The following is a 144,179-nucleotide window of genomic DNA, read 5'->3' as shown; positions in this document are numbered from 1 at the left end:
TATAAGTTGGTAACTAATACATTGTTTATTGAGTACTGTGCCGTGGAACACCCCCCCCCCCCCCTTAAGTTTTATTATTACAATTTATTCTATATTTTATTTTTGTTTAAATCATTTTTACCTCTGTATTACATCTTTATGCTCTATCATACGTTACTTTTTTTAGTTTTAAAGCAGAGTTCTACCCAAAAGTGAAATCCTTGCTTACCTGCCTCCCCCACTCCAGTGCCACATTTGCCATCTTTCCGATGGGGGGGGGGGGGGGGCAGGTACCTGTTTTTGACATGTACCCTTTCCCACTTCCCAGAGATTTTGCCATGGCGAGATCACTCGGAAGTTCGGCTCCCTCCCCCAGCTCATTCAGGAAGAGCAGTAGGGAACCGGTTGTGAAGCCAATAGGCTTCACTGCCAGTTTCCCTTACCACGAATGGTGAAGGCAGCACCCAAGAACCCATGGAAACATTGGCCGAGGTGCCAACATCACTGGAGTGTCCTCATATTAAAAGTCAGCAGCTACAGTATGTGTAGCTGCTGACTTTAAATTTTTTTGCTGGGGGGGGGGGGGGGGCAGAACTCCACTTTAAGGCCAAACATACATTATTCGAATCTCAGATGGTGCAGCAGGAACTGGCTGAGATTCGAGCCGTTAATGGGCAGGCTGAATGTACCAAGTTGATCAATCAACTGTCGAAACAGCCTTCCGGATTCTCTTATGATTATTGCTAGTGGCTGCTATAGCCGTTAACAATAATCACTGTCTTCTCTTGGTGGGAACGGCTTCCCCATCTGCCCTGCCCCCCCCCCCCCCCCCCCCCCACCGGGAGCAGACAATAGCATGGTAGGAGGGATTCCCCTGTCAGCACTATCAGTGTTGATGAGTGAATTGTGTGAATTTCTTTCCCAGTGACTGTTGGTTACAGGAAGGAAATTTGTACCATATATGGCCTGCCTAACTCTCATTTTCTAATCTAGTTATATCAATCCAGAGTGATCATAGCTGCTGTTATCAGTATACCCCCCCCCCCCCACGGAGTGTATATTACATTAGTGTAGCAACGGGCTCCTGAAGAGCACGCGCTATGTGTTTGTCAATTTAAATGTTTCTAAGACCATAGTTGGGTTTTAGGGTTAATTACAGTAAATTATGGTCTCAGTATCAGTTTGGCTGGACTGTATTGTGTTCTGCCTGGTCATAGGTGTAGGTGTCACCTTTGCCAGGCATTGGAATGCAGTCTAGTTGGACGCATTGGGTACCAATCTCTCTCTCTGAGCCAATCAGTGAGATCTCTGTGTATTCCGGGAGAGAGTACTTAAGGTGCTGAGGTCACGTGATTCTGGGTTCCGGTCCACAATTATGTTCTGACTCCCTGGTCCTGGTCCTCCTGACCAGCCCCCTCATGGCCTGGGGTGCAGATTCATCTGTTTCAGAGTCTCGGGGCTGGCTAGCCCGAGCCACAGTAACTGTAAGGAGGGTTGCAAGGGGGTCCGGTTCTGTCTCAGTTTTGGAGAGACCCAGCAACTGAGAACGCAACCAGGGGAGGACTCTTTAGAAGAGGGCCATGCACATGGCTGGCTGCTTGGTAAGAGCCTGGAAGCTAAGCTGGAAAGGACACCAAGGTGAATCCACATTCTTACGGTATCACCGGACTGGCTGCAAGATAATGGTACCATATGAAAGTTCCTAGTTTCATCCTTCAGCTACAACCAAGTCTGTGGCAGAGACTTTTCTCATTCTAATGTTCTACAACCAAGTCTGTGGCAGAGACTGTCGGTTGCTAAATCCAGGAAAAGGGGAATTTATCCGATAGCTGTAACATCCAGTTATGAATGGCTATTCCCTGGATCGTATAGAGAGACACATTCAAGTGTCAGCAGTTCCAAGAGTACCTGAGCTTTACTACCCATACCCTCTATTCCCTACTGAGAGACTGTGTTCTGTTCAACGTTTTGCAAATAAAAATCCCTAAAGCGGATTCAAGTGTTGGTCTCTACAGTTTATTGGGTCATCAACCTCGGGAAACCCTTAGACGAGCACGAGGTGAAGAAAGTAATGGTAAGCCCAAAAATAATCAGCCGCTCCTTCGGGGGTCAGTGCTACATTAGCCTGAGTGCATTCTGCATACGCTTGCTCCTACGTACATCAGTTCATTCCTAAACCTCTGTTCATACTACATTTTACTGTTATGACATTGGATCTTGATTCTAGTATTATGACCCTGGATTTTGACTTTATTGTTGTACCTCTGGACTTTGATTCCACTATATCTGAAAACTAGAGTCTTTGTCCATGATTTATCTATCTGTATGTCTCAATTATCCACACATTTGACTGTTGTTTACCCCTTTTTTATTATTCAACAATACTGAATAAACTTTAGTGTGAAAAAAATACCTATACAACACTTACTATTCATATAAATAACAACATATATGTTTTTCAAAGTATACAGAACCAAAGAACATCATAGAAGTGTCACCATCCCACATCTCAAGCTGTCAGCTATTCTATATGTTATTATAAATAGCTGCATTGTATAACTTAATTGATGCTCATCTTTTAAGTACTCTAAAATAAGCACATGAAGAAGAAAAAGTACTGCTTGTATAAGGTACGAAATGTACAGAATAGGAAAACAAAGGTATGGCTCTATGATATGTGACAGGTTTAGAGAAGGAAAAGGAAAACCGTATCTGAAACGTTGGTGGTCTCTGCTTCATTTGCCTGAGTTCTTGACAGATTTAGCTGGTGATGATGATAAAATGAACTGAGACTAGGTAGGTTAAGGGTCTGTTATACATAATCCATCATTCTGTAAATGTGTGGCTACATACTTCAAAACATATAGCAATTCACTCACCACTCGTTTCCATCTGAATGACTTGAACTACCTCTAGGCTATTTTGGACAATCATATCTTTCCTTACTGGGATTAGATGCGTAGCATAGTATCTATCAGTTTATCAATTCATATGGCTCTTTTCCATCTTATATTTATGTCTAATACTTACTAAACAGATACCGATATAAAATTCTGCTATTATTGCACTGAATAAATTCTAGTACTTTATCTAAACAGAACAGCATAGTTGCAACGTTTGTGCTTATATGTTCTTTAATTGTTTTTGAGCTGTACTTGAACCATTCAGGAGGAGGAGTTTCAAGAGGCGGAGTCAGTACAGGAATCTTTTGTTACATGCAGCAAGGTACCATGTAATATGTATGTAGTTCTTAGAACATTAATATAAACAGCAGAGGAGAAGCTGCAAAGCATGTAGGAAATCCAGGAAATTGAGGAAAGAGATGGCCAGTAGACAGGCAGTACTCACAACTTGAAAGGAGATTTTTCAAGTAAGCTTATACTGAATTATTAAAAATAGCTATTTTTTGTATTGTCATTACAATGCTGATGTTATAGAATTAATGTGCATGCTGTGACTATAGAAATCCATTACATCATAATGACTGCAATGAGATATCAGAGTTAAATGTATATGTGAACCCTTACCTTGTAAATCAACCCATTCAGTTTCAAATAGAAATGCAAGGCAAAACATTTGTGTATATGCTACATATAAGAACAGCAGTACACGGATTTTCCCAGTGAATGGAGGGCATAGTCTATCTTTATATTTTCTGTGGATTATTGTTATCTTTTACATATAGTGCCATTATTTCATGTCTTACTAATCATAAATTGCTACACTTTTAAGAATGTAAAAGCTAAGTGGCACAGGAGTAATGCACACATTATACGTCACTAATCTTTTGAACTCTGTTTCCTAGGAGCGATAAAATACATTTAACCCAAGGTCCTGCATTAATCTGTATAACACATGCACCATTATGTTCTGCTAAATATAGATAAGACTCAGAAAAATAGTGCATTGAATGTTACAAATATTATGCTACAGGAGGCTAATTACGATATCCATTAAAGTTCAAAATACAATACATGCTTAGACATGGCAGAACCCTGACGACATTGCTCTAGGTCAATAAAATTGTTTAATTTAAATATTGTACTAATTATTCACCCCAGCTACAGGCAAACAGAGTATTCCATGTTTTCTCTTGCTTCATAGATTACATATAACCTATTGAGGCATTTATCCCATTCAAGCATTCAGAAACACTGAAGACAAGTAATGAGAAAAGGAAAAACCTAAGGGAAAAACTTTCATTACAAAAACACTTTCTGTAACATTCTAGCACTTTTCCTGAATGTTCCATGAACAAAGAAAAGCCAAAGTTCACTGGGGTGTCAATAGTTCCTTCATTATGACTGGCTTCTGAAACGGGAATGACACAGAGAGCCATATTTAATGAATAACATTCAAAGGGTACTGCATTAGTATGAGTGAAGGACCTCAAAAGTTCTTTTGAAAGAAAGAATGCGTTACTCTATGTTCGTCACAAGGTTTTAAACTTTTATATTTAAAGCCCAATTGAAACTTCCACTTAAAGGTGCTCTATGGTCACAGCAAACTCTTTCATTGCTTAACATCAGCATTGTAATAACAATACAAACAATAGATATATTTTACAATCCAATAAAAGTTTACTTGGAAAATCTCCTTTCATGTTGTGAGTGCTGCCTGTCTGCTGGCCATCTCTTTCCATGACTTCCTGCATTTCCTGTATGCCTTGCAGCTTCTCCTTTTCTCTTTTTGAGAGCTTTGTCTGTCTATTATAACACACCTGTGACCCCAGTGTCTACTGTACTAGACCTGAGATTCCAGAGACTGCAGTATCAGATCCTTGATTCTGGTGGCTACTGTCCAGGTCCTGGTTCCGGAACTGCTGACTTCTGGGAAGAACTTCAATCTGCAGTGTCACTGAGAGAACTGATACCCAGAGAGAGGGTGCTATTTCATCTGGCATTACCAGTTTGAGAGGAGGGTCCCTAGTACTTCTCAGTGGGTCACCAGAGAGTGCACCCAAAACAACCAGACTGGTAAGAGGCCTTTGGCAGCACATTCATTTTTAACCCAAATTACCCTGCTGAAAGGTGGTGAGGGCTCCAAACCAGGACCAAATGCCAGTCAACAGTAGTCAAGGTACCAGTTACCAGTGGGATAAGGAAGGACATCACCTTTGTTAGGCCTCAGTGTACTTCCTGTTAGTTAGGATTCTCTTTTTAGCCCAAAAATTAGAGTCTAAAATTTCCCTTACATTTTTGGGTGTTGTGCATACTTTTTGTAATGTTGTTTGCTAGTTTTATGGCACTGTGTTATACTGTTCCAGGTTATTGTTGCTCATGTATTACTGATGTGATTCTTTGCCTTGCTGAGCATTGTTGCCCCAATAAAATAGCCCTTTCTTAGCAATTAGGGAAGAACCCAAACATCCCCCTCTTTTGGGGATGGTGGTACAATAGCAGTTTGTAAGACATGTACAGAGTGACAGAAAAACCTACTGAACATGGTACACTGAATAGTAAAGGCAGTGCAGAAGAATCGGATCCCAAATATGTATCCTAAAAGGAAATAATGAGATGCTTAACATTTGCTGAAAATGGATAAGTAATAGATGTGTCTAAAAAATATATATATATATCTTTTTTGTGTAGTGCCCTCAACCCAGGATAGGGCTACAGGTAAATTTAGTTATGCTGTGTGGTAGCCAGCCTGGCTAATGTGTAGTGTTTAGAGGTCAAATGGCTTCCCTCCTAACCCTGTTTAGCTGTGGTTTCTACATTTTGTCAGTAGGTGGTACTGTGGCCTTTGACATAGTGTGATGAGCTAAGTTGAGTTCAGGTTATGAATAAACATACCTTTCTCAGGCAATCAGATTCATTGCTGAAGGTATTTATTTGGAAGGAGTCAGGTGATCTTAGTCTTCCAGCCCAGGGCTGCGGCCTGTGTGAATGCATGTGAAACAGCTCCTGCCTGCTAGGCCTGAAGCCTGAGGCCTATCCAAGTGGCCGCTGGCAGCTAGGCCTGTCCAAGATCTATCCGGGTGTCTAAGGTTTTGCTGAAAAAAGCCTGCCAAAGATCCAGAAACAATTCTGAAAGGGATGGAGCTCTAGAGAAACCCCAGGGGCGACTCTTCACGGATCTGGGATCTTCAAGAGATAACTCATCCAATAGAATTCAGTATGCTATAGTGTGTAAAGCTTAGTTACTATAGGACACAGCCTATCCTACAAAGTACAGATGTGCTGGTTCAGCTTAAAGGTTCTTTTTCCTGTACTGCCGTCTACCTATTCTCGCCTACTTTTTCCTAAGGAGTCTGCCAATCTGCCTTTTTGCTGACTATTACTAAGGGTGTCCTGTGCCTCATACACTCTCTCCCACATCTTTCCTGTTTGAGAAATAAACCTTTCTTTTGTTTAAGCATAAAAGTGACTGGCACCCAATTTACTTTCTTGTTCATCACCAATTATGCCTGGTAGCCTGCATCCTGCGGAATTAAGTCAGCCCTCCCTAATTCTGGTAGCCACCTACAGGCTCCTGGAAAATTGGGGTAGGTGCTACATGAGGAATAAATTGAAAGAGTTTCTAACTAATAGAAAAAAGGCTCTCCGCCATTACAAAACCCAGAAGGTACAACCAGCTATTGTATCATTAGCATATGCCTAATTTTAAGATCGCAAAATAATCTGTAAATTGACAAATACATGCAGCTAAATCTATGCACAAATGTCAACTTTTTCAGTAAAGTTAGCTTGGCTCCAACTTTGACCTCCCAAGCATCCTTTTTTGATCATTGGAATTAAGCATCTCATTAAATGATCCCCAAGAGGCTGGAGGGTAGGGTTCAAACTTAAGTCTGCAAGTCCATAAGTCTGTGCATATACTGTAACTTTAGCTACCTAGATCCATTTATCTACTGATCATTATGCTCTTAGGGTAAAATTTACCTATGCATTTATTTATTAAATACCCAATTTAAATTGGCCAGATTTGTAATACTAAATTCAAGTTGAAGCATTTTTTTTTATTAAATCTGACTACTTTGATAAACTCTGGATGTATCCCATCATGGCTTAGGGGAATTATTTAAAATAAATAACAATTTGCTTCATTGCAATTTTTTATTTTCTTTAGGATTTTTATTTATTCATAGAAGCAAAAAAATATACACTTTGTACTATTCGGAAAGTTGTTTATTTTTGCTATGCTGTGTCTCACCTGTTTTACTTAAACATTTTACCACCAAATCATTCATTAGTGGATACACTTTGGCATTTTAACATAAAAATAAATATTTAAAAGGCTGCCACAGACTTGCTGATGTTGACATATTTTTAAAGCCCAGGGGATGTACAGAGAGAATTCTTCCTCCAGTTCCAACTATATATTTTGCTGTTCTTGCCGCTCAATAAAGGTTAAAACAAAACATAAATGAATACTATGTCAATAAGATTTGCAAGTTAAGCAGATCTCAGCTTTTTCCCATGACTCAGAAGATGTAGACTTGTTTTTAATGCAGAGATCAGAGTTGTCAGAGCTGCATATTCTTTGTCGAAGCGATAAACGGAATATTTAATTATCACCATTCAAACATTACACCTAATTAATTAAGTTGTGGGGTCAGGGGTCCTAGTGAAAAGATATGCATAACTTCCTATTGAACAGTGAGCAGTGCTGCTATTTTCCAGCCTTACAGAACATTGCCACAAAGAGTACATACATTATGCAACAAATACATGGCCCTCAATTGTATCTTTACCACAAAGGAGTAAGTGAAAGACTTACACTACAAAGACCCCTCTTTTTTTTCCCAAAGATTAGTCTGTTTTTAATTATAATGGTTTCCAAGCGCTACAGGTAAGAAATGAGCAGTACATCATGATGAAAGGACTGAGCCTTTGCAAAGCTGTCATCCCATGTGCAGTTACAAAAAGATTAATTCCCAAACAAAGACCCATTGTGGCATTAACATTTGAAATAGGAAAAAAAATTAACAAAATAGCAAACCGTATTAGTTGCTAGATATACCCATATTATCATTTATTTAAAACAATGTTTTTAATTTATTCATAATGTACTTTGAAAACAAAATATTTGTCATTCTGCTTTTTTCAACAAAGCTGAAACTCAGACCAGAGAAAATCACAGTTTAACACACAGCACGGTCCTGTGTGGTAAGTGGTATCCATAGCAACCGATAGATTTTATGCTAAGTCTGGCCTTTAAAAACATTTCACGTTTACCACTGTGAAAGAGATGGCCTTGATTTAAAAATGATACAACAAGTATATTGGTCGAGCACGCTTTACACTCTCTGTTGCAAATAGAAATGACAAACTTTCTCTCTTCCCTATGGATTCACAGTGGTGTTGTTGCCATTGTTGACATGAGTGTATGCCAGTTCCAAGAGAAACCTTACTGAAATATAATTTTAATTTCTAAGTTCTAACACTGGAAAATTGAATTAGATGAACAAACTGAAGTATCTGAATGGACTAAAAGGTAAAGTGTTTCAGATACGGTAGCCCTTGCCATTAAACATACAGTGGGGAAAATAATTATTTGATCCCCTACAGATTTTGTAAGTAAGTAAGTACCCACTTACAAAGAAATTAAGGATCCATAATTTTTATCATATGTGTATTTTAAATGATGGAGACAGAATATCAACCAAAAATCCAGAAAAAAACACATGATAGAAATGTTATAAATGTAGTATTTGATGCCCAAGCAAAACATGACTTCGAACTTGGTAGAGAAAACCTTGTTGGCAAGCACAGAGACAGAGACCTTTCTTGTAGTTTAGTAGTTGGTTACCAGGTTTGCACACATCTCAGCAAGGATTTTTGTTCACTCTTCTTTACAGATCTTTTTTAAATACTTAAGTTTTCTTGGCTGTCACTTAACAACTCGAAGTTTCAGTTTCCTCTATAAATTTCCTACAGGATTAAGGTCTGGAGACTGGCTAGGCCACTCTATCACCCTAATGTGCTTCTTCTTGAGCCACTCCTCTGTTGCCTTGGTGGTATGTTTTGGTTAATTGACATGCTGGAAGACCCATCCTCGACCCATCTTCAGTGTTCTGGCTGAGGGACGAAGATTCTCATCCTAGATTTTACAATACATTGAGGGTCAATCTCATGTCTCTCCACAGCTCTCACTAGCCCCCCCCCCCCCCCCTCTGATATTTACATCACTACTCTTTCCTCAGGTATATCAATAACACAAATTCTTGGATAGCCTAGTATTGATTCTATTGGGATCATTTTTATCCAAATCCAGACTGCAAATATAACTCATCCAGGCTCTGTTAATCCAGCTTAATGTTCTCATATAAAATAATAGGAAGGAGTAATTCAAACTTCAAATAAGTCCTCCACATATAAACGTCCAGACTAATATGTCTGATATTGTTTATAGTAGTCATTTTTTAATTAGTATTTTGCTTTCTCAGTACAAGAAACATGTCCATCATTGACACCAGGTATCTCTAAATGTAGCTGTTAATCAATCAAATGGGAAGGCAGAACACAGGGAAGGATTGAGATGGCCACATTGTTATGTGCTTGATGTGCTCTGTCCTTTATGCAAATGAAGAAGCATAACAATATACCAAAGCCAGGTTTACCAGGAACCAGACAAATTTCGAGCCATGTATGGGCTAGCTGGTCATACACAGGTCGGTCTATGAATTGCCTTGTTTACAACCAACCTGTTGGGTATTTCCCGAACAATCAGTGCTGCTGATTGTTTGTTGTATTCTGATGGCAGGAGTGATTCCCTATCGACCTCGAATCATGTAGGGCCTGCCTTAAAGAGAAGTGTAGAAAGTCTATGATGTGAGCTATGCAGCTAGAAGAGATCAAGCCAAGAGGTCATAGAGAATACCAGGTCCTAAAGGTATGCCTGCACAGCATCTAGGAAATCTACTATGAAAGCCACAAAAGACAGAGATTTGCAGGAATACATGCATTGACACTTTTTAGATTTAGCCAGTTGGCATTAAAAGATTATAAACTTATGTTTTGCTTTAACAAATGCATATGTACAGTATCTCACAAAAGTGAGTACACCACCTCACATTTTTTAAAATATTTTATTATATCTTTTCATGTGACATGTGAAGAAATTATACTTTGCTACAATGTAAAGTAGTGAGTGTGCAGCTTGTATATCAGTGTACATTTGCTGTCCCCTCAAAATAACTCAACACACAGCTATTAATGTCAAAATTTGGGCCCAATTAGCCATTTTCCCTCACTTGTGTCATGTGACTCGTTAGTGTTACAAGGTCTCAGGTGTGAATGGAGAGCAGGTGTGGTAAATTTGGTGTTATTACTCTCACTCTCTAATACTGGTCACTGGAAGTTCAACATGGCACCTCATGGCAAAGAACTCTCTGAGGATCTGAACAAAATAATGATTGCTCTACATAAAGATGGCCTAGGCTATAAGAAGATTGCCAAGACCCTGAAACTGAGCTGCACCACAGTGGCAAAGACCATACAGCACAGGTTCCTCTCAGAACAGGCCTCACCATGGTTGACCAAAGAAGTTTAGTGCACATGCTCAGCATGATATCCAGAGGTTGTCTTTGGGACATAGACGTATGAGTGCTGCCAGCATTTCTGCAGAGGTTAAAGGGGGGGGGGGGCGGGGTCTGCCTGTCAGTGCTCGGGCCATACACCGCACACTGCATCAAATTGACCTGCATGGCTGTTGTTCCAGAAGGAAGATTCTTATAAAGATGATACACAAGAAAGCCTATAGTTTGCTGAATATAAGCAGACTAAGGACATGTCCTGTGGTCTCATGAGACCAAGATAAACTTGGTTCAGATGGTGTCAAGTGTGTGTGTGGAGGCAACCAGGTGAGGAGTACAAAGATAAGTGTGTCTTGCCTACAGTCAAGTATGGTGTTGGGAGTGTCATGATCTGGGGCTACATGAGTGCTGTTGGCACTGGGGAGCTACCGTTCATTGAGGGAACCATGAATTCCAACATGTACTGTGACATACTGAAGCAGAGCAGGATCCCCTCCGTTCAGAGACTGGGCTGCAGGGCAGTAATCCAACATAATAATGACTCCAAACACACCTCCAAGATGACCACTGCCTTGCTCAGGGTAAAGGTTATGGACTGGCCAAGCATGTCTCCAGAGCTAAACCCTATTGAGCATCTGTAAGGCATCCATAAGGTGGAGGAGCACAAGATCTCTAACATCCACCAGCTCCATGATGTCATCATGGAGGAGTGGAAGAGGACTCCAGTGGCAACCTGTGAAGCTCTGGTGAACTCCATGCTCAAGAGGGTTAAGGCAGTGCTGGAAAATAATGGTGGACACACAAATTATTGACACTTTGGGCCCAATTTGGATATTTTCATGGTTGCCTCAATTAACTGTAGCTCCCCAGTGCAGCAGCACTCATGCAGCCCCAGAACATGACACTTCATCATCTTTAGAAGAGGCTTCCTTCTGGGACGACAGCCATGCAGACCAATTTAAAGCAGTGTGCGGCATCTAAGCACTGACAGGCTGACCCTCTACCCCTTCAACCTCTGCAGCAATGCTGGCAGCACTCATACATCTATTTCCCAAAGACAACCTCTGGATATGACGCTGAACATGTGCACTTAACTTCTTTGGTCAGGAAGGAAGGGAGGGGGTAGAAGGGGTGAGGGGTCCAGAGTGCTTGCCCATGGTCTTGTCTATGAGAGGGCCAGATACATTTTGAGGGTAAAGCATAAGGGAAAGTCATGGCAGTTGGTGGGTGTCATCGAATTGTGTGGCGAAAAACTGGTGTACCCAGGGTTGCCATAATTTGGTGTAGTATTCAAGCCTGTCTAGAAAAATTGCCTATAATTTGGCATGGATCATAGCCTTAGGCCGCGTACACACGGGCGGACTGTTCGCCCAACCTTGTCCGCTGAACAGTGTTTGGGCGGACAGTCCGCTCGTGTGTGGGCTTTCAGCGGACAGTTTCAGCGGACAGTTGGACGGACAAAGTCTTTCGGAAATTCCGAAAAACTGTCCGCTGAAACTGTGTTTGAGCGAACAGTCCGCCCGTGTGTGGGCCTGTCCGCTGTACTTTCGAAATGAGCGGACTGTTCCCGCTCGGAAAGTCCGCCCATTTCGAGCGCGTGTACAGGTAGGCGGGGCCCGCGAAGGAGACGTCGCGGGCTCCGCCGCCTGGAATGGGCTTAAAGGGGAACCCCAACGCCGAAAAAAATCGGCGTGGGGGTTCCCCCAAAGTCCACACCAGACCCTTGCCCGAGCACGCTACCCGGCCGGCCAGGAAAGGGGGGCGAGCGAGCGCGCCCCCCCTCCTGAGCCGTACCAGGCCGCGTGCCCTCAACATGGGGGGTGCCTTGGGGAAGGGGGGGCCGCGCGGCCCCCCCCACCCCAAAGCACCTTGTCCCCATGTTGATGAGGACAAGGGCCTCTTCCCGACAACCCTGGCCGTTGGTTGTCGGGGTCTGCGGGCGGGGGGCTTATCGGAATCCGGGAGCCCCCTTTAAGAAGGGGGCCCCCGGATACCGGCCCCCCACCCTATGTGAATGAGTATGGGGTACAATGTACCCCTACCCATTCACCTGTGAAATAAAGTACAAAAAAAAACACAACACAGGGAAAAAATATTTTATTGCACAGCTCCGGGGGTCTTCCGTCTTCGGGGGTCTTCTCGCCGGACTCCTCCGCTATCTGTGTGTAGCTCTTTTACTAGCGGAGGAGTCCGGCTTTCTTCCTCCCCGCCGCCGGCCTCTTCTCCCGACTTCGGGGGTCTTGTCCCCCTCTTCGGTTCTTCTGCCGGGCCACCGCGCCTTCTTGTAGCTCTTTTACAGGCGGTGGCCCGGTCTTCTGTCGCCGCTGCCTTCCGTTCTTCTGTCGCCGCCTTCGGTTCTTCTGCCGGGCCACCGCGCCTTCTTGTAGCTCTTTTGCAGGCGGTGGCCCGGTCTTCTGTCGCCGCTGTCGTCGCCGTCGCCGCCGCCTTCCGTTCTTGTTCTTCTTCTTGTTCTTCTTCTTCTTCCCCAGGAGATGTTGACACGTCGCTCTCTCCGGCCGGAATGCCAGAGCCGCGCTGTGCGGTCACTTATATAGTGACAATGGGGCGGTGTCACATGGTATATGTCACATGGGTTGGTCACATGGGTTGATGTCACATGGGGACTATGACATCGTAAGGGGGCGGGGTCACCATGTGACCAACCCATGTGACATATACCATGTGACACCGCCCCATTGTCACTATATAAGTGGCAGCGGAGCGTGTCCCTGGCATTCCGGCCGGAGAGCTCGTCGAGTCAACATCTCCAGGAGAAGAAGAAGAAGAACAAGAAGAAGAACAAGAACGGAAGGCGGCGGCGGCGGCGACGACAGCGGCGACAGAAGACCGGGCCACCGCCTGTAAAAGAGCTACAAGAAGGCGCGGTGGCCCGGCAGAAGAACCGAAGAGGGGGACAAGACCCCCGAAGTCGGGAGAAGAGGCCGGCGGCGGGGAGGAAGAAAGCCGGACTCCTCCGCTAGTAAAAGAGCTACACACAGATAGCGGAGGAGTCCGGCGAGAAGACCCCCGAAGACGGAAGACCCCCGGAGCTGTGCAATAAAATATTTTTTCCCTGTGTTGTGTTTTTTTTTGTACTTTATTTCACAGGTGAATGGGTAGGGGTACATTGTACCCCATACTCATTCACATAGGGTGGGGGGCCGGTATCCGGGGGCCCCCTTCTTAAAGGGGGCTCCCGGATTCCGATAAGCCCCCCGCCCGCAGACCCCGACAACCAACGGCCAGGGTTGTCGGGAAGAGGCCCTTGTCCTCATCAACATGGGGACAAGGTGCTTTGGGGTGGGGGGGGCCGCGCGGCCCCCCCTTCCCCAAGGCACCCCCCATGTTGAGGGCACGCGGCCTGGTACGGCTCAGGAGGGGGGGCGCGCTCGCTCGCCCCCCTTTCCTGGCCGGCCGGGTAGCGTGCTCGGGCAAGGGTCTGGTGTGGACTTTGGGGGAACCCCCACGCCGATTTTTTTCGGCGTTGGGGTTCCCCTTTAAGCCCATTCCAGGCGGCGGAACCCGCGACGTCTCCTTCGCGGGCCCCGCCTACCTGTACACGCGCTCGAAATGGGCGGATTTGCCTCCGCCTTACGTGGGCGAGTCCGTTCATTTCAAAAGTTGAGCGGACTGTTTGGCAAACAGTTCGCTGAAACAGTCCGCTCGTGTGTGGGCAAGTCCGCTCATGCAAATTTTGAGCGGACTGTTTGCCGAAACTGTTTGACGAACAAGGTTGGGCAAACAGTCCGCGCGTGTGTACGCGGCCTTAGTGTACTCTGTTTTTAGTTTCCACAATCTTAAGAGAGCTAGTATTTCAGGCTTTCACAATGGTCTGCTTGGTGGCCGTGGTCATGTGGAGGAATCGTTTGTGTTCAACCTGTGTTAAGCTGTGGGGTCGTATATATTCAGTAAGGCAGAGAGGGGATCCTGTAACTATTAGCCCTTGTAGAGAATTCCGAATGGACAAAGTGCCACGCATGCTCAGATCAAATTACGAGACCAAAGCTATTGGCTACTAGCCTGAACGTAGTCCCGTTGTAATGAACGAACGTCATCATGTTCCAAACGATCAGATTTTCCAACAACTTTGTCCGACCGTGTGTATGCAACACCAGTTTTAGACAAAATCCGTCAGAAAAAATCAGACGGATTTTGTGGTCGGAATGTCCGACCGTGTGTACAAGGGCTTAGAATGGAAATGATTCTGTACACATTGGCTCAAAAGCATTATACTACAGGGCGGGTCCACCAAAAATGGAGGTAGGGACCTATTTCTTTGCAACCACGTACACGTACATTTGGGCAAATAATTTAGGTATGCATTTGTCAAGCCTAGCGGAAACCAGATACCAGTAAGAAAATACTTTATATTTAGCCTCTAATGCTACTATATTCTGAACCAAAGACTTGTTAGCAGTCCAAACTTCAGGCCATGTTATATGCTTTGAGGTGATCTCCAGGTCACGTTCCCAGCGGGATGTGTAAGTTGGCGGAGGGTAATCTGGCATGCTCAATAATTGGCGGTGGAGTTGTGACATGAGGCCTGGGGCATGGGGTTCGTTCTTGCAGACATGTTCAAAGACAGTTAGGTGATGGAGAGCAGTAGGTGAGGCTAGAGAAGGGGAAAATAAATGTTTTATTTGTAGATAATGAAACTGTTCTGAATTGGGCAGGCCATGTGAATCCTAAAGGGTGGGGAATGTTTTGAGGGCTGAGTTTTGTTATTTTATTAATTTGATCTATTTTTAGCTGCTGCCTTTTCTGCTTTAAATAGTAACACCCCTTTTGTTGAGGGAAAAATAAACAATCTCCTCTGGGGGATCAATGTACATTGCAAATATTTTAACACTCTTTGATGCAGTTAACTGTTTCTACTCTGAAGCAATAGCTCTTTGTTAGATCATGTCCTGTGCAGGACTAATTCTGAAAGGGAGTGACTTGTTCATTTTTGATCAGCTGATGCACTTGCAGGGTTCTAATGAGAAAAGTGTCAGGGTCTGCATTTCTTTAACTGGTTCCCTCCCAGCATATGGCATAATGACACCGACGGGAACCTCTCGTCAGATGGATCATATCATATGATGTCCTCCTGGATTGCGCTCCACGCGCGGCCACACAGTGGCGTGATCTGTCACTGATTGCGTCCACCAGGCACAGCTGATGACTGATCACTGTACTGGCCCCCTGCCAGTACCATGTGACCACTGTAACCAATCACAGCAGCTCACATGACAGTTGTATAAAATGGATGGCTTCCTTTCAAGCCATTCATTGTATACAATTGTGTTGCTAGCTGTGATTGGTCAGTGTGATCATATGGTACAGACTGGGAAAATCACAGCCCATCTGTACCATGTTATTAGCTCTGACCAATCACAGCTAATCACAACAAAATAAACTGAATGAATCGATTTTTATTCCGTAAAATGCTTGCATATAGCAATGTAATGAACTGCTATATGCAAACATAATGTGTAAAAAAAAAAAAAAATACTGATTACTTCTACAAAATAGTACAATGTTACTATGGTAACATTATATTGCTCTAATCAAAGTGCGTTCAATTTGAAAAAAAATGTAAAATATATATTTTTGGTCTTTTTTCATTTATTTAGTAAAAAATAAAATAATCCAGTGGTGATTAAATACCACCAAAAGAAAGCTTTATTTGTGTGAACAAAGTCATAAAAATTTAGTGTCAATTGTTATTCAAGTGTGACAGCGCTAAAAGCTAAAAATTGGCCTATTGCAAGAAGAAGGGAAAAGTGCCTGGTATTGTGGTAAAGTGGTAAGTGGTCAAAGGGGTTGTAAAGTCTCATTTTTTTTTAATAACAAACATGTCATACTTACCTCCTCTGTGCAAGGGTTTTGCACAAAAGGGCCCCGATCCTCCACTTCTGGAGTCCCTCCACGGAACTCCTGGCTCCTCCTCTTCTCAAGTGCCCTGACAGAGAAGCAATTTCCTGGAGGCACTCATGGGTAGAGGGGCACTTTTAACCCCAAAGAAGTGGTTGACAAGGGGTTAAAAGCGCCCAAAAAGCACTGCTGCCGAAGCGTTTTGAAGGTGCTTCAGCAGGGCTGCCCATTGATTTTAATTGCAGTGGAGGTGCGGGAGCCCCCGCTCCTGCACTGCCACAAAGGCGCTGCTTGCAGGACTTTTTTTCCTGTCCTTCAAGCGCACCGCCCACATTTTAAAGCACTAAATGCCTAAAATGCCTGAAAAGCACCTTCAGTGTGAAAGGGGTCTAAATGTTATAAAAATGTCCTTTCCTTTTTAATCTACAGATTTGTAATTTTCTGTAAAGTGCAATGTAATATGGCTACCTGGAGGTGTTCTGTACACAGAATGTGTACAGAATGCCCTCCAGAAACATAATTTCTTGCTTGTGTGATTGGCGCACTGATTTTCCCAGAAGTCTGCACTAAGATACAAGTCAGATTTTTGCCATCCCCTGCAACAAAAATGTAGTTTTTGGTGCGATACTCCCAATAGGAAATCATGGCTAAAGGGATGCAGACCCAGCATTTTTCCTCATTAGAGCCCTGATTCTGCAGCAGCTGGTTGATAATTATGAAACCACTTCTTAGCACAGGGGCAGAGAGAAACAAACAGTGATTTCTTCAGAATAACAAAAGGTAGGATCTGCAACAAAGCTTGTCAAAATCCTTGTAATGAACACATATCACCCAGAGAGGAATGTTTTTTTTTCTCAACAAAAGTAGAGTTACGCTTTAATAATAAATTGTATACGCTATATAATAAACTTTTTTTATTTGCAATATTTTTTCCCACAAAAGTGGAGTTACCCTGTAAGTAAATCAATGTCTTAAACCCCATACACACTATCATTTTTTCTGCTGAGTTTTTCCTTCAGATTTACCAAAACCATATAATATGAGGGAAAACCTTAGGAGTTTCAATGTGTATACAACCAAGCAGGCCCTTGCATTACAAGGTTTTGCTAAATCTGAAGGAAAAACTCAGCAGAAAAACTGATAGTGTGTATGGGGTTTAGGTTGTATCATAATAATACATGTTGCTACCATTTGTTAAGTTCTTACTAATGGTTTAAATTAAAATTGCATAAAAAAGAACAAGTAGAAAAATAAGGAAAACAAAATAAGAGACCATTGGGTCTTAGTTATAGCAAACTGGGAGAAGAGTGTCCATTACCCATAGCAGCTAATCTGATTTCATCAGACATTTTCCTTGTACAATTTGAAAAATGAAAGCAGTGAATGGGTTTTTATGGAGAAAAGACTGCCACAATTTTTATAAATCAGCCTCTAAGCTTCATGCATGACATAATATATCTCAGCACCCTAATACTTTTAGTTACCTTTGTTTTATTTATTGCAATGTTAGCATTGCTGTTAGATGCTCTGCATATCATTTTATACCCTTGATTCCTCAAAGTCAATTTACAAATGTCTTGCAGAAGTCTATTTAGCACTTGAGAAGACAATTCTAGAATCAATTGAGATGCTATTATCAACACTTCAGGTAATGTTTATATAAAGTGGAGCATAATTCACAGCAGAATCGCATAAACATGACAGGGGATTAGGTACATAATGCACCCTTCAGGTCAGCAAAAGTGTTGCATAAATATATGTTCTCTTACTAGTCTGAAGAGATGGCAACAGATTATACTGATGTATTATTTATATCTGTACTGAGTAGAGAAACATATATCATGTTATTAAGAAAGAAGCCTAAACTACACATTTCTCTATGATTTTATGATGACACGTTTTATGGGGTTCATGTCCTTACATTTTAGAAAATCAGATACTACTTACACAAAGGGATTACATTGGTTAAAGTACACCTTAACAGAACAACTACATATTTTAACTGCCAACATGTTGGCATGGTAAATAAACTCAGGATTCAACTAAATATGGGGTTGACTTACTAAAAAAAAAAAAAAAAAATGTTCATGCTGCAAAGTGACTGTTCACAGATCAGGGCATAAGCTGCTTCAATTCAACATACTGTACATGTGCAAGCAAAAATAATGTTTTTTTTTAATTATTATTATTATTGCAATACTTACCTCCTCTCTAACGCTATCCCCTGCAGTGATACATTTTCACCACAAGATGTGTTCGGTCTTCTGGGTTGCCCCAGACATACCGTGAATGAAAGGCATTTTGGACCACCCCTGAGGGGAAGTCTCCATGGTACCCTGCACTTACAGTGCAATGATGACGAAAGTGACACTCACTTTATCACATCAGCATCACCCATTGAATGAGTGAGAGAGGAACCCATCTATCAAACCCAAAGCTAATAATCCAGCCACTGCCAGAGTCGAGCTGAGGTCAGTCCATGAAGATTTGTAGCATACATGCCGACATGTTTCAGAAATGTATTCGTATATATTTTTTCCTTCATCAGGGGAGCTTTACATTTGGGTGACTTTATCTTTATCAGCAATAGGGATGAGCCGCACCAGAACCTTCAAACGGACCTAAAATTCGTACGAACTTTAGAACCCCATTAAAGTCTATGGGTTTTTTAAAGGCTAATATGCAAGATATTGTCCTAAAAAGGGTTTGGGGACCCGGCTCCTGCCTCAGGGGACATGGATCAATGCAAATTTTTTTTTTTAAATGGATGTTTTTTCGGGAGCACTGATTTTAATGACGATTAAAGTGAAAAAAAAAGTGAAATATTCCTTTAAATATCGTGCCTGGGGGGTCTCTATAGTATGACTGTGAAGTGGCACGTGTTTCCCGTGTTTAGAACAGTCCCTGCACAAAATGACATTTAACGGAAAAAAAGTCATTTAATACTGCTTGCGGTTTTAATGTAATGTCTGATTCCGGCAATACGGATGAAAATCATTTAGAAAAATGGCATAGGTAGCCCCCCTGCCCATTACCAGCCCTTTTGGGTCTTGTAAGGCTATTAAGGGGAACCTCCTACCAAATTGAAAAAAAGAAAGGCGTGAGGCCCCCAGGCCCTATATACTCAGAACAGCCGTATACAGGCGGTGCAAACAAGACAAGGACTGTGTAGGTTTGTTGTGTTAAGTAGAATCTGTTTGTAATTTTGAACTGGTACATTTTTAAAGTGTAGCTCCAGTCAAAAAATCTATTTTTAAGCTTTTTGGAAAACATAGGGAAGGGTTATCACCCCGTATACATTTTTTGGCCGTCTGTCTTTTTTCATCTCACTTCCTGTTGTCTCCTTCCGTTTGCAAGTAGGAGACGTTTGTAAGTTGGATGTTTGAAAGTAGGGGCCTGCCCTATATGCTCTGCAGAAATGTGGCCCTAAGGTGTTGGTGTTGCCACAAGTTAACACTGTAAGCCCTCAAAGTGACTCTTGGTGGGTGCTGGAGCGCACTGCTGTGAACTATTATATCAAGAATTGTAATTACATGTCATTGTTGAACAGTGGTAGCAAAATTGGGCCTTTGGTGGTTGTGGTGATGGTGGTGCTGGTGCCACAACACTGTAAGTTCTCACAGTTACTCTTGGTGGGCGCAGGAACGGGCCCTGCTGTGAAATATTATATCAAGAATCGTAATTACATGCACCTGTTAAACAGGTGCTGAAAAATTGGGCATTAGGCACTAGTGCTGGTGCCACGACACTGCAACCTCTCCCATATACTCTAGTTGGAGTGCAGGAATGAGCCCTGCTGCAAAGCATTGCATCAAAAATTGTAATTACATGCCCCTGTTAAACAGGGGCTGAAAATTTGGGCCTTAGGCACTGGTGCCACGACACTACAACCTCTCCCAGACACTCTAGTTGGAGTGCAGGAATGAGCCCTGCTGCAAAGCATTGCATCAAAAATTGTAATTACATGCCCCTGTTAAACAGGGGCTGAAAATGTGGGCGTTAGGCACTGGTGCTGGTGCCACGACACTGCAACCTCTCCCAGATACTCTAGTTGGAGTGCAGGAATGAGCCCTGCTGCAAAGCATTGCATCAAAAATTGTAATTACACGCCCCTGTTAAACAGGGGCTGAAAAATTGGGCCACCCAGAACCAAAAATGTTCTTCCTAGCTATCAGCAGGATAGTCACGTGATCAGGCGAAGTCACGTGTGTTGTGACGTAACGCGTAGGATACGAGAGGCAAACTAGACACCGGAACAGACGCCCAGGTACGAGCTTGGCGCTCGTTTTTACATTGTTCAGCTTGCATAAGGAAAATGTGAGTTTTTATGGTTCTACTTAAATAAACTTCAAAACTTTTTTTCAAATTATTTTTTCAAATTTTTCAAATATACTGCAACATGGTATGCCTCTTTTTATCTTTTCTTTGATACATTGAGCACCTAAATGATCTGATTGATCCAAGTAACTAACGCCCAGCGGAAAGACAAGGAAAGGATCCCCCCCTGGCTTTATCCCATACACAGTATGAACACCTAGGAAAAGATCGATCCGAAGGGATCCCTCCCCTTAAACCTCGCTACATGCTGTTTACCTTACAGCAGTAAGGTAATCATTTATTACAACCACGGGTGTCAGTGACACTGAAGATTCATTTCTTAGCACTTAAAGGCACAGTATCACTGAATGTCAGTATAGCAGCACACAGTGTTCTTGTGAAACACTTGCACATCTACACTACTATTGCACACTGGACCAAGAAATAAACGTCCAATACTGCACTAGAGACTTGATACACTCAGTTTGCTAAAAGAATTTTATTTATTTATATACTTTTTTATTTTTTGTATATACATATCTTGTGTTTCTCCTTCATGAAATAAGTCACTTTATTAACTATTCACTTTTTGCGTATGTTGCACAATTTTGAAATCACACACTACTTACCTTTTTATGTAATTTTGCACATGCTGGATATATGCTTTATATCTATTTTTTAAATTTGCTTATTGCACAATAGGAATTTTCTTATGATGAATACCCATGTCCCTTTTTAACGTATATATGAATTTATGGTACTATTTTAGTATACTTTATTTGCACATTTGCACACTATTTGGTTAGTGATACTGAAGATTGTCTGCTAGCTATAATCACAACCTGATAATTCTAATAAGTTATTATATATAGAGGAAGAAATACATAATCTTGTGTAAGGAGCGCAACACCACCCCCTATTTTTTGATTACGTACACATTTGGACACGAGTTTGGTCCTTACGGTGTATGCAGCACCTATCTTTTCAATACACTACATTTATTCCTTTTAGTGCAGGAGTACCTACTTTACATATCAGCAGGATTATTGAGGAGAAAGAGGATAGTCAGTCAACATAATAGGACAGTCACTCAGCATCAGCATAGTCAGTCTTGAAGGGATGTGACATTTCAAAAAAAAATATTTGGTTTCAGCTTCAGCTTCAGGTGCTTGGTAGCTGGTGGAAACACAGACTTTCCTGGGCTGCCTCAGGACATCCTGTAAGCCCGGGTACCTGCCCAAGAACCGCTGCACCACCAGGTTAAGGACGTGAGCCACACAGGCCACATGGGTCAGGTGTCCCTGTCGGAGGGCGGAGAGGAGGTTGGTGTCATGTCACAAACCACCATTCCTGGCTTAAGCTGGCATTGTGTCAACCACCTCTCAGCCTGCCCCTGCAGAGCTGACAAAATATCTGCCCCAGTGTGGCTCCTGTCCCCCAAACAAACCAGCGCAAGCATGGCATGGTATCTTTTTGCCTGCGTACTTGCGTAGCCCCTTGAACGCCTACGGAGCACCGCTGGTTCCAAGGACAAAGCACAGGAAGAGGCCATGGAGGAAGAAGAAGAGGAGGGGGTGGAGGAGAGAGGTGTGTCACAAGCAGTCATAGCATTTTGGAGGCGTGGTGGCGGAACAACTTCCAACACTAATGCACCTTGTCCTGCATCCTTCCCAGCTGCCAGAAGAGTGACCCAATGGGCCATGAAAGATAGGTAACATCCCTATCCATGCCTGATGGACCATAAGACAGAGGTAATATGCACCTTACCACTGACCGCCCTGTCCAGCGAGGCATGGACATTGCCTTCCACATGCCGGTAGAGAGCTGGAATCGCCTTCCGTGAGAAAAAGTGACGTTTGGGAACCTGCCACTGAGGAACTGCACATTGCACAAACTCACGGAAGGGGGCCGAGTCTACCAACTGAAAAGGCAGCAGTTGAAGTGCTAGCAATTTAGCCAAGCTAGCATTCAACCACTGGGCATGTGGATGGCTGGGAGTGAACTTTTTTCGACGGTCCAGCAGCTAAGGCAGGGAAATTTGCCTGGTACAATCGGACATCAGTGTACTGCTAGCAGAGTGCCCGCAAGTACTTGGCTGTAATACACCTAATTCTACACCTACATTCCTCTTAGTGCAGGTTTCAGATAGGAGTGAACGTATAGTGGGTTTGTAGATCCCAGCTGATGAGGAGCAAGGAGAGGTCAACTTTGTTCTTTGGTGTGGGTCTTTAAGGTACGCTTGCCAACGAGCTGCATGGCAGGTCAACATATGTCTGGTCAAGCATGTGGTGCCCAAGCGGCTGATGTTTTGGCCACACAAGACACGCTTGAGACATATGTTGCAAATAGCAGCAGTGCGATCTGATGCACTCATCTCAAAAAAGACCCACACCAAAGAACTTTTGGAATAACACACAGAGGCAGCGCCCTGCACAGGCAGAGCTCTGTGGTGTGATTCAGTTGGTGTGCTGCCCTTAAGCTGGCCCCCGGAGGGCATCCTGCCTCATTGGAGATGTGCCTCCTCTTCCTCTCTCCTATCAGGCACCCACGTGGAGTCAGTGACCTCATCATCCCCTCCCTCTTCATCACTGGAGCAAACCTGGCAGTATGCTGCAGCTGGTGGAACATGACTGCCAGATTGCTGTCCTTCTTGAGCATCCCCTCTCTCTGCGCTCATGCTACTGCCTTCCTTTAGCTGGGTATCATCATCAGAGCCTTCAAAACCCTGGGCATCCTCATGGAGCATGTACCCAACACTGTGCTCAAACAGTTCGGGGGAGGACATGGAGGGTCTAGGGAAGGAGTGACTGATAACATTGAGACGAGGGAAGAGGACGCGTTGGCAGCTGCTTTGCTAGTACCCTGAGCCTGGGTGAGAGAGGATAAGGAGGATGAGGAGGGCTTGGTCTTTGGCATGATGCAGCTCAACACGTCCAGCTTCCGAAAATAAGGACAAGCGTGTCCCATGGGCACGTGCTGATGACGATGCACCGCATCCACGACCAGCACTGTTTTCTCTAGACACAGAGCCTGCTTGCCCTCTTTTCTTGGCTCGTGACTGTCTGCCTCTTCTTGTTGGTCTTCCAATCATAGTAATGGCCTGCAGGGAGATGGGAAAACCAGCAATTTGGGTAGCTTCAGGTGTAAACTGTGCAGGAGGCACACTACACCCACTGTAAATGCTGCAGATGCCTCTGTTACAGAAACAGAACAACACCAGCAATAGGGGGTAGCTTCAGGTGTATACTGTGCAGGAGGCACACTACTGTCACTGTAACTGCTGCAGATGCTACTGGTACATAAACAGAAGAACACCAGCAATAAGGGGTAGCTTCAGGTGTATACTGTGCAGGAGGCACACAACACCCACTCTAACTGCTGCAGATGCCTGTATTAAAGAAACAGACCAACACCAGCAATAAGGGGTAGCTTCAGGTGTATACTGTGCAGGAGGCACACAACACCCACTGTAAATACTGCAGATGCCTGTGTTACAGAAACAGAACAATGCCAGAAATAAGGGGTATCTTTAGGTGTATACTGTACAGGGGGCACACAACAACCACTCTAACTGCTGCAGATGCCTGTGTTACATAAACAGAACAACACCAGCAATAAGGGGTATCGTCAGGTGCATACCGTGCAGGAGGCATACAACACCCACTGTAAATGCTGCAGATGCCTGTATTACAGAAACAGAGCAACACCAGCAATAAGGGGTATCTTCAAGTGTATACTGTGCAGGAGGCACACAACACCCACTCTAACTTCTGCCCTGCAGATGCCTGTATTACAGGACACCAGTAATAAAGGGTAGCTTCAGGTGTATACTGTGGAGGAGGCACACAACACAAACTCTAACTTCTGCAGATGCCTGTATTACAGAAACAGAACAACACCAGCAACAAGGGGTATCTTCAGGTGTATACTGTGCAGGAGGCACACAACACCCACTGTAACAGTGCTAGGTTCCCAAGCAAAAAGACACTGTCCCTGTCTATCTTGCTCTTTCCCTGCATACCAACACACTGCACAAGGCCGCCGTGCTGGCGGCCTTATATAGGGTGGGGCGTGTACTAAACCCCCCTGAGCTATAATTGGCCACAGGCATCCTGCCGGTGCTGTGATTGGCCAAGTATGCGGGGTCACAGTGCATGCTTGGCCAATCATGAGCCAGCAATGCACTGCGATGGTGTAGTGCATTGTGGGCCGTTCGCACCACACGAATATGGTGCGAACGGTCCACAAAGTTCTGAATTCGCTGAACAGGCGAATGGCCCGCGTTCGAGTCGAACATGTATTTGAGTCGAACACCGAGCTCATACCTAATCAGCAAAATAGATACAGTTACATAGTATTTATAGTGTAGTGCATAAAAGGCAAGTAGTTTTACATGGGGAGCTATTTTTTTTTAGGCTTAAAGGTACTTCCATACAGGATTCATTGAAAGCCATGGGGAGATGGTAAAAACAATTGTGAAAATTCCACGTTGGCTGAGAGAGACTGCACAGACAGCATGGGTGGACAGGCATGCAAACCCAGGGGGCGGCCACTGATTCACATCCACAGAAGAGAGGTAATACTGTCTAAAGGACCATAAAAGGAAAAATAAATCAATCAGGGTTTTAAGATTAGTACACAGACACATCCAGTGTACATGTGGCAGCATGTATTGCCCAGAATTGCCTGTATTTGAATAGTACATTACCCAGGTGTTCGATCCACAGTCGCTGGCTGAGTAGAGTAATATGGAAAAAAATATCCACACTCTGGTTGTTGCTCTAAAAATTTCTTAATTTATTGAATAGCCACAGTGAAAAAATGCAGATTAAGTCAGTTGACGCTTTTCAGCCTATAAGGCCTATAAGGCCTTAGTCATAAGACATTTTTAGAGCAACAACCAGAGTGCAGATAATTTTTTCCCCATCAAAAAGGTAATGCCGCGTACACATGTAGGGGACTATCTGGCGGACTTAGTCCGGCGGACTTCCCGCCGGACTGTCTGCCGGACTTTCCGAACGGGCTACTTGCCCACACACGGCACTTTTTCAGCAGACTAATACGGCGTACTAAGTCCACCGGACTATCCGCCGTACTTTTGAAATGAACGGACTCGCCCACACAGGTCCGCTCATTTTGAGCGTGTCTCCAGGTAGGCGGGGCCCGCGAAGGAGACGTCGCTGGGCCCGCCACCTGGTATGGACTTAAAGGAGAACCCCAACGCTGCAAAATCGGCGTGGGGGTCCCCCCCAGGTCCCCTTTAGACCCTTGTCCGAGCACTCTACCATGGTACCAGAGTACGGTGGACTGGCATACCAACGGCCGGATTGTCTGCCGAAATGTGAGTCTGGCGGGAAGATTGGAGTGCAAAAATACTTTCTAAGTCCGCCGTACTTTTGGGTAAAAAAAGTCCGCCGGAGGCTACACACGGGGGGATTGTCCGGTGGACTTGAGTTTGCCGGACTTTTCCACCCGATTGTTTGATCGTGTGTACGTGGCATAAGTATAAAAAAAAAATACTGGCTGTTGTGACTGGAGGTGTTTGACAGCACAGTAGCATGTGTTCAAATAGGTAACTACTGAACACCAATGAAGGGGGAGTGTGTATTGTTGTTACTGACACCAGTTTAAGGGGCTATAAAGGCAGAAGGTTTTTTATCTTAAAGTCTACTGAATGCAGCAGCCCCTCTCAGCCCCCCAATACTTACCTGAACCCCTCTCTATCCAGCAATGTTCAATCAAACTCAGTTAGCCAATCAGGAGATAGAGGTGGCAGGGCCTAACCACAGCTCTGTGTCTGAATGGATACACAGAACTGCAGCTGTTGCCCCTGTAGAAAGCTGCTTGCTGTGGGGGGGGGGGGGCACACAACAGGAGAAAGGGGCCAGGAGCTCCAGCCAGGGACCCCACAAGAGGAGGATCTGGGCTGGCCTGTGCAAAACCACTGCACATAGCAGGTAAGTATAACATGTTTGTTATTTTAATAGAAAAAAAAATTGACTTTACAATCATTTTAATGGGGATTTTTATTGCTGACATTGCGAGCAGTAAAGAAGGGTTTTTTTTTGCTGGCGATTTCATTGACACCAATGAAAAGGGAATTTGACGCCAATGAAGGTTTATTCTTGCCCACACTGGCACCAAGGAAATGGGGTTTGTTCTTTATGCCACTGGTGATGGGGGGGGGGGGGGGGGATTAATACTGCTGCCACTAACACTAATGCTAAAGTTGAATATTGTTGCCAGTGACATAAATGAGGGGATTTGTTGTTGCTGTCACTTCCCTGAGCTGATTGCCACTTCCCAGGAAATTCTTGAACAGCCAAACCTATGACAACATGTCATGTCTATATAGGCTGGTGTAACAGGGAGATACAGTGGTAGCATGCATGTGAAAGGAGGGACCCCTGAGAATGGCATTTCCAGGCAGGGCCGTTTTTAAGGCAGGGCAAAAGGGGCAGCTGCCCTGAGCCCTGTCATTGTTGTGGGGTCCAAAGCAACTGCCTCATACTTGCCAACTATCTTGGTTTAAATTCCATCTTCCCTTGAGGTTTTAGTCACGTGCTGTGTCCCGATATCTCAGTGTGAAGTGCTGCTACTAATGCTGCCCAGCTCTACCCTTTTGTTGTGTACAGATGACTCACCTACAGACCCTGTGTTTACATGTAAATTACCAGCATTCATATGTAAATAGCGGTGGCATTGATATGTATATCTTGCCCCCCTGAGGTCATATCCACAGTAATCTCTAGTAACCAATCAACAAGCAGAAATCATGTGCTGTAAGCTTTAGCAACTAATCAGTGAGCTGTAATGTGTGCTGTACCCTCTAGCAACCAGTCAGTGAGCGGTAATGATATAGTGTAACCTCTGGCAACCAATCGCAATAGCTGCCTGATGTGATTCAGTAAACTGATTTTGAGTCTAGCTGCTATTTATTGTATGTCTCAGAGCAGATGGAGAGCGAAACTGCATGTGGGGGGGGGGGGCAAGAAAAGTTTTGCCCAGGGTCCAATCAATATTAAAGACGGCCCTGTTTCCAGGAAGGAGGTTACCCCAATATGCTTTTGATGAAGGCCTAAGGCTGAAATGTGTCAACATTTTTGGATGATGTTAATGTAATGTAATGCTTAAATAAATATTTTCTATGGAGAAGCTGTCGAGTTAACGGCCTGTACTTTCTATCCCAGTTATATGCATGCCATTTCCTGGTTTTCTTATTATAGATATGGCCATCACCTGATGTTTTTGAATTGAAAAAAAAGTGGTTTAGATTTGGCTCTAATTTACTTACTCAATACAAATGTAGCCTTTTAGTGGTCCAAAACTGAAAGGATGTTCATTTGAAATATGTTTTTAAATACAGTTGCAGTTATCAGTGGGTGGAGGGATGCATGCACAACACAAATACACTTTTCAGGAGGATTGCTTTAAAGGAAACCTCTGGTGAGCTTAAAAAGGGAATGCATTGCTTACTTCCTTCCAGAAATACAAATTTCCTGAGTATCTCCAACTCCAATAGTTTCTGAATGTCTGTCGCAGAAGAAGCATGCAGATTTAAAAGTCAAGGCAATATTCCTGATGTGCATACTAATTTTAAGTCAGTGCCTCAGAGAGTACTGAAGCCATGGGATTATCATGGTAGCCTGGCAATATCACTCCCAATTTTACATGCCTGTAAAGTAGGTGGTAATTTCCTTCCAGAAACAGCTGTTCTCTCTTGTGATGAAGATAACGACACCCTGTTAAGATTTAGGATATATTATCATCACAGCACGATTTTGGATCGCCACCTTTAAAAATAAAAAATAAGAAACTAAAGCTTAAAATTTAAAGCTCAAAAGAAATGTTAAAAATCCTCCTGGGATGGATAAATTGAGAAAAAAATTATTTCTGAAATACTTTCCACAGATAAAAATGCAGTTCCAATTTCTCTCAAGTGCTGCTCAAATAAACAAAGTAATTCTAATGCCTCGTACACATGATCAAACAATCCGGTGGAAAAGTCTGAAATAGTCTGCTATGTGTGTACACGGCATTAGGTCACATAATCTCTGCTGAACAGGTGAATCAGCCAACCTGAACTCTGATTCCCTCTTTCAGTAGAGATCACATGACCAAATACATAGGCTTTTGATGTGCAACTGGGACTAAAATGGCCTTTGAACAGTATTTTCTCTAGGACAAATAAGTATTTAGACATTAGACCTCTTACACTGCTCAATGGGGAATCTGTCCATTGATCAACACTGAGCAGGCGGATGGCTGGTCCAGGTCTGCTACTCTTATGCAGAGAAGACACAGACACAGTCTGCTCTCGTCGATGGATGGTCAGATGTAAACAGACCACTTGTCCATTTACATCGCTATCTGATCCGCCAGATGGATGAGGAACGGATCCCTCTCCATCTGTTTTTAGCAGACAGGATCAGATCAGATGTTGGCGCCTGTCAATGGACACATGTCTGTTGACATGCACCACTCCATATAGGAGACTGGAGTGTCTGATCGGGTCCGCCTAAAAAACCAACAGGCAGACCTGATCGGTCCACCCATGTGAAAGGGCCCTTACTCTTATTTGTCAGTCCCAAACATAGCCACGTGACAATAATTCAGTAGAACCTCCAAAAATCTTTTTCTTTTTTGTCAAAAGAAGAAGAGGGGGGAGAAACATTGGGGTTTATTTTCTAAAACCAGAGAGTGCAAAATCCGGTGCAGCTGTGCATGGTATCCATCAGCTTCTAACTTTAATTAAGCTTTGCAGACAGGTGTAGTATGTACAGTACAGTGTCAGCAGGGTATAGACGGGTCTTACACACCAGCACCATACAGTATAGATGTCATGAAAATCGCATAAAGAAACTGACCCCCAGGTCTTCTGGTTCACGATCGCGGGCGTCGCCATGGGGGTGCGCGCGCGGGCACATGCGCGGTCGCGTGCGCGCATCCGTGTTGGCGCCAAATGGCCTATTTAAACTTGCCTCTTGCTAATGGTCTCTGCTGTCTGCTCTACAGCGTTATACCTGTGAGACCTGATCCGTAGTATCCGTTCCTGATTGACCCGGCCTGCCTGTGACCCATCTGCTATCTGCCTGCACCCGACCCCGGCTTGTTGTGACGATTCTCCTGCCTGTTCCCTTGTACTTCGCTTCCAGTCTGATATCTGACCCAGCTTGCTTTGACAATCCATCTGCTAAGGTGAACCTGCTTATATTGAACTGTATCATCTGCTGCAAGTAACCTGTTTATATTGAACTGTTCACCTGCTGCAAGTACCTGTTTATATTGCACTGTTCATCTGCTGCAAGTTACCTGTCGTATTGAACTGTTCACCTGCTGCAAGTACCTGCTTATATTGAACTGTGTCATCTGCTGCAAGTAACCTGCTTATATTGAACTGTTCATCTGCTGCAAGTTACCTGCTTATATAGAACTGTTTCATCTGCTGCCAGTTCCTTACTGTTCATCTGCTGCAAGTAACCTGCTTATATTGCACTGTTCATCTGCTGCAAGTTACCTGTCTTATTGAACTGTTCACCTGCTACAAGTTGCCTGCTTCTCTGCACTGCTTTCATCTGCTGCAAGTTACCTGCTTCATTGAACTGTGTTACCTGCTATAAGTTTCCTGCTTTGCTGAACTGTGACATTTGCTATAAATTACCTGCTGATCCATCCGCTGAGATTACCTATTCCACTGGACGTTTCCCCCTACTGTTGTGCACCAGTCTGCAAAACTGAACCTCACCTATCCATCCTTCTCAACTGTTGATCCTGCCAGGCACCTGTACCCCTCCTTACTCCTGTGTTCCCTGTTACATTACCAGGAAACCGGTAGTGGGAGTTGTAAAGGGAGGCCTCTTTCCGCAATCCGGGCTCGCTACTAAAAGGTACGCGACAATAGACCAGTCTGTCTGCTGACATTGTACTGTATATGTTATATGTTATACATACACCAGGCTGTATATAATGTACAGTACTGTGTCAGTGTACAGAGTAATCTGTACCTAACGCCCTATACTGCGCCCTCCTAATGCCCTGTACTGTGTCCTCCTAACGCCCTGGTACTGAGCCTTCCTAACACCCTGGTGCTGCGCCCTCCTAACACCTTGATACTGCATCCTCCTGCCCATCATGTGTTGCCTCCTCCTTTCCCTACCAGCTGTCACCTCTGCCCCCATGTCTCCCAATGACCCTTCCATCCCCATCCTCTTCCCCCCCAGCGATCATTGCCTTTTTCTTCTCAACTCTCCCACCCCACAATCCCTATTTCACTCCACCCTCAACCAGTGATGTAAGTAACTCAGTTAAAATAAATGGAGTTACTTAATGCAGTTACTTTAGAGGGTAACGAGTAATCAAACTGATTACTCTTCCCCTCATGGTAACGCCGTTCCCATTACTTGGGCGGCATTACCGCAATTACATCTACTGCCCGGGACCAGGTAGATGGGACTAGTGAAGGAAGTAAATGTCGCCGCCTCCATCAGCGAGATTGACACCTCGCGAGCCCCGTCGCCTGGTATGGATTTAAAGGGGAACCTCCAAAGTCCATAGCAGACCCTTATCCGAGCACACAGCCCACCGGTCAGTAAAGGGGGTGGGGTGGAGCGGCTGCAACCAGCGGGGGCGGCAAGTTTGGGCAAATGCTAGTAAAAGAGCTGTAAGATAGCAGAGGCCTGGCAGAAGAAGCAAAGAGCAGGACAAGACCCCCGAAGTCGGAAGAAGACCCCCGAAGTCGGATGAAGACCCCCGAAGTCGAAGAAGACCCCTGGACGGTGGCAGCGATGAAAGAGAAAGCCAGGCTCCTCCGTTAGTAAAAGAGCTAACAGTAAAAGAGCAGAAGATAGCGGAGGAGCCCGGCCAGAAGACCCTCAAAGTCGGAAGAAGACCCCTGGCGCTGTCTAATAAAGTACTTTAAAAACCTGTGTTGTGTTTTTTTAATTAACACTTTTTTCCCCAGGTGAATGGGTAGGGGTACATCGTACCCCATACTCATTCACATAGGGTAGGGGGCCGGAATATGGAGGCCCCCTTATTAAAGGGGGCTCCCAGATTCTGATAAGCCCCCCGCCCGCAGACCCCGACAACCAACGGCCAGGGTTGTCAGGAAGAGGCCCTTGTCCTCATCAACATGGGGACAAGGTGCTTTGGGGTGGGGGGCAGCAGGGCCCCCCTCTTCCAAAGCACCCCCCCCATGTTGAGGGCATGGGGCCTGGTACGGTTCAGGAGGGGGACCGCTCGCTCGTTCCCACCCCCTTTACTGACCGACTGGGTTGCGTGCTCGGATAAGGGTCTGCTATGGACTTTGGGGGGACACCCATACTGTTTTTTTCGGCGTAGGGGTTCCCCTTTAAATCCATACCGGGCAACGGGGCTCGCGAGGTGTCAATCTTGCCAAAGGAGGAGGCTACATTCACTTCCTTCGCTAGTCCCATCTATAGAGTATTAAAAAAAAAGTCACAGTTACTTTGCTGAGTAACTAATTACTTTTCCAATGTAGTAACCAAGTTACTAACGCAATTACTTTTTGGGAGAAGTAATTTGTAACTTAAGGAATTACTTTTTTAAAGTAAGATGACCAACACTGCCCTCAACTACCCTGCCCTCACTTACACCTCCCACCCTGCCCTCACATCAGCCTCACCCCAGCCTCACCCAACTCCCTAACAAACCCCCCCTCCCAAACCACCCCCTACCTGCGCAATAAGTATCGGTAATTGGTATCGGCGAGTGCTTACTTGTACTCAGTGTTAAAAAATTTGGTATTGGTGCATCCCTAGTTTTTATACCAGGATAAAAAATGTTGCCCAGAGTTTCACTTTAACGAAGCTTAGCTTTGAAAGACTTCAGCAAATTACTCTCCATGTCTGCATCCTGGTTTTCACCAGAAAGAATATGACTAGAGAATTGCAAAAAGCATTTAAAAAGAGAGCAGCTGTTTAATGAAACGAAGGCTAAACAACTAAAAACACTCAGACCGTTATCAATAAATTGTTGTATTTGCCATTTCAGAGCAAAATCCAGCAGAAACATGGAATCACCATGCTGTGCACATCTGTAATGAATGATCCTAGCAGTGAAATCAATCAAACAAACTGCTAAGCTAACAATGTTGAACAGAGAAAAACCTGCTATTGCTATTACTTGTGGAAAATTCTAAGAAATAGTACTCTTACTGGCAAACATGAAGTTTCTATAATAATATAATATAAATATCATAAAATGAATGTTCTGCACAGGTAAATTTTAGACTGCATAGACTCCAAAGGGGTTGGGAGGTCTGATCAGATTTATGAGGTCCTGAATGATATTTGTACTATAAAGAGGTGGTTTTGCAAACAAAAATGTTATCTTCAATGGTGTGTATCTATCGTACTTTTGGATCATATTGCTGGAGACGTAAGATGTGTCTAAGAAAGCATACACCTGGGCTGGGATGGACAGAGCGTGGAGTGGAAACAGTGCTGTGTACAAATAGGTCCTGGCATGTCCCTGGTGAGCTCGGCAGGGTGAAATATGTATTCATACATATGATCCTCTTACAAATAAAATGTAACTCTACTTATAATCAAAATAAAGTAGATGGGTTAAATTATCCCATGGTTCTTAATATCTCCCAGGGAATCTACTGACTAGATATTACAGTTTTGGTCCATGTTCCAGCCTACAAAGTAATGACAAAGGTCAATCTCCCAAAGCTGAATTACACAATGATGTGTTTATCTAACATTGAAAAGAACTATAACAGAATCATTTGATTTTGGCCATAACATTTGGCTGGAATTGGGTGGGATTTTTTTATAAATCATATTTTATTGTATTTTTTAACAATACAAAGAAAAAAAACAATATGTCTGGTCTAGGTTGACAACACATACTTTAACTCAAGCTGTTGATTGCGACTCTTGTCTCATAGCAATGTTTCTTCAACATTCAAAGTCTCCTACAATTACCTCATGGTGTACAAGCTCTTCACATCTATCCACTTTTATTCCACAAAGGTTTTGTTAGATGTGTTTCTGAGATGTTGTTTAGCTTAGGGGTGAAATTAGGAGCATTCTTTCAGTCAATTTTGTACTAGTCAGGAAATTAGTGCTGTAACTGACTAATAGGTCTTCATGTCATGGGTATCTTGTGCAGGCCCTTCAATTGAGGGCTGAGTAATAACTGCTATCAATACTCCTGTTTTCAGAAATGTATGAGATATTTGGTCATGGAAATGCAATGTTTTATTCAGTTGCATTGGTATATTCACCAGTTATCCAGGTCTACCAAATGTTTTCACATTTATTTGCGTTTCCCAGGCTGCATGGATTGACTAATGAAGGTTTAGTGAGGAAATATATGACTATTGAACAAGAACAGCACAGGCGGTTCAGGATTTTTCCATAATGGAATAATGGCTTTCCTTGTATAGTATAAAAGAAGGCATAGAAAGATTTTGGTAGCTATAGTGCTGGTTAAGTCCTTAACCATTTCCAAAATGCCCCAGGATAGTTCAGAATTGAATGGAACTGAGAATTGGATGGGAGTATCCTGCTAATGGACTCTCCAAGCATAAGGAATCAGCAGGTCATATAACTTACTAACAATCATACAGGAGTTCTATGGTCACAGATAGGGATGGCCGAACGGTTCGCCCGGCGGTCGGTCTTATAAATAGACCCGATCCGGTGGCCATTTTACATTCTTTCGTATGTCACTATAGGGAGAGGTTGCTGTGTGGAGCAGGGAGAGACTGCAGTGACCCAAATCGCTAGCTATTAGGTCCACAAAAGTTCTTTTAAGGACTGGTATGGCATAGGTGTTAGGTATAGTTCAGGAAATAGGTTTGAGGCACTGCTATTCAAGTCATTGTTGCAGCAGCCTGTCTTTTGTCAGTGTAGAGAGGGACAGGACGCTGTGTGCAGCAGGGACAGTCAGTTTAATCATTAGCTGTTACTATTAGGTCCACAAAAGTCCTTTTCAGGACTGGTATGGTAAAGTAGTAAAGGATATAGTTTTGAGTGCTATTCAAGTTATTGTTGCAGCAGCCTGTGTTTTGTCAGTTTAAATAGGGACAGGCAGGAAGCTGTGTGTTGCAGTGAGGGACAGTCAGTTTAATCAGTAGCTGTTACTATTAGGTCCACAAAGGTTCTTTTCAGGACTGGTATGGTAATAGGCTTGTACACGTATAATATTCCTTCTTCCAAATATAGAAAGAATATTATACTTGACTGCTGCCCTTCTGCTGCAGTAGTCCTTTATGAGTATAGGGACTGAGGTACGGTCTGCTAATCACAACCTACTAGTTGCACAAAGGTCCTTCTAAGGACTGGTAAGGTATAGCGTACTAGAGTATATAGGGTTGAGTGAGGTACAGTCTGCTAATCCTTAAGGACTGGTATAGGTCCACAATATATAGGGTTGAGGTGCACTACTGCTGACTGCTGCCCTATTCTGCAGCAGTCCTTTATCAGTATAGGGACTGAGGTACAGTCTGCTAATCACAACCTACTAGTTCCACAAAGGTCCTTATAAGGACTGGTAAGGTATAACGTACTACAGTACATAGGGTTGAGTGAGGTACAGTCTGCTAATCCTTAAGGACTGGTATAGGTCCACAATATATAGGGTTGAGGTGCACTACTGCTGACTGCTGCCCTATTCTGCAGTAGTCCTTTATCAGTATAGGGACTGAGGTACAGTCTGCTAATCACAACCTACTAGTTCCACAAAGGTCCTTATAAGGACTGGTAAGGTATAACGTACTACAGTATATAGGGTTGAGTGAGGTACAGTCTGCTAATCCTTAAGGACTGGTATAGGTCCACAATATATAGGGTTGAGGTGCACTACTGCTGACTGCTGCCCTATTCTGCAGCAGTCCTTTATCAGTATAGGGACTGAGGTACAGTCTGCTAATCACAACCTACTAGTTCCACAAAGGTCCTTATAAGGACTGGTAAGGTATAGTGTACTACAGTACATAGGGTTGAGTGAGGTACAGTCTGCTAATCCTTAAGGACTGGTATAGCTCCACAATATATAGGGTTGAGGTGCACTACTGCTGACTGCTGCCCTATTCTGCAGCAGTCCTTTATCAGTATAGGGACTGAGGTACAGTCTGCTAATCACAACCTATTAGTTCCACAAAGGTCCTTATAAGGACTGGTAAGGTATAGTGTACTGCAGTACATAGGGTTAAGTGAGGTACAGTCTGCTAATCCTTAAGGACTGGTATAGGTCCACAATATATAGGGTTGAGGTGCACTACTGCTGACTGCTGCCCTATTCTGCAGCAGTCCTTTATCAGTATAGGGACTGAGGTACAGTCTGCTAATCACAACCTACTAGTTCCACAAAGGTCCTTATAAGGACTGGTAAGATATAGTGTACTACAGTACATAGGGTTGAGTGAGGTACAGTCTGTCAATCCTTAAGGACTGGTATAGGTCCACAATATATAGGGTTGAGGTGCACTACTGCTGACTGCTGCCCTATTCTGCAGCAGTCCTTTATCAGTATAGGGACTGAGGTACAGTCTGCTAATCACAACCTACTAGTTCCACAAAGGTCCTTATAAGGACTGGTAAGGTATAGTGTACTACAGTACATAGGGTTAAGTGAGGTACAGTCTGCTAATCCTTAAGGACTGGTATAGGTCCACAATATATAGGGTTGAGGTGCACTACTGCTGACTGCTGCCCTATTCTGCAGCAGTCCTTTATCAGTATAGGGACTGAGAGTTTTGTCACAGGGTCATTTAAAAAATGACAGGCAGAGGAAGAGGCAGGCCCTTCCGCAGGGGTGGTAGGGGTAGGGCAGGAGCAACAGGCTTGAGCCAAAGTGAGAAATTGCAGAAGGTGCATGCAATTACATCAAAGGAAGCACCAGAATTGGTTGACTGGCTCAGCCTTACTCTTCTGCACCCTCCTCATCCTCTCGGTGTCATATTTCTACTGGGGCTGCTTATTATGAGGGGCTCCCACCATCCCTGTGCTGTGCTGACTTCCTCCTGGGGCTGCTTATTATGAGGGGCTCCCACCATCCCTGTGCTGTGCTGACTTCCTCCTGGGGCTGTACCTCTGTTGTGCATATTATGAGGGGCTCCCACCATCCCTGTGCTATGCTTATTATGAGGGGCTCCCACCATCCCTGTGCTGTGCTGACTTCCTCCTGGGGCTGCTTATTATGAGGGGCTCCCACCATCCCTGTGCTGTGCTGACTTCCTCCTGGGGCTGCTTATTATGAGGGGCTCCCACCATCCCTGTGCTGTGCTGACTTCCTCCTGGGGCTGTACCTCTGCTGTGCATATTATGAGGGGCTCCCACCATCCCTGTGCTATGCTCATTATGAGGGGCTCCCACCATCCCTGTGCTATGCTCATTATGAGGGGCTCCCACCATCCCTGTGCTGTGCTGACTTCCTCCTGGGGCTGCTTATTATGAGGGGCTCCCACCATCCCTGTGCTATGCTGACATCCTCCTGGGGCTGCTTATTATGAGGGGCTCCCACCATTCCTGTGCTGTGCTGACTTCCTCCTGGGGCTGTACCTCTGCTGTGCATATTATGAGGGGCTCCCACCATCCCTGTGCTATGCTCATTATGAGGGGCTCCCACCATCCCTGTGCTATGCTGACTTCCTCCTGGGGCTGCTTACGGTGCAGGTGTCAGTGCTGTATATCACGGTGCTGGTGTCAGTGCTCTCTATCACTATGCTGGCGTCAGATCACTCTATCACGGTGCGGGTGTCATTGCTGTATGTCATGCTGCTGATGTCAGTGCTCTCTATCACGGTGCTGGTGTCAGATCACTCTATCAAGGTGCAGGTGTCATTGCTGTATGTCACGCTGCTAATGTCAGTGTTCTCTATCAAGGTGCTGGTGTCAGATGACTCTATCATGGTGCAGGTGTCAGTGCTCTATATCACGGTGCTCCTGCACCCTCTTCTTTGCCTACCCTGACCTTTCCTCTCCTCCATTGCCTTCATGCGTTTCACAGTCCTGAATTGTCACAATTTCACGTATAAAAAAAAAAGAATGCTTGTAGTTGTCGATCCCAGATTCACCTCATACATGTGTTATGTCATTGGCCATGTGGTGGGACTATGTTTGCACAGCTAGTAATTATTTTGTGGCTGCAAATTTGACCTGTAGGTTTGCAAAGTTCGCCTCCCATTGAAGTCAATGAGGCCCGCCACGAACGTTACGGTTCGCCAACTATCGGCCGCGTTCGCGGTCCGCATTCGCGAAACGTCCCGTCGGAAGTTCGTCCATCACTAGTCACAGAGCATACGCTTTTATTTTATACCATCAGCATTGTAATAACAATACAATCATTTTTTGACTATCCAATATAAGCTTACTTGAAAAATGTCCTTTTATAGTGTGAGTTCTGCCTGTCTGATAGCTATCACTTTCTACAACTTCCTGGATTCTCTGCATGCTTTGCAGCTTCTTCTCTGCTCGTTGCTTTCAATTTCTGAGGACTACATATGCCATGGTGTCTTGCTGCCTGTAAATAGTGGTTCCTGTACTGACTCCACCTCCTGAAACTCATTTTAGAACATCTGTAGTTCAAGAAGTATGCTAGAAATAATCAAAATTAAATTTTAAAATGATTAAGTCATTTAAATTTTGACCATGGATATGCTTTAACTTATTTCTCAATCTCTGATCTGGAACAGGTATGCAGATTATTAAAATCAGAGATCAGTCAGAAATTTACATAGTGAGTGTCAGTCAGTGACTCAAACAATTTTAAAGCGAGAGGGACAGCCAGGTAACAATTTTAAACAGAGGATTTTAAACAGAAAACTCATCAATGCCCTTCAGTGCCATTTCATCAGTGCCATCTAATGAGTGTCCTTAGGTGCCGTCTCTTCAGTGCCCATCAGTGCCAACTCACTAGTGCCCATCAGTGCCCATCAGTGCAGCCTTATCAACAGGAGAAAAATTTATTATTTACTAAATGTTATAACAGAAACTAAGAAAAAAAAATTTTTGAACACAATTTTTAGTCTTTTTTCCTTTTTTTTATCAAAATATAAATAAAACCCAGTGGCGATATAAATATCATCAAAATAAAGCTCTATCCTGCTCAAGAAAATGATAAAAATGTTGTTTGGGTACAGTGTTGCATGACTGTGCAATTGTCATTCAAATACAACAACACTGAAAGCTGAAAATTGGCCTGGTCAGGAAGGGGGTAAAAGTGCCAGTAGGCAAGTAGTTAAAGAAGCATGCTGCCAACTCTACCTACTGACCTATTGTCTAGCTACAGCTGCTTGTGTTTTTATAGCTGTGATAATACAACCATATTACAGTTCAGTCCTAAAACTGGTTATTTTTAGAAATTCATTCATTTTCATTTCATTCGTTTTTTTGTTTTGTTTTTCAGGTCATTCATTATGGTCGCAATTCGGAAATTCATACATTCGTATGTTCATAAATTCGTACATTCGTAAATTTCTATATTTGTAAATTTGTACATTCAGAAAGAAACAAATGTGTCAACACATGTCTAGTTATTTTTTTTATCATATTCTGATATAAAGAAAAGCTGAAGATAAACAGCCATTATGTATGAAAATGGTGGGTCTTGCAACCCACTCTTTCACTACAGAGGGCTTACTCTGACACTACAGAGACAGTTAGTAATCCAAGCTATTTGCTATGATTTCACAGGAAACATTGCTTGAAGCAGATAACATATTCGGATGATTTACTAAAGGCAACATTTCATCAAGGGGAGTTGCACTTTGCAAGATCATTTTTAACATAGCTTAGAGATTGAGGTGAAGCTCTACTGCCCCCCACCTCTGAAAATATCAAAACAATATTTTTGCTAAAAATACACTAAAATAATTATATTTTTTGTCTCATTGACACATTTGAACTCATTGAAGCTAGTCTTAAAGTCTTAACTAGATGGTATCTTGCCCTGACTCACCTGGCCAGAAAGAAACATCTTCTGATGAATGCTTTAGGGTTGCAAGTTACGGGGCTCCATGATCGAAATTTGGTGGGAATGCCCCAACATCCAATGCTTTTGGAATAAAGTGTTTTCCATGTTACATAAACTGATTGCTTTTTCTAATGCACAACAACCCCACCTTGTGTTGCTTAATGATCTACTGCTTGGGTGGTCACGCCCATCTAAAGGTTAATATATTTTGTATTGTTGGCAGCAAAAATCACCACCTGTCACCACCCTTGGGTTCTCCTTGACTTCTCATAATTTTTTCTTTTCCAGTAACCTAGACTCCCTTTCTTGTTCCGTGGGTGTTATCTCCTTCCTCTCTCCCGTATTTCCTTTTATTTCCTCCTATCTTCCTCTCTTTTTTTTTCACCCTTCCCTTTCTCTTTAATACCTCTTATAATTATGTGGGTATGGTGTTACTTCAGCCATTATGTACACATTGACATGTAGTGGTGATTGCAACGCGGAGGTTCTCCCTTCTCCCTCCTTTAGCCAATTTCCTTTGGGATTTCCTCTGCACCAGTAAGTATTTTTTGCAACTTATGCCTTTGTTCCGTTTTTAATTTTGGGGATTTGAGCTTCCTTGGTGTTCGGTTATCTGCTTATGCAGTGCAAAGGGGGTATGGTCCGTAGAGCTATGGAGGATTTCAAATACCATCTGATCCTTGCAGGCTCTGTTTTCACCCCCCCCCCCCCCCTCCTTTTAAACTAACCCCTTGGCTAATCATCCCCAATGATTGGAAACATTTAATATCTTGAAAATATAAACCATATTTATATAAGGATTACCACTAATAAAATAATTAATTTGTTCTTGATTATAGGACAATACAGGCTGCTCCCTCATACAATAAAACCCAACAGCAGAAGTGCCACGAGTGTATTTATGGGTGCTGGAAAAAGGGGCAGCACTTAGCCCCTCCTGTCCCCCTGTTTATTGTCCCAAACATTTGATTATCCCCTCATTTTAAGGATAGAAGATTAAATTGGTTCTCTCTTATTCTACTATTTAGAATTGAGGTAAATGTTTGCCCTATTTATTGATTACCCCTATTCCTATTTTGTAAATCCTGGCTTTAGTCTAGGAATCAAAACATTAATATTTCTTGAACACAAGCATTTGGTAGGCATTCATCTTTAGTTCGCCATTATTCTGTATAAAATGTACGTTGTATAATGTATAAATATTTTTTTTCAAGACAGGTATGTCTTATTGACATGTGATTTTATGTGATTTTATTCATGACAATTTTCAAGCATAATCATTTACAATCGTTGTTTTTCTTATAGTATATATAACTTCATGCAACACTTTCAAAAACTCCTGAAGAAGCTCCTCTGAGCTAAACATGTCGAGTAAGAAGTGGTTGTACATGTCAAAAGAGATAATACGTGATTCTTGTAAATGTTTATTGTGGTTTTAAAGAATTGCTTAAATAAAATGTATATATTTTTCTACTTTGACTACTATATCCTTTGGTACCTTAAAAGTCCCGTCTGCCCTTTCTTTATTTACTTTGTTGTTCAAATAAGATGCAGTACCGAACCTTGATCTCTCATTACCCAGTTCCCAAATATTTAACTTTTTTCCAATCGTGGCTTAAAACAACATCCCCTTCTTGCAAAATATTTCTCTGTTTCATTTACAGTGTTGCTATAATGTTAAAAAGTTACTCCACCACAATGCATATAAGGAACTAATGACGGGACTGGTGCTCCCACCATAAGAATACAAGAATACAGTTTAATTCATGTGCTCTAATTATATTTTTTATAGCTGTCCATACATTTTTCACTGTATCCACTTCTCATTTTCCAAACTGTAATGCTACTAAACATTAATACACTGAGCAATAATTGGCTTATCCAGTAATAATAATAAGAAAGTTGATAGAGTAGAATCCATAGGAACCCATCAAAATTTAATTTTACCAATCAATGCCAGTATTAAATTCAAATCTAAATTGGTTGCTGTGTAAAGATGTGCTTTGAACAGCATAAGTACTGCTTTTACTATTAAATAGGTCTTAGTGCCTTTTGGCCTGTTCGCAGACGCATATTGGATGGTCTTGATATTGACGTACCTTTTTCCCCAAAGCACTTTTTGCTTCACACACCCCCTCCCCCCCATCCCCCTCTGTCAGTACTCTCCCACACCTCCTCAATGCTGCAAAGCGCCTTATACCAACTCATTGGAAGAGCCCATGTGTACCTAATGAGCTGGACTGGCTTGGGAAGGTGAGGGAGATTTTGGAAGCAGAGGAATGGGTGGCCAATGCAAGGAAACTCATGAGCTCTTTGACTCAATATGGGCCTCATGGCAGAGTCATACCTCAGGACAGGCCCCAGTCTCCTCTAGTCTAAATATTGCTTTATTAACTTTGGCAGATCCTGCATTTGGGCAACTTTTCCTGGTGAACGAGACTCTGAATCAGGTTCAGAACCAGATACAGAACATGCATTGGTATTCCTAGTTTAGTTATATCCCATCAGCCAATAAACCAAATGTGCTTGCTGATTTATAGAGGCCTTAGCGGTACTTGTGTATATTTTTTGAATATTTTTTCATGTTTTATATGTTCTACTTTACTTATATGTGATCCTAAGATACTGTAGGGTTTCTGCTTTGATTTATTGTGCAATCCATCTCTCCTTCCTCCAAAGTTTGAAGGGAATGTCCACTTAGATCAAAAATCTAGGACAGGGACTATTACTAATAGTAATAGTTATAGTTATGGTGTAATAACTTATTGCGCTACCGATATGGGTATTTGTCCTTGAAGTGAATTCTGCCTTCCCTTTCCCCTTACCCCTTTTTCTGTCCACTGTTTTGTATGGCTTAAAATGTAAAATAAAATAAAGATTATATAAAAAATAAGCCTCTGTGTTCTTCATCTTTTATGGGATCATGTGAATATTGTTATTGACCCTGCTTTATGCAACAGGCTTATATCATATACCCTCAAAGCTGGATTTTGATTTCTGAGGTTTAAAGGCATAATGCCTTTGCCTCCCCAAAATCATACACTTTAACGCAAAACTTTTTTGGTGTTTTACTACTGCTAACCTGGTCTAGACTATTGTTCTAATGTGTAAAAGAGCATATTGGAAATATTGTGTGGCTGATCAGTACAGCTTAAAGCCTCATGTTTGTCTCTGCCACCTATAGGTACATTACACAAAAATAAACAGTCAAGGTACTTCAGGAAGGTCCTATAAAAACAGTTTGTGGAACAGACTATGTGGGGTAGATGAACTAACCAGAGCCCAGGATCCATATGAGACAAGGAAATCCAGTTAAAATCACGCTTTAATGAAAGGCAATTAAAAGTCTTACATGATGCTATACACGCAGTTGAAAGATCCAAATCACTGAAGGAAGGGATGTGCCGCAGGGACTGTGAGGGCTGTAGGAGTCCAGTCCATGGCAGGTCCGTGGCAGGAGGCCGCCAACCACAGCACAGGGATCAGAGGATCTTGTGTCCCTGGGAATAATGTCAATGGAAGTCAGGAGGCACTCCATGGACTAGCAGGGCATGTGGGAGTGCACTAGAAGGATGGTTTAAAACTGGTAGTCAGTATAACATGTTTTCAGGGCATGTTGCTTTGTCAAATTTGACAAAGAAGCATGCCCCGAAACATGTTATCCTAGCTATCTAGCCTTATTATTGCATCAAAGCATGATTTTAACTGCATTTGCTTGTCTTCTCTGGATCCTGGGCTCTGGTTACTGCATCCACCCCACACAGTCCATTCCACAGACTGTTTTCATAGGATCTCCCTGGAACACGGTGACTGTGTGTTTTTGTATTTTTTTTTTTTTACCACTATCCCCGTGGTCACTCTGAGGGCGCCCACACAAGTCCACATACCAGGTGTTACACCTTTCTCTGGCTGCTGATATGCATCCACATTGTGATACTGCAATATAGCGCCTTATATTCTTTTATATTATGGTCACCTACAGGTACATGCCTACTTTGCCTAATTGAAATATTGCATCCTAAACTTAGCCTTACTTGCTCTCACATACAGAAAGCACAATGTATACTAATATTGAGTACTCTGAAGTTCCTTAAAGCTACCAAGCATAGTCAAATGTGCCTTTTTAAATGTTGACTATGATTGATGATACATCAAGCACAGACAGTTACAGATTAAACATCACTCACCTTTAACACATATTAGAATCTGCTGCAGTGCATAGTAGATATTTCTCACATTATTATAGTTGCAGTGTTTGCTGGGCGGTATTACTGGATTTATTTTTCTGGAATTGCTATTAAAAAGAAAAAACATTGAAATCACATAGATGACAAGCAGCTCTCAGAGGTTCATCCACTGTTTTGTATTAAGCCAATGGCTTGAAATAAAGAGCTGTGCAGTTATCAAAGGTCAATTGAGGATTAAGATTCATGAAGGAAATTGTAAAAGAATAGCCGCTCTGTTATAGATAAAAAATTGGTTTCTCTTCCTGAAAATAATTACATTGTAATTTGAAGTAATATCAAGAGCAAGAAATCAGCATAATAGAATCATTTTATTAAAAAAAGTATTTTTAGGTGAAAAAGGTACAACTGTTCTTATAAGAAGCAATATGTGAATAGGGTCATAAAATAGGAAAAATCAATAATCAGTTTTTTCCACAGCTTTTGAAAACAGATCAAACTTCTTTTGTACTATTATTTTACCGTAAATGAATTTCAGTAAATCCTCTTTGCTCTATTGAATATATGCAATACAATTTTTATGCTAGGCACTCCACGCAAAGGCACATCTGGTTCATCTGCTGATCTCCAAATCAGTGTAATTGTTGTTTTAATCATAATCACATGAGATGTTCCCATGAGCTGAAATACAAAATTCTTACTGACCACTTGGTCATTTTAAATGGACAAATTAACAGCAGCAAATGGCAATTTTAAATTTGCTGCAGGTCCCCTTTAAGGTCCCTTTCACACTGATCAGCTTTTCTTCAGATTTTGCCTTGTCAAAAGCAGAAGAAAAGTGCATGACCTTTAAAACCTACAGAGCTCTTCACACTGGTCAGTTGTGGGTCAGTTGTGTTTTTAAAAGTCCAGCGTGCTGCATTTTTGGTGCATGTTTGGTGCGATAAAAAAAAAAAAAAAGGACCAAAATGCAACTCCCCATTAAAATGAATAGAAAATGCATTAAAAACATTTTTGGAGTCACATGTCCTTTTTTCACAGGTGTAAAACGCACTGGAAACACAGCAAAAACGCATCAAGTATGCTGCCAAAATGCATTTGCATATTTACTCTGATTTTGCAATGGAGCAGTGTGAAATCACCCTAAAGCAGGACTTTAGGCAGATATAAAAAATACCAATTAATGCTGGTATGTATTTGTAAAAAAGAAAGAAAGCCCAGGTGAGTAGTAAATTCCAGAATTCAGATTGACAAAAGGGGTTGATCAAATAACCTGAGGATCTCAAAAATTCGGAAATTGTGGCAGGTTTCCTTGTTGTATAGCAATCAGGTTTTCGTACAGAATGTACAGTAAAGGTGCATTTGTAATTTGAAGGCTTCTGTAAAAGCATGAGTGAGTAGGCACATTTCAGTTTTAGTGTAGGCATGTGGTGGTTTGCTTAGGAGGGCTTCCCATAGGTTCAGGTATAGGCTTAAAGTGTTTGCAAAGATATTTTTTAATTACAATAACAAATATATAATATTTACCTTTTCTATGCAATTAATGTAGATTGCACAGTGTGTTCTTGAACCTCCTCTTTTGGGGTTGCCCCACTGGTGCTCTTGCCTCCCCCACTTCTCGCTGTGCCACCACAGGACGCTGCTTTCTATTGTGGTACACCTGCGGGCTCGATTCTGAGACAGGGTGTGTGCATCTATTAACACACACATCGTGGCTCAGCCCTGTCCCCAGTTAACTGTTCAACTAATATGATTGACAGCAGCAGGAGGCAATGGCTCTCACAGCTGCCTCTGTGAGAGGAGAAAGTGGAGAGAGCTGCTACAGACGGGCACAGTGCTGGATTGAGATGGGACTCTGGTATGGATAAAGGGAGGTGAAGGAGAGCTACAAACACTGGGACATTTTTTACCTTAATGCAGAGAACCCTTTACAACCACTTTCACCTACACGTAAGCCTAGATTAAGGCTATGCTGGTAATATCTCCTAAACCTACACGGTGTAGGAGATATTTACAATGCCCCATATGAAGAGTTGTTTTGCGCATGTGCCAATGTATTTAGCGCATGCTCACTGTAGAAAGGGAAAGGTCATGCCGTGGCTGGCAGCTCCCGCACGCATGTGCAGGAGTGTCGTCATGCAACACCAGCCAGTCACAGAGCCGGAGTTCGTGGCCTCAGAAGGAAGAGGGCTGAAGATGGACACTTCCAGCCAGCGTGGACATAGGGGACATCACAGGCTTCTGTGTGCAATGCATAGTAGCCCATTATGCTTTATCTTTGCAGGAAAACAAAGAGGAAGTAAAATTGTGTAAATAAGAAATTTCTCTCCTTCACTGATGTGCACTGATGAGGCTGCACTGATAGGCACTGATGAGGCGTCACTAAAGGGTACCGATGAGGAGGCACTAATATGCAGCACTGCTGGGCACTGATAAGTGGCACTGATATGCAGCAATGATGAGCACTGATAGATGACACTGATGAACACTGATAGGCAACACTGAGGGGCACTGATAGGTAGCACAGATGGGCACTGATAGGCTGCACTTATGGGCAATGATAGGTGGCATGGATAGGTGGCACTGAAGGGCACTAATGGGTGGCACTGATGGACATTGAATGGTAGCACTGATTGGCCTCACTGATGGGCACAGAATGGCCTCATTGATGGGCACACATTGGCATCACTATTGGGCACAACTGGTGTCACTGATGGGCACAGATTGGCATCACAGATGGGCCCATAGTGGCATCACTGGTAGGCAATGTTAGGGTTGCACTGTAATCAGGGCACTGATAATTAGTGCCCTGATTACCTATACAGGTCTCTACTGTGAGGAGATGCCGCTGATCGGCTCTCCTCTCTTCACACTCTGTCACTGTGAGGCGAGGAGAGCCCATAAACGGCATCTCCTTGTTTACATGTGATCAGCTGTGATTGGACACAGCTAATCACATGGGTAAAGAGTTGCAGCCGCGGCTCTTTACTGAGATCAGGGTCATGGCACTGCATGTCCCTGCTGGCGCTCGATCTCAGTGAGACTGGGCAATGTCATCCGACATTGGCCCAGAACAAGAGGTGATACCGTCTGTCGTCATTTGTCTATACAGTGAGCGTAAGGTGGTTTTAATGCCATATACTAGTCAACTTATATATTTAAGTTGAAATTTTGCTATCGTCTGTTAATATTATGTTCTGTTTTTGTTTATGAGGATAGAGGCTTGTATAGACATCATTAGTTCATTTGCATAGCTATAACCTTTTATAAACTACTACTAAGTTTAAAGTGTTACTAAACCCAGGACTGCATACTGCGTTCAGTATATTTGGTCTCCCAAAGTACACAGATAACAGAAATTCTATTATTTTAGTAAATATAAACTGCTAAATACCTTTTCTCATCAGCAGTATGTAGCAGTCTTGTGACTTCAATCAGTGTCCAGCCAAGCACTGGTTAAAGCTTGTAGGAGGAGTTTTCTGACTGTCCATTGGCCCTCTGTCTGAATGGTGCTGATTAGCCCTATGCTGATCACATGCATCCTCTCAAGAAAAAAAAAAACGAGCATGTGCAGCCTGACTGCATAGACTCTTTGTTATCAGGAAATTTTTAGGGAACATTGGAGGGAGGGGAGGAACAAAGAAGACAGGATCAAACAGCCTTTTCACACGTTGCAGAGGATTAGGTTCCACAGTGAGTATAATAAGCATGCATTACTGCATATACAGATATATTTTACCGTAGTGGGTTTAGTAACACATTAAGTATATCTTCAAAGAAAAATAACAGGATTCCAGTGAGAATTAGACGTTAGGTGAAATGGAAAAAAAAATACTGATTTACTTATTAAAAGAGTACTAAGATAACATGCTCAGTTGAATTATTGTATATTTCTTGTGTCATGTACTGCATCTTTCCAACTTTTTGAGATGGAAATGAGGGATACTTGTTAGCAAAAGTATGTAGGCATAGGACACACCCCTGCCACGCCCCCTTAACCACTTTCAGACAGGACCATTTTGCTGGCTTAAGACCAGACCACTCTTTGCGATTCGGCACTGCGTCACTTTAACTAACAATTGCGTGGCCATGCGACGTGGCTCCCAAACAAAATTGACGTCCTTTTTTTCCCACAAATAGAGCTTTCTTTTGGTAGTATTTGATCACCCCTACACTTTTTTTTTGTGCTATAAACAAAAATAGAGCGACAATTTTGAAAAAAGTGCATTATTTTTTACTTTTTGTTATAATAAATATCCCACAAAAATATATAAAAAAACGTTTTTTTCACTCAGTTTTGGCCGATACGTATTCTTCTACATATTTTTGGTAAAAAAATAGCAATAAGCGATTATTGATTAGTTTGCGCAAAAGTTATAGCGTTTACAAAATAGGGGATAGTTTTATGGCATTTTTATTAATATTTTTTTTTACTAGTAATGGCGGCGATCAGCGATTTTTATTGTGACTGCGACATTATGGTGGACACATCGGACATTTTTGACACCATTGTCATTTATACAGCAATCACTGCTATACAAATGCAATGATTCCTGTGTAAATTACACTGGCAGTGAAGGGGTTAACCAGTGGGTGGCAGTGTAGGGGTTAAGTGCTCCTAGGGGCGTGCTACTAACTGTGGGGGGGGCTGGGCTTTGTTTTAGTGAATACTGATCTCTGCTCCAATCACATGGAGCAGAGATCAGGGTCCCTTGTTGCTAGGCAGAACGGGGAGATGCTGTTTACAATGGGATCTCCTCGTTCAGCCGCCCCGTGAGATAATCATGGGTATGCCCGTGGCGATCGAGTCCGCGGAACCCGCGACTGGACTCACGGGGGTCCCGACCGGCATGCGAGCGTGCCGCCGGGGGCGTGCTCGCGATGGCAGGGCGGCATTTAAAACTGGACGTACCTAGACGCCAATATGCCTACCCGTGCCTTTTTGCCGATGTACATCGGCGTGCGCCGGTCGGGAAGTGGTTAAAAGAGAATTCTACAAAAAAAAGATTAGGTAAACACACAAGTGTTTTTTTTTTACCCGTACAATTCTTTTATACTGACTTTTGGAATTTACAAATACAACAGTTTAGAAATCGGATTGGAAAGTGAAATTGGTTTAGTACCAGCAAACACTTTTTGAAAGAAAAAAAGTGCATTTTATATACAACTACCGTATATACTCGAGTATAGGCCGACCCGAATATAAGCCGAGGCCCCCAATTTACCCCCAAAAAACTGGAAAACTTATTGACTCGTGTATAAGCCGAGGGTGAGACATGGCTGTCCATCCCTGTGTGTCCGTCCATCCCTGTGTGTGTGTCCGTCCATCCATCCCTGTGTGTGTGTCCATCCATCCATCCATCCATCCCTGTGTGTGTGTCCGTCCATCCATCCCTGTGTGTGTATCCATCCATCCCTGTGTGTGTGTGTGTGTGTGTGTGTGTGTGTGTGTGTGTATTCATCCATCCATCCATCCATCCATCCATCCATCCCTGTGTGTGTGTCCGTCCATCCATCCCTGTGTGTGTATCCATCCATCCCTGTGTGTGTGTGTGTGTGTGTGTGTGTGTGTGTATTCATCCATCCATCCATCCCTGTGTGTGTGTGTGTGTGTGTGTATCCATCCATCCATCCATCCATCCGTGTGTGTGTGTGTGTGTGTGTGTGTGTGTGTGTGTGTGTGTGTGTGTGTGTGTGTGTGTGTGTGTGTGTCCGTGCAGCCTTGTGTGTGTGTCCAGCCTACCTGTGTCCCAAGCCTCCGTCCCGAGCCGCCGTCGTCCCGAGCCTCCTCTGTCCCGTGCCTCCTCTGTCCCGTGCCTCCTCTGTCCCGTGCCTCCTCTGTCCCGTGCCTCCTCTGTCCCGTGCCTCCTCCGTCCCGTGCCTCCTCCGTCCCGTGTCGTGCCGATGGATCGCCGCTCTTCTCGGCGGCCATTCTACAATTCAAAAGCTGCGCCTCCGTCCTCCGCCTGTGATAGGCGGAACACTCAATTTCCCAGCAGCCTGTGTTCCGCCTATCACGGACATCCTCTCATACTCGTCCGTAGTATGAGAATGAACGGATGTCCGTGATAGGCGGAACACTGACTGCTGGGAAATTCAGTGTTCCGCCTATCACAGGCGGAGGCGGAGAAGGAGGCGCGGCTTTTGAATTTTAATGTCCGCCGTCTGTCTGCTCGATACGCTGATCGAGCAGTCAGACAGCGGTGACTCGAGTATAAGCCGAGGGGGCACTTTCAGCCTCAAAAAAGAGGCTGAAAATCTCGGCTTATACTCGAGTATATACGGTATATAGATCAGACCAATATGAGGGACAAATGAGGAGGAAAGAGGGACAGAGAATCTTTGTTCCAAACCAGGAACAGTCCCTTGAAATCAGGTGTAGTTGGGAGGTATATGTTTGTTGTATTCTGCCTGCTTATCCTGCCTGTTTAAGCTGTAGTAAATTCTCTTTACCAACTTTCCATCCACCCCATAGCAGATCTACTGCTACAGGGCAGCTCTCCTGTACGTGATTCCGCACTTCTGTCTGCAGCAGGTGTGCCCCTAGCAGGCCGCTTCTGCTGTGATTATTCATAATCATAATATTAATAAAGAGCTTTAGGCAGAATATTTCCTATTATTATAATTATACAGGATTTACAACATGAGGGCAGACAGTACAGATACAATAAAATTCAATACAGGAGGAATCAGAGGGCACTGCTTGTTAGAACTTACAATCTAAGAGGCAAGTGAGACAAAAGGTAATAACTGTGGGGGATGATCTGATGGAGAAAATAAAGTATATTTAGGCTATATAATAGGCTTCTCTGAGGAGAAGGGTTTTCAGGAATCATGAAAAAGCAAACAGAGTAGCATATAGTTGGACAGATTGTGGTAGGGAGTTCCATACTATAGGAGAGGCTTTGGAAAAGTCCTGGAGGCGAGCATGGGAGGAGGTGACGAGGGAGCTAGAGAGCAGGAGGTCTTGGGCGGAACAAAGAACAAGTAGGTTCTTATTTTGAGACTAGGTTAGCGATGTAGCTGGGGGCGAGTTGTGGATGGCTTTGTAAATTGTGTTTTGAATTTAATTTGTTGGATGAGTGGAAGCCAGAGGAGGATTTGGCAGAGAGGGGTAGCAGACCCTGGACAGTTGGTAATGTGGATGAGCATGATAACAGCATTCACGATGGACTGAAGGGGGGAACAGCCTATGTACAGGTAATCCCGCGAGGAGGGCGTTGCAGTAGTGAGGCGAGACATGACCAGTGAGTGAACTAGGAGCTTTGTGGTGTCATTGGTTAGGAAAGGGCATATCTTGGAGATATTGCGGAGATTGAGGAAGTAAGATTTTAACAGAGATTGGACATGGGTCCAAAAGGACAGTTCAGAGTCCAGGATTACACCTAGAACCATGGCATGCGGGGAAGGGCTGATATTAGTGATATTGATCTTGGTAGAGAAATCAGGGGAAGAGGCACAATGGGGGAGGAAAAAGTATGAGCTCAGTTTTGGATAATTGAGTTTGAGGAAGTGGGGTGACATCCGGGCTACCAGCAGGCTGATATGTATGCTAGTAAATTAGGGATACGTGAGGAGACAAAAGGAGTGAGCTCAGGGGTAGAGATGAGCTAAATGTTGGGGTCGAACTTAAGGTCGACTCGAACATTGGGTGTTCGCCCCTTCGCCTAACAGCGAACAATATGGGGCGTTCGTGGGAAATGTGAGCGCCGCGGAACACCACATAATGCACTGCGAGATTGCAGTGCATTGCTGTATGATGATTGGCCAAAGCATGCACCTGGCCTGCATGCTTTGGTCAATCACAATGCATTCTGCCGGCCAATCATGGCTCATGGGGACTAAGTCCGCACCCCACACTATATAAGGCTGCTTACATAGCGGCCGTGTGTAGTGTTGTTGGACAGAGAGATAGCTTGAGTTAGATTAAGCATGCAGGTTATTAAGTTAGTGGCAATGTATTTGAGATATTTATATACAGTACTATATATACTATATATACAGTATATATATATATATATATAAATATATATATACATTCTGCATTTTGCGTAGACTATATATTCAGTGTTAACTCTATATTCAGTCAGTGCAGGCAGTGTATTAATATATATATATATATATATATATATATATATATATATATATATATATATATATATATATATATATATATATATATACACACACACAGTATATCACAAAAGTGAGTACACCCCTCACATTTTTTATTTCAATTAATCTTTATTGGAATAAATTTTCATAAACAGATAGTAAACAATATTATACAGAAAGATATGCGTAATAAAAAATAAAACATTGATAGAGAGTAGTAGGTGTTTTGGTTTACTCTTATCCAACTAGAAAATATCTCTAATTTTAAAGTGTCCTAAGGTAACATTTGCTTATACACTTCTGGAAAAAAAATCTTTAACACCAGATAGTTTATATTTAAACTAGAGGTCCCCAACTCGCGCCCCATGTACCCCCAAGGGGAACTCACTGTGCTGCCAGGCGGGAGGCTGTGACCCCCTTTGTTCTGTCTGTTTGTCATATCTCATAAGTTGCTTGTTTGCACACAAATCCAGAAGGACTTAATTCTGTGTAATACAATAGAGTTGTAGTAAACCAAGATACTAAAAGTATCATAAAACTAGGATAAAATAAAAGGGAAAAATACATGTGCAGTTAATCTTTTGAGACCCTTCTCTGCTGATTTTATAGTCTTCAGGAGTTCAAGTGTAACCAGATTTATATATAGTGTTCCACCATTGGTTCCATGGTCCCCAGACCTTATTAATTTGGAGGTATTTACCCACCCAAGATGCAAATAGTTGTTCGTATGTGCCATGTGTGTGTGAATTATCTGTATGACACTAGAAGTGTTGGGTGTGTTGGGTCTTTCCAATGCCTGACCAGGGTGAGTCTAGCCGCTAACAAGATATGGGATAGTAAAGATCTTAGGTGATGAGGGACTGAGTCCATCTCTAGAGATAGAAAAGCCATTCCCAGTGAAGGCTCTAGATGAATATTGAGTGTTTGTAGGATGATGTTATATATCATCTTCCAGTATTGTGATATATTGGGGCAGGTCCATAGAATGTGGTATAGTGTGCCTCTTTCCCCGCTTTTCTCCAGCTTTGGGAGGGTAATCCTTGGATAAATTTAGACAATTTATATGGAGTGCGGTACCATCTTAGTAAAATCTTTTGAAAAAGTTCCCAGAGGTTGGCACTTTTGGTGGATGAATATGTGGTGGTTAAGGCTGTTTGCCATTGGTCCTCTGAGTAGGCTTTACCAAAGTCCTTTTCCCAAGCTAGTATGTTAAGGGATTTTGTAAACATTGTTTTGTTTTGAAGAAGGTTGTAAAACAATGATATGCCTTTAATGTTTGTAGTATTGGATAAGTAGTATTGGGAAATTTGCCAAGGGGGAGGTGGTTATTCTAGTGTGTTGTTTTAATAAGTGTGAGATCTGTATATACCTGTAGTATTCAGTCGAGGGAATAGAGAATTCCAGTTGGAGGGCTCTGAAGGTCTAAAAAGCCGGTCCTACATAAAGATCTTCTAATTCCAGTTCCCTACTATGATTGAGGGATATGTTTGGTATTAATAGTGGCAACGCAGATAGTGGAAGTTTCAATGGAGTACATTTAGCCTTTGGGGAAGCATGTGTCGTTAGAGTGCGCCAAGCCCCAAGAGATGCTTGTACGGTCAGTCCCATGTTAGGAGATGGGGGGGAAGGAAGTTGTAAAGGTTTTATCCTGGGATCTGGTATTGTTCAAGAAGAGCCCATAAGTTGGGTGGAGAAGGGTAGAACCAGCTCTTTAATTGGGCTAAAATAATGGCCGTGTAATAATCTCTTATGTGTGTATATCCTATTCCCCCGTCCCTCCTATGTTTTGTAATTCTGTTAAATGCACAGTGGGCTTGTTTACCCCCCCCCCCCCTCCCCCATAGAAATTTATTGATGATGGATTGTGCTGATGAGAAGAATGAGGTGGGCACTGGGATAGGTAGGGTTCTAAAGGTATATATAATTTGAGGAAGAATTTGCATTTTAAAAGCGGCCAATCTCCCTGACCAGGATAGTTAAAATTTTGACAATTTGTTTAGTTTGGGGTGGAGTGATTGAAGCAAAGGGATATAATTTTCTGTGATTAGATCTGACATTTTTGGGGTGAGTGTGATACCCAGGTATTGTATGCCTTTTTCTTTCCATGCCTAAGGAAACTTTTTGCTCAGAGTCTGTTGGAGTCTGGTGGGAACTCCCAGTCCTAGTATATATGATTTGGTGTCATTAACTTTATAATAAGATACCAATGTAAATAACTGCAATGCTTGATGAACTGAGGGTAGGGATACTTCGACATCAGTAAGCATTAGAATGATGTCATCCGTAAAAAAAGGCTGATAGTGTGTGTCATGTCTCCAGTCCTAAATCCTTTAATTTTGGGGTGGGAGCGGATATGAGTCACCAGGGATTCCATAAGAAGGTTAAATATAAGTGGGGAAAGTGGACACCCCTGGCGAGTCCCATTAGAGATGCCAAATGGTGTAGAGAGGGTTCCTGATAGATACACCTGGGCCGAGGGGGACGTGTATAGTGCCATAATAGCTGAATAAATCTGGCCCTTAAATCCAAATTTTATAAGTACTTTTGCTAAATAGTCCCAGCGGATTCTATCAAATGCCTTCTCTGCATCCAAAGCCAGGAGCAGAGAAGGTGTTTCCATTTTATCAGCTAAGTGTATGATGTTGATTAGGCGTCTGGTTGCGTCAGCTGTTTGTCTGCCTTTTGTAAACCCTGATTGGTCCAGGTGTATCAAGGAAAGTAAGATGTCTACCAGTCTGTTTGCCAGAAGTTTTGCATGTAGGTTAAAGTCGTTGTTTAGCAACGAAATGGGTTGGAAATTTTGTGGTGTATCCGGAACCTACCCCGGCTTTTGTAGCACCACTATCAGTGCTGCAAGCATTTCTGGCGAAAAAGAGGAAGAGGAGACATCGCTATTGTAAATCCCTGTTAGGTGGAGGACTAGCCCATGTTTGAAAGTTTTGTAGTATTCACCTGTAAAGCCGTCAGGCCCAGGTGATTTGTTGTGAGGAAGGGAATCTATAGCTTTGGATATTTCTGCTTCGGAAAAAGGGGAATTTAGAATTTTTAATTGTGCTGCTGATATTTGAGATTGATGTTTTCAAGAGATTCTGAGATTATGTATTCTATGGGTTGAATTGTGGATGGGTTATCCTTCAAGTTTTACAGAGAGCTGTAGTAACCGCTAAACGCTTCTGCTATGGCTTGTGGGTGAAACAGTTTTTTTTGTGTAAAAGGGTGGAAGACAGAGAATTTTTGTTCTAAGCCTCTGGCCTCTGAGACGGTTGGCTAAAAGTTTACCGGTCTTATTGACACTGACATAGTAAGTAATTTTCAGGCATTTGGAGGTTTTTTCATAAGCTAGTAAGATTAGACGTAAGTCGTGTCGGAGTTGTGTTAGTTTGTTTGACCTCTGCAGAGAGGTATTCTGTTTATTTTGATCTTCTAAATTGTATATCTTAAGCCGCGTACACACGGGCGGACTGTATGGCCTACTTAGTCCGTCATACAATCCGATGGACAGTCCGTCATACTTTCGAATGAACGGACTTGACCACACACGGATGCACAAACAGTCCGTTGAAAGCTTGCGCGATGACGTGTACAGCACGTACGACGGGACTAGAAATAGGAAGTCCAATACACAGCAATGCACCCTTCCGCCGTGTAAATCCTTTCTGAGCATGCGCCATTCTTAGTCCGTCGAACTAGCCTACTGACGAGCAGATTGTCCGCTGAAACCAAAGTATGACGGACAGAATTTTGAAAAATCCAAAATACTTAGTACGCCAGACTGCACGCTGAAAAAGTCAGCTGAAGCCCACACACGAGCGGACTGTCCGCTGAAATGTGTTTCGACGGACTAAGTAGGCCATACAGTCCGCCCGTGTGTACGCGGCATTAGAAATAATAATATATCCTGAATATGCTGTCTCCTCTGCCTCTTAGCACTTGCACCCATTTTTATTAGAACCCCTCTTATGAATGCTTTATGAGTATTCCATATAACCATGGGATCAGACACAGAATTAACATTATTAGAGAAAAAAATCAGTTATCTCTTCTTGCAGTTTGGATTTGGAGGGATCAGCCTGGAACAGTCTCGGTTTAGATCACCAAACGAAATGCGAATTAACGCTTAGCGAATCGTCGACCGAAAACGTCACCAAAGAGTGATCCGACCATGTGATGTCATTGATTTCAGAGGTGCTTATTTTAGGCGTCAGCCATTTATCTGTAAGAAAAAGATCCAGTCTTGTATAAATTTTATGGCTTGTTGAGAAGGAGTAGTCTTTTTCAGTACTGTGGAGGCATATCCATGCGTCGTAAAGTTTATGAGTAGGGATGAGCTTCGAGTTCAAGTCGAACTCATGTTTGACTTGAACATTGCCTGTTCGCCTGTTCGGCGAACAGTGAACTATTTGGGGTGTTCACGGCCAATTCGAAAAGCCGCGGAACACCCTGTACAAGTTTATGGGAGAAATCTAAAGTGCTAATTTTAAAGGCTAATATGCAAGTTACTGTCCTAAAAACTGATTGTGGACCTGGGTCATGCCCCAGGGGACATGTATCAATGCAAAAAAAAAAAAAGTTTTAAAAAGTGCAGTTTTTTCGGGAGCAGTTATTATTATTTTAATAATGCTTAAACTGAAACAATAAAAGTGTAATATTCCTTTAAATTTCATACCTGGGGGGTGTCTATAGTATGCCTGCGAAGGGGCGCAAGCTTCCCATGCTTAAAACTGTCCCTGCACGAAGTGTCATTTCTGCAGGAAAAAAAGTCATTTAAAATCCCTCGCGGCTATAATGAATTGTCGGCTCCCGTAATACAGAGAACACTCATTGAAAGTCATTGATAAAAAAAAAGCGTGGCGTTCCCCCAAATTCAATTACCAGGCCCTTCAGGTCTGATATGGATATTAAGGGGAACCCCACATCACATTAAAAAAAATGACGTGGGGTTCCCCTAAGAATCCATACCAGACCCTTTATCCGAGCACGCAACCTGGCAGGCCGCAGGAAAAGAGGGGGGGATGATAGAGCCCCCCCTCCTGAACCATACCAGGCCACATGCCCTCAACATTGGGAGGATGCTTTGGGGTCCCCCCCAAAGCACCATGTCCCCATGTTGATGAGGACAAGGGCCTCATCCCCACAACCCTCTCCGGTGGTTGTAGGGGTCTGCAGGCGGGGGGTTTTCAGAATCTGGAAGCCCCCTTTAACAAGGGGACCCCAAGATCCCACCCCCCTGTTTGAAATGGTAAGTGGGTACTAAAGTACCCTTACCATTTCACAAAGAAAGTGTAAAAGACTGTTAAAAAAGACAAACACACTTTTGAAAAAGTACTTATTAAAAATATAAAAAAATAAAAAAAGATTTGAGCGGTGGTAATCCACTCTTGCTATCCAGCGATGGATGATCATCTCTCCGGGGTCCAGCGATGGCTGATCTGATCCAGTGACGGGTGATCTTTCACAGGGCAGTCCACCCATCCTTCCTCTGTCTCCACTGGCGGAGACACTGCGAGATCCTGGCAGCCTGACATTTCTTATATGAGGAGGGCAGGGCCACCCGTCACCTCACCTCGCCCCCCTTTCTGACGCTATTGGGGAAGCCTGGCTTCCCCAATGATGTATGGATGACCCTGCCCCCTCTTATGTAACGCAGGTTTCCGTTACATCAGAGGGGGCGGGTCACCCACACATCATTGAGGAAGCCAGGCTTCCCCACTAGTGTCAGAGGGGGCGGGGTCAGGTTACGGGTGGCCCCGTCCTCCTCATATAAGAAATGTCAGGCTTCCGGGATCCCGCAGTGTCTCCGCCAGTGGAGACAGAGGAAGGGGGGCCCCAAAGCATCCTCCCAATGTTGAGGGCATGTGGCCTGGTATGGTTCAGGAGGGGGGGCACTCTCTCGTCCCCCTCTTTTCCTGCGGCCTGCCAGGTTGCGTGCTCGGATAAAGGGTATGGTATGGATTTTTAGGGGGAACCCCATGTCATTTTTTTTTATTTTACGCAGGGTTCCCCTTAATATCCATACCAGACCTGAAGGGTCTGGTATGGATATTTAGGGGGAACCCCACATAATTTTTTTATTTGATGCAGGGTTCCCCTTAATATCCATACCAGACCTGAAGGGCCTGGTAACTGAATTTGGGGGAACCCCACGCTTTTTTTTATTTATTTTTTTATCAATGACTTTCAATGAGTGTTCTCTGTATTACGGGGAGCCGACAATTCATTATAGCCGTGAGTGATTTTAAATTACTTTTTTTCCTGCAGAAATGACACTTTGTGCAGGGACAGTTCTAAGCACCAGAAACATGCACCCCATTCACAGGCATACTATAGACACCCCCCAGGTACGAAATTTAAAGGAATATTAAACTTTTATTGTTTCACTTTAATCACTATTAAAATCACTGCTCCCGAAAAAAATTAGGTTTTTAAAACTTTTTTTGCATTGATTTGATACATGTCCCCTGGGGCAGGACCCAGGTCCCCAAACACTTTTTAGGACAGTAACTTGCATATTAGCCTTTAAAACTAGCACTTTAGATTTTGAACATTTCGAGTCCCATAGACTTTAATAGGGTTCTAAATTTCACACGAAGTTTAGGTCTGTTCGCAGGTTCTGGTGCGAACCGAACAGGGGGGTGTTCGGTTCATCCTTATTCATGAGTGTACAATGTTGATTGAAGTGAGTGGTGATGTCTATGGGACGTGGATGTGGAGTCCATGTGGGGATCTGGAGCAAGATTAAAGTCTTCACATAACAATAGGAATCCTTTCTGCACTTTTCATACAATTTTGAGGACTTTGTACAAAACACAGAGGTGGTTTAAAAGCGTGTTTTGACCGTGCTTAGGTGCAAGGTCACACGCTCTAAGGTGAGCGCATATACCAAAGGGGGAGCACAAGAGTGGACACAAGCACTTTACTGTTTTATTATCTGTTTTATCATCTGCAATGAGTACCAGAAGAATGGAGTAATTATGAATGGACCTTATGTTGCGATTTTGTGGACACAGATTAATGCATGAATTAGTTTGGCACAAGAGCACTTTAAACACGGTTCACTTTATTTCTATATTGATTATTGTATATTCATGCACTTTTATATAGATTTATGTAAATTACAGGTTGTCATTGCATTTATCGCAATTATCGCACAGGGTTGCATATTTCTCTTTTGCATATGAATGCAACATGTGTATAGAGAGGTGTGTATGCTACACAGGTTGACATTGAGAGTATCGCATAGGATTGCAATTTTTAATTGTTTATGATCGCAATTTTAATCGCATAAGATTTCATTATTATGCTCACTAGATTTTTTACATAGGAATGGACCATCTCACCACCAATATTTAACAGCAGTCAGTAATATTAATATTTAGTACGATTATCATTTGATTACATTTGGATAGCTCAGCATTCTATTGGTATGAATTCTTATTTGGCACGAGCATATGAGACGTGGTCAATGCTAGCAGCTGTCCTTTAATCATCTCTAATTAACATTTGGATTTTCACATGGTAGCTCGCAAGTGTTTGTTTTTTAGATATAATACAGTCTAGTGCGGTGTTGTAAAACAAAAAATACATCTTGTCCGGAAGGCTACCAAGGAGAGGCAGTCGCTCACAGGCCACTAAAAGAGGGCAAGCAGCCTCTGTGTCTACAATCAACAGTGCTGGTTGTGGACATGGTGCATCCTCTGCAGGTGGCCTGGGGCATGCTTGTCCTTTTTTTCTGCTGCTGGCCATGTTATTGAGCCACAACATGCAGAAGAGTTGGTGGAGTGGATAACGAAGCTGTCCTCATCCTCCTCATCCTCTGTCACTCAGGCTCAGAGTAGTTTGCCTTCCAACGCAGCTGCCAAAGTGGCCTATTCCACCGGCTCCTTGTCCACAGTCATTCCTTCTGTAGCCCCACAATCATGCACAGAGGAATCCCCAGAATTATTCGACCACAGTGTCAGTTATATGCTGCTTGAGGATGCTCAGCGATTTGAACACTCCGATATTGGTTCACAGGTTGAGGAAGTGAGTAACATGAGCCTAGAGAGAGGTGGTGCCACAGAAGGACAAGAAACTGGCAGTCATGTTTCCCCAGCTGCAGCATACTGCCAAGTTTGCTCCAGTGACGAGAAGAGAGGGGATGAGGTCACTGACTGTACTTGAGTGCCTGAGAGAAGAGAGGATGAAAGTGAGGAGGAGGAGGCACAACTCCAATGAGGCAGGATGGCCTCTGGTGGGCAACTTAAGGGCAGCCACCCTATTGCATCACACCGCAGAGCTCCACAGATTCAGGGCGCTGCTGACTCCCCGCTGACTTAAAAAGTTCCTTGGTGTCTGCCTTTTTCGACATGTGTGCAGCAGATTGTACCGTTGCTGTTTGAAACTAACCAAATTTGAACCAAGCTGTCTGAAGCGGATCAAGCGTGGACAGAACAGCAGCTGCTTGGGCACCACATGCTTGACCAGACATGTGACAACCTGCCATGCAGTCCGTTGGTAACTGCACTTGAAAGACCCACATCATAGAAAAAGATGGACTTCTCCTTGCTCCTCATCTGGGATCTCCAACCCCACTACAGCTCCAGTCCTCTCAAAAACCTGCACTGAGAGGAGTGAAGGTATAGCAATAGGTGTCCCAAGTATTTGCAGTCAATCTTCTGGCACACACCACCAATTGATTGGCAAATTTCCCTACCACAGTTGCTGAACAGTAAAAAGAAATTCGGTCCCAGTCATCCACATGGTCAGCGTCTAAATGCTAGCTTAGCCAATTTGCTAGCACTGCAACTGTTGCCTTTTCAGCTCATAGAATCTATCCCCTTTCGTGAATTTGTGGAATGTACTGTACCTCACTGGCAGATTCCAAAATACCATTTCTTTTCAAGGAAAGCCATTCCGGCTCTCTATCGGCATGTGAAATGCAATGCGTTTTGCCTCATTGGACAGGGCGGTCAGCAGTAAGGCTCATATTACCACTGACTTATGATCCAGCAGACATGGGCAGGGACGTTAGCTTTCCTTCATGGCACACTGGGTAACTCTGCTTGCAGCTAGGAAGGATGCAGGAAAGGGTTCAGTGTTGTTGGAGCTTGTTCTGCCACCACCCCTCCAAAATGCTAGTAGTGATTCTGCCACAGCTCTATCCTTCTTCATTCTCTATGGCCTCTTCTGCATTTGTCCTCTAAACCAGCAGTGCTCCATAATAGTTCAATAGTGCCATACGGTGCCTGAGTTGATCTTCCTAGGGGACAGGAGCCACACTGGGGCAGAGATTCTGTCAGCTCTGCAGGGACAGGCTCAGAGGTGATTGATGCCATGCCAGCTTCAGCCAGGAATGGTTGTATGCAACAATGGCACCAACCTTCTCTCCGCCCTCCAACAGGGACACTTGACCCATGTTCCATGTTTGGCACACATCCTGAAATTGGTGGTGCAGCAGTTCTTGACCGGGTACCCAGGCTTTCAAGATCTCCTTAGGCAGGCCAGAAAAGTCTATGGTCATTTCGGCCGGTCATACAATGCCAGTGCTTGGCTGGCTGACATTTAAAGGGAATGCAACCTGCCCACCAACCGCCTCATTTGTGACATGCCCATCACGTGCAACTCAACGTTGGCAATGCTGCAGCAGCTGCACACACAGCAGAGGGCCATCAATGAGTACCTGTGCCAGTATGGCACCAGGACAGAGTCAGGGGAGCTTGGCTTCTTTTCGCCACACCAGTGGCTACTGATCAAGGATGCAAGCACTATCCTGTCACCATTTGAGGAGGCCACAAGGATGGTGAGCAGGGACAATGCATACATCAATGACACTGTCCCTCTAGTCTTCCTGCTGGATCACATGCTTCGTGGATCATGGACAATGCACTTTAGGCAGAACAGCGGGAGGAAGAGGAGGACTCCCTTTCCTCCCAAGGTCCCCTTTATCCAGATAGCCAAACCCACAGAAAGAGGAAGGAGCATGGATGTAGAGGATAACACTCAGCAGCAGTCTTCAAGGGATGGTTTTCAGTCCCCAGAAACCCAAGGAGTTGTACATGGCTGGGAGGAGGTAGTGACAGACATTGTGATCCTTAGTTACCCAGAGGACTCAGAATTGAATGCCTCTGCAAACTTATGCTGCATGGCCTCCCTTATTTTGCAAAGCCTGTGAAAGGATCCTAGGATTCGTGGTATCAAGGAGAGGGATCATTATTGGCTGGCAACCCTTCCTGATCCACGTTAAAAGGGTAAAGTTGCAGAAGTCATCCTGCCTTTGCTAAGGGAGCAGAGGATGAAACATCTCCAGGAGGCCTTTAAGAAAGGTTTGTGTAACGCATTTCCAGACCCTGGGAGGTTACCATTTCCTGGTGCTGGACAACATGTTGTTGAGGGTTCGCTCAGTCAGAGAAAGAGCAGTGGAGAAGGTGGCCGACTGTCCGATGCCATTAAACAATTCTTCAGTTCTAAGCGCCAAGGTCTGATCAGTTCAAGCAACCATTGGCAGCATCTGCATTATATGGTGCACTAATATCTAGGGGGCAAGAGCAGACTTGGAGACCTTTCCAACTTTCCACCCGCCAGAAATTGCTCAATATGCAATTGAGCTACTGGCCTGTCCTGTATCCTGCATGCTTTCTGAATGCACATTCAGTGCTACTGAAGGGTTTGTAATGGATCAAAGTGTGCGCCTGCCCACAAACTCTGTTGATAGGCTCACATTCATAAAAAGCAATCAGTCTTGGATGAGCAGCTATCAAGCACCCGATGCTGATGTAACTGATTGAATTTGCTATGAATCTGGGATCCCTTGAAGACTGCCTATGCTGACTATCCTATTCCTCCTCAATCTTGATGATGTTAGCTTCCAGCAATATTCTTGGTTTAGGGCCCCACCACCACCCAAGGGAGGAGGTGTAGATTGAGAATAGGTGAGGTACAAGAATAGAACTTTGGGAGACCCTGACAGAGAAAGGGAGAGGAGAAGAGCAAGTAGAATTGTAAATAATGCTAAAGGTGTGGTTGGATAAACTACTGGGGTCATAGTGTTAATCTTGTTAATAACTTATCACAAGCTACATGAATCACATGATGCATGCAGTGTTCCAAGCTCAATTGTACACATGAATATATATATCTATATATATATATATATATATATATATATATATATATATATATATATATATATATACCGTATACACTTGTCGCGCTGGCTCACAAAGAGCACGCGCTATGTGTTTTTGTCATTTAACGTTACCTTTAAACCGCAGTTTGGTTTTGGGTTTAATTATCCTAAATTTAGACCTCAACACCAGTTTAGCTGGACTGCCGGGTGTACTGCCTGACCATAGGTGGCGCTGTCATCATGGCAGGGTGCAGAACGCAGTCTACTTGGGTGCATTAAAGTGGTTGTAAACCCTTACAAACCACTTTGACCTACAGGTAAGCCTAGACTAAGGCTTACCTGTAGGTCCAAGAAATATCTCCTAAACCTATATGGTTTAGGAGATATTTGCCCGAAAACAGGCACTGCTGTCTACGGCGCATGCGACGTAGACAGCGGCGCGCAGGCGCATTGAGCGCGGCATTCTCAATGACGGAGCTGCCGCCCGTGTCGGCTCCCGTGCGCATGCGCGGGTGTGACGGCTTCGCCGAATGACAGCGGCGGAGCTGCGAGACCCCACCAAGAAGATGGATGCGGCAAACTACAGGGGACAGCGGCGACTTCGCTGGCTCCTGTGTCAGGTAAGTGACACATAATGGACTACTATGCTATGCATAGTAGTCCATTATGCTTTGCCTTTGCAGGGAATGAAAGAGGAAGTAAACTCATCAGGGTTTACTTCCTCTTTAAGGTTATTCTCTCTTGGAACCATCATTAAGAGCCTGGACAAGTTGAAAGACCCAAGTAAATCCAATCTTGTGTGGTATCCGGCTGCAAGATACTGGTACCATACGAGGGTTCTACAAACCTTCAGTTTCACTAAAGTGTTCTATAGTAAAAGTCTGTGGTAGAGACTTGTTCCTGATTGGGAGAAGGACTATCGAATAAGGGTGAGGATCCAGTTGTGAATGGCTATTCTCTGGATTTTCTACAAGTGAGAGACTTTCTTTCCATTGAAGTTATAGATAAGAATACTTGGATTTTCCTACCTAAACCCTCTAACCCTACATTGAGAGACTGTGTTAACAATTTTTTCATAAATAAAAATCCCTTTAAGTTGATCTGGCGTCACTCTCTATAGTTTCTGGGTCATCTACCTCAGGAACCCCTAGATGTGTATGAGGTGAAGAAGGTAACAGTAAGCCCAATAAAATCAGTCGGTATGGTTCAATATTGAGTTGGCCCACACTTTGCAGCTGTAACATCTTCAACTCTTCTGGGAAGGCTGTCCACAAGGTTTAGGAGTGTGTCTATGGGAATATTTGACCATTGTTCCAGAAGTGCATTTGTGAGGTCAGGCACTGATGTGGACGAGGAGGCCTGGCTCACAGTCTCCGCTCTAATTCATCCCAAAGGTTTTCTATCAGGTTGAGGTCAGGACTCTGTGTAGGTCAGTCAAGTTTCTCCACCCCAAACTCAGTCATGCACAGTCATGTTGGAACAGGAAAGGGCCAGCCACAAAGCTGGGAACATAAAATTGTCCAAAATATCTTGGTATACTGACTCCTTAAGAGTTCTCTTCACTGGAACTAAGCGGCCAAGCCCAACCCCTGAAAAACAACCCCACACCATTATCCCCCACTCCACCAAATGATGTGGACCAGTGCACAAAGCAAGGTCAGAGTCCTGACCTCGACACATTTGGGATGAATTAGAGCAGGGACTGCGAGCCAGGCCTTCTAGCCGGTGCCAGGCCCCACAAATTAACTCCTGGAAAATGGTCAAACATTCCCATAGACCCACTCCTAAACCTTGTGGACCCCTTTCCCAGAAGAGTTATAGCTTTAAGGGGCAGGTCAACTCAATATTGAACCCTACAGACGAAGACTGGGATGCCAATAAAGTTCATGTGCATGTAAAGGCAGGTTCCCCAATACATTTGGAAATATAGTGTGTATATATATATATATATATATATATATATATATATATATATATATATATATGACTTTCAGGACTAAATAGTGTCTGTAATGGGAGAATAGGCTACTTTGCAAATAAATGTTAACAAGTGGAACCAGAATGGTACAGATGACTCATATTTTCCATTATATCATGAACTACTTCTGCTTGCCTCAAATTATCTTACTTGATCCGCATGCATAAAGCGACAGGGTGGTTAATGTTAGTTAATACATTTGTAAAGAGTAATTCTACTTTTATAAATTTCTTAAGTCCAGTAAAAAAGGGACATGCGATATTTTCTTCTAAACCTGTTGCATTTGTCTTAACAATATAGAGTATATAAGAGTAGATTATAGCATATGGCAATATAAAATTATGTTTGTATTATACAGTAGATACTGCTGATATATAACCATTCTTTTGACAATAGAATTTTTATCTTATTTTTTTAACACTATAATACGTTATTAGAGTTATCATTACAAAGGTAATAGCCAAAGCTTTTCAGGTTCTCCATATCCATAACAGAACCACTGACAGCTGAAATATTATGGTAGGCTGATCTGTGGCTTCACAATATTATTTGGGACTTTGAGAAGGCCTTGTTACTGGTGTTCTTTACTATGCTTTGTGTGACCTCATTCCTCTCTGTCCACAAAGTTAGGCATAGTATATTGATTTAGTGTCTTGACATGTGTGCCTGATTTATGATAGTGATTACATTGTTTTATGATGTTCCATGAAAATCCTGCATCACAAAGAAATGTCATCAGTTCTCTTTTTCTTCTCTCTGAGTTTATGGCATGTATAAATTGAAAACTGTAACAAAAATTAAGATCTAGAAGTTGTTAATGCAAACTTTTAGAAGTCTCAGGCTGCCAGATTAAAAAAGTTATACTGTAGAATTTTGGCACCCATCAACTAAAATAATTTGTACTTGATGCATAACCGTATACAGTATGCTTTGTGTATAACATTTAAAAATCATCATGAGTTGGATTTCTGAGGCTCTTTTTCTTATTGGCATTTAAAACATTTTCTTTGCAGTCAAGTATTGTACACTTTTGAGGTTGACCGATATATCGGCTGTCCGATATATCGGCCGATATTTGGCCATTCTGGAGAAATCTGCATCGGCCGATTATTATCCAAATTAGGCCAATATTGAACACTGCCCGTGCCTCTGCCAGCAAAGTGTGGGGTTCTTCCTCCCTTCTCCACAATCTGTTGGCAGAGCAGCACCGATGTGTGTGAAACTGTATGGAGAGAGAGAGGAGCTGTCAAAATTTACATTTGATGTCGGCGGTGGACGGGACACGGGGTGGGCGGAACACGGGGTGGTGGGGACACAGCTATCCAGCACCAGCCAATGGGATGGGATATGGGCGGGCCGCTACGTGTATGTGGCCCTTCCCCTTTCTTAAACAGCCCAATCATTGGCTGGATAGCCCTACCTCAGGTCTCGCCCACCTCCGACATCACGCTGAATTTGTCAGCTCCTCTCTCTCTCTCCATACAGTTTTACACACCGCTGTACTGCAGAGAGCATTCAGTTTCACACAGTTACACTATCAGCTGTGAAACCTACCATTGCCATCCAGTGCCACCTGCCAGTGCCACCTGCTAGTGCCACCTGCCAATGCCAACCAGTGCCATCTGCCAGTGCCATCTGCCAATCAGTGCCCCCTGCCAATGCCAACCAGTGCCATCTGCCAGTGCCATCTGCCAGTGCCACCTGCCAATCAGTGCCACCTGCCAGTTCCAACTAGTGCCACCCAGTGCCATCTGCCAGTGCCAAGCAGTGCCTGCCAGTGCCAATCAGTGCCACCCAGTGCCATCTGCCAGTGCTGTCTGTCAGTGCCAAGTGCCAGTGCCAATCAGTGCTACCTGCCAGTGCCAATCAGTGCCACTTGCTAGTGCCAACCAGTGCCACCTGCCAGTTCCAATTCGTGCCATCCAGTGCCATCGGCCAGTGGAATCCAGTGCCACCTACCAGTGCCAATTAATGCAATCCAGAGCCATCTGCCAGTGCCAATCAATACCATCTGCCAGTGTAAATCAGTGCCATCTGCCAGTGGCATCTAGTGCCACCTGCCAGTGCCAATTAGTGCCACCTGCCAGTGCCAACCAGTGTCATCTGCCAATCAGTGCCAACCTGTGCCACTTGCCAGTGTCACCTGTCAGTGCCATCTGCCAGTGCCAACCAGTGCCATCTGCCAGTGCCAACCAGTGCTACCTGCCAGTGCCACCTGCCAAAAAAACAATCAGCTTAAAATATTGGCCGCAAAAATTGGCATCATATATCGGCCATTGGTCACCCCGATTTCTAAATATTAGCATCAGCATCAGCCAGAGAAAAACCCATATCTGTAAACCTCTAGTACACTTCATTTTTATTTTGTAATGTTCTATTAGTTGCTGCCTGCAATGTTCCACTAATTGCCTGTTTTATTGTATTCTTTTAATTCAGTTTTTGTAAGGATGAGGTTTGGACCAATAAATTATTAAGTCCAACCTTCGAACAGCTTCCTGCTCTGGGCTCATCATCACTTGGAAGCCAATGGCTGTCAGAGCCCTAGCAACCTGCAACACACACCCAGTCCCATTCATTCAAAGGGCGATTACCAGCCAGCAGCTGACTGTAAATAAAGGGGCCGGGAAACTGGCTGGCATCTTTGACCAAGTACGGCCATGACTATATTTGGTCAATGACATCAGATGGTATCCCACCCCTTTTCTTACAATCAAGATGCCACCATGGGGCATCTGTCAGTCAGTTGCAATCGAGAGTGTGACAGGAGTGGACATGTCAGCAAGTCTACATTTTTGCTTTAATGGGTCTACAAAAATCATTCATTGTGACTGAAAATGGATCTACATCTCCAGATGACATGACTGATAATGAATTTACACCAAGGGATAAGGGTCTGGTATGTATTTTTAGGGGGAACCCTACACTGTTTTTTTACATAGGGTCCTTCCTTCTTCCTGCAAACTAAAGTCATAATGTGCTAGTATGCATTGCATACTAGCACATTATGAAAGACTTACATAAAAATTAAGCCTTCCCTCAGGTGACCGCTGACAGGGCTTCCATCTTCACCTGGTCTTCCTGTTGGGTCCGGGAGCAGCCGCCCTTTGATTGACTGAACCATGATGACATTACTCCTGTGTATATGTGCAGGAGTAATGACTGCAACATGTCTATCTCTATGGATGGCATGCCATCCATTGCAAGCACAGTGCCCATGCACCAGTGACATCATCAGCACTGCTAAAGTAAATATCTTCTAAACGTTGCAGGTATCGGAGATATTTACTGTACCTACAGGTAAGCCTTATTATAGGCTTACCTATAGGTATAAATATAAAAACAAATCTTGCTACCACTTAAAGGAATTCTGCATTTTTATTGTTTCACTTTAAGTCTTATGAAAATAGCAACTACCCGCAATACAGTTTTTTTTTTTTTTTTTTTTTTGATGGAGTAGTGCCCAGTTCCTTATGCCCTTTGTTTGATGTGGGGTTCCCTATGCTTTATCCAATAATTAAATTCATTTTGTGGCAAGTTGTATTTTATTTTCTTTATTTTCTTTGTAAATGTTACTTTTCCTGTAGTACATTCTACAGATGCTCCATTTCACAGGCAGGTTTGGGGCATCCCCAAGAATGTTATTTAGAAAATGTTTGCATTTTTAATATTTTAGTTAATTTTTTTTACTTTTAGGCATTTAAAAAAAAAACTGCTCCCTACTGAATGGAAGTTGGTAAACATCACAAGAATTGCATCCAAGTAAACATGGGTTAGTTGGGCTGCAAGTACTCTTGTAAATAAAGTCGCTGTAGATCTGAGGAGGGCATGCAAGGAAAGTAAAAAAACAGCATTTTAGCTCACACATGATTGGATGATAAAATCAGCAGAGCTTCCACTCATTTCAGATCTACCCCTTAGATTTAGAGTGACTGCACTGCGGTGACAGCTTGGCAGCCACGTGACTCCGAGGCTCTCAGTCTGGCAGTGCTTGGCTGAGTAGCGGCGGCAGTGTTGTGAGAGGCTCCCGATGCGCCCCCCCTGGACAGAGGAACAGCTCTAGCAGCAGTGCATGCTGGCAAGGGACAATCACTGAACACCAAGACCCTGAAGTTTACCCCCCCCACAATGCACTGTATGGCAAGGGACGATCACCTTGGATCTTGAACCAGCCTGACAGAGAAAGGATGGATGGGTGAGAGACACTTAATGCATTTTCCTCTATACTTAAATATAGAAACAGTTTCACTGCCAGTGTGAGAAACTCTGATCCAACACCAGCTAGACTTAGGGCTTGGTCAGATAAACAACAGAATTATCAATTAATGATGTTTAGGCGAAGAATAAACAACTTTGTCAGAAACAGCTTGCCTTTGGGGAGGGGGAAAGTGTAGGGAGAATGTTGGCCCATCTTGTTAAGACAAACTCACTCCCTTCTGTGGTCCCCACGATCACCATTGGGGAGGGTAGGGTATCTTCCCATACGCCAGAAATAGTGGCCAAGTTTAGAGAATATTATGAGGATTTGTATAGCTCCTGGCAGGAGGAAATGGGGGAGGAAAGGGATTTCTTTTTTAGGGGGTTAGTGATCCCTGCTCTCAATGAGACAGATAGGGAGGAATTGCATCTACCAATAACAATAGAGGAACTAAAATGGGCCACACAGGAGATGGCGGGCCAGAAATCCCCAGGTCCCGATGGCCATATCGGCGGTATGGGAGCCCTGAGCTGCTGCAGGTCCTGAATTGGTCAGCGAGGAGAGAGGGAAGGGAGAGCTCTCCTCAACTATGATGGAATCAATTATAGTGATGATACACAAGGAGGGTAAAGACCCACTTAATACATCTTCATACAGACCTATCTCTATATTGAGTACAGATATAAAAATCCTCGCAAATGTATTGGCGGTTAGATTGAATAAAATTATACAGAAAATTGTCCAGTCGGGATTTATACCTGGTAGATATATGAGTACAAACATAAGGCGGGTATATCTGAATCTTCGGGTCCCGACAGATGGGGATGGAGACAGGGCTATTTTGTCCTTGGATGCCGCCAAGGCCTTTGATAGTCGTAAATGGCAATATCTGTGGAGGGCCCTTGTAGGATTTCAATTTGGCCCGACTTTCGTCAATTGGGTAAAAACTTTGTATAAAAAGCCAGTAGCAAAAGTAAAGGTGAACAATGAATATTCTGATACATTTCGATTGATGAGGGGGATGAGGCAGGGATGCCCTTTGTCCCCCCTGCTTTTTGCCCTCGCAATTAAACCTCTGACAAAAGCCCTTAGGTCTTCCCCTGAGGTGGAGGGATTTAGAAGGGGAGTAGTGGAGAAAAAGTTGCATTATATGCGGACGATCTCCTACTATTCCTCGGAGATATGCAGACCTCCCTATCAAAGGCCATGAATATTTTTGTACCATGTAACTTTGGTCATCTTTTCAGGCCAGGCATGTACTGGCCATCGGGACTACCAGGAGATTCCCGGTGGGCCGATGGCTCAGTGGGCCGGTCTGGTGCAGTCCTGGAGCCGCTCCTCTCTGACGGTGAGTGATTTCGATTTCACTCCTGTCAGGAGGAGCAGTCTCCGAGATATGCTGGAGAGAACATTAGGCTTTCTGCTCCCTCCAGCCTGCAGGGGGAGATAGACACGGTCAGCAAACTTTCCTTCCTCTCTCCCCTATCGCTTGTTATCACATGACTGGAGAGAGGAAGAAGAGAGGCTGCCTTTAGAACCGTGAGTACATGTGGGAGGGGGACACTCTGATGTAAGGAACTGGTGGTGGGACTCTGATGTAAGGAACTGGTGGTGGGACTCTGATGTAAAGAGCTGGTGGTGGGACTCATGTAAAGAGCTGGTGATGGGACTCTGATGTAAGGAACTGGTGGTGGGACTCTGATGTAAGGAACTGGTGGTGGGACACTGATGTAAGGAACTGGTGGTGGGACTCTGATGTAAGGAACTGGTGGTGGGACTCTGATGTAAGGAACTGGTGGTGGGACTCTGATGTAAGGAACTAGTGGTGGGACTCTGATGTAAGGAGCTGGTGGTGGGACTCTGATGTAAGGAGCTGGTGGTGGGACTCTGATGTAAGGAACTGGTGGTGGGACTCTGATGTAAGGAACTGGTGGTGGGACTCATGTAAAGAGCTGGTGGTGGGACTCATGTAAAGAGCTGGTGATGGGACTCTGATGTAAGGAACTGGTGGTGGGACTCTGATGTAAGGAACTGGTGGTGGGACACTGATGTAAGGAACTGGTGGTGGGACACTGATGTAAGGAACTGGTGGTGGGACTCTGATGTAAGGAACTGGTGGTGGGACTCTGATGTAAAGAGCTGGTGGTGGGACTCTGATGTAAGGAACTGGTGGTGGGACTCTGATGTAAGGAGCTGGTGGTGGGACTCTGATGTAAGGAACTGGTGGTGGGACTCTGATGTAAGGAGCTGGTGGTGGGACTCTGATGTAAGGAACTGGTGGTGGGACTCTGATGTAAGGAGCTGGTGGTGGGACTCTGATGTAAGGAACTGGTGGTGGGACTCTGATGTAAGGAACTGGTGGTGGGACTCTGATGTAAGGAGCTGGTGGTGGGACTCTGATGTAAGGAACTGGTGGTGGGACTCTGATGTAAGGAGCTGGTGGTGGGACTCTGATGTAAGGAGCTGGTGGTGGGACTCTGATGTAAGGAACTGGTGGTGGGACTCTGATGTAAGGAACTGGTGGTGGGACTCTGATGTAAGGAGCTGGTGGTGGGACTCTGATGTAATGAGCTGGTGGTGGGACTCTGATGTAAGGAACTGGTGGTGGGACTCTGATGTAAGGAGCTGGTGGTGGGACCCTGGTGTAAAGAGCTGGTGATGGGACTCTGGTGTAAGGAACTGGTGGTGGGACTCTGATGTAAAGAGCTGGTGGTGGGACTCTGATGTAAGGAGCTGGTGGTGGGACTCTGATGTAAGGAACTGGTGGTGGGACTCTGATGTAAGGAACTGGTGGTGGGACTCTGATGTAAGGAACTGGTGGTGGGACTCTGATGTAAGGAACTGGTGGTGGGAATCTGATGTAAGGAACTGGTGGTGGGACTCTGATGTAAGGAACTGGTGGTGGGACTCTGATGTAAGGAACTGGTGGTGGGACTCTGATGTAAGGAACTGGTGGTGGGACTCTGATGTAAGGAACTGGTGGTGGGACTCTGATGTAAGGAACTGGTGGTGGGACTCTGATGTAAGGAACTGGTGGTGGGACTCTGATGTAAGGAGCTGGTGGTGGGACTCTGATGTAAGGAGCTGGTGGTGGGACTCTGATGTAAGGAGCTGGTGGTGGGACTCTGATGTAAGGAGCTGGTGGTGGGACTCTGATGTAAGGAGCTGGTGGTGGGACTCTGATGTAAGGAGCTGGTGGTGGGACTCTGATGTAAGGAGCTGGTGGTGGGACTCTGATGTAAGGAACTGGTGGTGGGACTCTGATGTAAGGAGCTGGTGGTGGGACTCTGGTGTAAGGAACTGGTGGTGGGACTCTGATGTAAGGAGCTGGTGGTGGGACTCTGGTGTAAAGAGCTGGTGATGGGACTCTGATGTAAGGAACTGGTGGTGGGACTCTGATGTAAAGAGCTGGTGGTGGGACTCTGATGTAAGGAGCTGGTGGTGGGACTCTGATGTAAGGAGCTGGTGGTGGGACTCTGATGTAAGGAGCTGGTGGTGGGACTCTGATGTAAGGAACTGGTGGTGGGACTCTGATGTAAGGAACTGGTGGTGGGACTCTGATGTAAGGAACTGGTGGTGGGACTCTGATGTAAGGAACTGGTGGTGGGACTCTGATGTAAGGAACTGGTGGTGGGACTCTGATGTAAAGAGCTGGTGGTGGGACTCTGATGTAAGGAGCTGGTGGTGGGACTCTGATGTAAGGGGGCTGCTGATGAGAATCTGATGTAAAGGGGATGCTGATGGGACACTCAAAACGTAAGTGGGCCGGTCTGGATGACGTCCAGGGCCGAATTTCTGTCCCAGTCCAGCCCTGTTTCAGGCTAACTATAAACTGGGAAAAGTCTCTACTGCTACCAGCGGATCACTTAGAAGGCCCTCTGATGGAGGAGGCTGCCCGCATCCAAATAGTGAATAAAATGAAATATCTGGAAATAAATATTAAAAAAGATCATAAGCCAAATTTAGGGGAAAAATTCAAATTTGGTAGCGGCTCCCCCTATCCGTAGCAGGAAGATGTAACCTAGATAAAATTCTATGGATGCTGCAGCTTCTGTATGCATTGCATAATTCCCCAGTATAGGTATGTAAAAAGTGGTTTCAAAAGAAACATACTATTTTTAGAGAACTGATCTGGAAGGGAGAATCTGCAAGAATCCGCTTGCGTACTTTACAAGAAAAAAGACAGCATGGAGGAGTAGTTTTGCCACATCCTTGAAGATATTTTTTAGCATCACAACTTCAGTATATGGGTGGGTGTAATAGGCTGGAGGGGAGAGATTTGGGGAGGGAAATGCTGCACATACAGTGGTGTGAAAAAGTGTTTGCCCCCTTCCTCATTTCCTGTTCCTTTGCATGTTTGTCACACTTAAGTGTTTCGGAACATCAAACCAATTTAAACAATAGTCAAGGACAACACAAGTAAACACAAAATGCAATTTGTAAATTAAGGTGTTTATTATTAAAGGTGAAAAAAAATCCAAACCATCATGGCCCTGTGTGAAAAAGTGATTGCCCCCCTTGTTAAAACATACTATAACTGTGGTTGTCCACACCTGAGTTCAATTTCTCTAGCCACACCCAGGCCTGATTATTGCCACACCTGTTCACAATCAAGGCATCACTTAAATAGGAGCTGCTTGACACAGTAAGGTCCACCAGAAGATCCTTAAAAGCTACACATCATGCCGAGACCCAAAGAAATTCAGGAACAATTGAGAAAGAAAGTAATTGAGATCTATCAGTCTGGAAAGGGTTATAAAGCCATTTCCAAAGCTTTGGGAATCCAGCGAACCACAGTGAGAGCCATTATCCACAAATGGCGAAGACATGGAACAGTGGTGAACCTTCCTAGGAGTGGCCGGCCGCCCAAAATTACCCCAAGAGCGCAGCGACGACTCATCCAAGAGGTCACAAAAGACCCCACAACAACGTCCAAGGAACTGCAGGCCTCACTTGCCTCAGTTAAGGTCAGCGTTCATGCCTCCACCATCAGGAAAAGACTGGGCAAAAATGGCCTGCATGGCAGAGTTCCAAGGAGAAAACCACTTCTGAGCAAAAAGAACATCAAAGCTCGTCTCAATTTCTCCACAACACATCTTGATGATCCCCAAGACTTTTGGGACAACATTCTGTGGACCGATGAGACAAAAGTGGAACTCTTTGGAAGGTGTGTGTCCAAGTATATCTGGCGTAGAAGGAACACTGCATTTCATAAAAAGAACATTATACCAACAGTAAAATACGGTGGTGGTAGTGTGATGGTCTGGGGCTGTTTTGCTGCTTCAGGACCTGGAAGACTTGCCGTGATAAAAGGAACTATGAATTCTGCTGTCTACCAAGAGATCCTGAAGGAGAATGTCCGACCATCTGTTCGTGTACTCAAGCTGAAACGAACTTGGGTTCTGCAGCAGGACAATGATCCTAAACACACCAGCAAGTCCACCACCGAATGGCTGAAGAAAAACAAAATGAAGACTTTGGAGCGGCCTAGCCAAAGTCCTGACCTGAATCCTATTGAGATGTTGTGGTATGACCTTTAAAAAGGCCATTCATGCTCGAAAACCCTCTAATGTAACTGAATTAGGACAATTCTGCAAAGATGAGTGGGCCAAAATTCCTCCAGGACGCTGTAAAAGCCTCATTGCACGTTATCGCAAACGCTTGGTTGCAGTTGTTGCTGCTAAGGGTGGCCCAACCAGTTATTAGGTTTAGGGGGCAATCACTTTTTCACACAGGGCCATGATGGTTTGGATTTTTTTTCACCTTTAATAATAAACACCTTCATTTACAAATTGCATTTTGTGTTTACTTGTGTTGTCCTTGACTATTGTTTAAATTGGTTTGATGTTCCGAAACACTTAAGTGTGACAAACATGCAAAGGAACAGGAAATGAGGAAGGGGGCAAACACTTTTTCACACCACTGTAGTTCAAGAATAGAAGCTATTGAAGCAAGTTCTTTCCCATCTGAACTTCCCACCTTAAGATCGATGATGAGAATATGGGACACGGCGAAGGCATTGTTGGGGTATAGGGGATTCACAGAGTATTCCTCTCTGTGAGAGAACAGAAACTTGGGGAAGTTCAGAAGATGGGGACATTTAAACTGGTTGTAAACTCAATTTTTTAACTTTTACCTACAGGAAAGCCTATAATAAGGCTTACCTGTAGGTAAAAAAAATATCTCCTAAACCTGTACGGTTTAGGAGATATTCCCCTCGGTATGCGCCGCTGACTGCAGCGGCGCATGCGCACAAGGGGATTCTCGGCCTGAAAATCCGGCAGTGGCCGACCGTCCGGAATGAAATCTCCCACGTGCATGCGCGGGAGTGACGATATCGCGGCTCCGGCCACTCACAGCGCCGGAGCCGCGATACCCGGAAGAAACGCCGAGGGAGCATGTCAGCTCCCTCGGCGTGGATCGGGCCAGATGTCAGGGCCTTGTTTGAAGGTAAGTATTTCATAATGAGCTAGTATGCGGTGCATACTAGCTCATTATGCCTTTTGCTTTGCAGGTTTAAAAAATAAAAATAAAAAATGTGCGGGTTTACTACCGCTTTAAGGAATGGGAAAGGTATGGAATTAAATTAATTAACCAATTATACAAAGAGGACACTTTGAAGCCTTTTCAGGAACTGAGAGAACAATATGCAATATCAAACAAGTCTTTCTTTACGTATTTACAGGTTAGGCATGCCTTGGAAAAAAACGGTTTAAAGAGAGGATACTGGAATGGAGCAAGATCCCTCTGCTACAAAAAATTATCAAAGCTAAAACTTTGAAAGGCCTAATATCTAGTATATACCCACATATATACAAGGGGAGCCTGGGGGAGACAGAAGGCCCACCATGTAGGAGGAGATGGGAACAAGATGTGGGAAATATAACAGAAGCACAGTGGAATAGGAACTTGCCCCCGAGGTCTCACTCCCCTCTTCCTAGAGGATGTCACATTTTCTTTTATTATATAGAGCTTATTATACCCTCCAAAAGCTTTTTTTGTTCAGCCGTAGATCAGATGCTAGCTGCCCTAGATGCGGGGAAACAGAGGGGAACCTAATCCAGATGTTTTGGAGGGGCCCAAAGTTGTTTTGCTACTTGAGGGAGGTACTGGGAATTATAGACCAGGTAAATGGGGGGGGGGGGGGGCTCCCAGAACTGGATGTTAAGCTTTGTGTCCTGGGCTCAGTAGAGGGAGAGGGAAATCCTAGAAGTACTCAAGTTGCAATTCTTAGATGCTTATTCCAGGCAAGGAAATTGATAGCCCAGAGATGGCAATCGGTTCTACCCCCATCCAGTAGAGAATGGGAATGCACTATGTATAAAAACAATTTTGAAAGAAAAGTCAGTATATGTTAGACATGGTGGTATAAAGAAATATGATGAGATTTGGAAACCCTGGTGGGATATTAAAGGATACCCCCCTAGAGAAGAACAAGGGATTAAAATGAGAGAGGAACTTCCTGTACAAAGGTGGGGAAGACAGGGGTGGAGGAAAGGGGAGTGGAGCCAAATGCCTAAAAATGGAGGGTATAAATATAATAAAAGATTGGATGTGACATAAAGAACTGGACGAGTAGCGTCAATGAGAGGGAAGGGTGATGGATGGGGAGCTGAACTTGATAGGTGTGACTGTGGTGGTTGATGTGATGGGGGAGAAGTTTGGAGCAATCGAATGAGAGTTGAATGGAAGAAACTAGGGCTCTCATCGAATAAACACACAAGAAACTTTTTATGCTTACTAGCTTGCTTTGGTGTTTTTTCCTTTTTTTCCCTTTTTCCTTTTTATATTTATGTGCCCCGTCGGGGGGAGGGTGAGGGAAATGGGTTGTTTGTATGGGAAGATGTTAATGGAAAATGTTTCAATGAAGATTATAAAGTTTAAAAAAGAAAATGACAGCATCTACAGTTTGGAATAGAAAGCTAGTTTTTTCATAACGTTACACTACAAAATGCACTGTATAGCAGTGCAATTCATTTCGTTATGAAATTTTCATTAGTTGGAGATTCAGATGTATCCGAATCTCTGAATTACAATAGTAACGCATTTCAACAAAACTGAAATGAATGAAAACAAAACAACAAATGAATTTGTATTCATTTGTTTCATTTAGATAACATGATGTGATAGTTTGGGCCTTATGTTAATGTTTGAAGCATCTGAAATAATGTAACGACATAATGAATGATCTGAACTGATTCAGATCCATTTCATTTTTATTTGTATTAACATTTTTCATTAGAAAAAAATACAGTACATATGAAGTGGAAACATATTGCAATAAATACACTAAGATATAAAAGTGAAATAAGATGATGATTCCTACTTGTTGTGTTTGGGTTGGATAGAGGTGGATCCATCAGAATCTCCAACCAATCCAAACAATGTCACCTGACCTCTGGAAGGTTTTACCCCCTTCATAAACAGGGCTATTCATCACTGCTATGGTCATGCAATGCTGTGCAGTACTCAACTTATATTTATATAATTGTTTCCTTCACATAAATAGAGATTTATTTTTGTGGTACAGTATTTAATCCCAACTGGGTGTTTTATTTTTTGCTATATAAATGAAAAAATACTGACAATTAAAAAAAAAAAAAAAACATGTTTTTATTAGTTATAAAAGCTTGCAAACAAATAACCTATCTTCCTAGATGTTCACCAAAATGTTGTCTGTTGTGTGTCTTTGGTAAAAATAACCCAAATCAGTGTATATTATTTAGTCTGTGTGAAGGTTATAGAGTCTATAAACTATGGTATACTTTATATACAGTATTTTAAAATTGGTCAATCTTGATGTAATGACAGCCTTTCTGGAGGCCCTAAAATGGCAGGACAGTATGAATACCCCCCAAATGACCACTTTTTGGAAAGTAGACAGTCCAAGGTATTTAGTAAGAAGCATGGCAAGCTTTTTTAAATTATAGTTTTTTTTGTCACAATTTTGTGGAAAAATAGAAAGTTAAATAAATAGTTTTTTTCCACATTTTTTGTGTACTTTTTTACTGTCTGCCAGGAACGTGCTGGACATAGTGCCACTTGAAATCCTAAAGCACACACAAATGTGCAGGCATGGCCCTGTGGGTGCCCGTCTTCACAGGCATGTGCATATGGGCACACACAGGCGTGTGTGCATGCACCACTGATACCAGCATCAAGTGGTCTATATAAGTGCAGCAGCTGCACTACTTGGTTGCTGTGACTGAACGTCCAGCACCCAGCTTGGGTGCCTTTGTCAAGATATAGCTTTCTCCAGTCTGAAACCAGGTATTATAGCTGAGCACCCAAGATCTAGACGACACTAGCTTAGGTGTAAACTGGAACTCTTTACTGAAAATTCACACAAAATATATAGCACACAAAATCAGATGAGCCTGATCACATTATTGTATATTATGCAAACTGTAAACAGGAATATAATTAACATAGCTAAGGAACAGCCAACATAAACATAAACATTAAGCTAATTAAACAACTAGTCACTTAAGCAAGCCTAGGTGACAGACTTTTCGGCACCAAGTCCACGACCCTGGATACATAAAGTGCATTACACATTATCATAAGAATAAACATCCCACAATGGTTTGACAACAAGGTAAAGTGGACACAATAATAATCGCATCTCTAACCCCTTGTACACACGGTCGGATATTCCGTCGGAAAATGTCTGATCGGTCCGTGTTGTCGGATAATCCGACCATGTGTGGGCTCCATCGGACTGTTTCAGTCGGAATATCCGACAAAGTTTGAGAGCTGGGCTATAAAATTTTCCGACAACATGATCCGATCGAACTTTGTATGATCGTTTGTACAGCATTCCAATCGGAAAAAGTGCCACGCATGCTCAGATCAAATTATGACACCAAAGCTATTGGCTACTAGCCGCAATGTAGTACCGTCGCAAGGCACGAACGTCATCACGTTCCGAACAATCTGATTTTCCGACAACTTTGTCCGACAGTGTGTATGCAGCACCACTTTCGGACAAAATCCGTCGGAAAAAATCCAACGGATTTTGTTGTCGGAATGTCCGACCGTGTGTACAAGGTCTAAGAGGTGAGCAGACAGACAGAAACAATAGATGACTCAGTTAACATAGGGAATTCACACCTAGGAGGCACACAATGGGACAAAAACATTTAACACCTTAAACAGATTATAGCAGGAGACTCCAGTATCAGGTTGTTTTGGGATGATGATATTAACATGTGCTCTGAGGGGGTTATTTACGACAGGCAAATCCACTTTGCACTACAAGTGCACTGAAAGTGCACTTGCTGTAGATCTGAGGGGGGACGTGCAAGGAAAATAAAAAACAGCATTTTATCTTGCACATGATTGGATGATAAAATCAACAGAGCTTCCCCTCAGATCTACAGCGACTGCACTTACAAGTGCACTTGCAGTGCAAAGTGGATTTGCCTTTAGTAAATAACCCCCTGAGTCTCATAGTCTAAAGCAGTCATTACTGGTTTGGGCACAAAGGCCCCAAATCTGTATCCTGGACTTAGATTCCCAGAGTCTGTGATTCCCAGAGCCTTGAACATGGACTCAAATCCAAAGCAAGACTGCTCTGGGGGTCCCCCAAGCACACACCTCCTAAGAATAGAGCCCCCTCAAGAGTCAGGACCCATAGTCAGTAGTCAAGAGGCTACCTGCAGTCCCATCCAAAAAACCCTCTCTTGGTTGGGTCTGTACCAGTTGCTGTCTGATCTCCATCTCTGATCTCCTGTCCTGACCGTGCCTGAACACTACCTGCCCTAACCTCTGCCTGTCTTTCTGCTTGCCTCTTGCTCATTTGATTGCTTCAGTGTTGCTGACCTCTGCCTGTATCCCAACCATTCTCCTGCCTGCTGTCCATACCTGTACTTGACTGTCTGTTGCTAACCTGATTCATTTAACTACATATCATGTGACTTGTCCATGCTGGTCTTCCACCTGCACCTGTGACCAGTCACCTGCCAGCCTGCTATCTGTTAAGTCCTGGGACTACTGCCATCTGCTGTGTTGGCCATCTGACGTATTCCTGGCAAAGCACATATTAGGACCTGGGCTTGAACCTCTGCTTGCCTCCTTGAGCCTTTCACTCTCCTTTCTCCTCCCATGAACTACCTGATTTAAGCCATGTCACTGCACTTCCCGGTCACCAGAATATTGTACCTTCACCAGCCAATATCGTGCTCCTGTCTCTCCTGCTGCCGGCTGTATCTTTGCTACCACTCGTTACCGGCATGTGGCTTGTCCCTCGACTACGCTTCTGCTAAATCCCATCCTGCAACAATTTGTTACCGACTTTTGGCTTGTTTATCCACTACGCTTCTGCTTGATCCTTACCTGCAATATGTGCTACTGGACTCTGGCTTGCTCACCTCTGGGTGGGGCTATCCTGAGGACCGCAACCTGGTACTAAAACACAACAAAGCCCATCTCCACCATCAGGAGCTCTGGTGAATACCAGTTAGTGCTTAGACCCCACACCTCAGGTGAACCCGTGTCATCAGCCAGGCTGATCTGTGTGAATAACTGCTCCGCTACTATAGCTACTGGCCTCCTAGCCTGACTCCAGACCATGACAGCACCTGCTCTTCATCTGTGCAGTCTGATGGACACTCTCCAGGCACTCGTACCCCACCACACTCCCGTGTCCACTGTTTTACTACCAGTGGTCCTCGAGTTGGAGCTGGAGCTATAAGAGAGGTTTCCTCTGCAAGTCCAGCTCTGTCACCAGTGCATTACAGCATCATCATATGACTGTTGTGGCGGAGAACATTATTTTTCATTTTTTTACAGTTTGTTTACTTTTTTTTTTTAAATACTGTCATCCGAGTAGTTCAGTGCCTCCTGCATGGCCCTCTTCTGAAGAGTCCTCCCCTGGTTGCGTTCTCAGTTGCTAGGCCTCTCCAAAGACGAGACGGCACCAGACCACCTTGGAATCCTCCTTCCAGTTTCTGCGCCTCGGGCTAGATGGATCCGCACCCCAGGCCATGAGGGCCCCTGAGGGCTGGTCTAAATTAAACATATATGTTACATATATGTATCCATATTTGGTAACAATTTGAAGCTCTAACTGTCTTGAAAAAAATATGCATAATAGTGGACTACAATCATTAATAGGTGTAATGTGCAGAACTAGTTTTTCCCAAAGGCTTTACAGAGAAAAGCAAGCAGGGTGGTTTGGGGCAAGTAAAAGGGAGGGAGTGTAAAGGACCTAACCCCCAGCTGACACAGAGAGGAGGGATGGATATTGCTCCATTGCCCTGTCAAGGATTCCCTCAGTTCATATATTCCTGGGACTAGTCACAATCTATCCAATAGAACAATATTTATCCCCTTTCTTTGCACAGCGGCCATGCAATCGATCCACTTTAAGTATATGTCCATTCAGCCAATATGGGCCAAGGACTATTTATCCCCTTTCTAACTCCACCAGTATCATTCTGCTTCTGGTTACTATCTGCCTCCATTCCTTAATACATCTGGTTTACCCCCTTTCATAAAATGTCTTGTTCATGTTTAAAAACAGACAGAGATGTATGTCTTACTATCTCATACAAAAAGACCACATCAGAGAGTTGTATATTATGCAATATAAAATGTTAGCCATATCTGGACAATATTTGTCTATCAGTAGGCACAACTGTAGTTACCCTGTATGGGACATAACACATACATCTTAAATAAATAACAAATTTACAGAAAGAAAAGAAAGAAGAGTTGATATATTTGTACAAAATTTATTAGGTATTATTTTCTTTTTCACCTGGAGAGATTTCCCCACACTTCCTGTTTTATGTCGCGTACACACGATCAAACAATCGGGTGGAAAAGTCCGGCAAATTCAAGTCCGCCAGACATTCCCCCCGTGTGTAGCCTCCGGCATACTTTTTTGACCCGAAAGTACGGCGGACTTAGAAAGTAGTTTTGCACTCCAATCTTCCCGCCGGACTTGCATTTCGGCGGACAATCCGGCCGTGTGTATGCCAGTCCACTGTACTTTTGAAATGAACGGACTTTTCCCACCCGGAGACGTCGCTGGCCCCGCCACCTGGTATGGACTTAAAGGGGTACCCCAACACCGAAAAAAATCGGCGTGGGGGTCCCCCCCAGGTCCACATCACACCCTTGTCCGAGCACGCTACCCGGCCGGCCAGGAAAGGGGGGGCAAGCGAGCGGCCCCCCCTGAGCCGTACTAGGCCGCGTGCCCTCAACATGGGGGGTGCCTTGGGGAAGGGGGATTGCGTGGCTCCCCCACCCCAAAGCACCTTGTGCCCATGTTGATAAGGACAAGGGCCTCTTCCTGACAACCCGTTGGTTGTCGGGGTCTGCGGGTAGAGTGCTCGGACAAGGGTCTGATGTGGACCTGGGGGGGCCCCCTACGCTGATTTTTTCGGCGTTGGGGTTCCCCTTTAAGTCCATACTAGGTGGCGGGGCCAGCGACGTCTCCTTTACGGGCCCCGCCTACCTGGAGACGCGCTCGAAATGAGCGGACTTTCCTCCGCGTGTGTGGGCGAGTCCGTTCATTTCAAAAGTAGGGCGGATAGTACGGCGGACTTAGTACGCCATATTAGTCCGCTAAAAAAGTGCCGTGTGTGGGCAAGTAGCTCGTTCGGAAAGTCCGACGGACAGTCTGGCGGGAAGTCCGCCAGACTAAGTTCGTCGGATAGTTGGCTACGTGTGTACACGGCATTAATGATACAGTATATATCACAAACAGGTAGTGATAAGAAAGCTTTCCGGTAAAACAAGAAAGGAACAAAGACATATCCAGGCAATCCATATATTGAACTTTTATTTTTCTATTCAGCCAGGGGATGCTTTTACACACATACAAAGCTGACCCAAAAAGGGATAAAAAGATCTTTGTCAAATGGCTAAGAGGGGATTTCCATTATTAAGAGGGATATCCTTTTACATGTCGTTACATTAAAAGGACAGGAAGTGAAGGAAAATCTGTACAATGGTAAACAGATGGCAAAACCCCAATAGGGGGTTTAACCATTTCTTACTTTTAACCCCCAAAAAAAAAAAATGTTTTGTCTTCAGGTTACCGGTCAGAGATGTGGGTTTATAAATTTTAATCTACTTCTTTTTTGGAACTGTAGTCCCAATAACAACTACACCAGGAGACTTCAGTGCAAAACACCAATATACTGTGGTCAACCAATCATAACCCAACTTCTCGAAAATGCTGATTTACTTGCACTACTTACGAAAGTGACTCCTGTTGCTTACTATGTCATGCAATGCTCACAAGTGCAGAAGTGGATTTCTACCCTCCTCCTTTCTTTACCTAAACTTTTTTTTTTAATGGCAAATTATAAAATATAGAATCTCAAATATCAGAGTCTATTAAATTTAATTTTAAACCACCTTTATAAGAGTAGAAAGCAAAAATAGTTATTATTTTGAATTAAGGCATGTGTAAAGGATTTTTTTTTTTAAATAACAAACATCTCTATATTTACATGCTCTGTGCAATCGAATTGCACAGAGCGGCCCAAAACCTCCTCTTCTCTTCAAACTGTTGTACCTGAGCTGATATCAAAAACTGGACTTTGTTTAGCTGACTCTGAAGCGATCCTCTGAGAGTTATGTCTTCTTTAGTGAACGCTATCATCACCCTCAATACCCCGCCCAGAATCTATTAGCTCCGCATTGCACCAACTGTCACTACCTACCCTGCCCCCTGAAAAGATAGAGACTCTGGACGCTCCAATATCAATCCCAAAATAGAACTTGCCATAGCCTCGCTCCCACGCTCAAAAACCCCTGGCCCAGATGGTCTTCCAGGAGACTGGTACAAGCGGTATGCTGAAAGTTTAGCTCCTAAGCTTCAGCAACTCTTTTCTCAATGCCTTGAAGATAACTCCCTACCTCCTTCTATGTACAATGCCCACATTATACTCCTCCCCAAACCAGGCAAAGACCAGAAACATTGTGCCTCCTATAGGCCAATCTCCAAATTAAACTATGATCTCAAAATTCTGGCCAAGGTCCTTGCAACTAGGCTGGTCAAAGTCCTGCCCGAGCTGGTGGACATCGATCAAACTGGTTTTATGGCAGGAAAGTCCACTGACATCAATCTTAGAAGGGTGTTCACCCACCTGCAGCTCCCTAACCCACATTTGGAATCTCATGCAATGGTAGCTTTAGACATAGAAAAAGCTTTTGATATGGTGACCTGGAGCTATATGATAACAGTCTTTCAGGCTTTTGGATTCGGCCCTTCCTTCCGTAAATAGATAGACATTCTCTATAAATCCCCAATACCTCAAATTAAATCAGGTGGTCTGCTTTCTGAACCTTTTCCAGTGGAGTTGGGCACCAGACAGAGTTGTCCACTCTCCCCATTTCTATTCGCTCTAGTTATGGAACCTCTGGCCACAGCTCTCAGGAGATCTGACTCGGTAAAAGGCATTCAGGTTGGCAGCATAGTTGAAAAGCTTGCTCTGTATGCTGTGAGGGGGTTCGCTCGGTAGCGGGTGTGTGTGACCCCCTGGATGGGTTCACAACACAAAGTCAGGCACAGCAGACAGCGGTGTAGGTGCAAAAAAACAAAAGGTCCGGTTTATTTAGGCTACATGCAATGATACATATAACAGCCAAACAAAATAAAACAAGAAAATAAATCCTGGTCAGCTTGACCTCTAACTACACACGTAGACTCCCTGTCTAACAACTGGGTGCAGCCTTGTGCTGCCCCAATCCCTGTCTCTATTGTAGGGGTTTGCCACACAGGCGTTAACTCACCGCACAGAACAGATCTCAGACTCCCCAGTCTATACACACAAAACTGGTTCCAGGATGGAGCATCTCCCTATGCATGCTGGGGTTTTTTGTAGAGGTCTTAATGAGCCCACTTACTTCAGCTGGGCTCATTAACTCTTCCCCTCTAATTGTAAAAGTCTGCATAAAGCCTGAATCTAGGACACACATATTTCCCATCCTGAATACAACCAGGTGATTTTACCTGCGTGCTGCCACATACCCCCCCCTCTTGTTTCACCCTTGGGGTTGTAACACAAGCAGCCAGACACGCATGTATCCGAGACAAAGCATCCACATTCCCCATTTTAACACCAGGGCGATGCTTAACTGTAAAGTTAAATTCCTGTAGGGCCAGGAACCACCTATTTACCCTTCTATTGGTCTCCTTGTTTTGAGCCATCCACTTTAAAGGAGCGTGATCAGTCACCAGGTCAAAGTGCCTACCTAGCAGATAGTACCGAAGGGAATCTAGAGCCCACTTCACTGCTAAACATTCCTTCTCAATCGTGGAGTAATTTACCTCATGGGACTTCAACTTCCTGCTGAGGTAAATAACTGGGTGCTCTTCCCCGTTCCAGACCTGGGACAACACTGCTCCTAACCCAACGTCTGATGCATCAGTTTGTACAACAAAGTCCTTAGAGAAGTCTGGTGAGTACAACACTGGCTGGCTACATAAGGCTGTTTTTAAGGACTGAAATGCTTCCTCAGCCTCTGGGGACCATTTAACCATAACCGACTCTTTCCCTTTTGTCAGGTTGGTGAGGGGCACAGCCTGAGAAGCAAAATGGGGAATGAATCGTCGATAATAGCCAGCGATTCCCAGAAAGGCTCGTACCTGTTTCTTGCTGTTGGGACGTGGCCAACTCTGTATGGCCTCGACTTTATTGACTTGGGGTTTTATCACCCCCCTCCCAATAGTGTACCCAAGATATTTGGCCTCCTCCTGTCCAATGGTACACTTCTTTGGATTGGCCGTAAACCCAGCTTCCCGGATAGAGTCTAGGACTGCTTGTACTTTTGGCAAATGTGAGACCCAGTCTGTGCTATGGATAATCACATCATCCAGGTAAGCTGCAGCATATTTATGATGGGGCCTCAGAATCTTATCCATTTTCCGCTGGAATGTTGCCGGTGCATTCTGTAACCCAAACGGCATTCTCTTATATTGGAATGCCCCATCTGGGGTTACAAACGCAGTTTTCTCCTTGGCCGACTCGGCCAGGGGAATTTGCCAATACCCTTTGGTGAGATCAAGAGTTGTCATATATCGGGCTGTTCCCAGCCGGTCAACCAACTCATCTATACGTGGCATGGGGTAGGTGTCAAATTTTGTAACTTTATTTAATTGTCTAAAATCGTTACAAAACCGCCAGCTCCCATCAGGTTTGGGCACTAGTACAATAGGACTGGACCAGTCACTCTGGGACTCCTCTATCACACCCAATTCCAGCATCCTTTGAACCTCCCCACGTATTGCCTCCCGTCGGGCCTCTGGTATTCTATAAGGTTTTAGTTTTACCCTTTCTCCTGGCGGGGTGATAATGTCATGCTCTACGCCAGATGTTTGTCCCGGAAGCTCAGAGAAAATCTCTTTGTTACGAAGTACAAACTCTTTAACCTCCTGTTGTTGGGGTTTCGATAAGGTGTCTGCTATTCCAACCTCAGGAACTAAGCAATCAGGCTGTACTTGTGACAAAGTCTCTGCGACTAGGGATTCCCTATCCCTCCAGGCTTTCAGCAGATTGACGCGATAGATCTGCTCCGGCTTTCGCCTTCCTGGCTGTCTAACCCTGTAGTTCACCTCACTAATTTTTTCAATTACTTCATATGGACCTTGCCATTTGGCCAGAAATTTGCTTTCAACCGTAGGGACTAGCACCAAGACCCTATCCCCGGGGAAAAAGTACGTGTCTTGGCCCCACGGTTGTACACTCTCTGCTGTGCTAACTGCGCTTGGGTTAAATGTTCCTTTACAATTGGCATTACCTGTGCAATTCTATCTTGCATCAGGGCGACATGCTCAATCACACTCCTGTGAGGAGAACTCTCATTTTCCCAAGTTTCCTTGGCGATATCCAGCAGCCCTCTTGGGTGTCTCCCATAGAGCAACTCGAAGGGTGAGAAACCCGTAGAGGATTGGGGTACCTCCCTAATGGCAAACATCAGATAGGGTATTAGACAATCCCAATTCTTTCCATCTCTATCCACCACCTTCTTTAACATTTGTTTTAGGGTTTTGTTGAATCTTTCAACCAACCCATCTGTTTGGGGGTGATACACAGATGTACGCAATTGCTTCACTTTGTACAACTTGCATAATTCTTTCATAACCCGGGACATAAAGGGTGTACCTTGGTCCGTAAGCAGTTCCTTACAAATACCCACGCGGCTAAAAACAAGGGATAGCTCTTTGGCTATGGTTTTGGCCGAGGTATTTCGGAGAGGAATTGCTTCCGGATAACGGATGGCATAGTCCAATATAACCAAAATGTACTGATGCCCCCTAGCAGACTTCATTATCGGACCTACCAAATCCATTGCGATCCTCTCAAAGGGGACCTCAATGATAGGAAGAGGTACCAGTGGGTTACGGAAATGTGGCATAGGTGCCGACTTCTGACACACAGGGCAGGAGGAACAATAATTTTCTATTTCCTTCATGACCCCAGGCCAATAGAATCTCTGCAATACCCTCTCTCTGGTTTTCTCTGTCCCCAGATGACCTCCCAGAATGTGTCCATGAGCCAATTCTAACACCAACTTCCTGTAAGGTTTGGGCACTACAAGTTGCTCAATGGTTTCTTCTGCCCTTTGAGCCACTCGATATAGCAGGTCCCTTTCCATAGTGAAGTAAGGATAAGGGCAAGTCTTATCTGGGTTCACTAACTCGCCATCTATTTTCACCACATTTTCCCGTGCCTTTATTAGGGTGGGGTCTTTTAACTGTTCTGTGGCAAAATTTTCCCTGTGAACCTCAAGATCCGAAAACTCCACAGACGGCATGTTTTCATCTGAGGATGTTGGCTCCTCCCCAGTTTCTCGAGTTTCCCCCGCCAATACCGACAAGGGAAATTCAGGAGAGTCCTCACCACTCCCAGAGGAATTCTGGTCATCTTCCTGGTTTATAGGGGCACCAGTGGGGGGCTCAGGACAATCCCAGAGTTGCCAGAATTTTGGAAAATCCCTTCCCACAATAGCATCATGTGGTAAGTGAGACACTAACCCCACCTGATGAGAGAGGTTACCTTTGGGGGTCTCAAAAAACACTGAAGTTACAGGATACTCTCGGGTGTCCCCATGCACACAAATAACAGCCACCCTGTTCTTCCCAGAGACCTCTGTAGTAACTAATTCAGCTTTTATCAATGTTACCAGGCTACCTGAATCTAGCAACACATCAACATGTCTACCATTAATACACATTTTACATAAATGTTTCTCAGGTCCCCGAATGGCAGTGCATGCAACTGTCGCAAACAGCGACTGACGTCTCTCCCTTATAAAGTCACATTGCATAGGCTCATCCACAACTGGGCAATTGGCTGCAATATGTCCCTCTTGCCGGCAGCGGTAGCAAATAATTTTTTTTCGCTGCCTCTTGCAGCATGGGCTTCCTGGGCTGCTCCCGCCAGACCTTAGGTAGAACTCCCACCCTCTCACTCTCTCCACCCTCACCCCTTGGAGTCATCTTACCCGCCACTGGGGATGATCTGGTCTTAGGGGGGAAAGTCCGTGAGTCCCTGGAAGAGGTGGTCAAGTTCTCTGTAGCCAAGTACCTCTCAACCAGATCCACAAGTTTATCTGCATTTTCTGGGTCTCCATGGCTTACCCATTTTTGGATGGCAGTAGGAAGAGCTCTCAGGAAACGATCCATAACCACACGTTCCACAATGTTTGGTGCGGTCAAAATCTCTGGCTGCAGCCACTTCCTGCTCAGGTGAATGAGATCATACATTTGAGACCTGGGAGGTTTTCCAACCTGAAAAGTCCAGTTATGCACACGCTGAGCCCGGACTGCCAGGGTGACACCCAGCCGTGCCAATATTTCTGCTTTTAGCACCACATAGTCTTTTGCTTGGTCAGGCTCTAGGTCATAATAAGCTTTCTGCGATTCCCCAGTTAACAGAGGGGCCACCAGTCCAGCCCATTGCTCCTTAGGCCACTTTTCCCTTTCAGCAGTCCTTTCAAATGTGGTCAAAAACACCTCCGGATCATCCTCTCCAGTCATTTTTGTCAGTAAACGGCTCACACCAAAGGATGCGGTATTATTGTACCCACTTGCTTCATTGGTCTGCGGACGTTGCTGTATCAATGTCTCTATTTGCTGTTGAAAATTCTGCTCTTGCTTCTGCAACAGGTCTATGAAGCGGGCTTCAGATCGCTGCTGGGCTTGTTGCTGAGCTTCCAAACTCTGCTGCAAAGTTGCATTTGTCTGCTGCTGATTTGCATTTGCCTGCTGCTGGGCTTCCAAACTCTGCTGCAAAGTTGCATTTGTCTGCTGCTGATTTGCATTTGCCTGCTGCTGGGCTTGTTGTTGAGCTGCAAGGCTCTTTTGTAAAGCCGCATTTGTTTGCTTCTGATTTGCATTTGCTTGCTGCTGATTTGCATTTGCTAGAGCCAGCTGTCTCAGTATCTCCTCCATGCTGGCCTTTTAAAAAAAAATTGAAAAAAAAACTGCCAAAATTCTCCACCAACTGTGAGTGGGTTCGCTTGGTAGCGGGTGTGTGTGACCCCCTGGATGGGTTCACAACACAAAGTCAGGCACAGCAGACAGCAGTGTAGGTGCAAAAAAACAAAAGGTCCGGTTTATTTAGGCTACATGCAATGATACATATAACAGCCAAACAAAATAAAACAAGAAAATAAATCCTGGTCAGCTTGACCTCTAACTACACACGTAGACTCCCTGTCTAACAACTGGGTGCAGCCTTGTGCTGCCCCAATCCCTGTCTCTATTGTAGGGGTTTGCCACACAGGCGTTAACTCACCGCACAGAACAGATCTCAGACTCCCCAGTCTATACACACAAAACTGGTTCCAGGATGGAGCATCTCCCTATGCATGCTGGGGTTTTTTGTAGAGGTCTTAATGAGCCCACTTACTACAGCTGGGCTCATTAACTCTTCCCCTCTAATTGTAAAAGTCTGTATAAAGCCTGAATCTAGGACACACATATTTCCCATCCTGAATACAACCAGGTGATTTTACCTGCGTGCTGCCACAATATATATATATATAAAATCAAAACTTTATTTATCAAACATGATTTTGTGGTCTAGAAATACATGATAAGGCTTGAATTACAAATATAGACAACCATATACAACAAAAGGCTGGCATAAAGATATACTGTACATAAACCACATGGGCATATACAATCCATACAATAATTGTACATGATTATATATAAATATATATATATATATATATATATATATATATATATATATATATATATATATATATATATATATATTTTTTTTTATATATATATATATACAATTTAAAAATGATAGGTGTAGATAATGAAGAGCAAGACTGTCTTTGCATCCACACAGGCGTTAACTCACCGCACAGAACAGATCTCAGACTCCCCAGTCTATACACACAAAACTGGTTCCAGGATGGAGCATCTCCCTATGCATGCTGGGGTTTTTTGTAGAGGTCTTAATGAGCCCACTTACTTCAGCTGGGCTCATTAACTCTTCCCCTCTAATTGTAAAAGTCTGCATAAAGCCTGAATCTAGGACACACATATTTCCCATCCTGAATACAACCAGGTGATTTTACCTGCGTGCTGCCACAATGCTGATGATCTAATGCTATTTCTCAATGACCCAGGATCCTCACTCCGAGCAGCTTTAAACATTATTTCTGAATTTTCTGCCCTTTCCAGGCTAAGGGTGAATTGGGATAAATCCCAAGCTCTATCTATTGACCCCCAAACCAAAGAACAGGCAGACCCCTCATTACCCTTGACATGGGCCACCTCTATCCGATCTCCAGGAACCAGGACCTTAATTGGACTCCTGTTTTATGCCAGAAAGGTGCTGCTTCTAAAATGGAAACAATCAGAGGTGCCCTCTCTAAATACATGGTAGGTTTTGGTCAACTTTGCAGTCATGCTTAACAAAGCCACTTATCTAGCTAGGTGCTGCCCAGCCAAGTTTGATAAAATTTGGCACATTTGGTTGGAATCTGACAGAACTAATGCCACACAGTGAGGTCTAGTTCCCCCTGCTGGACAAAATTGACCGGCCGATTTATGGGCAGTGAGGTTAAGCTATTGTTGGCCCTCTGAGTCTGTTTTGTAAAATGTATCTTTTCCCATGGTGAAACATCTGAAGATAGTTGTCTAAATTAAATTGAACTATTATCCTCACTCTAGCCTACCAGCTATGGTCATGAGCAGTCTAGGTTGTAGCTGTGTTTAGCTATATGTCTTTACTAGTACTGTTTATGGTTGAGCTGGGGTATGCCCAGAGGCTTTATATTGTAACTTTTCTTTGTCTCCCAAAATGAATAAAAAGTATTTTCAAAAAACAAAACAAAACCTCCCCTTCTCGTGTCCCCTGCTGGCACTTTCGGCTCCTCCTCTTTGTACACTGCCCCCACGGTAAGCCACTTCCCATGGGGCAATTATGCATGTTTTCTCCTGAGCTATGCTGCTGACAGCGGGACTCGGCCTCCCGCATCACTGGAGCTTTGGCTCCCCTTGCTATCGATCTTTCCAATGAGGAGGGAGACAGCGGCAAGAGCTGCTGCTCTCATGCACTACGTTGAATCGGATTGGGATTAGGTAAGTATAAGGGGGGGGGGCAAAAATCAAAATAATAAACTAATCTGAAAAACAAATTGTCCCCAAAAACTCAGTAATATGTCCATGTAACTGTCACATAACTGAAGGGAGACTGAAATTACAAGGTCAGCCTCTCTTGTATCCCCAACCTAGGTCCCGCTGAAAGTGAAACAGATGGAGCCAAGAGACAGAAGGAAAACGAGTGCCTGCAGGTGTAGACCCAGAAACTTACAGCAGGAGATACGACTTTGAGGAGGCAGAAGAACCATCAGCTCAGGAGGGGCAGCCATGTACCGTAGTTTAGCTGGAGTTAAAGAGGCACTCTGCTTATACTGCGGAACAGGAACATCTGGAGAAGTAGAGCTTCTGGCTTGCAGCAGGAACTCACAGCAGGTCACAGAACCGTAATTGCAGACGCTGGGCAGGCACTCGATGAGCTGGGAAGCTGAAGTAGGCAGACAGGAGCGTGGTTGTGGGATAGCCAAGATCATCAACATGTGAGCAGCGAGGTACAGAATCAGGAACAGAGCCAAGTCAGGGACGAGCCGGGCAAGGAGGAGGGGCCAGGTAACAGAATCCAAGATCAGGTCAGGAGAAAGTCAGCAACCAAGAGAACATATCAGAGATAAGCAGGATTTAGGGAACAACTGAAGACCAGTCAGCATTAAAGCCCAGACAGAGTCCTCCTTAAATAGCCCGCTTGGTGACAAGATGTCTCATGGGTGTGCCCGTTTGCATACGCGCGTTCCCGAGTGTATGCACACTCCTGTGTTCCCTTCTGTTGCTCATATTTGCATATTTATTGGCAAGATGTTTTCTATGAATTCTCTGACATTGCCCCCCCTTGAGGGCAGCCTCCGGATGGCCGCCAAGGAACTGTTCTCAGGGTAAAGATGAAAAAATAGGCTTGAATCAATCGTGGAGCATGAACATTGGAGAAAGGTTCCCACAAATTATCTTCGAGGCCATAGCCCTTCCACTTAATGAGGAACTGAGTTTGGCCACTTCTTTTCCTGCAATCCAGAATAGTTTCAAGCTCAAATTCTTAATTTCCTTCAACAAGCAGTGGAGCAGGAGTCTCAGGTTGCCGATTAGGAAAAGGATTAACAACAGATCGTTTTGAGAGGGACACATGAAACACTGGATGGATTCTCAAACTCTCCGGCAAGCTTAGCTCAAAGGCTACTGCATTAATTCTCTTCTTTACTGGAAATGGGCCAATGTACCTCTTCTCGGAATTCGCTGACAGTAACAATGTCTGTGCATGAAGCAGAAATGGCAGCGAAATTACAGGCTTGACAAAACATACTATATATGTCTGTTTTCTTCTGAGCAATATGACTGATTTTTAGAGTAGGAAAATCAGTTTTCTTTCTTGATGTCCTCTAGATTTTGAATATGTGGTTACAAGGAAGACTTTTTAACCCTTGCCAACTGTTTGATTATCAACATCAATAGAACATAACATGCAGTCAGATCCTTATCTAGTCAGTCTAATTTAAGTAAGAACATACAATAAGTCTAAGTTAACAATTAATGTGCACATATTCATGTATCCATACATTTACACACTAGCTTATATTGCCATATCTTTCATGAAAATATGTCTTAAAAAAACATACATTGTAGGACAGTCTCCCTGCTCCATTAAACTGGTGCCTCAGGCCTTTGTTGTTCTGTGCTGTGTCCCTGATTTTTAAGTATGTTTGGCATCATGCCTCACTGTATACAATTATCTGTTGCAAAGTCTTTTACATGGACATACCGCCATTAACATTAAATCTTAAAGTGGTTGTTAAGACACTTTCATATCTTCATACCATCCCTTCTGTGTTCTAATCCTGTGTCTCCCTGTGTGAGTGATTTATAAAAAAAAAAGCCTTCTATACCTAATTTCTCAGTGATCACATGATCGGACGGCTCTCTCCTCTCCCCGTCTAACAGATGCAGCAGGCGAGGCCAAGATCCCCCCCCCCCCCCCGGCCTCACTCGGGAGGCGAGAGAGAAAGAGAGAGCCAGCTGATCATGTGATCACTGAGAAGAGCTGTGAAATGAGGTATAGCAGGCTTTTTTTTTATTTTTTATAAATCACTCGCACAGGGGCACACAGGATTAGAACACATGGGGGATGGTATGAAGATGTGAAAGTTATTTGAGCAGCAGGAGTTGCAGACACTATCACAAGCTGACAGGGAGGGAGGGAGGGAAGAGTACAGAGGAGACAGATAGCAGGGCTATGGATAACGGAGGCACGTAAACTGACCATGGTGTCAGGGCTCAGCAGCCATGATACACTGTTGTCAGTTCACAAAGGGTATAGCCAGGCAGGATCAGCCAGGTATTAGAAGTGTTACAGGGGGCCAAATTAACAAACGCTTTAAATGTGTTTTACCTTAATGTATTCTCTGCATTAAGGTAAAAAAAAGCTTCACTACCTGTCCTACCCCTCTCTATTCCTAAAAACGTACCTGGCTCCATGTCACCAATCAAATGCTGTCTCTGGCAACAGCACTGCTTCCTTTAACCCCTGCTTTCACGGAGAGAGACTGAGGGCAGGAGAGCCAACTCCTGTAATGAGGCAGTGGGGCTGGGGCTTACTGCTACTGTGTATGTCTATGTGTCAATGGGCACACACAGCCCAGCTAGGGACCCAACAAGGGTAAACACGCATAGAAGTTGATTTACTGAAAGCAAATAGGGCAGGGGTGCCCAACCAGTGGCCTGGGGCCACATGTGGCCCGCGTAGCCCTCTAATGTGGCCCTCCTGCTCTAAGATGGCAGGTTGGCAAGCCCAGATCACGGGTTGCTGACGCGCCATCCCAGAGCAGAAGTTTTGTGAATGAAGCAGTTTTGTGAATGAAGCCGCTGGTAGTGCAAGCAAGTAGCTGTGGAGCAGAGTCCCATAAGCCAATGCTTTCTGTATAGTACTGTATAGTACCTGCTCCTGTCACAGGCGGAGTGATACCAAATGCACTCCGCCTAGGACAGCAACAGCCAGCGATAACAGAATTGAAGATGGTTATTAAAGGTACGTTTACTACTAAATTCACAGTATATATGGATATATCTGTTTTGCAGTGGTTACTGGGCTGCTTTCAAACTGATCTGTAGGTGCAGTGCAGCTGCGGGTTACCTGAATTGAGCCATAGACTTCTGTTATTACTTGCGGGTTTGTTGCACCTTCAGAAAGTGCACTAAACTTGCAGGATATAATAGAAGTTTACGGGAAAGTGCAGCTAACCTGCAGAAAATACACAGGTTCACTGTGCTGCACCTGCGGTTTGGGCAAATTGCATCAGTGTGAAAGCAGCCTTAGGCCCCATTCACATTATTGGTCCGACCCAATCAGACTTGCTATTCACCTCTATGGAGCAGCAGATGTAAATGGACTTGTGTCTGTTTACACTCGTCTACCTAAAAAAAATAGAAAGGGATCTGCCCCTTCTATCTGGGCAAATCAGTTTGGATCAGAGGGCCCACAGAGTAGAGAGAGCTGTGTCAGTGGACACGGACCTGTCAACCTCCCGCTCCACTCATTATGGCCCTCAACCAGTTACCAATTCACTTCAATGGCCCTCGCTCTTCAAAAGGTTGGGCACCCCTGATTTAAGGCAAAGACCAGACTTTCTAGAACAATGTGCTGAAGACTGGCAATTAAAAAATAGAGTTTCTTGGTCTCAGTAACAGTAGACATGTTTGTCCCAAACTGAAGATGGCATTACGAAGGAAGACCTCATAACAACTGTGAAGCACGGTGGTGTAAATGTTATAGTTTGCAGTGGCTTGCTACCTCAAGGACTGGCTGGCAACTTGTACATCAACAAGTCATACATTTTGCGTCATATAGGTGTGCTTGATGAGAATGTGAGGTTGTCTGCCCAAAAGATTAACGAGAACCATAAATGAATCTTTCAACATGCTAATGGTTCAAAGATAAAAAAATAGAGGGTTACGGGCTACCCTACACAAAGCTCTGATTTCATTATCATTAAAAATTTGTGTGTGGGAGGGGGGTTGGTTGAAAGGGGCAATGCATGCAAGGAGAACAACAATCATCTTTCAACTGAAGGAATTTTTCATTAAGAAGTGGTCAGAATGTTCTATGTCGATGTCAAAGGCTGGAGGACAATTACATAAAATGCATACAAGAAGTGATTTCTGCTAGCGGGGTTATACCAACTTCTTATTACCTTACACCTATTGATATTTTTGTTAAATGATTTATAAACATTTTTATTATTCTTGTGTTTTTATACAAGTATATTATCTTTATCTGTAGCCAATGTTTAAATAAAGATCTAATTGTTGCCTTGTGAGATTTGTTGAAAAAGTCAATTGTTTCCACAGGGTGTACTTCATTTTTCACACAACTGTAGTTCTATAAAGCAACAGCATGTCAGTCAATAATTGGTCTGATGGGTCTACTCTGATAAAGCTGAAATTTACCATGCCAGTCAATAATTGGTCTGATGGGTTTACTTTGATAAAGCTGAAATTTGCCATGGGCTGCTGCACTTTATATATCATCACTGTTCTTTTTTGTGAATTGTTTTATTTATAAGCCCAGCACTATGATGCATTTGAAGGATTATCACCTGTCTGAAACATGGAGGGACATCTATTGAACTATAGTTAACATTGGTAGGTTTATTAACTGTGATGGTAAAACCGCTGTTTATCTCTGTGTTAAATGAAGAAAACAGTCATTCTAAAGTTAAAACAATTAGACAAAAACCTATTATCATCCATCACACCAATGAGAACTCTTAACCCTTATCATTGATCATTATCAGCCATATATAAACACATGCATAATCATTAAAAAAATTGGGGCTACATTATTACCAAAATAACAAAGAGCATGACAAGGTTTGCTAACTGTATTTTAAAGCCTCAATATTAGCTGGGAAATAAACTTGTAAAGTGTACTTATACAACAAAACAATCACCTGCTGAAGATCATGCTGTGACTCTGATATTAATTCTAACCAAATATAATTTTAGATCAACAGGGAACTGTGTCACATACTGTAATGTGTGCAATCTAATCTAATAAATACCGCACAGCACAGCTGTAATGACAATGCTAATGATATGTGATGTGATACTTAGCAGAGTTTTTAGAAATCATCCCCTATTTCTATCTAGTTTTATACTTCAAACAGGATTCTCACTGTTGAAGGACTGAATCAAATCACTAAATATAGCCAGTTAACAACTTCACCTACTTTTCCTTCAGCAGGAGAACAGCATGCCTATCTAACATTAATGCCAATAAAAATGATCCGTCTGTGCTATCCACTTCTACTACATTAAATGATAAATGTTACTTGTCGGCATAGCTCACATGGAAGATGTATTCTTCTAGGCCAGCTTAGACAGACTAGAATTTGGAGCAGCCAATCAAAAGAGTGAGGTGGCAGGCTAGGTAGTAGCGCCTGTTGTTGCGGCTTGTGTAGGAGGAGGCCAGGATTAGCTCTCATAAAATCACCCAAGGTAAACTTTTCTATATTGTAGTAGGAGGATAAACTTGAAAATCTTCATCTGCTAAAAGGCACGGAGACCACAGAAAAAACTTTAATTTTTCCACACAAAAGGGCTTAATATTTTCTAATTATGTCCTTTATTTATGTAACTATTTTGGATACAAATTGGGTATTTGTGGGTATAAAATATGCATATGAATATTAAGCATTTACTGGAGCCAGCAGATAGTCAGGTTAAAGTGTTACTAAACCCACAACAGTAAAATCAGTTGGTATAAGCCTTAAAGCATGCTTGTTATACTCACTGTGGAACCAAAAAAGATAATCCTCTGCATTGTATAAAAAGACGGTTTGATCATGTCTTCTCTGATCCTTCCCTTCTTCCACATCCCCAAACCATCTTACGATAGAACAGATCCTTGGGGGCAAGCTGCCCATGCTCAGTTTGGTGTGTACTATTTGAGCTTTTTTTTTTCTTGGGAGAGTGCATAGGGCCAACCAGCACCGTCCAGATAGAGGATCAGGGGTCCTGCAGCCTCATAGGACAGTCAGTCACTTTTGCTGACCAAGTCCCTGCCTGCTGCCTGGACCAGTGCTATCATCCTGTGGACAACTGCGCTGCTAAAACCACAGGTAATCTTTTGTTTACTCTTTTCTCAGCAGAATGTATTTTGGGGTGTAATTCTTGGTATGTGCATGCTATGTGTCCCTGGAACACCTGATGGTGTTCCTTGCATGTTGGGCCTCTGTATGTGGCCAAGCTGTGTAAAAGTATCACACATTTGGTATTGCCATACTCAGGACGAGTAGCAGAACGTGTGGGGTGTCATTTTTGCTATGTACATGCTATGTGTTGGAAATATCTTATAAATGGACAACTTTGCATAAAAAAAAAATGCGTTTTAATTTTTTTCCACATTTTCCCGAAACTTCTGGTAAAAAATAAACCATTCAAAAGACTCAATATGCCTCATAGATTATACATTGGGGTGTTAGCTTTCCAAAATGGGGTCACTTTGTGGGCATTTCCATTGTCCTGGTGCTCCAGGGCCTTCAAAACTGTAATAGGTGGTTGAGAAATAAGATGTGTAATTTATGCTCCTAGAACGCCTGATGGTGCTATTTCAATATTGGGCCTCTGTATGTGGCCAGGCTGTGTAAAAGTCTCACACATTTGGTATCGTTATACTCAGGAGGAGGCGTAGAACGTATTTTGGGGTGTCATTTTTGCTATGTACATGCTATGTGTTGGAAATATCTTATAAATGGACAACTTTGCGTAAAAAAATGTGTTTTCATTTTTTTTCCACATTTTCCCAAAACTTCTGGAAAAAAAATGAACCATTCAAACGACTCAATATGCCTCATAGATTATACGTTGGGGTGTTAGCTTTCCAAAATGGGGTCACTTTGTGGGCATTTCCATTGTCCTGGTGCTCCAGGGCCTTCAAAACTGTAATAGGTGGTTGAGAAATAAGATGTGTAATTTATGCTCCTAGAACGCCTGATGGTGCTATTTCAATATTGGGCCTCTGTATGTGGCCAGGCTGTGTAAAAGTCTCACACATTTGGTATCGTTATACTCAGGAGGAGGAGTAGAACGTATTTTGTGGTGTCATTTTTGCTATGTACATGCTATGTGTTGGAAATATCTTATAAATGGACAACTTTGCGTAAAAAAAATGCGTTTTCATTTTTTTTCCACATTTTCCCAAAACTTCTGGAAAAAAAATGAACCATTCAAACGACTCAATATGCCTCATAGATTATACGTTGGGGTGTTAGCTTTCCAAAATGGGGTCACTTTGTGGGCATTTCCATTGTCCTTGTGCTCCAGGGCCTTTAAAACTGTAATAGGTGGTTGAGAAATTAAATGTGTAATTTATGCTCCTAGAACGCCTGATGGTGCTATTTCAATATTGGGCCTCTGTATGTGGCCAGGCTGTGTAAAAGTCTCACACATTTGGTATCATTATACTCAGGAGGAGTAGGAGAATGTATTTTCGGGTGTCATTTTTGCTATGTATATGCTATGTGTTGGAAATATCTTATAAATGGACAACTTTGCGTAAAATAAATGCGTTTTCATTTTTTTTCCACATTTTCCCAAAACTTCTGGAAAAAAAATGAACCATTCAAACGACTCATTATGCCTCATAGATTATACGTTGGGGTGTTAGCTTTCCAAAATGGGGTCACTTTGTGGGCATTTCCATTGTTCTGGTGCTCCAGGGCCTTCAAAACTGTAATAGGTGGTTGAGAAATGAAATGTGTAATTTATGCTGCTAGAACGCCTGATGGTGCTATTTCAATATTGGGCCTCTGTATGTGGCCAGGCTGTGTAAAAGTCTCACACATTTGGTATCATAATACTCAGAAGGAGTAGCAGAATGTATTTTGGGGTGTCATTTGTGGTATACACATGCCATGTGAGAGAAATAACCTATTACATTGAAAATTTTGTGAGAAAAAAATAAAATCTTAATTTTGCAAAGAATTGTGGGAAAAAGATGACAACATCAAAAACCTCACCATGCATCTTAGTAAATACCTTGGAATGTCTACTTTCAAAAAAGGGGGGGTATTTGTACTTTCCTGACTTGTTCTGGTCGCAAGAAATGAGATTGGCCACCAGTACATCAGGTGTGATAAATTTTTTATGATTCGCACCACAGCTTGTAGACTCTCTAACTTTCACAAAGACCAAATAATATCCACTAATTTGGGTTATTTTTACCAAAGCTATGTAGCAGTATAAATTGTGGCCAAAATTTATGAAAAAAAAATTATAATTTGCAAAATTTTATCACAGAAACAAAGAAATATGTGTTTTTTTCTCAATTTTCAGTCTTTCTTCATTTATAGCGCAAAAAATAAAAACCCCAGAGGTGATCAAATACCACCAAAAGAAAGCTCTATTTGTGGGAAAAAAAGGACACAAAATTCATTTGGGTACAGTGTTGCATGACTCAGTAATTGTCATTCAAAGTGTGAGAGCACCAAAAGCTGAAAATTGGTCTGGGCAGGAAGGGTGTTTAAGTGCCCAGTAAGCAAGTGGTTAAATAACTTAATATAGCCTATTCCACGCAGTATATCACTGATCCCCATACTATACTGTTATCGGGGAATAAAACAAAAAAGAAGGAAGGATAGGAGTCAAGGGGGGAAGAAGGAGAAGGAGAAGGAGGAAAGTTATGCGGGGGGGGGGGGGGGGTGTGGGGGTGCAGGGCAGAGAGAAGGAGAAAAAGGAGGCGGGCAATTGGAGAATAAGAAAGAGGAAGGGGGTGGAGAAAAAAGAAAAATGATAAAGGGGAGAGAGAAGCAGGAAAGAAGGGAAAAAAAAGGGAAAAAGAAAACGTTAGAAAGCTTTATTAACCACTAGATTTACCATCCTTCATGACCAGGCCATTTTTTGTGATATGGCACTGCGTTAGTTTAACTGACAATTGCGTGATCATGCAATGCTGTACAAAAATTAAATTGATGTTATTTTTTTCCCACAAATAGAGCTTTCATTTGGTGGTATTTGATCACCTCTGTGTTTTTTTAATTGTTTGCGTTAGAAATAAAAAAAAGGCCAACAGTTTTGAGAAAAAATAAAAACATATCCAATAAAAAAAAAAAATCACAAAATCTAATTTCATCAAATTAGGCCACTATGTATTCTGCTACATATTTTTGGTATAAAAAAAAATCCCAATAAGTGTATCGTGATTGGTTTGTGCAAAAGTTATAGCGTCTGCAAACTATGGGATTTTTTTTTTTTACTAGTATTGGTGGTGATCAGTGACTTATAGAGGGACTGCAATATTGTGGCAGACATTCTGACACTAACTAACACTTTTGACACTTTTTGGGGACCAGTGACACTAATACAGTCATCAGTGCTAAAAATATGCACTGTCACTGTACTAGTGACACTGGCTGGGAAGGGGTTAAACATCAGCAATAATGAAAGTGTTAACTGTGTGCCTAGCCAGTGTTTTACTTTACTATGGGAGGTACTTTTACTAAGGGAATGAGATGTATCCCTACTTTGAAGGGAGACAAATTTAATCGCTTCCCTCCTGTCAAAACAGTGATCTGCCTTGTTTACATAGGCAGATCACAGTTCTGTGCCTTTTCTTCACAATAAGTGGGTGCCGGTGGACATCAAGTCCATGGTACACGCCGATCGGCTCCAACTGTATTTAACCACTGTGGGAGCAGAGACCTAAGAGACCTTAGAGAATAAAATGGCAGTAGCTGCAATATTTTATGTGCACAGCGGTCTTTCAAATGCATTTTTTTTGGAAGAAATACATTTTCATGAATTAAAAAAACACAAAACAGTAAAGTTAGTCCAATTTTTTTGTTTAATGTTAAAGATGATGTTACTCCGAGTAAATAGATACCTAACAAGTCATGCTTTAACATTGCGCACGCTCGTAGGATTAATGATAAACGACAGTACCTAAAAATCTCCATAAGGGACGCTTTAAAAATTGCTAAAGGTTACCAGTTTAGAGTTACAGAGGAGGTCTAGCACTAGAATTATTGTTCTTATGCTAATGATCACAGCGATACTTCACATGCGTGGTTTGACCACTGTTTACATTTGCGGGTGAAACCTAAAAAAAAAAAAATCGTATTTATTTTATTACATTTTTTCATTTTTACACTGTCCCTTTAAAAAAAAAAATTTTGATCACTTTGATTTCTGTCACAAGGAATGTAAACATCCCTTGTGACCAGGGCCGCTGATAGGGCAGTACAACCAGCCCTGTTGTACCGGGCCCGGCCAGCAGGGGGGGCCCGAGCAGCTTTTAACTTCTAGCTAAAAAAAAAAAAAAAAAAAAAAAAAACGAAATAACTATATTAACCTGCACCCACTTGATTACTAACATATATAAGGAATATATATTCATTTCCTGGGCCCCATCAGGTTACCAGAGGGGCCCAGGAGGTGAAAGCAGAAGAGGGACTTTTTTTCTATTTTCGGGTGCAGGGATACAATGCTGTGCCGCATGCTGTTCTCAGTATACCTGCACAAACTAAAGTTCTTCCTGCTCACTGTATGCCTCTCCGGCGGATGGATATTACTGTTATACGGCTCCCTTCATCCAGTAAGTGCTGCAGCTTGAGGGACTTATCACTGGGACGGCTGAGACAGACAGAGCAGCAGGAGTAACCTGGACAATGGCAGTGGTGCACAGGCAAGCAGTCCCCTGCACACACACACACACACACACACTGACAGGTCACACTATTGTAGCATGTGCAGTCCCTAGACTCTGTGTGCTCATGGTTATTATCATTATGATGATCAGGGCACAGTAGGTGCTGTATGGCTCTGTCAGTGTAACATGACTGTAGTAGCAGTGCTAGCGGAGGTTCACCTTCCATACATCCATCCATCAACTTGGTCGGCAGATTGCGGGACTGGAAAGAGATTGTTCTTCTATCCATCCTTTTTTGAGTCTCTCCCTAAAATGCTGGTAGACCTCTTATATTCTGAAGTATAAATGTCTGTTAAGCAGCTTTTATATTACGGTACTTTCAGCAGGGGGCACAGTGGAAAATACTTTTTAATACAGGATCACATAGACTAGTTTCTGCTTTTATAAGAGCACCCTTTCCACATGGAAATCCTTTAGCACTTCATCTGTTTGGACTATTTATTTATGGATTCTGGACTTGTTTTTATTGATATAGCAATTAATGTAGTTAGACTATTTAAGAATTTGGAATTTGTATCTATTTAATTATTATAATTTTTTTGTTTTGAATTGTTTTATTTATATGCATGCACTTTAATTAATCATTCACACATTTGTTTACTCACTATCAACTTTTTATTGGCAGTGCAACACATGTATTTGCTTGATATATATATATAAAATAAAGCAATTTGTTCCTTGTTTTTCCTTGTTTTACTTAATCTGAGTTAATGGAACTTGTTTTAAATGGGAATGGTAAACCTTTCAGATCAATGGTGAATACCCAACAGGCCACTGAGTAAAGCTATGATGAATCCCCACTGGGCTGTATGATACACAAATATAACCTTTCGGGAGTTATCCGAGGTAATACCCAGAAAATCAATAACAAACATTGCTTAACTGCAAGTGTAATTACTGCATGTATTCAAGATTAAATGCAGAATTAAAATCTGACAATTTAATATGCTATTTATATTGTTATTTAACATTTTTCTTTTGTCTGCATCAAATGCATATTGTCAACTGGGATTCCACCTTCTGTTTAATTAAACAATCATATTGTAACATGTGGTGAGCTTTATTGATGAGACTACAGCCAGCTAAAATCTGATTACGTTTTTAGGTTTTGTGCATTTTTCATATTTTGGTCTGCTTTATAAGTCCACCTAAAGTTTAATTCCAACTTTAAACTGATGACACATAATCCTCTCTCTAAATTCACATTCCTGTATAAGTGCACAAATACCTTTCTCATATGTGGACAGATGTACAGAAATAGAAAACATATTAAACATGAGTTTTCTGATTATCATCAGGGCCATCTGTTTAAGGCATATTTGTGTTATTATGAACATAATATGTTTATTTGTTAGTTTGCTTTTTTTAATTATGAGAAAAGTCTTGTTACTTTACATCCTAATAAGTTTTCTGTGCATGTGGTATTCATATTGACATATCTCAGAATTAATGAGGTCTCCTGGGGGAAAATAAAAGATTCATTTAGAAATGCAGCAACGCCACCGGAGAAAAGAAAGGAAAATAGTGGAAAGTTCTCCTACAAACTAGCCGACATTCACACTTTCTGTCCTCATACATGTACATCTTACATAAACAAAAAAAGTTTTTTCCTTAAAATACAGCAACAGCAAAGGTTGCTATTTGTTGGGCCACTCAACCTTATTTCAGCCTCAATAGATCCAATTGAAATTATTATTTTTATTTGTTTCTTTTATATAATTCTTAGTGATTCTGTTGAGGGGGCTGTTGGACATATTTTTGATAATGCTAGATGTCTGGCTGTGTGCTCCTTTTGAGGGCAATTTCTCAATACAATGGTGCTTCACCCGAAGTGATAATGAAATGCACTCACCAGATGACCTCGGCCAGAGTGACCATTAAGCATGCAGTATAGAAAACTCCTTGTTTCAATGATATGGCCACTCCAGGGATCTCATGCCAATTATTCATATGAGGGAGAACCAAATCCAAATCCAGTATGCAAAGATATATAAGCGTAGTGGTCTTCAGGCTTATGTATTCACTATTGCATATATCCAACTCTCATCCTTAAATTCTGTAAAAATGGCTCCGCCATAAAGAGCCACAGAGAAAGCAAGATAGTGTAATATTGCTTTTAATCCTTTTAAGTTTAGCACTGACATAGTCCAATGTCTGGTACAGAAGACTTAAGGTATAGCTCAGGGCAAAACAGATACCGGTCCATCGCTGCAATGTGACTCACGGTGTGCGGCGTGTGTCTCAAATGGCAGAGCGGAAGTGGAGGATCCTACAAATATGCCTGTTAGGCCTCGCTTCAATGCATTTCACGCTGAAGCATGCAGACCGGTATCTGCTAAGACCATACAGCAGTTTAACAGGACAGGTTCCACTCAGAACAGGCCTTGCTGTGGTCAACCAAAGGAGTTGAGTGCACGTGCTCAGCATCATATCCAGAGGTTGTCTTTGGGAAATAGATATATGAGTGCTGCCAGCAGGTTGAAGGGGTGGGGGGTTAGCCATACTTCGGACACTGCATCAAATTGGTCTTCATGGCTGTCATCCCAGAAGCAAGCCTCTTCTAAAGATGATACACAAGAAAGCCTGCAAACAGTTTGCTGATGACAAGCAAACTAAGGTCATGAATTACTAGAACCATGTCCTGTGGTCTGATGAGACCAAGATAAACTTATTTGGTTCAGATTTTATCAAGCATGTGTGGCGGCAACCAGGGGAGGTGTACAAAGACAAGTGTGTCTTGCCTACCGTCAAGCATGGTGGTGGGAGTGTCATGGTCTGGGGCTGCATGATTGCTGCCAGCACTGGGGATCTACAGTTCATTGAGGAAATCATGAATGCCAACATGTACTGTGACATACTGAAGCAGAGCATAATCTCTTCCCTTCGGAGACTGGGCCACAGGGCAATATTCCAACATGAAAATTACCCCAAATACACCTCCACTGTCTTGCTAAGGAAGCTGAGGGTAAAGGTGCTGGCCTGGCCAAGCATGTTTCTAGACCTAAACCCTATGGAGTATCTGTGGGGCATCCTCAAACGGAAGGTGGAGGAGCACAAATTCTTAACATCCACCAGCTCCATGATGTCATCATGGAGGAATGGAAGAAGACTGTGGCACCCTGTGAAGATCTGGGGATCTCCATGCCCAAGAGGGTTAAGTCAGTGCTGGAAAATAATGGTGATCACACAAAATATTGACACTTTGGGCCCAATTTAGACATTTTCACTTGGGGTTTACTCACTTTTGTTGAGAGCGGTTTAGACATTAATGGCTGTGTGTTGAGTTATTTTGAAGGGACAGCAAATTTACACTGTTATACAAGCTGTACACTCACTACTTTACATTGTAGCAAAGTGTCATTTCTTCAATGTTGTCACATCAAAAGGTATAATAAAATATTTACAAAAATGTGAGGGGTGTACTCACTTTTGTGAGATACTGTGTGTATCTAAATATATATATTGCTCAGCATAAATTAGTACACCCAAGTACACCCCGCATGAAAAGTAAGATTTTAATCAATATCTCAATGAACACAAGAACAATTTCCAAAATGTTGACAAAACTGAGTTTCGTATAACATTTGTTTAGCTGCATTGCATGAAAGTAAGGTTAATAATATAACTTATATTACAAAATCTTCAGTTTTACTCAAATTAGTGGATGCAAAAATAAATACACCCCACAACAAAAATGACTACATCTAGTATTTTGTAAGACCAGCACCAAGTCTTCTAGGCATAGAATAAACAGGTTGGCAACATATTGCAACATCTATATTTTACCATTCTTCAAGAATTACCTTTTTTAAAGCCTGGATGCCGGACGGAGAGTGATGCTAAACTTGTCTCTTCAGAACTCCCCATAGGTGTCCACTTGGGTTCAGAACAGGAGACATACAGTACTTGGCTACTGAATCACTTTCACCCATTTCTTCAGAAATGCAACAATGGCCTTAGAAGTGTGTTTTGGATAATTGTCATATTGGAAAAGTGCACGTCGGAGTTAAACAAATCCCTGAAACAAGCACTGTTTTGCAGCCAAATGGAAAAGATCCCTAAACACTTCAAAAGATGAATAAATTATATATTTATAGTAGCAAAAATCAATATATCCAGATCTTGGAAAACAACAACCCTATCCTTTGGCATCCTAAAAATGAAATTGTCTTGGATTATGATTAATGAACATATTTCAGTCATACGACAGGACTAGAAAAAGGAAGTTCAATAGCCAGTAGCCAATAGCTGCCCTTGCGTCGTTTTTTGTCTGTCGGAACAGCATACAGACGAACAGTTTTCCCAATAGAAATTGATTCTGTCTGAAAGATTTAAAATATGTTCTATTTCTAGGTCCATCAGAATTTTTGAAAAAAAAAAGTCAGCTGATGCCCACACACGATCGGAATATCCGATGAAATTATTCCGTCTGACTTTTTCTGCCGAAAGTCCGACCCTGTGTACACGGCATCACTGCAGCCACATAAAAGTTAACCACCCACCTACGTAAAGAACCCAAATAAATTAGAGACACAGGCTTACTTATAAAAAAAAAATTGAGGACAAGATAGGACAACTTGGTGTCTCAGTGATAGGTTATCATGAATAAGACTTGGACTCCATTAAGTCCAATCTTTCTGCTAATAAAATTGGAGGATCTGCAAAACAGAAACTAAAGTGGAGCATATGGATCTTTGGCTTACTTGAATTCATGGAAGACCTAAACTTCAGTGTCACAGCTCTTTTGCAGGAGCTTCTCTTAGACCACCTAATCAATAGGCTAAAATTTGACCAGATTCTTCATAACATAGAGTCTACATTTTACAAAAAAAAAAGTAATTATGCAGGCAGTATTAAAGAAGATTTATATTATCTTTCCAGAATTACAACTATGTACATAGATTTAGCCCCACAAATGATCCAGAAGAGGAAAGCTTTCAAATCTTACCTAACCATTCTCTAAACCATCACATTATATATAGGTGGGGTCTCTATTTTAAATTGACTTTCACGTATGACCATCAGTCTTTTTCTTCACCTGAAGGAGTGCAAGATCTTCTGGAGAGACTGAAGCTAACACTGCCTTTGGCCACAAGCCCAGCTAGATCTCACCACTACCTCAGTTACCTTTTCTCCGAACACCTATATTTGACAAATGTTCCCAAACCAAACTACAGCTCACTGGGAGCCTTTGCTCTTCCCAATGATCTACAACAGACACTGGCAATTGATATGACTGGTCTCGCTTTCTTAGATGCTCTCTGGGGGTTTCGTGTGCCCAGTCATTCCTGGAAAACTGCTGCTTTAATTTTTAAAAGGTTCGGTACACCAATATTACATTGAGTTATGTTGCTAAATATAACAGAACTCAGCTGTCATTGTGACCCTTCAAATTTGCCTGAGAACTCCAACTCATACACTTCTGAGTTTAGTGGAACTGTACACCTGAATTATAATCTACCAAGACCTTATTAGAGTGTCCAGTAGTGTAATTACTCTTATACAGACTATTCTTGGGCTGCATCCAGGCAGAGGAAGTCAAACTGCTCGAAGAATTCCCACCCATGCTTTTACATTTTTAATAAAAATTATTGAGACAATACCCTATTCTAGTAAAGTGAAGAAGGTTTAGACACTCTGTCAGGTTGTTACTGCTGTGTGTTCCCTTGAGGTAGATTTCCTCTGTCCAGTTTATAAGTGTCCGTCAAAAGTAGGGAGAGACATAGATCGCTTTTAAAATCAGACAGAGGTTCTAGCCTCACTTTATCAAAATCTGGAACTGAGCTTTAACAGCATATAGGGGTTTGTCTATCTTTCTCATTGCCCACAGAAGAGTATTCTTGCAGGCAAAAGATAATATGCCATTTTTTTGTATATTTTCTCAACGCCACGCAGGGCTTGTTAACATGCATCTATTTATTTTTCACTTCAGAGTACTGTTCATGATCTAGGTGGCCTCAGGCTAACGATCCAAACTCATTCTACTCTAGGAAACTGATGAGCATCTGTTCTGCACAGACTGGGACAATGTGATTTAAGGAAATTTGAGACGTTCTTTGCATTTTTCTTTTAAAGTAGTAAATTCAAAGAAGTATTTTTTATAATTTAAAATGTATGTTTAATCTCTATCATGACAAATGTACATTATCTATGTGGAAATCATAACGTGCATATCATCACTTCACTTAAAATATGTTTTGTTGCTCCTTGACATGACTGCGATTTGGAAGTGAAAATAAATTATTGATAGACTGATAAAACAGATTTCCTTTTAATTTTGGATCAAAAATGTGCTCTTGAAATGAGATAACATAAACATAAATTTGTTCTCAGAAAAAAAATCTTGAAACAACATTTTTTAAAATGTTCAGCTTTGCTATAACCTGCAAGATGTTGAAATTAAATGAATAAAGGTGTAGTAATCAAGCAAGAAGAAAAAAACAGAGTAACACAACAAAAAGCAAAGTATTGGAAATCTCCCAAAGTGAAGGGAATTCCTTTAGAATTTTCCCTTAGATATTCCTTGTTCTGGGGAAAATTCTAAAAATTTGATGTCCCCTTTCTCAGTGGCAATGGTCATTAGTACAAGTACAGTGGTGAATATCACCAATAACTCACCGTTTGGTCAGACAGCAATATGTACCTGACCAAATGGTGAGTATAGCCTCAGGTTCAAATAGGGCATACATCAAACTTATAGAAGTACCATCATCTAAATTTGCAGCAATATACACTTGGTAGGTCTAACACTTACCCGCTTACCCTCTTATCCACTCTATTCAATAAAAATAAATAAAAAAGGTTTTGCCTAGAGATACATAGATACACTTTAGTTTGTGACGCCTATGTGTCATCAGAATGAGACCTCTTAATGCTTTTCCAAGTCCAAAGAACACTCATTCTTTTTAAAGGAATACAACCAAGTAGATATGGATTTATTTATTGTTTTGCATGACATTTCCATCTGCAGATGATTTTTGAACGCAAATGACTGGATTAAAGTACCAAATCATCAGACAATTACTAAATAAACCTATGTAAGATCAGATAATGCCGCGTACACACGATCAAACAAGCGGGTGGAAAAGTCCGGCAAACTCAAGTCCGCCGGACAATCCCCCCGTGTGTAGCCTCCGGCATACTTTTTTGACCCGAAAGTACGGCGGACTTAGAAAGTAGTTTTACACTTCAATCTTACCGCTGGACTCACATTTCGGCAGACAATCTGGCCGTGTGTATGCCAGTCCGCCGTACTTTTGAAATGAACTGACTTTTCCCGCCCGGAGAAAAGTCCGCTCATTTCGAGCGGGTCTCCAGGTAGGCGGGGCCCGCGAAGGATACGTCGCTAGCCCCGCCGCCTGGTATGGACTTAAAGGGGAACCCCAACGCCAAAAAAAATCGGTGTGGGGGTCCCCCCAGATCCACATCAGACCCTTGTCCGAGCATGCTACCCGGCCGACCAGGAAAGGGGGGGCGAGCCCCCCTCCTGAGCCGTACCAGGCCGCGTGCCCTCAACATGGGGGGTGCCTTGGGGAAGGGGGGCGCACGGCCCCCCACCCCAAAGCACCTTGTCCCCATGTTGAGGACAAGGGCCTCTTCCCGACAACCCTGGCCGTTGGTTGTCGGGGTCTGCGGGCGGGGGGGTTTATCGGAATGTGACCCATGTGACATCAACCGAAGACCCCACCCCTTGTCCCTATATAAGTCGCCGCGTGCCCGGTCCCCGTCATTGTGAGCGGAGGACTCGGCGAGGCAACATCTGAAGAAGAAGAAGAAGAAGAAGAAGAAGAGAAGGACAGAAGAACGGAAGGCGGCGGCGGCGGCGGCGGCGGCAGAAGACCGGGCCACCGCCTGTAAAAGAGCTAGAAGAAGGTGCGGTGGCCCGGCAGAAGAACCGAAGAGGGGGACAAGACCCCCGAAGTCGGAAGAAGGGCGGCGGCGAGGAAGAAAGCCGGGCTCCTCCGCTAGTAAAAGATCTACAAGAAGATAGCGGAGGAGTCCGGCGAGAAGACCCCCGAAGACGGAAGACCCCCGGAGCTGTGCAATAAACTATTTTAACCCTTGTGTGTTGTGTTTTTTTGTACTTTATTTTACAGGTGAATGGCTAGGGGTACATTGTACCCCATACTCATTCACATAGGGTGGGGGGCCGGTATCCGGGGGCCCCCTTATTAAAGGAGGCTCCCGGATTCCGATAAGCCCCCCGCCTGCAGACCCTGACAACCAACGGCCAGGGTTGTCAGGAAGAGGCCCTTGTCCTCATCAACATGGGGACAAGGTGTTTGGGGTGGGGGGGCCTGGTACGGCTCAGGAGGGGGGGCGCTCGCTCGCCCCCCCTTTCCTGATCGGCCGGGTAGCGTGCCCAGACAAGGGTCTGATGGGGACCCCCACGCCGATTTTTTTCGGCGTTGGGGTTCCCCTTTAAGTCCATACCAGGCGGCGGGGCCAGCGACGTATCCTTTGCGGGCCCCGCCTACCTGGAGACGCGCTCGAAATGAGCGGACTTTCCTCCGCGTGTGTGGGCGAGTCCGTTTATTTCAAAAGTACGGCGGATAGTACGGCGGACTTAGTAAGCCGTATTAGTCCGCTGAAAAAGTGCCGTGTGTAGGCAAGTAGCCTGTTCGGAAAGTCCGACGGACAGTCTGGCGGGAAGTCCGCCAGACTAAGTACGTCGGACAGACGGCTACGTGTGTACGCGGCTTAAGAAAGAGTTCAAGCAGTGCTGTATGAGGTCAGAAGAAGCAATCAAATAATGGCTGTGATTTGGACAGATCCTATGAAAAAGGAACAGTATGCTATGAAACATTGTAGAACTCTGCAACTACTTTACACAATTCATTTTAAAGAGCTATAATAAGGAAGTGTTTTTATTGACAGATGGTGCTGGTCTAAAAAAAGAGCACCCTCGTGTTGAAGTAGTCAGCCTATATGCATCTTTGAATACTTAAAACCTGTTGGACCTTATATAAAGTGAAGTGGTTTACACATGAATAAGAATATACTGTTGTTTTGTACAAAATGAATATTATTACCATTAATATTATTACTGTTAGTCATAACAGTAAAATTGTTCCAAAGTATATCATATCAAAGCATACCCATTACCTCCTTGACCCCTAAAACTTATTTTAAAAAGGGTGGCTGGACACAATAACATTACCTTCCCAATCCAAACCCAAAAACCCAGAAAACCTCTTGCGTGCTAATTTTGACTTTTGGACAATTCAGAAGTGGCAACTGACCAAATACATGCCACAGTGCAATATAAAGCACCTCATAATAGGTTGCTGAAATCCCACATTGTATTGTGGGGCATGCTGAGGGCATTCCTCAGTGCTCCCATTTTTTAAACCAAAAATTAGCATATGTAGGCATCCTTGGATTCTTGTTGTTCCTACAGTGCTTTACAGTGACAGATTGTGAAGGTTCTGCCACTGCTTAACCGGTTCCCAACTGGCGCACACGCCGATGTACTTCAGCAGAATGGCACGGCTGGGCAAATTGACGTACCTGTACCTCCCTTTAAATTTGCTGGTGTGCCATCGCATGCGCATCACCGGTGGCATGTGTGCGCGCTGACCAGGACCTCTGAGTTTGGTCGTGGGTCCCACGGACTCGAGGTCTGCGGGGATACTGCGATTGTCTCATGGAGAGGAAGAAATGGGAGATTCTAATGTAAACAAGCATCTCCCCATTCTGCCTAGTGACAGAGTCACTGATCATAGCCCCCTGTGATTGGGAACTATGATCAGTGATGTGTCACAGCTAGCCCATCCCCCGTACAGTTAGAACACATCCCTGGGACATACTTAACCCCTACAGCGCCACCTAGTGTTAACCCTTTCACTGCCAGTCACATTTACACAGTAATCAATGCAATTTTAATCACACTGATCGCTCTATAAATGTGAATGATGCCAAAATTGTCCAACGTGTCTGCCATAATGTCGCAGTCACGATAAAAGTCGCTGATCGCCACCATTACTAGTAAAAAAAATATTAATACAAAATGCCATAAAACTATCCCCTATTGTGTAGGTGCTATAACTTTTGCGCAAACCAATCAATAAACTCTTATTGTGATTTTTTTTACCATAAATATGTAGTGGAATACGTATCGGCCTAAACTGAGGAAAAAAATGTTTTTTAATATATTTATAGGAGATATTTATTATAGCAAAAAGAAAAAAATAATGCATTTTTTTTCAAAATTGTTGCTATTTTTTGTTTATAGCGCAAAAAATAAAAACAGCAGAGGTGATCAAATACCACCAAAAGAAAGCTCTATTTGTGGGAAAAAAAAGATGTAAATTTTGTTTGGGAGCCACGTCGCATTACCGCGCAATTGTCAGTTAAAGCAACATAGTGCCGAATCGCAAAAAAGTGCTCTAGTCTTTGGCCAGCAAAATGGTCCGGGGCTTAAGTGCTTAATAGCTGGCAGTGTCAGACTTTTTACAAAACTAGTTACTCAGACTGAGTGAATATCAATAAAAATACATGAGCAAAGGCTACAGTCAGTGAAAGCTGCATATGAAAACCATCAATGGATACAGAAATACAGGTAGCTTTGTGACTGAAATCATATGCCAATCTCAAAGTCATCCCCTCCTACCTCCCTAAACCTCTATATTGTTAATTTAATAATCAATCACTAATCAATGGGGAGACTTGAGAGGCAGGATAAGCAGGAAGGTTTTGGTCCAAACTTCACTTTTAAAGGAAAATCACGATTTGCCTCTAATTCTGCTGCCTACATCTTTGGCATTTTGGCATGTGATTTTCACTAATAATACAATGTTGTATTTGCTTATGCATTTGTCATCATATGCTTAGTTAAAACTGCCCACACTTGTGTTAGAAAACAATAAGGTTCAGATTAAAAAAAATTAAAAAATAACAAACATATTTTGGACATTCGGCTGGCTAATGCAAGCACGCTGTAAACCGTGGATTTTTTATATGTCTTGATGTTTCTTCTGTCCTGTAAGTAGACTACATTAAATACTCAAGTGTTTTACTTTTACGGGCTTCACTATTGCTCCTTTTTTTTCTTCATTGGGGTTTACATTCTGGTGATGATTGCATAATACATCCATCTTCTGGTGTGAGTCCTGATGCTCTTTCTGATATTGATGAACCTGGATACTTTTATGATCTGTCTATTAAGTTTGGAGTGTGCTATTCAAGTCCATTATTGACCTCTTGCATCGTATGATTACATGCCTGTTTTTATATCATTCTGGTAAGCATATCGAGAGCAGGTGGGTGTGGTGTGCTTTTCATAACCACATTGAAACTTGGTGGAGTATCTACGTTTATTTTTATATGGACAATCACATTTAATATTTAATTTATTTTGATTTTCACATGGACAATCACATTAAATTTTTGATTTATTTGAGCACTGCACTTTGGACTTTTTATTGATTATGTTTGATGAATCAGTAAACTGTTCTGGCTGCTGTTGCTTTTTTGTTTGAGCTAGCGCAGATATTCGTTCACCCAGATTTATTTATGTTAATTCTACCTTTTGAAAAAAATATTGAACACACCTGCACAGATAATAAAAAATTTGCATTTATTTATTGCATTTGAGCCTGAAAAGTATTGCAACCATGATCAGTGGATGGCAGGTGCAATGCTCAGGCTCCTGCGGACTATTTTTCCAGCTGCAGGTCTATACAGTTCATACATCCCGGTTCGATTACAGGGCTGGCTATTAAAATAAATGGACTATGTGTGAGGTGATGTCCAACACTTGTGTTCCATTCAGTGGAGGCACCAGGATGGGGGGGTGCTATAACACCAAATTTCTTTAAACACCCCCATCCATTGGGCATCTGCCTGGGTATCCAAACATCAATGCATTCACAGTGCAGTGCAGCCTATAACTATGTTCAAGCACAGATGAGGTTCTTTTGCAGCTGCTGTTCCGCCTCCTTCCTCAGCCAATAACATGCTATGAGTCGCACACATTGGTTAAAAAGCTAGCCTTGGAGAAAAGCCAGGGGCCCTAGTTGTCTGCCACAGCTCCATATCCATATGATGCAGGAGGAGGTGAGCCTGACACCAGCAAAAAAAAGTGTTTGTGACTAGCGCACAGGGATTTTTTTGTCTTTGACCAGTTGGATGACCAGTTGGATCAGCGGTCCCCGCCCCAGAAGTCATGGCATTAGAGGTTATGTGTGGGCTCGTTTTTCCATTCCTATCCCAGTCATAGTTTGTCTTCTCCTGGGTGCCTCCTCCCACGATCTCTTCAGTTCTCACCAGCCCCCATCTGTTTATCCCTTTACACTATTGTTCCCCCTCTGCTCTCTCTCCAATGATGATTATTCCCAGGGACACAACAATGGGACTTATCCAACTGACACCAATGATGGGACTCATTTTATTTCAACTGATCCTAATGGTGGGATTTATTATTTTGCCTTTGACATCAGTGATGGAGTGCACTTTATACCTTTGATGGAACGTTATATACGATGATGGTGGTACGTTATCCCACTGACATCAATTATTGAATTTATTTTAATATCACTGACACCAATGATGGCACTTATTTTATTCTCATTGACACCAACGATGGAATTTATTTTATTCTCATTGACACCTATGATGGGCTTTGTTTTGTGCTCATTGTCACAAATGAAAGGACTTATTTGCTTCTACTGACACCAGTGATGGGATTTATTTTATCACACTGACACAAACATCATTGCTGTCTCACTGACAGCAATGATGTACCCCCATGCCCTCTTGACAGCATGCTTTACACACCTCATTTTCCTTCTCAAACTCTATAAGGTGAGGCAAGTTGTAGGGAGATCAACTTACTGGATCTCAAAATTTCTGTTAGGGGTGACTACTTTGTCACCTTTTTAAATCAACTGACAAAAATTCTTACATTCCGGTGGACAGTTGCCACCAGGCCTCTTGGCTCAAGTCAGTACCTAAGAGACAGTATATGAGGCTCAAATGGAACTGCACTGAACATGAGGAGTGTTTGGTGCAGGCTGGGGCCCTTACATAGAGATTTTTAGAGAAAGAGTACTCAATGGAGTCCCTGTCTGATACCCTTAATCAGGTCACACTGTTAGATAGGGCAGACTTATTGAAAGAAAGACCTCCAGATCAGAGAAGGGACAATACATTCAAGAATCCAGTTATCACAAGTTTTTTCCCAATCAACATCAGAATATTAAGCACATTATCAATAAACACTGGCATATTCTGGGTAATGACAGGATATTAAACACCATCTTGCCAGTTAGACCTCAGATGGTTTTCAGAGGGGCTCCTTCTTTGAGGGATGAACTGGCCCCTAATGTCCTTAACCCCCCTAACAATATACCTCGTTTTTTTAGTGACCTTACGGGTTATTATCAATGCAAGAAATGCCAGGTATGCTTTCTCAATGGATGTAGAACTAGGAGAATGAATAGTTTCTTCTCTAGTTGCACATCTAAGGAACATAAGATAGAGCCCTTTATTACTTTTTCCACTGTGGGGGTGGTCTACCTGTTGCAGTGTCCATGTGGACTGCAATATGTGTGCAGGACTAAGCGCCCCCTTCAAATTTGCTTGAATGAGCACATTAATAATATCATGAAGGGTTTTATTAAGCATTCTGTATCTAAACACTACTTAACAGCACATAATAGGAATCCTTCCAATACAATGTTTTTAGGGATAGAGAAATACAGTCCCCATTGGAGGGGTAGTTCCCTAATTAGAAGAATCTCTAGACTTGAGGTGGGTCCATAGAATAACGTCTTATGTCCCTTATGGTTTAAACACTGATGTGGATGGCAGCGCTTTTACAGATAATTAATGATTAATATTCCTTTATCACACTATTATGGCCATATATATTCAGATTTTGGTTGGTCTATTAATATTTTTTATATACCTATTCACAGTGTAAACTCGGTCTGAGTCTTGGGTGGCTAATTTACCCTTTGGTCGGTCTCAATGGTTTGTATGTTTACCACAACTGGGGCTATATACTTGTTGATGTTTATTTACAGTTTCATCTGTAAGGCTTCCTTAATTTAGCTATTTATATTGCTCTGTTAAGGGTATAACATTGCTTTAATGTGAGATGCTATGTGACAGATTTAGTTTTTTGTTTCCCATCCTAATTTTTGAATTTTTTGGCATATTATAATAGATAATCTATTTAAGTAGTATTCCCATCTAGCATCCACTGTGGGGATTACTGATCAACTTTGACTCAATTGGTTGATCTGCCCATGAGTGGCTTTGGTGTATATGTTGAGATACGATGTGGATCTTAACCACAATAGCACCCCATTGCGGGTATTAACCTATGGTATTTTTACACCATAGCTGTAACGCCGCTTGTAATGTTATATGTTTGGGATTGCCATCTATTTTATAACCATCTATTCACATTGGGTGTGTTAGCTAATGTGTTGATCCATTGCAGCGGTTCAGCTATGGTGGGTGCGGTGGTCCATAAGTAAAATGTGTGGGCCTTTTTGCACTCACTAATGGCTTCACCATTCATTGTTATCCATAGGATTTTTAGTTTGGGTTCTGGATTTTCCCATAATTAATATGGTATTTGTTGCGTCAGATGCCTGAGATTCAGATCGAGGCTTGGTTATTTGTATTCACTATTTATAACGTCAGTACACCACCCATGCCTCAGGACAATGTCAGACTTGTGACGAAAAGCGTCAGAGAGAGACACATGCTGATGTCATTGTGCTGTTTACGTTCCAATTGGACTGGCGTTAGTATTGTTGCCAGCCGGCCGCATTTTTATTTTACTTATACTTACTTATTTTATGTTATACTTTTTTACTCGTTTGGAAATGATTTTGCTTTTTATCAATAAAACACCATTTGGTTTTAGTATAGGAGGGTATTCCTGCTCCAAGTCAGGATAAAAATAGATGGCGTACTGCTTCACGCACTGAGGGGAAATGCTTGAATCCAAAGTGATTAAGAATAAAAGAGTAGTGGTACACTGTACTGGGGTGAAATTCTCCTACCCCCACAGAGACAGTATGCTATAACTGCAATTAGATTCAACAAGCAATAATCCTAAAGATTATACATTAGATAGGTATAGGTATAAATACGATATATCATAAAGTCAATTGCTCAAATAAAACATATATGTGAATCCGTACAGCATACTTCAATAGCAAGTAGTGATACTTTCGGTGTTCATAAAACTGTAAAAAACATTAGTACGCAAACTACAATATAAAAATATATAAAATAAAGATATATATTCAAAGTGTAATGTGTAGCGATAAATTAGAAATCACATAAAGTGCAAGTGTTCTAATGTAATAGAAACAGATAACCTTCCCAAATGTATGCAAATATATAATAATAGACAAAACTAATGTAAAAGACAAATGTCCATTTAAAGTGCAAAGTGCAGCGATTATCCTCAAAATTGCACAGAGTGCTGGTGCTTCAATATAACAACTGTGATTGATTGTGAAAAAATTGTGGTGGGGGATAGTGGTGCTGGTGATGGGGAATATATCCTTTGTGGTCCCGTATGCTCTGGTAATGGGTGTCCCCTTACCTTATCGTTGTAAGGTAACAGCGTGTATAACAGGGGCGGACTGACAACTCATGGGACCCCCGGGCAATAGGAGATCATGGGGCCCCCCCTGTGTCCCAGCCACACTGCCCACATTACATACATTGGTCTCTACCCCCTTTAGCTGCAGAGGCAGCAGCTGAGGATGTACACATGCTGCGGCAGGAATTATACCCCCTGTTGCTTTTGGTGGATGATCATGACCCAATCAAGTGAATAGGGCCACTCTGCAAACACCCAGCAACAATGTGTAATGCACGCAGTAGCATCATGCTAGTGTGAGATCGAAGGGGTTAAAGCAGGTTAAGGTTAACCCCTCAGTATAGCCTGCTTTAGCCACTTGGTCGCTGTACTGGATAAGGTTGCACAACCTTTGCAGAGCAAGCCCCATGCCAAGCGTGACAGGGTGTATAATTTCTGCTGAGGCTGCAACATGTGTAAACCCCTGGACCCCTAGGATGGAAGCAGAGAGGGATCCCTGGGATGGGGGCCAGAGGGGGATCCCTGGGATGGGGACAGAGGGGGATTCCTGGGATGGGGGCAGAGAGCTGCAGACATGATAAAAGACAAGAGATGGTCAGATGCTGCGGACATGATACAGGAGGTGGACAAAGGCTTCAGACATGATACAGGAGGTGGACAGAGGTTGCGGACATACTGCAGGAGGTGGACAGAGGTTGCGGACATACTGCAGAAGGTGGACAGAGGTTGCGGACATACTGCAGGAGGTGGACAGAGGTTGCGGACATACTGCAGAAGGTGGACAGAGGTTGCGGACATACTGCAGAAGGTGGACAGAGGTTGCGGACATACTGCAGAAGGTGGACAGAGGTTGCGGACATACTGCAGAAGGTGGACAGAGGTTGCGGACATACTGCCGGAGGTGGACAGAGGTTGCGGACATACTGCAGGAGGTGGACAGAGGTTGCGGACATACTGCAGGAGGTGGACAGAGGTTGCGGACATACTGCAGGAGGTGGACAGAGGTTGCGGACATACTGCAGGAGGTGGACAGAGGTTGCGGACATACTGCAGGAGGTGGACAGAGGTTGCGAACATACTGCAGGAGGTGGACAGAGGTTGCGGACATACTGCAGGAGGTGGACAGAGGTTGCGGACATACTGCAGGAGGTGGACAGAGGTTGCGGACATACTGCAGGAGGTGGACAGAGGTTGCGGACATACTGCAGGAGGGGGACAGAGGTTGAAGACATGATAGTGTCCTCCTCACAGTAGCCTCCTCCTCTGTCCACCATCACTACTTCTCCACATGATCAGTGTGCTGTGTCCTCCTCCTGTGCCCCTTTCACCTCTCCACTGGTCAGGGCAGCACAGTGCTTCTCTGACCTGTGGAGAGGTGAAAGGGGCACAGGAGGAAGACACAGCACTGATGATGTGGAGAAGTAATATGATAGTTGACAGAACACATTAGTCTCTGTCCCTCCCCTGCATGCCACAGCTTCACCCTGCGCCACCTCCGGGCTCCCAGCGATGTCCTCCGCTCTCACTCACAGAGTTTACCCACAGTTTTACTCTCCTCTTCCCTCCTCAGTACTCACCCCTGCTCGGCTCCTCTGCCAGTGTCCCGATCGTCTATTCGAAAATGGCCCCGGGAGGCGCAATTACGTTACTGCGCATGCGCCACCCAGCCGAGCGCGTACGAACTTTCCCGAGCCCGGTTGGCTTTGGAACAGCCCATGCGCCATTCCATGGTCGGCTCGCGGCCATCTTTTTTGCGGGCACCGATGCCCATAATAGATTTTAATGGCCAGCTCCAAAAAGGGGTTAACTCGGGCGGTTGCAAACACCGTGGGGCCCCCTGCTGGACACCGGGCCCTCGGTCCGCGCCCGACTGCCCTAATGGTCAGTCCGCCCCTGGTGTATAATGATATTTGGGATCCTTAGTAGTATTTCCCTTTAACATCCCATTGTGATGTTCACAGGTACTGGCAAGTTGTGTGGCCCCTTTAAGGGATTTCTCTGGGATATTTCAGCAATAGGGTCCCTCAGCGGAATGGCATGTATGTAGAGTCAAAAAGACATGGAGGAAGGATGCCCCATAGTATAGTATATTTAAACAGTAAGTTTTTTTATTAAAAAGTGAAAAGACAAATACTCACAAACACAGAGTAAAACGAGCGTTGTATAAACAAGCAGCAAGCTCGGTATGCATCACTTCCGGTAGGTAGTGTCCCGACGCGTGTTCGTCATGGGTCACGTGACTTCATCAGAGAGAGGCTTAAGACAGCTGGACATGAGGCAGATAACAAAACTGTCCTGTAGGAAAAGAGCCGGTGTCTTGTCAAATAGGGTCCTCCATCAGATGCTGTCCTCTGCGTACTGCGCATGCGCAGTACACAGGAGCACAGATTCCGAAAATTGCAGAGGACGAACGGTGCCTGCGCCGTGAGTCCAGGTTCTATCCCCACTATCCAAGTGGACATAGAGTTAGAATAAAAAAGAGCCGAGCGCAGCGAGGCCGAGCCCGAAGCGTGGCGAGCGAAGCTCGCCCGCGAGGGGCCCTCTAAAATTCTAAACCCTATGTCCGCTTGGATAGTGGGGCTACCTCCTCCACTCACGGCGCAGGCGCCGTTCAGCTTCGGAAGATTTTCCGAAGCTTCGTCTGCTCCGTACTGCGCATGCGCAGTACGGAGCGGACACATATAGATGGCCGGACTCTATTAGGCAGAACACCGGCCAAAGCGAGGGGAACTGTTGCCAGAATATGGCTGGGAGGAAACTCCAAAAGCTGCCCATGCACCAAGGACCTCTGGGCAGTTCACAGAGGTGCCTGTGCTTTTAGACCACCCTAGGAAGTATTCTGACACCTCTCTCCGTTTTCCACAAGAGGAAAACAGGCAGCGCTGCTTTAAAATCCATCCAGCAGCGGAAATCCAACAGGAAGGAAAGGGAGAGAAACTGGTTTCCAGCTGCTGGATTGTTTCTGTAATTGTCAAACCGCACCGATTTGCCTCCCTGTCCGGCCCACTTTGTGTGCTTGGGCCCTCTACAGGAGGACCGGTGGTCCCCCCTATCAGAGGCCCTGCTCCTATGGGATAGTTCTGTCTGTTCGTTCCAGCAGCCAACAGACACCGCTTCATAAGAATATAACTCCATGAAATATCCAGGTGCTGTCACTGTGTATGCTCCTCCCCAATGCGTGTTAACACAGTGTCTCTCAGGGTGAGATTGCAGGGCAGAGCCCTTTGAAAAAAAATGATGTACGGATACATGATTTTGTACTTATGGGTCGCCCTGCCACATTATATTTACATGATGCGGACCTTAAGCAGTTAAGATTTATATTACATTATTGTTTTTGTTTTTTGTTTGGTAGTCGACAATCATCATAGTTTCATTTTGATTTTGCACAACATTATTATGAGATTGAAAGTCTTGCTTGGATAAGAAATTATAAACAACAATTGGTCTCTCAGGGATTTGCCCTGTAAAAGAAAACATCAACTGTTTTATGATATATTTCAGTGTTCAGGATTCAAAATCCTGTTGAATTTAATCTCCCATAACTATCAGTGCAGGTTATCACAACATCATATAGGATGTAAGTTTATTATTATACGCGATTTATATAGCGCCAACAGTTTGTGCAACAGAATGAAAGGAGACAGAACTTTTATGCTGCAACCAGATACAAGAGGATTGGGAGGGCCCTGCTCATAGGAGCTTACAAGCTGAGAGGAAGGGTCAAGTGGTAAAAAAGGTAATACCTGAGGGATGATTTGATGGGGAAGGTAGAAGTACTTTTTTTTTTTACTGGCACATTTGAGGCGACAGATAACAGCAACAATACAATCAGGCAGGAAGGTATCATATAAATTTGGAGATAAATGTAGCAAATTGCTGGCAAGGAAACTCAGGGAAAGGAAGGAAAAGGAAGAGATGGACAACTACACTTGTTGCCAAAAGATATTGCTCAGACGTTTGGAGAATATTATTCCTCTCTATATAATCTGGCACCATCTCCCTTTACTCCTTTCTTCCCTGGAGGAATATCTCTCCTCAGTGCGCCTTTCTCTTCTACCCTCCCCGGTCCGTAGCAATTTAGAAGCCCCATTAACATTGAGGAATTAAATACGGTGATAAAGATGGTTAAATCTGGGAAGGCACCAGGATTTACCATACAGTATTATAAAAACCTCCTCCCACTGCTAGGTCTGCACATGATTAAAGTATATAATGCCTTAGGTCAGACTACCACATTTCTCCCCTGGATGCACTCTTAGCACATATTTCAGTTATACCAAAAGAAGGGTGCCTTTGGCCAATCATGGCTCTGGGGGACTAATGCCACGTACACACAATCGGACTATCCAGCGGACTTGGTCCGGCGAACCAGAGTCCGGCGGACAATTCGCCCGTGTGTTGGCTCCGGCGGACTTTTTATTCCCAAAAGTGCGGCGGACTTTGAAAGAAGTCTTGACTCAAAATTGGCCGCCAGACTCGGCAGTCCGACCAATAATCCGCCCATCTGTGTGCTAGTCTGCCGGACTTTTGAAATGAATGGACTTGCCCACACACAGAGTAAAGTCAGTTCATTTTGGCTTCAGGTAGACGGAACTAGAGAAGGAAGTCAATGTCGCCGCCTCCATCGGCGAGATTGACACCTCGCTAGCCCCGTAATCTGGTATGGATTTAAAGGGGAACCCCATGCCGAAAAACGGCGTGGGGGCCCCCCAAAGTCCATACCAGACCATTATCCGAGCACGCAGCCCGGCCGGTCCAGAAAGGGGGTGGGGACAAGCGGGTGTATCATGTGTAGCCATGTTGGTTATCAGGTTGAGCAAGACAGTAACCTGAGTGTAGATCGAGGGGGTACCACAGAAGGACAAGAAACTGGCAGTCATGTTCCCCCAGATGCAGCATACTGCCAAGTTTGCTCCAGTGACAAGGAGGGAGGGGATGATGACATCACTGACTGTACTTGGGTGTCTTGGGTGTCTGAGAGAAGAGAGGAGGAGGAAGGACAACTCCAATGAGGCAAGATGTCCTCTAGGGGGCATCTTAAGGGCAGCCACCCTATTGCATCACACCGCAGTGCTCCGCAGGTGCAATGTGCTGCTGATTCTCCGCTGACTTTTAAAAGTTCCTTGGTCTGGGCCTTTTTCAACACATCTGACGCAGATCCCACCATTGATGTTTGCATCTGAAGCGGATCAATTGTGGCCAGAACAGCAGCCACTTGGGCACCATATGCTTCACCAGACATATGATGACCTGCCATGTAGTCTATTGGCAACAGCACTTGAAAGACCCACATCAAAGATCCTCCTCATCTGGGATCTTGAACCCTACTATACCTCCAGTCCTCTCAAAAACCTGCACTGAGAAGAATGAAGTATAGCAATAGGTGTCCCAAGTACTTGCAGCCAATCTATCTTTACACCACCATCTGATTTTAGCAGGCAAATTTCCCTACCCAAGTTGCTGAACCATAAAAAGAAATTTGGCCCCAGCCAGCCACATGTTCAGTGACTAAATGTTAGCTTGGCCAAATTGCTAGCACTGCAACTGCTGCCTTTTCAGCTGGTAGACTCTGCTCCCTTTTGTGAACTTGTGCAATGTGCTGTACCTCAGTGACAGGTTCCAGAACGCCATTCCTTTTCACAGAAGGCCATTTCGGCTCTCTACCGGCATGTAGAAGGCAATGTTTTGGCCATGTTGGACAGGGCGGTCAGCAGTATGGTTCATATGGTCCAGCAGGCATGGGCAAGGACGTTACCTTTCCTTCATGGCGCACTGGGTAACTCTGCTGGAAGCTGGGAAGGATGCAGGACAGGATTCAGTGTTGTTGGAGCTTGTTCTGCCACCGTGCCTCCAAAATGTTAGTGGTGATGCCTGCCTAGGGGACAGGAGCTACACGGGGGCAGAGATTCTGCCAGCTCTGCAGGGGCAGGCTCAGAGGGGGTTAAAGCCACACCAGTTTCAGCTTCAGCCAGGAATGGTTGTATGCAGCAATGGACCCATGTTCCATGTTTGGGACATGTCCTGAATTTGGTGGTTCAGCAGTTCTAGAGCAGGTACCCAGGCTTACAGGATCTCCTGAGGCAGGCAAGAAAAGTCTGTGGTCATTTCCACCAGTCATACAATGGCAGTGCTCAGCTGGCTGACATTTAAAGGGAATGCACCCTGCCCACCAACCGCCTCATTTGTGACATGCCCACCAGGTGGAACTCAACATTGGAAATGCTGCAGCGGCTGTACACAGCAGATCTATAAATACCCGTGTGAGTATGGCACCATGACAGGGTCAGGGGAGCTTGGCTTATTTTCGCCACAACAGTGGCTACTGATCAAGGATGCATGCACTGTCCTGTCCCCATTTGAGGAGGCCACAAGGATGGTGAGCAGCGACAATGCATGCATCAGTGACACTGGCCCTCTAGTCTTCCTGTTGGAGCACATGCTTTGTGAAATCAGGGACAGGGCACTTAAGGCAGAACAGCAGGTGGAAGAGGAGGACTTCCTTACCTCTCAAGCCCTTTATCCAGCCCTTTAACTATTTGGGATATTCATTTTATTAAATACTATCCTATTTTCCTAATCATTAGTTAAATTAGTACCGTGGCCCCACAGTGGCTACTGTCCTTTACCTGTGGCGAGTGATACCACTTTATTTAAATTGTAGTTATTTTTGTGTTCTGAGTGTACCATTATCATGGCCTAAAAAATTAATATTAGCAGCCTATATTTTTATTTACATATGCATTTCTTCTAGGTATTATAAAATTATAATATTTAGAGTATATTTTCCATTTTATGATGCTTTAATTCAGTGGTGCCCAGCTTTCCTGATATGGGGGCCTCAAGCGGAGCCCCCCGCATCACCAAAGGACCGCATATACAATTAAGTGAATATTCAGTTACAGTGACAGCAGACACACAACATGATATTGTCAAAGACAATGGGTACAATACAAGAGATGGTCAGAGCCTGTGGACGTGATTCAAGACAAGGTCAGCGACTACGGACATGGTAAAAGAGATAATTATAGACTATGGACATGGCACAAGGGATGGTCAGAGACTATTGACATGGTACAAGAGATGGTCAGAGATTGCAGACAATATACAAGAGATGATCGGAGATTACAGGCATGATACAAGAAACGGTCATAGACTGCTGACATGCTGCAGGAGACTGTCAGAGACTGCAAATGTGATATACATGTTGTTGGAGACTCTCTAGTTCTAGACTTGTTGCACCTTCTCTCTTCTGTCACTAGGTGGCAATAGGCTGATGACATTGGATAGACAAGGGTTTAGCAAGGTCAGGTTATGAATGGATGGGGTTTCTTTAGCCCCTGGGCCTGCTGGGAGAGTCTATTTATTTTGGTGGAGTCAGGTGAGCGGGTTCTGTGCCAGCTGGACAGCTGTCTGGGTGGACGAGTGTTATGTTACCCCAGCTGCTAGCCCGGAAGCCTGAGGCCTATGATGGGGACATATGGCTGCTAGGCTGTCTGAGGGCCTATCCAGAAGCAGAAGAAGCAGCGTAGGGTTGGGACTGCACTATTGGAGTCCAACTGAGAGTAATCCTTTATTTTTTGTGCTATAAACAAAAAAAGCCAACAATTTTGAAAAAAACACAATATTTTTTACTTTTTGTTAAATAAAAATATTTTTAAAAAACACATTTTTTCATCAGTTTAGGCCAATATGTATTCTACATATTTTTGGTAAAAATTATCACAATAAGTGTATAATGATTGGTTTGCGCAAAAGTTACAGCATCTAAAAAATAGGGGATAGATTTCTGGCATTGTTATTATTCCGTTTTTTTTTACAAGCAATGCCGGTGATCAGCAATATTTAGTGGGACTGCGACATTCCGGCAGACAGATGGAACACTTTTGACACTTTTTGGGACCAGTGACATTTATACAGCAATCGCTGCTAAAAGCAGCCACTGATTACTGTATAAATGACACTGGGAAGGGGTTAACACTAGGGGCAATCAAGGGGTTAAGTGGTCCCTAGGAAGATGTTTCTAACTGTGGGAGGAGGAAACTGACTGGAGGAGGAGAGAGATCACTAGGAACAGCATATCTCTCTCTACTTCCCTGTCAGAATGGGGATGTTGGTTTACACCAGGGGTCTCGAACTGGCATCCCCCCACCCCCAGCTGTTGCAAAACTACAAGTCCCATGAGCTATTGCAAGGCTGACAGTTACAAGCATGACTCCCTCAGGCAGAGGCATGATGGGACTTTTACAACAACTGGAGTGCCTCCAGTTTGAGACCCCTGGTTTACACTGACAGATCCCCGTTTTGGCACTCTGTGGAGTGATTGTGGGTGCTATAGCCTTTAAAGGGATGGCCTTACCGATACGGGGATTAGCCTAGCCAAGCCATTCTACCGCAGTATAACTGTGGCGGCTGGTCGGCAAGCAGTTAATAAGGTTCACAGTTCGGGTCTGAACTTTTACGATGTTCGAGAATTCAGGTCTGAACATAACCAGGGGGTGTTCGGCCCAACTCTAGTGAGCATAGAAAAGAAGAAAGGGGGCTTTAAATGGTGTCATCACATGCTCCTCTCATCTGGAAATTACATTGGTTTTTCAGTTAAAAATATTGCTTGGCTTTACTAACGCAGTTGAAAGGCCCTTTTTTTTCTGTGTGCTTGGCACATCACTTACAGGGAGATTACTTTGGCTTTCACACTGGACCTTCTTAGCAAATATTAAACACAAGGTGTAGAGAGAGATACACTTTGTGTGCGAGGGATCCATGACAGCAGAGACCTGGGTGGTAAATTAGATGACTAATATGTTTCTAACTGCTGACCTGATTTTAGGTGAGCCTGGTACATTGCGTTATGTGACATTTGCACTAACTTGCTGAGCTCCTTGTGTTCTTGTTCATTATTAATATGTTTCTGTCACCACCCTGACTCAATTGTTACAAAAACACTTGCCACCCTGGAAGGGGAAAGAACCAAGAAATTGCGAGTAGATGGAGAATATTTCACAAGAATTTATTATCCTGAAACAAGCAACACAGCAGCATCTCTAAATCAACAGAACAATGCAGGTGGAATCTGCTATCTTCATGCCACAGAGGTAAAATACAGCTTTGTTTCAGAAAAATAGATGTGAAAAATATGAGAGTGCAACAAAAGAACTTGAAGCTTTGGAGACTTGATCCGGCCTTGCTGTTTTGCTCTAGCTGGTAACTACCCAACAAAATGCTATACCTTGAATATTAAGGTAAAATATAAAAGCAGCCTTGATTTTTTTAGTTGAATCTGACATTTGTTGAATGCATTACCAATCACCACTGATTGTCAAAGAAAATATATATGGATGAATAATAATTTAATGCCTAGCAATGATCTGATGGCTCCGATATTCATCCTGGAATAGAGCTGATCCGCAAATAGCTTCCTGTTGAGTTTCTACTTACAGGTACACTCATCATAGATATTGTGACAGCCGAATCTTATTGCTGACTACAACCGAATGTAACAGATAGGAGATAATATATTATCCTACTGCTATGAAAGAAAACCATATAATGTTGGCTGCTCATTAACAGATCTAATCATTTAATTTACCTAACATGCCAGAGTAATTTCTAATAAATATTGCAATGCGCAGACCATAGACTGTGAATTCAGCAGCATTCTTTCATACTCCAAAAATCAATGCCTTGTGTAGCGGATGATATTTTGGACAAAGTGTCATTCGATTGTAAATTTCGTTTTTTTTTTCCTCAGAACGGTAATGGGGTTCTGAGGGTTAATTATGTAGGTTAACTTTGACATCAGTTTGGCTGGGCTGTGTTAGAGTTCTGCCTGGTCATGTGTACAGTAAGGTGCACATGACAGGCCAGAACCATGCCTGGTTGGACGTTTTGGGTATCAGCTTCCTCTGAGCCAATCAGTGGGTGTGCCGGGCCCAGCTGAGGAGTCTGGAGAGGAGTACTTAAGATGGTGAGGTCACGTGTTACGGGAGGTTCGTTCGTGGACTGGGGTAGCACCGCGAAGGGGTCCCGGTCACAGGGAGTTTGACGCTCCGCAACATGCTTCTGTTTGTTACCCCCAATAGACCCGACTGGTCTGGGGTAAGGATCCGTCTGTTCCTGAGTCTCGGAATCGGCTGGTCCAAGGCGCAGTAACTGAGGGAGGATTCAGGGTGTCCAGGTGTGCTCTCGGCTTGGAGAGACACCACAGCTCGTGAAGGTGACTGGGGGAGGACTCTTGGGAGGAGGGCCAACAAGCTGGCATCCTAGAAGTGCCTGGTTACTGAGTTGGGAAGGACATTGACGAATCCACACTTTTTCCAGTACTCTCAAGGAAGAGAATGTTACCCCATACTCAGATACAGGTATCTGCACCCACCTCCGGGAATAGACTCCCGTGGGAGTCACGCCCCTTCCCGCAAACCCCCACCCCCCGCTGTTTCCTGGGAAACACACAGGTCCCAGGAGATAGTGGGGGCCATTTAGGATGTGCAGCACAACTCGGGCATGTGCAGTATGGAACCGGGAAGTGAAGCCGTAACACTTCACTTCCTGATTCCCAGGCTGCCGACATCGCTGGACTCCAGGAAAGGTGTCCATTTATTAAAAGTCAGCAGCTGCAGTATTTGTAGCTGCTGGCTTTTAATATTTTTTATTTTTAGGTGTGCTCCCGCTTTATGCCTCGTACACACAGTAAGATTGTTGGTAGGGGGTTATTTGTTGACAGACTGTTGTCCTAAAATCTTACCGTTTCAACTTTGTTGGACGACAGGCTAGTAAATTTTCGGTGGACGTCTGATTTTTGTATGGTCATTACACATATCCGTCACACAAAAGTTGAAAGTATAAACACGCATGCTCGAAATCAATGCTCACCAAACACAAAATTAGCAGAAGGGGCCCAAAGGGTGGCGCTCAAGAGCTGAAATTCCTCGTAGTACGTCACTACGTATTTGTGGCACAAAAATTGTGTAACGTTAGTATGCAAGACAAGATCCTGGCACATACAGTGGTGTGAAAAAGTGTTTGCCCCCTTCCTCATTTCCTGTTCCTTTGCATGTTTGTCACACTTAAGTGTTTCGGAACATCAAACCAATTTAAACAATAGTCAAGGACAACACAAGTAAACACAAAATGCAATTTGTAAATGAAGGTGTTTATTATTAAAGGTGAAAAAAAATCCAAACCATCATGGCCCTGTGTGAAAAAGTGATTGCCCCCCTTGTTAAAACATACTATAACTGTGGTTGTCCACACCTGAGTTCAATTTCTCTAGCCACACCCAGGCCTGATTATTGCCACACCTGTTCACAATCAAGGCATCACTTAAATAGGAGCTGCTTGACACAGTAAGGTCCACCAGAAGATCCTTAAAAGCTACACATCATGCCGAGACCCAAAGAAATTCAGGAACAATTGAGAAAGAAAGTAATTGAGATCTATCAGTCTGGAAAGGGTTATAAAGCCATTTCCAAAGCTTTGGGAATCCAGCGAACCACAGTGAGAGCCATTATCCACAAATGGCGAAGACATGGAAGAGTGGTGAACCTTCCCAGGAGTGGCCGGCCGCCCAAAATTACCCCAAGAGCGCAGCGACGACTCATCCAAGAGGTCACAAAAGACCCCACAACAACGTCCAAGGAACTGCAGGCCTCACTTGCCTCAGTTAAGGTCAGCGTTCATGCCTCCACCATCAGGAAAAGACTGGGCAAAAATGGCCTGCATGGCAGAGTTCCAAGGAGAAAACCACTGCTGAGCAAAAAGAACATCAAAGCTCATCTCAATTTCTCCACAACACATCTTGATGATCCCCAAGGCTTTTGGGACAACATTCTGTGGACCGATGAGACAAAAGTGGAACTCCTTGGAAGGTGTGTGTCCAAGTATATCTGGCGTAGAAGGAACACTGCATTTCATAAAAAGAACATTATACCAACCGTAAAATATGGTGGTGGTAGTGTGATGGTCTGGGGCTGTTTTGCTGCTTCAGGACCTGGAAGACTTGCCGTGATAAAAGGAACTATGAATTCTGCTGTCTACCAAGAGATCCTGAAGGAGAATGTCCGACCATCTGTTCGTGTACTCATGCTGAAACGAACTTGGGTTCTGCAGCAGGACAATGATCCTAAACACACCAGCAAGTCCACCACCGAATGGCTGAAGAAAAACAAAATGAAGACTTTGGAGTGGCCTAGCCAAAGTCCTGACCTGAATCCTATTGAGATGTTGTGGTATGACCTTAAAAAGGACGTTCATGCTCGAAAACCCTCTAATGTAACTGAATTAGGACAATTCTGCAAAGATGAGTGGGCCAAAATTCCTCCAGGACGCTGTAAAAGCCTCATTGCACGTTATCGCAAACGCTTGGTTGCAGTTGTTGCTGCTTAGGGTGGCCCAACCAGTTATTAGGTTTAGGGGGCAATCACTTTTTCACACAGGGCCATGATGGTTTTGATTTTTTTCCACCTTTAATAATAAACACCTTCATTTACAAATTGCATTTTGTGTTTACTTGTGTTGTCCTTGACTATTGTTTAAATTGGTTTGATGTTCCGAAACACTTAAGTGTGACAAACATGCAAAGGAACAGGAAATGAGGAAGGGGGCAAACACTTTTTCACACCACTGTACCCTTTTGACAAAAATCAGACGCTCAGTTGCCCAACAATCGTACCGTGTGTACGAAACTTTATGCACACAGGAGTTAAGATTCGTACTTGTTTCTTTAAAGGGATTTTTTGTTTTTGTTTATGTCTACAAGTTTATAATCCAATGTTTTACATCCCTTTTCTATTTAATGCAGACCCCAACTGGGGGTCATTTCATAAAACCCTGTGTATCAAACAATTTACAGTTCCTTTTTCATCCTTTGTTGCATCTCAGTATTGCTGATTTCTTGGAGGCTCTTTCCAGTCGAATCTCCAGTCGAAAAATTAAAAGACAAGAACAGAACATTTTCACACTGTAACAAAATGTCCATGATCAATGGCCTTCATGGCAGGATAATCAGGTATTAATCTAATAAAAGTTGCAGATTTTTTTAAAATTATTGAAAATTACTTTCAAATTATTTGAAAGTTTTAAATTACCTTAACTTATTAAAGTTGGTATTAGATTTCAGTGATTGGGTTAATCTTCTCTCCCTCTTCTCATTGAGGATTTTAAATTAAAGTACTTTTGTGAATAATATTACATGCTCATTATCATCATGAGAAACCATCTGACCACCACTTGAATATCACACTGGGCTATTGGATTGGGCAATTTATGGCAGCTGCAGGCATTTTGTAGGACTTTTAACATACTTTGCAGAGTACAGTGATTGGGACACCCTACTGTTACACTTGAACACATTAGCAAAATAATCCAAACTGCACAATTTAATATATTGTTTTATAGTTAAAGCAGATCCATAATATCAAAACAATACTGCAATATCCAGCTTGTATGATATTCTGAAATGCTAATGACACATCCCAAAAAAGCATTCATCTCTTGTATTAGGAGTAACTTCTCAATTCTTAAAACGAAGATATGATTCATTTATGGGATCATTCTTTACCATTTCATGATATCATGCTAGCTGAATATTACAGAACACGTATATTATTTCGATTCTATAGGCCTTCTTTAACTGTGAACACATAGATAAAACTGAAGTTCAGACTAAGGAAATGATAAATGCGTACATTTCACTAAAAATGGCATAACAATGCACTTAGTGTAAAGTAATGCAATTTAAAGTGAAGGATTGATGTCATTCTAACAAAGAGCACAATAGATTATTATCTTAGATTGCTTAAAAGAAACTAAGTGATGTGTCTAGCAATTGAAAATCAGCAGGGAGAATGCAGTAGTGTAAAAAGAAAAAGCACATATATATTTTTCTTCAAAATTCTCCCTAAAGAGAGCATTATACTTTGCAGCTGAGTTGTTATTGCTTTCAAAATTTTAATGAAAACTTGAGTTTTACTTTTCTTATACATTTTAACTTTGTTGAATTCGTTACTTCTAAAAATTAATTTTAGCTGATGTGGTCATACATATACAAGTGAGTGATAGAAAGCAGGAAAAATTATACTACAGAAACCACAAACACTGGTGGTTGTGGGGCAGTAAAAACAGGCAACTGAGCCATGATTTTACTGCCCCCAGCCACCCACCAGAATTCGAACATTACAGCCTGATAGGACTGTATAAATGCCACAACAATATTAATTCAGACTGCAGAGTTTTACAGGCAGCAATGCCTGTCAAACTCACCAATTGGGATCAACGGGGCAAACCACAACCATGGGCCAACTGCATGGCTCGCAGTTGCAGGGCAGTCTCACAATGTAAAATTGCCATTCAGCAATGAAAAAAAAGTAAAAAACAAAAAAAAAAGTACAGTGGATCACAGAGAGGAGAGGAATAAGTATTGTAATATCATGATATACTGACAAAATTAGCTAATATTTGTTGATACAATAAGGTAATTTATTGTTAAAATCTCAAAATTCAATACATGTTGTATAGCAAGTTAAAGCTTGTTTGTGAATTACATTTAAAAAAGGGCATAGCGGGAGGCGCATGCACGAGGCTGACTAGGCAGTACATGGCTGCTTAGCGCTCCGCATCTACCGGGACCGGCCAAGATATACCGAGCCACAGCAGTTTTCCATGTATCCAAGGTATCTGATACACTACTCTTTCACTGGGAAACAAAATAGAAATATGTACAGTGGAAAACAAAACTAAATTTAAGCCAGTAAAGAGCCAAGACACTCTGACTAGGACTGCAGCTAAAATGGCTGCAGCATCAGCTTCCCACTCTACTCAGTCACACACACAGAGAAGGAATTCACCTCCCCCTCCACAGAATGATTCTGTATAGGGATGAGCTTCGTGTTCGAGTCGAACATACGTTCGACTCGAACATTGGCTGTTCGCCCGTTCGGCGAATTCAGAACATTATGGGCCGTTCACGACAAATTCGTGTGGCGCTCACGGCCCACAATCCACTGCGTCATTGCAGTGCATTGCTGGCTCATGATTGGCCAAGCATGCACTGTGACCCCGCATGCTTGGCCAATCACAGCGCCAGCAGCGAGGAGAGCCATGATTGGTCACAGGCAGGATGCCTGTGGCCAATCATAGCTCAGGCTGTGTAGTACACGCCCCACACTATATAAGGCCGCCAGCGCGGCGGCCTTGTGTAGTGTGTTGGCGTCTGAAGCAGTTAGTGGGTGTTCTGTGTACCTTCAACACAGTATACACCGATCGTTATCGGCCGATTTTCGATCTTGCTCTTCTGTAGTGGTTGTTGTCTGCGTGCCCTGACCGCAGTATACACCGCTATATTCACCTCACCTATATAGCTAGAGATCTATCTTTTATAATAGAGCTTGCAGTCAGTAGTGTTAGGAGCTTGTGCGTGCTGTCTGCGTGCTCTGTACCCAGTACACACCGCTATATCCACCTACATAGCTCTTCTCTATTTGAGCCATCCGCCATCTGCAGGAGTTATTGGAAGTTGTGTGTGCCTCCAGCACAGCACATTATACATCTGTATATACCCCTTTATCTCTGGTGTTCTATAATAAAGGCATCTGCAGGAGTTAGTGGGTGTTTTGTGCCTCCAGCACAATATACACCTGTATCTACCCTTTATTGCTGTTCTCTAATAGAGCAATCTGCAGGGCTTAGTGGGTGTTGTGTGACTCCATTACAGTGTACCCCTTTATCTCTGGTGTTCTATAATAAAGGCATCTGCAGGAGTTAGTGGGTGTTGTGTGCCTCCAGCACAATATACACCTGTATCTACCCTTTATTGCTGTTCTCTAATAGAGCCATCTGCAGGGCTTAGTGGGTGTTGTGTGACTCCATTACAGTATACCCCTTTATCTCTGGTGTTCTATAATAAAGGCATCTGCAGGAGTTAGTGGGTGTTGTGTGCCTCCAGCACAATATACACCTGTATCTACCCTTTATTGCTGTTCTCTAATAGAGCCATCTGCAGGGCTTAGTGGGTGTTGTGTGCCTTCAGTACAGTATACCCCTTTATCTCTGGTGTTCTATAATAAAGGCATCTGCAGGAGTTAGTGGGTGTTGTGTGCCTCCAGCACAATATACACTACCCAACTGCTGTTTTACCCAACTCCCTTCAGGCAATTACCATGTCTGGGAGGCCAGCAAGGAGAGGCAGACAGGCGCGAGCCGATAAAAGAGGGCAAGCAGGCTCTGTGTCTAGAGACAACAGTGCTGGTCGTGGACGCAGTGCATTGTCATCAGCACGTGGCCATGGGACACGCTTGTCCTTCTTTTCGGCAGCTGGACATATTGAACCGCAACATGCCAACGACTTGGTAGAGTGGATGACCAAGCCCTCTTCATCCTCCTCATCCTCTCTCACCCAGTCTCAGGGTACTAGCAAAGCAGCTGCCAACGCATCGTCTTCCCTCGTCTCAATGTCATCATCAGTCACTCCTTCCCTAGACCCACCATGTCCTCCTGAGGAGTCTCCTGAACTCTTTGAGCACAGTGTTGGGTACATGCTCTGTTTTGTAGGCTCTGATGATGACACTCAGCTAGAGGAATGCAGTAGCGTGAATGCAGAGAGAGGGGATGCTCAAGAAGGACAGCAATCTGGCAGTCATGTTCCACAAGATGCAGCATATTGCCAGGTTTGCTACAGCGATGAAGAGAGAGAGGATGATGAGGGCACTGACTCCACGTGGGTGCCTGGTAGGAGAGAGGAGGAGGAGGAGGAGGAGGCACATGTCCAACGAGGCAGGATGCCCTCCGGGGGCCAGCTTAGGGGCAGCATACCGACTTAATCACACCGCAGAGCTCCGCCTGTGCAGGGCGCTGCCTCTGCGCGTTATTCTAAAAGTTCTGTGGTGTGGGCCTTTTTTGAGACGAGTGCATCAGATCGCACCACTGCTATTTGCAACATATGTCTCAAGCGTATCTCGCGTGGCCAAAACATCAGCCGCTTGGGCACCACATGCTTGACCAGACATATGTTGACCTGCCATGCAGCTCGTTGGCAAGCGTACCTCAAAGACCCACACCAAAGAACAAAGCGGACCTCTCCTTGCTCCTCATCAGCTGGCATCTCCAACCCCACTAGACCTTCAGTCCTCTCTGAAACCTGCTCTGAGAGGAATGAAGGTGTAGAATTAGGTGTGTCACAGCCAAGTGCTTCCGGGCACTCTGCTAGCAGTACACCCACGTCTGATTATAGCAGGCAAATGTCCCTGCCCCAGCTGCTGGACCGGCGAAAGAAGTTCACTCCCAGCCATCCACATGCCCAGCGGTTGAATGCTAGCTTGGCTAAATTGCTAGCACTTCAACTGCTGCCTTTTCAGTTGGTAGACTCGGCCCCCTTCCGTGAGTTTGTACAATGTGCGGTTCCTCAGTGACAGGTCCCCAAACGCCACTTTTTCTCACGGAAGGCCATTCCGGCTCTCTACCGGCATGTGGAAGGCAATGTCCTTGCCTCGCTGGACAGGGCGGTCAGCGGTAAGGTGCATATTACCGCTAACTCATGGTCCAGCAGACATGGACAGGGACGTTACCTGTCTTTCACGGCCCATTGGGTCACTCTTCTGGCAGCTGGGAAGGATGCAGGACAAGGTGCAGTAGTGTTGGAGGTTGTTCCGCCACCACGCCTCCAAAATGCTACTATTGGTTGTGACACACCTCTCTCCTCCACCCCCTCCTCTTCTTCTTCCTCCATGGCCTCTTCCAGTGCTCTGTCCTCAGAACCAGCGGTGCTCCGTAGGCGTTCCAGGGGCTACGCAAGTACGCAGGCAAAACGATGCCATGCCGTGCTTGCGCTGGTTTGTTTGGGGGACAGGAGCCACACTGGGGCAGATGTTTTGTCAGCTCTGCAGGGGCAGGCCGAGAGGTGGTTGACGCCACGCCAGCTTAAGCCAGGAATGGTGGTTTGCGACAATGGCACCAACCTCCTCTCCGCCCTCCGACAGGGACAACTGACCCATGTGCCCTGTGTAGCTCACGTCCTAAACCTGGTGGTGCAGCGGTTCTTGGGCAGGTACCCGGCCTTACAGGATGTCCTGAAGCAGGCCAGGAAAGTCTGTGTGCATTTCCGCCGATCATTTAATGCCTGTGCTCGGCTGGCTGAGCTCCAAAAGGAGTTGAACCTGCCCAAGAACCGTCTTATATGTGACATGCCCACCAGGTGGAACTCAACGTTGGCCATGCTGCAGCGGCTGCACACGCAGCAGAGGGCCATCAATGAGTACCTGTGCGACTACGGCACCAGGACAGGGTCAGGGGAGCTTGGTTTTTTCTCCCCACGCCAGTGGGGCATGATCAGGGATGCATGCACTGTCCTGTCACCGTTTGAGGAGGCCACAAGGATGGTGAGCAGTGACAGTGCATGCATCAGTGACACTGTACCTCTTGTCCACCTCTTGGAGCATACGCTGCATGGAATAATGGACAGGGCACTTGAGGCAGAACAGAGGCAGGAAGAGGAGGACTTCCTTGCCTCTCAAGGCCCCCTTTATTCAGACAGTGTTCCTGCTGTGCCACCCATCACACAGGAAGAGGATGAGGAGGAGGAAGAGGAGGAGGACGATGATTGTGTCAGCATGGAGGTGGAGGCTGGCACTCAGCATCAGCAACAGCAGTCTTGTAGGGATGATTTACAGTCCCAAGAAACACGTGGACTTGTACGTGGCTGGGAGGAGGTAGCTGCGGATCATGTTGTCTTTAGTGACCCAGAGGACTCCGGACCGAATGCCTCAGCTAACCTACGCTGCATGGCCTCCCTGATCCTGCAAAGCCTGCGGAAGGATCCTCGTATTCTTCGGATCAAGGAGAGGGACCATTACTGGCTGGCCACTCTCCTTGATCCACGGTACAAGGGTAAGGTTGCCGACCTTATCTTGCCATCGCAGAGGGAGCAGGGGATGAGACATCTCCGGGAGGCCTTGCAACGCGTTCCCAGAGACTGGGAGGTTACAAACTCCTGGTCCTGGACAACATGTTGCTGAGGCATCGGTCAGAAGGAGCGGTGGAGAAGGTGGCCGTCTGACTGATGCTTTCAGACAATTATTTAGTCCGCAGCCCCAAGGTATGATCGGTTCCAGCAACCATCGCCAACGTCTGATTTGCATGGTGCAGGAATACCTAGGGGCAAGGTCAGACTTTGACACCTTTCCCACCGAAAATCCTCTGGCTTACTGGGTCTTGAGGATGGATCACTGGCCAGAGCTTGCACAGTATGCAATTGAGCTACTGGCCTGTCCTGCATCCAGCGTTCTTTCGGAACTCACCTTCAGTGCTGCTGGTGGCTTTGTTACCGATCACAGGGTGCGCCTGTCCACCGAATCAGTTGATCGACTGACTTTCATCAAGATGAATCAGTCTTGGATCACCCACAGCTACCAAGCACCTGAAGCTGATGTAACCAAATAATTTTTTTTTAAATATCACATCCCTTCAAGACTGCCTATGCTGATGCTGAGTGACTGTCCTGTTATGTTGATTATCTATCCTCTTCCTTCTCCGCTGATATGTTGGAAGAACATTTCTGGTTCTGGGTGATGCCATCAGCCCAATTTTTCTGCCCCTGTTTAACAGGGGCGTTTAATTACAATTTTTGATGCAATGCTTTGCAGCAGGGCTAAGTCCTGCAATAAAACAAGAGTTTATGGGAGAGGTTGCAGTGTGGTGGCACCAGCACCAGTGCCTAAGGCCCAATTTTTCTGCCCCTGTTTAACAGGGGCGTTTAAGTACAATTTTTGATGCAATGCTTTGCAGCAGGGCTAAGTCCTGCAATAAAACAAGAGTATATGGGAGAGGTTGCAGTGTGGTGGCACCAGCACCAGTGCCTAAGGCCCAATTTTTCTGCCCCTGTTTAACAGGGGCGTTTAATTACAATTTTTGATGCAATGCTTTGCAGTAGGGCTAATTCCTGCAATAAAACTAGAGTATATGGGAGAGGTTTCAGTGTCGTGGCACCAGCACCAGTGCCTAAGGCCCAATTTTTCTGCCCCTGTTTAACAGGGACATGTAATTACAATTCTTGATATAATATTTCACAGGAGGGCCCGTTCATGTGCCCACCCAGAGTAACTGTGAGGACTTATAGTGTTGTGGCACCAGCACCACAACGACCAAAGGTCAATTTTTCTACCACTGTTCAACAATGGCATGTAATTACAATTCTTGATATAATCGTTCACAGCAGGGCGCTCCATCGCCCACCAAGAGTCACTTTGAGGGCTTACAATGTTGTGGCAAAACCAACACCTTGTTCCGCCATTTCTGCAGAGCATATAGGGCAGGCCCCTACTTTCAAACATCCAACTTACAAACATCTCCTACTTGCAAACGGAAGGAGACAACAGCAAGTGAGATGAAAAAAGATGTACGACAAAACAAATTATACAGGGGTGATAACCCTTCCCTATGTTTTCCAAAAAGCTTAAAAATAGATTTTTTGACTGGAGCTACACTTTAAAAATGTACCAGTTGAAAATTACAAACAGATTCAACTTAACACAACAAACCTACACAGTCCCTGTCTTGTTTGCACCGCCTGTATACTGCTGTTCTGAGTATATAGGGCCTGGGGGCCACACGCATTTCCTTTTTTTAATATGGGTACTGGGTTCCCCTTAATATACGTACAAGACCCAAAGGGGCTGGTAATGGGCAGGGAGGGCTACCCATGCCATTTTTCTGAATGATTTTCAACCATATTGCAGGAACCAGATATAACATTAAAACCGCAAGCAGTTTTAAATGGTGTTATTTCCGTTAAATGTCATTTTGTGCAGGGACTGTTCTAAACACGGGAAACACGTGGCACTTCACAGGCATACTACAGACACCCCACAGGCACCATATTTAAAGGAATATTTCACTTTTTTTTTTCCACTTTAATCGTCATTAAAATCAGTGCTCCCGCCAAAACGGCCGTTTTTAAAACTTTTTTTTGCATTGACCCATGTCCCCTGGGGCAGGAGCCAGGTCTCCAAACCCTTTTTAGGACAGTATCTTGCATATTAGCCGTTAAAATTAGCACTTTCCATTTCGAACGTTCGAGTCCCATAGACTTCAATGGGGTTCTAACGTTCGTAACGAACGTGGGGTCCGTTCGAAAGTTCTGGTGCGAACCGAACCGGGGGGTGTTCGGCTCATCCCTACTTCTCGCAAACTGTAAACAGGACTTCTTATGGCTTTCTTTCAACAATGTCTTTCTTCTTGCCACTCTTCCATAAAGGTCAGATTTGGGGAGTACACGAATAATAGTTGTCTTGTGGACAGATTCTCGCACCTGAGGTGTGGATCTCTGCAGCTCCTCCAGAGTTACCATGGGCCTCTTGGCTGCTTCTCTAATTAATGCTCTCCTTGCCCCGCCTGTCAGTTTAAGTGAACTGCCAAGTCTTGGTAGGTTTGCAGTTGTGCCATACCCTTTCCATTTTTGGATGATGGATTGAACAGTGCTCTATGAGATGTTCAAAGCTTGGGATATTTTTTTTATAACCTAACCCTGGCACTTCACAGGCATACTACAGACACCCCCCAGGCACCATATTTAAAGGAATATTTCACTTTTTTTTCACTTTAATCGTCATTAAAATCAGTGCTCCCGCCAAAACGGACATTTTTAAAAACATTTTAGCCATTGACCCATGTCCCCTGGGGCAGGAGCCAGGTCCCCAAACCCTTTTTAGGACAGTATCTTGCATATTAGCCGTTAAAATTAGCACTTTTAATTTCGAACGTTCGAGTCCCATAGACTTCAATGGGGTTCTAAAGTTCGTACGAATCTGGGGTCCGTTCGAAAGTTCTGGTGCGAACCGAACCGGGGGGTGTTCGGCTGATCCCTAATTCTGAATATGATTTTGGGATAATACCCATTTGTTTAAAAAATATCTCTTCTGGAACTGACCTTATTAGTCAATTTGAAAGGATATTACAAAAAGCTTTACATAATACCTCAGACACCATTACTGAGAAACTGACAAGAGAAATCCGTGTGGTGGGCCGCCGCACATCTGTTCTGGAACAAAGGATGGATGAATTAGGTGGCATTACCACAAATCATAATGATGAATTGGAAGCACTCAGAGAAGAAAATTCCTCATTACATATCTGCCTAGAGAATTTTGAAAACAGAGCCAGGAGAGCGAATCTTCGTGTCAGAGGTATCCCTGAAAATATAGAAGACCTTCAATCAACCATTACAGCGCTCTTCCAGGAACTTGCCCCATACATCCCTCTAGAATGCCTAGAAATGGATAGGATTCACAGAACATTGGCACCCCAAAAAGAATATGGACCCCCAAGAGACATTGTTATGAAACTACATTATTTCTGCACAAAGGAACAATTGATGGAAGCAGCCCGGAAAAAAGATTCACTAATTTTCCAGGGCCATCGTTATCAAATCTTGGGCTCTCGCAACAAACTCTCATGAAAAGGAAAGCGATGAAGCCCTATTTACTAATCCTCCAACATCATCACATCTCTTATCGCTGGAGTTTCCCCTTTGCAAACCGTTTCTCATATAAAGACACCTCTTACACCTGCAAATCAGAAGATGACTTAATACTAACCACAATTCAAGATCTACACCTATCAATTCCGGAAAATACCTCAGAAGGATCTAAATGACGAGCGACATCAAACTCCCCCAAAAATCATCAAGACGCACTTGACCATCAAGCCCACTCCAATAGTCATAAAAGGAGCAATTTTGCCTCTCCACCACCAGCTACAGAAGAACAAATGGACTGATGCTCCCTTTTCTTTGGTGATATTAATCTTCAGATGATTAAATGTTTTTCACACTACATTATATTCTAGACCGGTGGAATACTGATCACTAAGAAAGACCTGCTACCCTGTTTTATATAAGATCCTATTCCCCAAGGTCAATACAACCATATTATTCATCTTTATGACAAATTTACCAAATAAATATTGGAAAATCTAATACCCTCTCTTAAAATGATTAAATTGGTTACTGAACCCTATGCTTTCTATACATAGGGATACAAAGTTCTAAATTAAATAACACCGACTAATTTGTTCCAAAACCTATATCATGACCTTCTATGATGAATTGCACCCCCCCCCCCTTTTTTTTTTTTTCCCTTACTAACTTGATACCTCCAACCAAATACTACAATCATCCCTCATTTTCTTTATAATACCAATTCATCAACAGGATGTCAGTTTCACTAAATCAATTGAATTACACCCCACTGGATCTCACTTGGGTGTTATTCTTGTTGTTTTACTTTGTAATTTATAAGTTTTATCAAATATTACATTATTAAGTGACTCGTTTTGTTCCAGTGTTTAAAAACTATTTAGAAATTGTGTTGGCTGTCATTGTCCCAGAAGACAGCTCACTGCTCCTCCCAGTAGTTCCTCGAGTGACCGGCATTGTTATCCGGACACTCTTTGGACTTATAGGATCCATCGATTGGTGACCTATCATCAACCCTTGGATACTAGCTTCATATAGGAGCCACACTCTCCTTTCTTGCAAAACAGCTTCTCCCTCTCCACCCTAATTCCAGAAACTATTTTCTAAATCTAATTTACTCCTAACTATTAACTATACCTACATTCCTCCTTCCCTATTTTTCTTAACAGCTTTACCCCCTTCCCCCTTTTTTTTTTTAAAGATTATTGCTCCAGAATTTAAGCATATAAGCTAACAACTAAATCATACTAACTCAAATACCTCTCTAAAAATATAAAATTACATTTTTAAATGTATTAACTCTTAATGTACAAGGCCTCAATTCTCCTCAAAAAAGAATTAAGGCCTTTCATTCCTTTTCCTCACTCTCAGCCCATGTGGTATGTCTACAAGAGACATACTTTTCTTCAAAATCTTCTCCCAAAATTTTTAGCCGTCAATACCCGCAGATCTACAAAGGCTCAGCCACAACAAAACAAAGAGGGGTTTTGATTGAATTCCATCGCAATACACCTTTTACCCTTCATAAAGAAATTATAGACCAAGAAGGACGCTATATATTATTAACAGGTCTATTACTTGATTGTGAAATAACTATAGTTTCATACTACACCCTCAACAAAAACCCACTATCTTTTCTTTCACACCTATTTTAAGTTGTAGAATCCTACAAACAAGGTATTCTCATAATATGTGGGGACTCAAACCAAGTAATATACCCAATTCTGGATAAATCCCCAACACCTGTATTTACACATCGACTCACCTTCCAACAACTACTAAATCAACACTCTCTTCTATATTCATGGCGTGAACAAAACCCTAATAAAAGGCAATACACACACTATTCCTACCCCCACAAACAATGTTCACGCATTGATCACTTATTTACAAACATCAGTACCTCACCACTCATACTAAACGCCCTAATCATCCCATGCGCCTGGTCAGATCACAATGCAGTCATGACAGCATTGTCCTCTTTAATTCCAAGATCTAACAATAAAACTTGGTATATTAATGATAGTCTACTATCCAATTCAACATACAGACAAGATATAGAAAAATCAATCCAAGGTTATATAACAAATAATACCTCAACAGACATAGATCCTCTGACAATATGGTAAGCTCTTAAACCATCTATCAGAGGGGTCTGCATCAGTTTAGCATCCTACCATCGCAAACTAAAACAAAAACTTCATACACAACTAGATGAAAACTTCTCCAAATCCTCTGACAACTTTCAAAATAAGCCCTCTCCAGAAAATAAACTGGCCTATGATAAAGCAAAGCTAGAACTGGATCTTTTTTTAATAGACTCAGCAGAGAAGATTTTACGTAAATCTAAACACGCTTACTATAGAAACCAAATAAACCAAATACATTTCTAGCTTTATCATTATGCAGGGCAGATTATATACTTATATCCATCTGTACACTCTACTCTACTCTGCTGAACTGTCATTGCTGTAACATATTTGGTAAATGACTTATCCATCTGTACACTCTACTCTACTCTGCTGAACTGTCATTGCTGTAACATATTTGGTAAATGACTTATCCATCTGTACACTCTACTCTACTCTACTGAACTGTCATTGCTGTAACATATTTGGTAAATGACTTATCCATCTGTACACTCTACTCTACTCTGCTGAACTGTCATTGCTGTAACATATTTGGTAAATGACTTATCCATCTGTACACTCTACTCTACTCTGCTGAACTGTCATTGCTGTAACATATTTGGTAAATGACTTATCCATCTGTACACTCTACTCTACTCTGCTGAACTGTCATTGCTGTAACATATTTGGTAAATGACTTATCCTTCTGTACACTCTACTCTACTCTGCTGAACTGTCATTGCTGTAATATATTTGGTAAATGACTTATCCATCTGTACACTCTACTCTACTCTGCTGAACTGTCATTGCTGTAACATATTTGGTAAATGACTTCTATTGTCATATCTTTAACCACTTTCAGACCGGACCATTTTGCTGGTCAATGACCAGAGGTCTTTTTACAATTTGGCACTGCGCTGCTTTAACTGGTAATTGCGCGGTCATGCAATGTTGTACCCAAACAAAATTTGCGTCCTTTTCTTCCCACAAATAGAGCTTTCTTTTGATGGTATTTGATTGCCTCTGCGATTTTTATTTTTTGCGATATAAACGTAAAAAGACCGCAAATTTTGAAATAAAATGATATTTTCTACTTTTTGTTATTAGAAAAATCCAATAAACTCAATTTTAGTCATACATTTAGGCCAAAATGTATTCAGCCACATGTCTTTGGTAAAAAAAAAGTCAATAACTGTATATTTATTGGTTTGCGCAAAAGTTGTCACATCTACAAACTAAGGTACGTTTTCTGGAATTTACGCAGCTTTTAGTTTACGACTGCCTATCTCATTTCTTGAGGTGCTAAAATGGCAGGACAGTACAAACCCCCCCCAAATGACCCCATTTTGGAAAGTAGACCCCCTAAGGAAATTGATAAGTGGCATGTTGAGCCCATTGAATATTTTATTTTTTTGCCTCAAGCGATTGAATAATGACAAAAAAATTTTTTTTTTTTTTTTTTTTTTACACAAAGTTGTCACTAAATGATATATTGCTCACACATGCTATGGGCATATGTGAAATGACACCCCAAAATAAATTCTGCTGCTTCTCCTGAGTACGGGGATACCACATATGTGGGACTT

The sequence above is a fragment of the Lithobates pipiens genome, unplaced genomic scaffold, assembly GCF_037356315.1.
Source record: "Lithobates pipiens isolate NorthernLeopardFrog02 unplaced genomic scaffold, aLitPip1_a1.2 Scaffold_13, whole genome shotgun sequence".
In the NCBI taxonomy this organism is placed as follows: Eukaryota; Metazoa; Chordata; class Amphibia; order Anura; family Ranidae; genus Lithobates; species Lithobates pipiens.
The sequence above is the reverse complement of the archived record's forward strand: the minus strand, read 5'-3'. Positions refer to the sequence as shown.